At 41.6% G+C, this 112843-nt stretch overlaps 1 protein-coding gene across 2 annotated transcripts; it reads left to right on the plus strand.

Moving 5' to 3' along the window:
* The first annotated feature begins 30765 nt into the window (after positions 1-30765).
* On the plus strand, positions 30766-106847 carry Itgav (integrin subunit alpha V). 2 transcript variants are annotated; one of them, XM_052723146.1, is made up of 30 exons: positions 30766-31555; positions 41678-41808; positions 53328-53419; positions 57009-57123; positions 62353-62414; positions 64449-64494; positions 66431-66556; positions 67337-67381; positions 68176-68219; positions 68640-68696; positions 70522-70574; positions 71331-71533; positions 75829-76020; positions 79564-79609; positions 81742-81849; positions 82511-82569; positions 84230-84384; positions 88146-88283; positions 89927-89994; positions 90646-90793; positions 91317-91409; positions 93409-93488; positions 93845-93925; positions 94326-94431; positions 94963-95121; positions 95840-95947; positions 103539-103652; positions 103749-103856; positions 104677-104799; positions 105034-106847. In XM_052723146.1, exons 1-30 carry the CDS (start codon positions 31371-31373, stop codon positions 105127-105129), a joined length of 3141 nt encoding a protein of 1046 aa, XP_052579106.1. In that variant the 5' UTR covers positions 30766-31370; the 3' UTR covers positions 105130-106847. The 2 variants fall into 2 exon arrangements, with proteins under 2 accessions (XP_052579106.1, XP_052579107.1); XM_052723147.1 differs by having other exon boundaries at positions 30767-31555; positions 41681-41808.
* The last annotated feature ends 5996 nt before the right edge of the window (positions 106848-112843 follow it).

Consider the following 112843-nt stretch of genomic DNA (forward strand, 5'->3'; position numbering starts at 1 on the left):
TGGAAAGAGGAAAGGGAAGAGGGAAATGATGTAATTATATTTTCATTTTAAAAAATTTTAAATTCTTGGGCATATTTTTTACGTTTACTTTATTACTAAGACTCAGCTAGGAAGCATAAGCGGAGGCTTGCGTCGCATCCAAGTACTAACACAGCGATGAAGAATTCCTTGTCAAGTACATTCGGGCTTAGAAGAATTGAGTGATTATCTCCTGGGAGGCTGAGTCAGAATTAATTAAAAGTAATGTCTTACAAAAAAACAAAAAAGGCAGCATAGAGTTATCAGGCATAGCTGCTTCCAATGCTACTAGCAGTAGAAAATCCCAGAGTCATCTTCCTTCCCTATACACACACATACACATTCACACACTCATACACTCACACACTCACACACAGAGTGTAACAGCCGAAAACAAAATCCCCCAGTATTGCTGCAGGGAGAGCTAAGGGTGCATTCGCTTTAGAAGTCCCAGAACACTGTAGAGTGCCTGTGTAGGCTAGGGCAAGCAGGACGAAGTCCGGAGAGCACTGCACGCAGAGACTGACTTTCCAGGGCCACAGTGGCTGTCGCATTTGGGTCCCTGCTGTAATGGAAAGTGGCTCCATGCATGCTAGGTAAACACTTCACCAACTGAACGGTGCCCCGCCCTGGGCCAGTTTTGTTTCTCTCTTGCTCTCCTCTCCGCCCCCACACACCTATTCTCAGGATCAAAATTCTGCCTACACGCCTCGTATTTAAATGGACACATCTCAACATCCAAACTGATAAGGTTACCTCTTAGTCACAATTGAAAGGTGGAAAATCCACTCTTCTGGAGTTGCCTGTGTTCAAAAGAACAGTGGCATAGGCCTATCTGCTAAAAGCAATCAAACACCTGAAACTGTGTTTCCATTATACCCTTAAAAACACCCTTAAACATAACATAATAAAAATGTAAAATAAAGCGTAGGTGCTCCACTGAGGGGTTATACCATCCGTCCAGTCAGCCCAGCATTGTTCAGGACATGGATACTAAAGAACATGAGTTACAGTGACTTCATACTTGCCGAGATTATTTCCTGTTTTCAAGCCAGTGGATGTTCAAATGCTTCTGACTGTGTCACATGTCAGTGGAAACAGAGTCGTCAAGTGACTGAATCATTGGACAGGTTGTTTATTACTACTGGTAACAGTGTAATATCGAGATGGGACAAAATATGTGAGGATGACCACTGAAGCCCAGCCGGAATTACGGGCCAAGTGACTGGTATAGACAGAACAGCTAAGACTACGCAGTCTGAAGGGTGGGTCAATTACTAGTCACCTTTTAATGAATTCCAACACAGGAGTATGTTTTTTCAAGATCCCTACTGTGTGCAAAAACAAAACAAAAAAAAACTTCAGCATGTTAACAGTGCCTAAAACGAGTTTAAATATTGTAGTAAACTAGCTGATCGTCTATCTACTGGGCTTGTGACAATAGCCACAATTTTGGTTTGGAAATTCCCTCTCTCCACACTGTTAAACCATGTGGCTCCTACTCAGCTAATTTTACTCAGAACCTCTGGAGGGAGTCACATGAGCCACATGTAAACAAAGAGAACATCATTTTACATAGTCCATTGTTAGTTCACAAACAGGCCTGTCTTCGACACTCTCAGACTTAGTCGGAGTCAACAGGGTGGCAGGCAGCTTCTGTCTTGCTGAACTACGTTCCAGAACATTTGTCACCAAGAGGAGCCTATCACACTGCACATGGAACCTGCCACAGAGCTCAGGGTTGAGCCAAGAAACCAGTGCTAAGAGCTGTTCACACCTGGATGCTTCGGTTACATAAACCAATGAATTCCCCATCTTCAACCTGTTCTTGTTTGAAAATTCTATTGTCTGGTTTTTGCTTTCCTTCTGTCTCCACAACTTGTGCATGTCTTCTACTTTATCTGAAGCAAACAGTAGCTGATTCAAGAATTAGACATTCAGGAAATCCCCTTTCTCTTCGGTTCATTGAGTAAATGCTGTTTTGTTCGCCAGAACGTCCTGACTCAGGTAACCAAAGCCAGGTTATTGCTTCTTCTCTGAGGAAATTTCTCAACTCAGACTTGATCTACCACCCGGCAGTGACCCAGAAGCTAGTGCGGCTGAGACTCAATTACTCCCTGCTCAGTTCTTATGTCTCCAGGCTCAGAACTCTGGCCCACATGAGATGCTATTTGCAAGCTCCCAGGTGCATTTGCCAGCATATCTGAATGGTTCGCTATTAATCAGAGCTTCCAGTTCCCCCTCACCCAGTTTGATAGTTTACTAAGTGGCTCACAGACTTCAGGGAAACAAACACGATTCCCAGTTTACTATAAGGACGATTCTGAAGGATAAGGATGGAGAGGTGCATGCTGGTGTGAAGCCTACAGGAAAGGGCACAGTGCTTCTATGCTTTCTTTGTGACCTCCATTTATTCAGGTTTCTGGAAGCTTCCTGAACCCTTTTTGGGAATCTGATTTAAGCTCTACTATATAGGTATAATTGGTTTAAATCCTTGGCCATTAGAATTGGCCTTAGGAATTCTCCCCGCCCTAGAGATGGTGTGTATGTTAGTATGTGTATGTATCAAGCCTTTAATCATGTTTTTTTGGTGTTCCAGTAACCACCACCCACCCCACTATCTCTTTGTGTGTGTGTGTGTGTGTGTGTGTGTGTGTGTGTGTGAGAGAGAGAGAGAGAGAGAGAGAGAGAGAGAGAGAGAGAGAGAGAGAGAGAGAGAGAGAGATGCTAGGGATCAAATCCAGGCCTCAGACATCCTAGGCAAGTATCCCTGAGCAACATTCATCCCCACCCCTGGCCTTATTTTGAAGCTGCACTGTGACTGCCATCTAGTAAGTCAACTTATTAGCACAGGGAAAAAAATCAATTTGGAGACTCAAAGGATTTTAGGAGTTATATGGCAGAAAATGGAGATGAAGACAAAATGTGTCTTTTATTTTAATTAATTTCGGCTTTCTGAGACAGGGTCTCACTATATAGCCCTGACTGTCCTGGAAGTCACTGTGTAGACCAGGCTGGCCTCGAACTCACAGAGATCTGCCTGCCTCTGCCTCCCAAGTGTTGGAATTAAAGGTGTGTGGCACCATGCCTGGCTCAAAATACGTATTTTATAATGTCCCACTGGGAAAGCAACACTTTTTAAAATTTTTATTTTATTTTATTTCTCAAGACAGGGGTCTCACTATATAGCCCTGGCTATCCTGGAACTCAATCCGTAGACTGGGCTGGCCTCAAAGTCACAGAGATCCACCTGCCTCTGCCTCCTGAGTGCTGGGATTAAAGGCGTGCGCCAGCCCGGTCCGATTGAAAGCAACAGTTTTTAACACTTGCTGAGTACACATGAAGAGACAGCCCCTGGGGCTGGGGAGATGACTCAGCAATCACAAGCCTGATGATGTGACTTCAATCCCTGGAATCCATGGAAAAGTGGAAGGAGAGAGCAGACTCTGCAAAAGTCATACACACGTGACACATACATTAATAATAATCAATTAATTAAAATAATTAAAGAAAGAGAGAGGGTGCTCCTACTAAGAGTTTCACATTGGCTACCTAATGTAGTTAGTCCTCTCAGCAGTGTTGGCATGGGTTTAATATTATGTCCACATCATAGAACAGGAAACTCAGCCACATATCAGTTTAACTTCCCAAACTTAACAGCCAGTAACTGACAGTGCCATAAAGAGAGAAGGGGTAGCCGGGCAGCGATAACACACACCTTTAATCCCAGCACTCTGGAGGCAGAAGAAGGCAGCCCTCTGTGAGTTCAAATCCAACCAATCCAACCTGATCTACACATTAAGTTCCAGGACAGCTAAGGCTACATAGAGAAAGAGAGAGAGAGAGAGAGAGAGAGAGAGAGAGAGAGAGAGAGAGAGAGACAGAGAGACAGAGAGACAGAGAGACAGAGAGAAGAAGAAGGAGGAGGAGGAGGAGGAGAAAGAGGAGGAGGAGAAGGAGGAGAAGGAGGAGGAGAAGCAGCGGAGGAGAGAGAGGGAGAGAGGGAGACAGAGAGAGCGGGCGGGGGGAACGGACCTTTCCTGTATATTTCAGCCAGTCTTTTCTTTTCTCCTCCTCCAGATACTGATGATATATATATATATATATATATATATATATATATAAAATGATGTGAAGGGGAGGAGAGTGGGGATCGGGCACAGACCTGAGGATTTGGTTATGGCAATAGAGTAAGGAATCCAGAACATTAGGAGGAAGATCTCATCCAGAGTGGAAAGAAAAGAACAATAGAACATAATTACAAGGACACTGATGTTCTCCATTTGTAATTACTCATAGCAAAGACGATGCTGGAAAGAACCCATGTGCCTTCTTCCTGACAGGTTTAGACAAGAAACTTAGCCTTGCTTCTCTGAGTATAGTTTTCCGCTGGGTATGCTCTCTACATATTCTTGAATTCAGCAAACACCAGTGGTCTGTTTCTTTTGTTCCAGGCACTACCCCAAACGTGGGGACATAATCATTGGAAAAATAATCAGTGTGCCTGACCCCAAGAGCTTACCACCTAAACATCATACATGTAAGGGTTAATCCTGATAAAAGAAAAATCCTAAAAAATTGGACCAAGGATGAAGATAGAGAAAAGGGGTGTTATTTAAAAGCTGTAGGTGGAATCAACAAAGACTATATTGAAATTCTTAAATCCCGTTCTGGCTGACAATCAGAGTAGGGATTAATACACCTACAGATGCGACTTCATGTAGCATTTAGTTAGTTCATTAACCCTGTCACCCCATCCCAGGCAGGGCCACAACCATGCAGAACTCTCGTGTGACACTGATCCTGGGGACACATGAGCAAACAGCTACTCACCCCAGGTAGAGAGCCAACGACAGAACCAAGTGAGGACACAACCGAAACCCAACTTGGCAAACCACTGAGTCTCGTTGGGTTTAAAGGGATGTGGTTGAAGGGTTGCTTACCGAAGCAGAGAGGACTCAAAGTAAGCCGCGTTACCAAAGCCTACACCAGCAGGAGTGACTGCTGACCTGTGATGGCTCCTAAAAGCTGGAATCCTGGAGCACACTGGACAGCCTGCAGGCAGCTCAACAGCTTAAAGAGCATACCTTCTAGACAGTTCAGTTAGTCTAAGCCTCTTCCCGGCTCTTCTCGGCCGGTCTCTGATTCTTCCAAGTGGCTTGGCTGGTGTCTTAGGGTTTCTATTGCTGTGATTAAACACCATGGTCAAGAGCAGTTGGGAGAGGAAAGGGCTTGTTTGGCTTACACTGACTGCCACACTGTGTGGTCCATCACTGTGGTGGTTTGAATGAGAATGACCCTCACAGGCTCATGCCTGCATACGTGATCTCCAGTCGGTGGAACTGTTTGGGAAGGATTAGGAGGCGCAGCCTCGTTGGAGGGGGTGTGTCACTGCAGTTGGGGTCTGAGATTTCAAGCGACTTGTGTCATTCCTAGTGTGTCTTGTCTCCTGCTTGTGAATCTAGAAGGGAGCATGTAGATGTAACCAACCTTCTTATTAAATAAGAAACACAGAACCAATGCAAAGAAGAAAGCCAAGAGGTCAGAGCTAAGAGCTAAAACCTTACCCTTCCTCCTGCGGTGGTCCTACCTCTCTGAACCAGAGCTGCCCCTGTGTTAGTCTTTATATAGAGTTCCTGTTCTGCCTTCTCATTGGTTGTAAACCCAACCACATGACTGCCTCGTCACAGCCTGTCTGTATAGGCCTCCAGGTTTTCCATGATTGGTATTGAGATTAAAGGCATGTGTATCCAATACTGGTTGTATCCCTGAACACACAGAGACTTACCCAGCTCTGCCTACCAAGTGCTGGGATTACAAGAGTACGCCACCACTGCCCTGCTTTCCTATGGCTTGCTAATAGCTCTGACCCCCAGGCAACTTTATTTATTAACATACAAATAACATTTTAATACAAATAAAATATCACCATAGGAGCTATGAGTTGTCCTTATCACCATGCCTTTGCACTGCCATCACAGACTCTAACCTTCTGAAACCCTAAGCCCAGTTAAACTCTTTTATAAGTTATCATGGTCATGGTGTTTTATCGCAATAGAAAAGTATCTAATATAATCATCAAAGGACAGCAGAAACCTGAAGACAGGAACTGACGTAGAAGCCCTGGGGGAATGCAGCTTACTGGCTTGCTCATCACGGCTAGCTCAGCCTGCTTTCTTTTTGTGGTCCTTTTTTAAATGGTTGCTACCTTTTAAGCTACAGTTGTCTGAATTAGCAACTGTAACTTCGCTGCTACCAGCAGCCTTAGGCCACAAGGGCCATAGCCGGAGGGAAATCTGTTCTCTCAGGCTCCAACTCTTGCAAAACTATGAAGGGAACTTAATTAAACCTCTCTCCCTCCAAAGAACTCAAGCTTCAAAGGTTAAGGTGGAATTCTGCTCCTCAGAAAGTCTGAATAGCAAGTGGCTCCCCTCCTCTCCTTGCTTGCGTCCTCCAAAATGCCCTTGTGTGTTTCCTCAACCCTCCTTATCAATCCTTTCTCACCTGGCTCCTCCCCACCACTTCCTGTCAGCTAGTTGCTGACTTAGCCTCCTGACTGAAGGTGAATTTTATTTAATCAAACACATCTTTGCATCATTAAACAAACGTTCCAGAGCATTAACAAGAGTAACACACCTTAAAATAGTATTCTACATCTTTTACAACTTAGGACTACCTCCCCAAGGTTGTCATCCACAATGACCTGGGCCCTCTCACATCGGTTTGGTGGAGACATTTCCTTAATTGAGGTTCCTTCTTCTCAAATGATTCTACTTTATGTCAAGGTGACAAAACAAAACAAAAACAAACAGACCTTATCCAGGACAGCTGGTCTGAGCCTATTACTAGGCAGCTCAGCTCCTATGAGAGTGCCTCTCAGCATCCTTATAGTGAAACGTGTTTGGGAAAGGAGGGGCTGTTATGCAATATTTTGTTTGTGTTCTGACAAATAAAGCTTTCCTAGAGATTAGAGGGTGGAGCTAGCCACTAGTCAGGCAGTGGTGGCACACACCTTAACCCCAGTACAATTGGGAGGTGGAGACAGGAATATAAGGTGGGTGGAGACAGGATTGAGGGCCCTTTCAGTCTGAGAATCTGGACGGGTAAGAGGTCACTAGTGTCTGCTCATTTGCTTCTCTGATCTTTCAGGTTATTACCCCAATATTTGACTCCGGTTTTTATTGATAAGACTAATTAGTATCATGCTTCAAGGGGCCTAGTGTTTCTGATAAGTTTCAGTAACTTCCTTAAGCTACTGAATTGTTTACTTCCTGAACTTATGTAGTTCCCTACAGGATAGAATGTTTCACCTCCCCTTAGAACATGTTGTTGTTAACTCCGTTAACATCCTGTGTCTTAATAAGCTTCCCTCTTAGAATAGCCAGTTGTTACCTGCTTTCTAATAGCCTATGTTTTAATGAGCTTCCCTCCAAGAGAGACAGTTTTAATCTCAGTGGAAACTGCTGTACAACAAACACCTATGAAGGCTACTGCGCTTGAGGTGTCAACCTGGAAGTTCAGAATGACTGGCCTGCAGTAAAACTGAATCTGCAGTGTTCAAATTTAGCTTCTAGAATTTGGCACTGTAGCTCAGAAAGCTAACTGGCCACTAATCCTGCTAGGTTTTTTTTGTTTTTAAATAAATGAACTCTTGCTTTCTTTAGGATTTACTTTCTTTCTTTTAGTTTGCTAGTCTAACAGGGAGCTAGAGTTTGGACTCCCCTTCTTTATTTGTTTGTTTGTTTGTTTGTTTTTATGTGTATTGATGTTTTGCCAACATCTATGTCTCTGTGAGAGTGCTAGATCCTCTGGAACTGGAGTAACAGACAGTTTGTGAGCAGCCATGTGGATACTAGGAATTGAACTCGGGTCCTCTGGACGAGGACCCAGTGCTCTTAACCACTGAGCCATCTCTCCAGCCCCTTTTTAAAATAGATTTTTTTTCACCTAGTATGTAAGGTAATGGATTTCTTCATAGAATCTGGATCTTGAATGTTTCCCCAAAGTCACGTGTTCATCCCCGGCTTCATCCTTGGGTTACTGCTGTTGGGCTATGGTAAAAACTCTGGAGAGATAGAGCCTGTGAGAGGTCCTCTGATCATGAGGGTGTGCCCTGAGGGGTATATTTGATGCTGGACCCCTCTTCTTTTTTGCATGGCTCATGATGCAATTGACTTTGTTACAAGGTCATAGACAATGTTTTCCCTAAAAACACTGACTCTTCGCGTGGCCCTACAGATATTCAATGGCTCACTAAAGCAGGGTATAAATGACCATTGCCTCTCTGCCACCATTTTGAATCAGTCACCTTTGCTCTGAGTCACTGTCCTCTGAAGCTACCTTGAGTTCCAAGAACAAAGAGACTGATGAGCAAATATCTTTTTCGTTTGGTCAGTTGGTTGGTTTGGTTTGGTTTTTCAAGACAAGGTTTCTCTAGCTGTCCTATAACATGCTCTATAGACCAAGCTGGCCTCAAACTCTGCTTCCTGAGTGTGGGATATTAAAAACATACTCCACCACACCTGGCTAGTGAATATCTTTGACAATAGTCAAATCTTCCCCAGGCAGCAATTACTTTCTGGTGACAAGAACCCACCTGACAAATCCTGAGACTGTGACTAATCTGACCACAGTTTGACCAAAGCTGTTTTTGTACGTCTTTACATCCTCCCACTTTTCACCTCCCTCTATAACCTAAGAATTATGTCAGTACCAACAATCACACAGCTAAGAAACTAATCTTTTGTCTTGCAGGTATGGTTATGCTGATTAAAGTTCTTTTACAACACTACTCTTTCTTTAGTTTCTGGGGTAAACGATTGGACCTAATTTGCTAGTGTACCCTGTTACACACACACACACAGTCTGAAGCCTAAGGCCTAAGACTCCAGCAATACTTTTCCCCTGCCACCATTGAAAAGGATTGCCTCACCACAAGTCCAAAGCAAGAAGACCAGTTCATCATGGGCTGAAACCTCCAAAACCAACCTGTCCCTTGATACAGTGACAGAAAGCTGACTAACAGAGTAATGTTCACAGCTAGGTCATAACCTGCTAGGACTCATTAACGTGCAAGGAGCTAGCCATGAAACAAAACGCTGCTGTGGGCTGGTGTAAAATTAACTACTAAATTTTATAAGCTGCAGAAAACCTTAGCAAATTGTTGATCTAATGAAATATTAACATCTTGCCTGGTGGTGGTGGTGGTGCAAGTCTATAATCCCAGCACTTGGGAGGCAGAAGCAGGTGGATCTTTAAGTTCGAGGCCAGCCTGGTCTACAGAGTGAGTTCCAGCACAGCCAGGGCTATGCAGAGAAACCACTGCTTGCTTAACACGCCCCTAACGCTAGGTTCTATCACGAGTGTCACACATACCTGGTGTGGCAGCAAATATCTATAAACCCAGCAGAGGTGGAGGTAGGCGGAGGTGGGAGATAGGAGGCAGAGGTTCAGGATCTTCTAAGTATAGTGCTTACTCAGCATTCACAAGATCTGAGGTTCAACCCCTACCACTACTAAAATAATGAGTAAATGAATAAATAAATAAAACTAAAAGTTCAGAGTTGTCAGATTTCTGCAGCAGCTTAAAGAGACAGAAAAAGAGGCAGGAACCTGCCTTTATAGAGAGGAGACCAGCCGGGCGGTGGTGGCACACGCCTTTAATCCCAGCACTCGGGAGGCAGAGCCAGGTGGATCTTTGTGAGTTCGAGGCCAGCCTGGTCTACAGAGCGAGATCCAGGAAAGGCGCAAAGCTACACAGAGAAACCCTGTCTCGAAAAACAAAAACAAAAATGTTACAGAGAGGAGACCATGTTTATTGGCAAACACAGGGAGGGGCATGCTCCCTCCTGAGGGAAGTCAAAGGGGTCTGCCAGAGGACAAAGATGGCTGCCACCCTTTAGAGGGGTGGAAATGGTTGTAGCATGTAACTCATGTCTCCCTCCCCGAGTTGCCCACCCAGAGACAGGCTGTCCCAACAGACGACCAAGCAAGGTCGAGAAACATTATTTCTAATCTTGTAGGAATCTTGTTTTAAGAGTGAGGCATTCTATCAAGGGTCATACTCAGCTACCTATCCTGGAAGGAAAAGGAAAAGAAATAGAGATTTGATTGGAAGCCGTGACCTCTATATAAACCCATTGTCTTGTATTGCTGGGAAGAGGAGAACGGAAATGTCTCCCTTTGGGCTCCCAGCAGAACATCTCTGTCTAGACAATTGCATTGAGGCATAACCGTAGAATGCCAATTGAAACAAATGAAAAAACACCTCCAAAAGGATAGCTCCATAAATAAGACCACAGGAAGTTCCTACAGCCAAAACAAATTTGGGTCGTGTTTCAGACACATAAGGAAATACCTCATCTTGAGTGAAGGCCAGCGGGTATTCAGAGATAGTTATTAGACTCTCCCAGAACTTGGAAATGCAGAATAGTGTGATACAGGCCACAAACTTTGTACTTTGAAAATAAGTGAACACAGAAAGAGAAGAAACATTATGAAAAAAAAAAATTTGATGAAAAGGGGAGAGTGTAGATGTGAAAAGAGACTAGAGAGAATAAGTGAAAAAGAGAAATACAGTCACTGAGAGGTTTGCAGCCTACGCTGGAGGCCTCTGACCTGTGAGCGGCAGACCCAAAGCCCAAAACTCAGCTTAGGTATGATCGCCAAGCCACAGCAGCTCTGTATTGAAACCTTGCTTCTTCAACTTGGTACATCTTCAGAATGAGCATATTAATAAAAATTACATGTTGAAAGAAAAAAGCCAGGTGGTGTGTGGGGCGTTTACCCACTAACCCCACAGTTCCCCAGAGTTTTCTTGAGTGTGAGCAGCAGGAAATATTAGATAGAAGGATTTATTGCGGAGAATCTTGCGGAGATAAACAGAAAATAAAGGATAGCCTTGAGAGGGCCTGGAACCGATTCCAACGGCCCCGACTGTCTCTGCCCCAGGGTTTTTATAGAGACGCCAAGGGGTGGAGCAAAAGACCTCCTCCCCCAGCACAGCCAAGTGCAGACCATCCCAGACACCTGCACTCAGGCCTGTGGTCCTAATCATCCTCTATGCAGACATGCTGGGTAAAGCCATGAGGAACCCGAAAATGGGCTCCCACAGTGATGCACACTTTTGACCCCAGCACTCCAGCAGCAGGGGCAGGCAGATCTGTGAGTTCGAGGTCAGCCTGGTCTACAGAGTGAGTTCCAGGTCAGCCAAGGCTACACAGAGAAACCCTGTCTCAAAAACCAAAACCAAACAAATGAAAGTGCCTGTTGAGGTTGAACATACACTAAACTGTAAACTCTTTTGTTCCTGTGGGAAATTAGCAAAGAAAAAGATGTTCTGAAAGCCCAAGTAAAGCAGAGCTGTTCAGGATTGTAAGAGTGAGTGACACAAGTCATGGAGTTCTCATTTCAGCTTCTGAACTGTGTACTGTCAACTATGTAGGGCTAGTTTGGGTTAGACAGTTAGGAAACTGCTTGGGATTATGGGCTGCAGATGGGCTGTTGGGGGTGCTGGTGACGTTTGAGATGATAGAGTTGAAAGGTATTTAGTATTTTATGTATGTATGTATGTAGCTATGTATTTATTTATTTACTTATTTAGTTAGTTTTTATTCATTTTTTTCAGAGCAAGGTTTCCTACTGCCTCTGTCTCCCTAGTGCTGGGATTAAAGGCATGCATCACCACCGACTAGATGGGTATTTAATATTTTAAAAATTTGTTTACTGCCGGGAAGTGGCGCACGCCTTGAATCCCAGCACTTGGGAGGCAGAGCCAGGTGGATCTTTATGAGTTTGAGGCCAGCCTGGTCTACAGAGCGAGATCCAGGAAAGGTACAAAGCTACACAGAGAAACCCAGTCTCGAAAAACAAAACAAAAAAAAAATTGTTTACTTATGTGTAGCAGTGTTCAGACTGCCTGTACATCTGTATACTATGTGTATGCAGTACCCAAAGAGGCCAGAAGAGGGTGTTGGAACCTTTGGAACTGGAGTTACAGACAGTTGTGAGCTGTTTCTGGACACTGAGAACCAGACGTAGGTCTTCTGCAAGAGCCCCAAGTGCTCTTAACCATAGAGCCATTTCCAGCTCCAACCCCAGCATTTAAGATTTTAAAACACTTGATGACTATTCTAGACAGCTCTCTTCTTCTCCTTAACTATCCTTCCATCTCTAACAGTCAATAGATAGATTATTACTCTAACCTGAACAAGAATAGAGACACAGAAAAGTTTGGTCAGTTGCATTGATCTATAGCATTGGAAATAATTGAATCGCAGAATCAGAGTTACCTTAAGTCACACCTAGATCACAGACTTGTGCTTTTTTTTATAGCAAACTTTAAAAAATATTATTTTTATGTGTATGAGTGCTTGACCTGCATCTATATTTGTGCACCATGTGTGTGCCTGGAACCCAAAGAGGCCAGAAGACGGTGTTGGAGCTCCTGGAACTGATGTTACTGGAGGTAGTGAGCTATGATGTGTGTACTGAGAACCAAACCCAGGTCCTCTGCAAGAGTAGTGAGTGCTCTTAACCACTGAGCCGTCTCTCCAGCTCCTATAATAAAACTTTTTGTTGTTTTGTTTGTGAGTTTTTTGTTTTTCAACACAGGTTTTATGTAGCCCTGGCTGTCCTGGAACTAGCTCTGTAGACCAAGCTGGCCCTGGATCAGAGATCTGAGATCTGCCTGCCTCTATATCCCAAGTGCTGGGCTTGTTAGTCAGGTGGTGGTGACACAAACCTTTAATCCCAGCACTCTAGAGGCAGAGAAAGGCAGATCTCTGAGTTAGAGGCCAGTCTGGTCTATAGAATGAGTTCCAGGACAGCCAGGGCTACACAGAGAAACCCTGTCTTAAAAAACCAAGAGAAAAAAAAAAAAGAGGTTTACTCTATTAAACACCATGTGTGTGTAAACGTAGTACATATCAAACATTGAACAGTATGTGTGTATAGGAAGTGTGTGTGTAGTTATTCTGCTGTCACAATCCCTAGGGGAACTGTCTATAAGAGTGTTATGACAAGTATGTTGTTTTACCTGCCCTACTCTCTCCCGTCATTCCACAAATACTAAGCTTTGCGCTCACAGAATCTCAGGGTAGTTATCGTCTCGAACTGTGATCTCCATCCTCACTATGTCCAATGAGAGCTCACACATAGAATGCTCAAAATGTTAGTGGACACCTGAAGGAGTAAGATGTGAACATCATGTGGTCGATGCCTGGTGGTGACAGGTGACCTATGAAGCTTGATTACAGTAGATTACGTTTTCTCTCCTCCAAATGTGCCAGAACTCTCATGAACATGATTAAAAGTGGGGGTCACATTAGGGGTTCGAATAGTTGCACTCAACTAATGTTTTTGCTTTTGGAGTTTTCACTGAATAATTTGATCTGTTTTTGGCAGGCATACAGTGCCTGGAAAATAAAAGGACACGAACTAAAACTGGACCATCTGCTTACTCCGGGCAATGGTGTGAGAACTTTTGCCTCTCAACAGCTGTGGAAAAGGGCTCTGCAGATAAAGTCACTCAACAAGAAAGGCAGCTTGGAGCGGAGCCAGGCTGTGGTGGCATACACCTTTAATCCCAGCACTGGGAAAGCTGAGGCAGGTAGATCTGTGAGTTCAAGGCCAGCCTGGTCTACAGAGTGAGTTCCAGGACAGCCAGAGCTGCTATACAGAGAAATCCTGTTTGGAAAAAAACAAAAAACAAAAAACAAAAAACAAAAAAACAAAAAAAAAGAAAGAAAGAAAGGACAAAAGAAAAAAAAGAAAAAGAAAAAGAAAAGAAAGAAAGGCAGCTTGGCCAGTGCAGTGATCAGTAGTAATGAACTGTACTTTGTCCCCTGTGTAAAAACAAACCCAGTAGGAAGTGCAGCATCCATAATTCAAGCTGGTTTCTTTGACTGGTGTAAAGGAAGTGAAAGCCTTGCTTTCTCCCAGGGGGGAAAAAACAAGCTGCAATAGTAACTAATACTGAAGAGGTCCTTCCTTCACACCCAGGAAGTCTAGACATTTGAAAACTTTCAGATAACAAAAACTGAAGCTTTACAAAAGAAAATATTTATTCTGCTCATTATCTTCCCAGAAACAAAAGTCACTAATGTAGAGCTAAACAAAACTTATAGATGAGCACTTGGCATAAAGGTGAATAAATAAATAAATGGATGCAAATAGCTAGATAAATTTAGTTAGGCAGAGAGAGGGTACTCAAAGGAGGTCTCTCTCTCTCTCTCTCTCTCTCTCTCTCTCTCTCTCTCTCTCACACACACACACACACACACACACACACACACACACACACACACACTCTTATTGTCCTAATGTGGCCTAAGAGAGAAATCTATGGATTGAATTGAGTGTAGAATCACAGGCTAAACAGTAACGTAGAAGAAACTGTTTAATGCAATCCTTTGTCTCTCTTAGGTGTTGGTGTCTTGAGCTTGCTCTAGCCATTGGGATCTACTGACATACCAGTTTATCAACTCTACCATGCCTTTTCTTAAAGGTACATAAATATTATTGAAAGAGGATGCATGTCCCTGTCTAAATAAATCAGTAGCCAAAATAACAAAGTAAACTTGGAAATGAATATGAAATACTGTACTAAAAGTTGTTTACCTTCTGTGATGGCTGGTTTAAATATCAACTTGCCACAAATTAGAGTCACCTAGGAAAAAGGGGCCTCAACTGAGGAATTGACACCAGCAGACTGGCCTGCAGGCATGTCTGGGGGTGTTTTCTTGTTTAATGACTGATATGGGAGGACTCAGTCCACTGCGTGCTGTGCCATCCCTTGGATTGGGTAAGAACATCACTGAGCATACTGGAGGAAAGTAGGCCAGTGAGCAGCCTTCCTCTCTGGTCTTCATTTCCCACTCTGGCTTCCTACCTTGAATTCCTGCAGAACCTGTAAGCTAAAAGCACTTCCTCTTCAAATTGCTTTTGGTCACAGTTTTCTCCCAGCAACAGAAATGCAACTAGAACACCTGCCTAAAGCCTGCCCTTCTTTGCTAAGGATTAGTAAAGGTGAGCAGAGATAACAAAACAAATGAGGACAGGTCTATGTTTAACTTCCAGGGTGATCAGAAAAACTGGAAGAAAACAGGGAAGGGAATTCCATTCTGAAGGCGATTCATTATTATTTAATGTAAAACTTGTGTGACAATTGAAAAAAAAAATCTTTAGCTACTGCTTCATTTTGAAGAAATCTACCGTTAATGCATTTCCCACCAATATACTTAAATGTAGGCTCCTTTATGGTCTGGTCATATCCTGCAAACTACAAAAGGCAGTAGACTCTACTGAGCATGGCAGAAGCCCCACAAACTTCAGATACACAGGAGCTAAGCTCCACTCCTTATTTGACCTTTCATTTGCTTGTTTTCAGTCACATCCTGTTTTTGTTACGGAATTACCAATGGGTCCCTGGGCAAATCCGTCCTTTCGGCCTCTTAGTTTCATTTAAAAATGCAGCTGGTGTCAGGCTTGTTTGAACCATTATAGGGTTGTAAAGGTTCGATGCATTTCAGAACAGTGACTGGTTAACAATCATAGTTACTGTTTTATTACCACATTGTACACTGCCCTGCTGCTTGCTGTGTGGGCTGTTCTAAGAACATGTTTAAGAACCTTTCATGGAAGGAAGAGCAGACCACCATTGTTTAGAAGTAAATCGCACATGTGCATGAACACACACATTTTCAGAGGGCTGACTTTGGAGGAAGAACAGGCCTCAAACTGATTTCTATTTTGCCCTCGAATACCATGGAGCAAACATTTGCTGAAAGGACACACTAAGAGAAGGACCCACAGTTAGGGGCTTTCAAAACAACTGGCCAGTAACCTCTTGTGAGTTACCTTTCCAAGTGGGTAGCCTTTGAACCAGCAGGTGAGGGGCTCTTGCACTTGGGGGAAGCAGACACTTGCAGGCTTCTTAGGGTTGTTTCCCAAAGACATGGTCACTGCTGTTGCTGCTGGTGAGAGCGGAAGATCAAGAATATTCTAGAATGTCTTCCCTTGCTCAGTAGTAGCGTGATCATCTGGCATGTTCAAGGCCTTGGGTTCACGTACCAACACTGCAAAAAATAAATAAGTCACATGCCATTGACGTATAATAAATAAACTACAAGACGGGATTGAGCAGCGGGGAGGGGAGTGCTGAGGCAGCAGGGCGTGAGTGAAAGAGAAGAAACACACTCTGGATGAGGCAGACCAAGGGGGGAAACGTCAGAATAAAAGTAAAAAAGAAAGGTCAAGCACAAACACTCGAGTGTAAAGGACAAGACACACACAGAACGTTCCTTCGTTTAAAGAGGACTGTGCAGAAGACAGAATGATGATTTAAGAGAGACGGCATCCAATGGACGACTCGAAGTGGACAGTAATTAAGAGGACAACAGGAGGTATTTGGCTAAGAGAGAAACATCTGTTTCCTGTAAGTGTGTGTTATATTCATGTCAGTAGCTTTGAATGCACACTTTTATTAATGTTGACATGTCTTTAGAGGAAAAACAGCTTAAAGGTTTGATGTTCTTCCTCAAGACATATTCCTGACTCTAGGAAGCCTCACAGAGAAATACAGCAGAAATTCCATTTTTTTTTTTCAGGATGAACTACACTGAGGTAATGGTTGTTTGGCTTCCACTAGAAACATTAGGAAACATAATTTTAGATCCATGGAAAAGTATTTTCCGACAAGTATGATGTTACAGATAAAATTTCCAAACCTGGAAAATGTTTAGTGGAAATGTATTGTTTTTCTCAGTTGCTTGGAAAGCATAACTGAACACGGACTCATTAGAGGGGATGCCTGGTAATGTTTCAAACTCCAACCCTCAAGATCACACTAAAAAGAAAATAATATGATCATTCTGAGTAAAGTGACTCAGGAGGTGGAGGCAGAAGGTCAGTTAAGTTAGATATATCAGGAGTTCAAGACCAGCCTGAACTACATGAGGTCCTATCGGCAAAAAAATAAAAATAAAAATCAAAAACCTAAGTGTGTAATAATCAGCACTGTAATTCCTTTTTTGTTTTGTTTTTTTCCCCTAAAGAAATCACCTCCCACCTTGGGATAAACCTTCCGTGGTCTAAATGTGACTCAGTGGACAACCATTCTCAACTTTGGCTGAATTTAAAAAACAACCGAGGAATTACAAGCATGAACACTGACACCTGGCCCCTCCCCCAGGCGATCAGCTGTTGTATTTAGACGGAATGTTCTCCAGTTATGAAAGTTTCAAAATCTCCCTGGGAGATTCTTACACCCATCAGAACCTGTGAAACACCAAAAACCTTAACCCAGGGCCACAGGTGGCTCGCACAGCCTTTCCCAGGAAAAGCAACTGAGGATGAATGAGAATCTGGATTTCCCCAAGCCTCCCAGGCAGCATTGGAAAGGCTGAGAACGGTCTGTAGGAATTCTTGTCAGTTGCCAGTGTTGTCTTTCCCCGATGTTAGACAGTAATTATGCAGTTAACAATAGATGAAAGAAGACCTGAGCCTCCATTCTCTAAAAGGCAGGGAAGTCGTCTTTAATCTATTTCTAAGGCACTCTCAGGGAAAACAAAGGGTGGATGGCACAGGTCAGATCTACCCATGGAAGGTTGGCACATAAAACGTAGGCTGCCTAATACAGAATGGATGTCAGATAAACAGTTTCCTTTTTTGTGTGTACCAAAATATGTCTCAAATATCACACGGAATGCATGTATTGTAAAGGCATTCACTATTTATTTGTGATCCAAATTTGTCTGCACAGACTGCATTTTTCTTCTGCTAAATCTGGCATCTTTTTACATATTCCCAGGAGAGTCTTAGGTTCTACCAGGGGGAAGTGGGAAACGATACCATATATGGCCAAGTGCCTGCCCACAAGCTGTCTAGACTAATTGACTGTGTTGTTTCTCAGCAGCCCAGATGGCCAAGACTGACTTCCCCAAGCCAGACTGGTGACTCATTCGGCTGGAAGATTAATGGGAAATTTACTTGCTGACTCAGGAAGACGTGAACCTTGGCAAACGTTTCCTTCCATTTAAATCCAAAGTGGGGGAGAAATCCAAAATAAATATTAACTACAGGGAAATATGGTAAAATATTTTAACATGAGAGAATAAGCAAGTTAATCATGTTTTAGTTTATTAAATACTATTTTTTTTTTAAGGCAGCATCTCACTATGTAGCCGTGGCTGTCCTGGAACTCACTATGTAGACCAAACTGGCCTTGAACTCACAGAGATCTGCTTGCTTCTTCCTCCCGAGAGTGCTGGGATTAAAAGTATGCCACCTCTACACCAGGTTAATACTTTTTTTTAAAAAGAAGAAGACATTTTTGTGGTTTATCAACTATTGCCACCAAGTATTTTTCTTTTTTCTTTTTTGGTTTTTTGGTTTTTGGAGCCTGTCCTGGATCTCACTCTGTAGACCAGGCTGGCCTCGAACTCACAGAGATCCGCCAGGCTCTGCCTCCCGAGTGCTGGGATTAAAGGTGTGCGGCCACCGCCCCCGGCGGCCGCCAAGTATTTTTCTTGAGAATTACTGCTGCATATGCTCTCTCGGGAGACACTTTCCAAGAATATATTTTAAATTTGTCTTTTGATGCTGCATACAGTCTATAAATATGGTGGCAAAGCCTTGGAGTAGAGATTAAGTGTGGGTAGGACAACAGCCTTCCCTTTGTTCCTAACACAAAACAAGAATTGCAACCGTGGGCATGTTTGGGTCTCAACTCCTGAGGTAAGTATTTGATATGCCCTTTGTCCCTGACTTCAAAAGTTGGCTTCAGTCTTTCTTTATTCTGTCCATCATATTTTTTTTTTTATTGATTGATTGATTTTTAGCTGTTTTGTTTGTCTTGGTTTTGGTACTTTTAGACAAGGTCTCATGTAACTCAGGCTGTCTTCAACCTCATTATGAGCCAAAAATTACCTTAAACTTCTCCTCCTAAACTTTAGCTCCAGAGTTCTGGGATTACAGGTGTGTACCACCATGCCTGGTTCATCATCATGTTTGATTAAGACCTTTTGTTTTAATCAAAATCACTCAAGGACAAGTTAAGGCAGAATTTGAAACTAAGTTTCCATTAGCCAGTTCTGGCGCTCTCTCTCTCTCTCTCTCTCTCTCTCTCTCTCTCTGTGTGTGTGTGTGTGTGTGTGTGTGTGTGTGTGTGTGTGTGTTTGCAAAGTGTTGCAGAAATGGTAAACCTAAGGAATAGGAGTCAAAGTATTTACCAAGCCAAAAATGGATATAAAATTTTTATGAAAGGCTAGATATTGTGGGCAGAAACACAGTGGGTGAGTTCTGAGAGAGAGAGAGAGAGAGAGAGAGAGAGAGAGAGAGAGAGAGAGAGAGAGAGAGAGAGAGAGAGAATGAGAATGAGAATCACTCCCTCTGAGTAGGAATAGGGTCCTTACAGCAGTTAAAAGAATAAATCTAAAGGGAAGTAGAAGACTAATGCAAGTCTAACTTGAAACCTGGGATAAGAACCTGAAGATAATATCAGAAAATGGAAGAACCGCCGGGTGGTGGTGGCACACGCCTTTAATCCCAGCACTCGGGAGGCAGAGCCAGGCGGATCTCTGTGAGTTTGAGGCCAGCCTGGGCTACCAAGTGAGTTCCAGAAGAGGCGCAAAGCTACACAGAGAAACCCTGTCTCGAAAAACCAAAAAAAAAAAAAAAAAAAAAAAAAAAAGAAAATGGAAGAACCTCCCATGCTCATGGATTGAAGAATTAATACTGGGAAATTGGCTACACTATCAACAGTAACCTGCAGATTTATGGCAATCTCCACAAAAATTCCAATGTCAGGAGCCTGGAGAGATGGCTCAGCTATTAAGAGCACTTACTCCTCTCCCAGAGGACTGGGTTTGGTTCCCATTGGCTCACAACTACTTGTAACTTCAGTACTGTGGGGGATCTGAGTGAGGTCTTTGGTCTTCTTGAGCACCTGCACTTACAGGCACACACTCACACATACACACAAATCATTTTAAAAATCCATTCCAATACCGATCTTCAAAGAAGTAGAAAAACAATTAACATTTACATAGATGCATAACAGACACCAGAATGCCACAGAAGGATGAGGACAACGGACAAAAAGAGCAACACTGGAGGCGTTCAGATTTGGCTCCAGATAAACTCTTTCATATTGGCCTTGGAGTTGAGAGCTGCGTTTTTGTGTCAACAAGGAAAAGATAGCCTCTTTCATCAGTCGTTGCTGGGAAAACTGGATATCCATGTGTAGAGAAAATAGATCCCCATCTCTTACTCTGTATGACAATCAACCCCACAAGAATCAAAGACCTTAATGTAAGACCTGAAAATATAAAACCGATAGAGGAAAATGTAGGGGACAAATATCAGGATAGACAAGGACTTTCTAAATAAGACTCTAATCACTCAGATTGACAAATGGGACTTCATGCAATAAAATCTTTCTTCATAGCAAGGGACAACATCAAATGCAGAAATGGCCTACAGGATGGGAGAAAATATTTGCTAGCTGTACATCTGTCAGAGTATTGCTATCTAGAATATGTGGTGATATATTGTGTCCCCCAATATATTGTGCACCCTAATAAACTTATCTGGGGTCACAGAACAGAACAGCCACTAGATACAGAGGCCAGAAAATAGTGGCTCACACGCCTTTAATCCTAGCATTCCAGAGGCAGAGATCCATCCAGATCTCTGTGAGTTCAAAGTCACACTGGAAACAGCCTGGCATGGTGATCCATGCCTTTAATCCCAGGAAGTGATGGCAGGAAGCAGAAAGGTATATAAGGGGTGAGGACAAGGAACTAGAGCCTGGTTAAGCTTTTAAGCTGTTAGCAGCAGTTCAGCTGAGATCCATTTACTCAGAGGCTTCCAGTCTGAGGAAACAGGATCAGCTGAGGAATTGGCCAGGTAAGATTAGCTGTGGCTGTTCTGCTTCTCTGATCTTCTAGCACTCACCCCAATACCTGGCTTCAGGTTTGATTTTATTAATAAGAACTTTTAAGATTCATGTTACAAGAATGTACTACAGCTGGTCATGTGGGTGCACAACTTTAATCCCAGCACTTGAGGGGCAGAAGGAGGCGAATCTCTGAGTTTGATGCTAGCTTAGTCTAAAGAGCTAGTTCCAGGACAGTCAGGGTTACACAGAGAAACCCTGTCTCAAAAAAAAAAATGCATAATATAAAAATATTCAACATACTAAACACTCAAAAAAAAATCAACAACCCAATTAATAAATGGGGCAATAACATAAGCAGATAGTACTCAAACTATGAAATACAAATAGCCGGTAAACATATGAAAAATATTCAACATCATTATCCATTAGAAAATGCAGATAAAAACACCGTTGAGATTCCATCTCACCCCAGTCAGAATGGCAGCCACCAAAAATAGTAGTGAGGATGTGAACCAAAGGGAACTCTTATGCTTTGCTAGTGGGAATCTACATTAGTCCAACTGCTATGGAAATCAGTATGAGACCTGTCGTATGACCAGCCACTCCTGGGTATTACCCAAAAGACTCCAAGTCAGTACATCACAGAAATACTGTAGCTTTGTTGTGGAACCAGCCTCCGTGTTCCATCAACAGAGTAATAAATAAAATCTTGTATGTAAACACAGCCATAAAGGAGAACAAAGTTAGCTCATTGGCAGGAAAGTGGAGTCAACAGAGATAATTACATTACAGTAATCAAGTCAGTCTCCAAATGACAATCACTACACTACATCATTCCTGTGTCCTTGACTTTATAGATACATAATACATGTACGCACAACATGAAAGTGGAAGCAAAACTGTCCAGGGGAACAAGGGAGACCAGTGAGAAAGGAGGGAAAAGGGAGAGTAGTGAGCGGGGAACGGACCCAATGTACATTGTACACTTGTGTGAAAATGACTTCACGTAACCCGGGAAAATAAAATGAAATGGAAAACCAGTGAGGGAGAGAGAATGAACTCTCTGGTCTTGTCACCTGTGACAACTGAATGGCAGCTGTTTGCCAAGAGCATGAGAGGGCAGCTCACTGTCTTTGAGTGAATTTTATGACACTTTTTGTCTTCCCTGAGTGAGGGGCTGTGGACCATTGGGAGTTAAGCTCTAATTGTATGGAGAAGGCATCACAAGCCCCTGGGTCAGGTCCAAGCAGCTCAATCTGACCATGAAAAAGTAGATAGCTGTGTCTGGTTGTGAACAAAAAACTCCTGGAAGGAGTCTGTGTCTGCAGAGACTGATGGGCAATTTGAATTTCAGTACTATGGAGAGACTGGAATTTTGTAGTTTCAAAGGCTGATTACCTTATCTTGAGCTGATTTTAGTCTTCTGGAACAGGCATTCCTTGCCATATTCTATCTAAACTAACACCTTGTGATAATAAATAAAAAACATCTTAAAAGCTGTTAATTTAAACCAACATCTCATGATAATAAACAAAAATCTCTTAGAAGCTGTTAACGTAGAACTAACATCTTGTGGCAATAAAGAAAAATCTCTTAGCAGCTTTTAACTTAGCAGTACACTTGCCTCCACCACTCCAAGAGTGAGGAATGTCATCAGATAACATTTTAGGCCTATAAAAAAAGCTTCCCCCATCTCCATGTATCTGCCTCTCTGGTATGCCTACCAGCGCATTTCAAACTTGCCTTGATCTCTAATTTTCTTAGTTCTGCAAAAACTATAAAAACTTCATGAAACTGTTTCCACATTGGAGGACAGGATTTTGGGGTAACCTAAATCTGTATTCCTGAGCTATGTATAGAATAAGTGTTCTGGGCCATGGTCTAGAATACACGCTCTAGAATAAGCCATGTCTTCTCTTTCTTTGATGTAAGGACTGTTTCTTTTGTTGACGTACTTTTTGGACCTAAAAGCAAACCAATCTGTTTCTAGGAAATATTAAGTAACAACTTCCATCTCAGAGAAAAGTCTTCAAATAACATATTCTGCAAGTTTCACGGCACTGCAGTTGTTGATGAAATCATGGTGAGTTCTCAAAGTGTTTTGAAGGAAAATAAATATCATCACACATGTTTGCCATTGACACTCTCAGAAATCAAGAGTGGTTCTCCCTACCCTGAACCCAGTCTGGACATGTAATTTGCTTTTACCTAATATATTGTGGTGGAGATGAAGTTGCACAAGCAAGCCCATGCCTTACAAGGTGTCTCAGTTAATGTTCTGTTGCTGTGAAGAGACACCATGACTATGCCAACTGTTATAAAGGAAAAAATGTAATCAGGGCTTGCTTACAGTTTCAGAGATTTGGTCCATTATCTTCATGGCGCAGGCAGACATGGTAGCTGAGAGTTCTACATCGGATCCACAGCCATCAGGAAAAGAGAGACACTGGGCCTGGCTTGAGCATTTGAAACACCAAAGCCCAACCCCCAGTGACACACTTCCTCCAACAAGGCCACACTTTAATCTCTGCCAAGTAGTGCCACTCCTTGATAATGAAGCATTCAAACAGATGAGTCTATGGGGCCATTCCTATTCAAACCACCACAGGAGGGCTTTCAGATTCTATCTTTTTGCCTCAGGACATTTCACCCACTGAAAGTTATGTTGGGGAACTGCTCCAGCCATATAGAGGATGAGTCATGAGGGGAACCAAGGTGCCATTGTGACATTGGCATTGCTGTACACAGGAGTGAGGTCAAGATGGTTCATCAGTCAAGAGCACTGGTTGTTCCTCCAGGGGCCCCAGGTCTGGTTCCCACAAGGCATTTCACAGCCCCGGTAACTCAAGTGCCACGAGAATCTAATGCCCTCTTCTGGCCTCCTTGGGTCCTGTCAGCATTGCAGCTCAGATGGAAAAGAATTCCTAGCAGAGCCAAGGAATAACCCCAAAGTCACCATAAGCATAGCTGCTTACAGCCCTGCTCCAGGGAAAGGTTTCCCCAATGCAACAACTCTGCTCCAGCGGAGGAGGGTTTCCCCAGCCAAGTTGTTACAGTTCTGCTCCAGACTTCAGTACTTTGATAGCTGGACCTTGGTAGTCAGCTTCTGGAGAAGGAAGTAGCCAAATAAAGGAATAGACCTTGGTGGCTAGCTTTAGGAATGTAACCTAACAGTTTTTAGCAAATCAGAGGGAATGGGGGAGAAGGGCAAGGCCTGCCAGATCCCTGTTTGCCAGGCCGGATCTGGCAAGAGTCCCTTCAGGTAGAATCCTCAAATTTCAGTGTCTCCTAACCTCCTTCAAAGGCACTGCTGAAAAGAGAGCTCCTGGTGTCTCTCCCCCAGTACTCCGCTATAGTAGGCCTGCTTCGGGAAACTGCCATCACATCTCCATGCAAGGAGAGCAGATGGAGAGACTCCTCAGAGCATCTTGAAGAACACACCCTGGCAAGAGTTCCTTTAGCATGGAGGAGGCCTATGATTGTCCATTGCCCCTGCACACAGAGACACTGGAGTTGTCTGACGTCTCTTTGAGACTCCTTGGGGACACTAGAAAGGATGTTGACAGTCTCAGATAACACAAACAGCACCACATTATTTACTGAAGATCAAGCCGATCTCACCCTACTGCTGCAGGATAATCCCACACATTTCTGTGACTTTGTTCTCTCTGAATAGAGAAATAACTAGTGAACCTTGTATTCCCTGTGCTCAGGGCTTGGCCTTCACAGATTGGCGGCTCGGCTCCCCGTTTAGAGATGAGCTTTATGTCCCAGCCTGGCAGAGCTGTCAAAGGCATAAAAACTGAAAGAGAGAGAAGGTGGAGGTGTTGATACCAGAGCAGTTTCTGGTTGCCTTTCTTCTTTTTATTTTTCTTTCCACTGCACTATACTTTTTTTGGTGATGCCTGAATTAGTAAAGGAAAACCTCCCAATACTAGAACTGGAAAATCAGGGGTGCAGATGGTACAGAGATAGAGAAAAAAATTACCTTTAACAACTGATACTTGCAGCTCTGGAATGATAAGTCGGAAAGGCCTTTAGGATCTACTGACTGATTCTCTACCCCTTGAATGAGTACCCTTTGCAGCTCTGCTCAGCTTGGGAGCCACTGGCCACATGTGACACTGAAACATTTTATGCTGCAGTTTCATTTTCCAGCCATACTGGTAACAGTTCAGTACTCAGTAGTGGTGACGTGAGTAGTTGGAGACGTTAAATATGAGTATTTCCATTGCCACAAAGTTTTTCTTTCTTTCTTTTTTTTTGACTACTGTATCCCAGTCCAACCATTATCCATTTCCGAATTCCTCTTCTTCTTCTTCTTCTTCTTCTTCTTCTTCTTCTTCTTCTTCTTCTTCTTCTTCTTCTTCTTCTTCTCCTCCTCCTCCTCCTCCTCCTCCTCCTCCTCCTTCTCTTTCCTCTCCTTCTCCTCCTTCTTCCTCTTCCTCTCCTCCTTTTCCTTCTTCCCCTTTCTTTTCCCCTTTCCCTTCCTCTTCTTTTTTGGTTTTTTGAGATAGAGTTTCTTTGTGTAACAGTCCTGTCTGCCCTAGAACTCCATTTGCAGACCTGGCTTCCCTCGAACTCAGAGGGATCTGCCCACTGGTGTCTCCAGAGTGCTCGGATTAAAGGCATAAGCCACCATGCCCAGTACTTATTTTCTTCTTAATGAATGTCGTTTACTATTACATTTTGGGTCAGCCATAATCATTAGGCTATCCTTAAAAGTTTCTTCCATATGTTCAACTGAGACTGGCTCAGGTATTTGACAGCATGTATTCTCTATAGAGAGTATTTCATTAAAGTTACTGCTTACGACTTTTGTTTTATTTTGTTTGTTTTTGTTTTTCAAGACAGGGTTTCCTTGTGTCACCCTGGCTGTCCTGGAACTCACTCTATAAACCAAGATCTACCTGCCTTTCTCTCCTGAGTTCTGGGATTAAAGGTATGCGCTGTGGCCGCCACTGCCACCACTACCCAGCTACAAATTTTATTTACCACAATTTATATGGAAATAGAAGAGCTAAAATGAAGCCTAGTGTGCTGGTGCATACCTTAATCCTAGCACTCAGGAGGCTGAAACAGGAGGATTGTGAGTTCAAATCTAGCTTGGGCCACTTATGTTTTGTTTTATTTTGTTTTATATATTTATTTATTTGTGGCAGTACTGAAGATTGAGCCTAGGGCCTTATAAATACTAGAAAGACACTCTACCACTTAGTTATATTACTGACAATGTGGGCTATGTAGTGAGATATTGTCTGCATAATAATAAATGATAATAAAAACAACAACAGCTAACATGAGTTATTCTGAGTAAAAAAGTAACACTATTAACTCAGATTCAAAGAATCTTACTCAAATCTAAATGGTAGAATTAATTTGGGTAACTATTCACAGAAGTAATTTCTACTTCAAAACTAAAAAAAAAAAAAAAAATCAAACTAGCAGGGCAGTAGTGATGCACACCTTTAATTCCCGCACTTGGGAGGCAGGCAGGTGGAGCTCTGTGAATTCAAGGTCAGTCTGGTCTACATAGTGAGTTTCAGGACAGCCAGGGCTACACAAAGAAACCTTGTCTCCAAAACAAAACAAAACAAAAATCTAACTGTAGAAATACCTCTATCCTTTGAAAAAAGAATGCTGAAACTGTATCAAGCCTTTAATTCATTTTGCTCCCATGATCTGAGCCTAATTGAATTATGTAATTAAGAGCTCTGTATTAGTGAACATAATCATCTCCTGTTAAATCCAAATATTTAACATTTCATGAAAATCCCCTGGCACATTTCCATGATGGAAATGTAGAAATTCTTAATTATCTCTTCAGCTTTAGAGGAAATAGGTGGAGACTTTAGGAAAAAACAAAAACAAAAACTCAAGTCAATCGTTCAACAAGAGCAAAGCCAGGGGAGGTTCCAGCCCATCCAAAAAGTAGAGGATCGCTCACAAGAACTTAATTCATAGTTGTTACGTGAATACCGGCTGCTGCAAAGCCTTCCACAGAGTATACAAAACTCTCAGTCACTAGAAAGCGAACTTACTCCGGCTTCAGTAAATAATGATAACTTTGGATTAGCAAGAAAACTGCCGGACAATGCTGTTGTTTTAGCTACTTAAACAAACAAACCGGATATGGACAACATATGTAGATTAATTTCTACCTAAACCAGGCAAGAATACAAATATTTGGCACTCACTTTAAATATCTTGTTAAGGAAACTAAGGTGAATGTATCAGTTAGTCTGAGTTTATTGAGAGGTAGTTCCGGAGTTAAGAGTACTGGCTGCTCTTCCAGAGGTCCTGAGTTCAATTCCCAGCACCCCTACGGTGGTTCACCACCATCTATAACTGTATTCCCATAGGATCCAATGTCCTCTTCTTGTGCACAGATGTACATGCAGACAAAACACCTATATACACAAAATAAATAAATCTTTTTTTTTTTTTTGAGACAGGGTTTCTCTGTGTAGCCCTAGCCTTACTGGAACTCACTCTGTAGACCAGGTTGTCCTCGAACTCAGAGATCCAACTTGCCTCAGGAGTGGGACATCACACCCCGCTAAAACAAATAAAATTAAAAAGAAAGTACAATTGGAAACCTAAATAATAGCAGCTTAAACGAAGACAGCTGCACCATTTTTTCTTGCATGGTATACTGTGAAGACATATAATCCAAGCCTGGAATGGGGATCCATAGTTATCAGAAACTCGCTCTTCCTGTTCTGTATTCTTAGACCATGACTTCCATTGCTAAATATGCTCGCCATGCTCACAAAGCAGCTGCGCAGCTCTCTCTACTCCCAAGCAAGTTCCCAGCAGCTGCTGTGAAGAAAAGAAGCAGGAAGTAGCGATCCTGATACGTATGGTACCCTTTCTTCCCATCAGCCTTTCTGAAGATCCCGACAACTTGTACTGGCATCTTTGGCTGTCCAGACAGGCACTTTTTCAGCCCTTCCTACACCACCATTTGTGAAGGCCTTCTGGTTGTAAGTATTTACATTTATCATAAACACGAAGGAAATACATTTTAGAAGTTTAGCTTATAATCTCCACTAACAGCAAGGTCATATTTATAAAAAAAAAAAAAGGAGGAAAGTATTAGCAACCATTTGAGGACTTGCTGGCCGCATTTCAAACTATCCCACGTGATTCTATTCGTGAGTTTTGACATAGATACAAGTATTTGGAGAACTACTGTGTTCTTCTGATGTTATAAACACATCTGTAGTCTCAGTACTTGGGAAGTGCGGACAAGAGGATCAGGAGCTCAAGGTTATGACCTAGAGAATGCTCAACTCCATAGACAGTTTGGGGCCAGTCTTGGGTGCACGAAGCCTTGGTCAAAATGAAGTGTGGGAGGAGAAATTCCAAGCTGGGTATAGTGGCTCACTTCTGTAATTTCAGCATTTGGGAGGTGGAGACAGGAGAACTGTGAGTTTCAGTCTAACGTGGCCTAAACAGTGAGACTGTTTTAGCTCACCCCCCCCCCCCACATACACACACACACACACACACACACACACACACACACACACACACACACACAAAAGGAAAGGAAAAATATTGTGTTAGCAAATTCTAAACATACCGGAAATGCTCAGCTTTTTGTGTCTAAGCCCCATGTGGAAGAGCACATAGAATAACTTTTAGACCTGGGATTTTTGTGGTTGAAGTACTATATTAAGACAGGATTTATACGACTATAACCATATAGTTAGAATAGGTCTCCTATTTTAAAAACATTACAAAAAAAAAAAAACTCTCCTCAAGCAGTTGTAAGAAGATGCTGTAATTTTTAATCTCAGTTCAGTAACAGGCATGATCCCTTTTAAAATTTGTGCGTGTTGACTATATGAATGGGACTCAGAAAACCCCAGGCTCATCTTTAGAATTGAAGTCACCTGCTGTTTGGAGAGCAGTGTGGTTTTCAGAGTGAGAAGCAGAGGACACTGAGAATACACAGGACAGTCTTGCTGTCTGTGCATCATTATCTCCTTAAACCCCAGACTGTAACCCCAAATGGTGGCAGAGAATGAAGAGCAGGTACGTTTTTTTTCTTTTTCTTTTTTCTTTCTTTCTTTCTTTTTTTTTTCTGGTTTATCCAGACAAGGTTTCTTTGTGTAGCCCCCTAGCTGTCCTGGAACTGGCTCTGTAGACCAGGCGGTGATCTGCCTGCCTTTGCCTCCCAAGTGCTAGGATTAAAGGAGTGTGCCACCACTGCCCGGCCTGGTACAGGAGCTTATGTGTAAATATTCACAGAGTATTTCCTGTAATCAGTTTTGCAGAGATGCTGGCCTGTGCTTGGTAAGACTCCCCAAAGGTTACGTAGCATATCTTTTAGTGAAATTTTAAAAGTCAAAATGATTAACCCAATTAAGTATATACATGACACTGCACAGAATTATTTAATGTTATTAGATGAATGTATGTTGTCACTGTGTAGATGTAACCGTCTTATTAAATAAGAAACACAGAGCCAAATACAGAGTTAAAAGCCAAGAGGTCAGAGCAATAGCTAAGAGCTGAGACTAAAAACCTTACCCTTCACTGCCGCTGCTGTCCTACCTCTCCACAAGAGACCTACTTCCTGTGTGTTTGTCCTTTTTATTGACTTTCTATTCTGTCTTCTCATTGGTTGTAAACCCAACCACATGACCTCCTCTTCACTGCCCATCTATACAGACCTCCAGGTCTTCTATGGTTGGTATTGAGATTAAAGGCATGTGTCTCCATGCTGGTGGTATCCTTGAACACACAGAGATCTGCCTGTCATGTGATCAGGATTAAGGGCATGTGCTACCACTGCAAGACTTCTGTTATGGCTTGCTATTAGCTCTGACCCCCAGGCAACTTTATTTATTAACATACAAATAAAATCAATTTCAGTACAAATAAAATATCACTATATCACTGAGGTGCTCTTCTGTCGTTTGAAGCATCTCCTACTCTTCTTCCCTCCTCTTTTATCTTCTTTGAGACAAGTTCTCACACGTAGACCCGGCCAGCTTGGAACTTGCTACACAGACTAGATCCTTCTGCCTCTGACTTCCTAGTGCTAGGATTAAAAACCTTTGCCATCACACCTGGCTCATTCACCAAATTCTTTAGCACGCTAGGTACAACACAGGAAAGACTCTGAGCAAACTTTTAAAAATTGATTTTATGTGTATGGGTGTTTTGTCTGCATATATGTATATGCAGCATGTGTATGTCTGGTGCACATAGAGGCCAGAAGAGGAATTGGAATTGGAGTTACAGATGTTTGTGAGTCAACATGTGGGTGCTCGACCACGCTACAAAGAAGGGCAGGTGCTCTTATGCACTGAGCCTTGTCTCCAGTCTCCAAGCTCTGAGCAAAATTTACTCTTCAGTCATTCACTGATTGAAAGGTTCACTGATTAGGTAGTAGGAACTGGAAATGTAAAGAAGCAGGTCAAGATTTCTGTCCAGAAGGAACCCTGTTGTCCACAGCAACTGAAACTTCAAGGGTTCTTATTTCCACGGCCTTACTTCTTCCAGCTCTAAAATCATGTCTACCTGAACTCCCTAAATCAATGATCAGTTTTCCAAAATCCCGTCCCTCCAAGCAAGAACCCAAGAATGAGGCCTGAATTCTTCTGTGTGGATTTGGAAGGCTCATCACCTAACCTTTTCCTTACCAACGCCTTTGTCAGCCTGTGAGATCCAGGTCCACACACCGCACCCGGGAGGGGCTGTGCTAGCTAGCCTTCTGGGAGTTTATAATTAAGTTCAGTGTGTGGGGGATGGAAGGGGAGGGAAATAGCATATAATTACAGAGTTCTGTTGCTGAGTGCCTGCCGGGCTAAGTGGCAGAAGTAGGAGAAGCGGATAACGCTTTCCGCATTCTTAAACAAAAGTCGCAGAGAAGTTCCAGGAGGAAGCAGGGAACGAGGTGTGCCCGGGCCTCTTTTCGTTTCATTGTCGCCATCCTCTGGCTTGCTGGGTTGGGCCGGAGGCCCAGGTGGAGGCGCGCGGCCACTGTCCCCCTGGTCCTTTGGGTCTGGGCGGCAGTCCCGGGGCGGGTTCCGAGGACCCGCTGCCAGCGCGCACGGAAGTGCGCTCGGCCCTCTCCGGTGGGAGGCCACCGTGAGCGCGACTTCCTTTTTCGCGGGGCGGCCCGGCCTCCCAGGCTCCTCCTTCCCTCCCCCCTTCCCCCAGCCCGAGCAGCTCCCGGTCCGAGGGACGGCGCTCGCCTCGCCACTACTGAGCGCCAGCCGCCGCGCTAGGGAGCGACCTCGCCGGAGTCCCGCGTCGCGCACCGCGCCCCCTGGGTGGCCGGCCAGCTCAGCCCGCCCGTCTCCCCGCCGCCCCGGCCGCCCTTGACCGCTAGCGCACAGCACAGCAGTTCGGGCGCTCGCAGGCGGCGGGCCCCGAGCCCCGGGACAGGGACAGGGACAGGGACTGTATAGCCTTTGGGCTCCGCGCCCCGGCGATGGCTGCTCCCGGGCGGCTGCTGCTGCGCCCTCGCCCCAGTGGCTTTCTGCTGCTGCTGCCCGGCCTCCTGTTGCCCCTCGCCGGTGCCTTCAACCTGGACGTCGAAAGCCCCGCCGAGTACGCCGGCCCCGAGGGAAGTTACTTCGGGTTCGCCGTGGACTTCTTCGCGCCCAGCACGTCTTCGTAAGTGGCCGCGCTGGAGTCCCCAGGCGCCCCCTCCCCCACCGCGCGCCCCCACCCAGCCTATCCGCACCCGGTGGTTGGCTCCACCAAACCGGCCTACCCACCCCATCCCGCGGCTGGCTCAGGTCCTGCAGGGATGAAACATTTGTGGGGATGACCTAGCCTGGCACTCACCATTCACTTTCACCCGGTCCCCAGCTTCTACTGATTGCCCGGGGACACTGGGAGAGAGCTTTGAAGGAGCTCTGTTAAACATCCAGGAAAAGTGAGAGATCAGTACAGGCTGGTCCCGCGGGACTTTTGGCTTCACTGTCATTCTGTGCCTTGCTTCACCCTTCCCAGACTCCCTCCCTTACTCTGATCCTTTTGATTTTCTTTTCTAGACACTAGGATGAGTGAAGTGATCACATTGTTGCCTTACATTGTAAAGGACTGTGAGACCTCTGCGTATTTGAGGTCCACCAGATGAATGGAATGTGTCATCTGTTCCTTTTCCAGTCCACTATTTAGGTCATTGTTCAGAAAGAACGGGGGTGTTTGCTGAGTTTTTACTCGCTGCAGGCCACTTCAATACTGGAAAATTCAGCAGTTCACCTAGGCTTTCAAATTACCCTGGTCCTGTGGTGCCACGTCCCTGAGGATTTGTAGCAGTTATTGTCATTTTTGGATTAAAAGTTGTGTTTGAATCAACACTGGGCTGGCACCATTCTTACCCCTGCATGTTAGTGTTGGAAACACCGATTTAATGGATGTCTTATGAGGTTTGTTACATTGTTTTGGGTGTTTCTCCGTGTTCGCAAGTGGTAACACCTTTTGTCTTAACATTTTTCCCCCCAAGATGTCTGTTTTGGGGAGAGGCACTACATAATTTTGATGGTCAGTACTTGAGGAGGACCATTTTCCTGATATATGCTTAGTTTGAAGGTGGTCTAAATAATTGTCTGTGGTTTATTGGGACAGTCTTCAGGATTTATTGACATCATTTTCCTGAACACTGCTGAGTATCACTGATACCAGTCTTTAAGGCAACACACACCTTGGGTGAAGTTAGTGAAAACTAGACGTTTTGTAGCACATGGCTTTCTTCACACTGACTGTGCATTCTGTGAGACCCGAGCGCTCCAAAAAACGATAGAAGCACCAACTGCAGACACATTTAACCACTTCACATTGATGTGGTTGATCTCTTTGAGCGGGTAGAGTAGAGCTTGGGATCCTACCCAAGGGCTCAGGCTGCTAAGGCAGTGCTGCACCTCTGAGCTACACTCACAACTCCTCCGTCTAATCATTGTAGTTAGCTCACCATTTGACATTTTCTCCTTTCTAGGTATGTTTAAGTGTATGCTTTTTATATCATGGGTATTCTAGTTGCTCCCAGGGTGCACCATTTAGATTTAATTGTACAGAAATTCTGACTGAGAATATATTCTCTGCCTTACATCAGGAATTAGCATTTAGATAATTCAGAGTTGATGGAATGTTGTACACGTGCTATTAATTATTTTATTGTTATTAATATTGTTGCTGTTTGCTTCTGTTAATCTATGGCAAAAGTTTAGTGCCCAAGACACATGGCAGGCTGGTAAGCTTTTCAACGTTTTTTGCTATGGAAAACAGCAGAGCTGTCGGTGATATTTGCTATTGCTAATTGCAAACCATATGGCCAAAGAATATGCTATGAGCTCACACATTTACAAGACCTCATGCATGGACGTTAATAGTAAGGTGCTGTGGAACTTGAGAGATCGCACGTTGTATTTTGAAACAGTCACCAGCGACTTTGGTACCAAGAGACCAGAGTTCTGTGTCTAGCCTAACTTAAAAAATAGAAAGCAACTTTGAGCTGTTGTTACCCCCTCACCATGAAATAGACCCAAACAAAGGTTTACACCTATTACACTTACTGACTTTTTCAGATTAAATGAAGATTATTACAGAATTATGCTTAATCTTAAAACAAAACAAAAAACAAACACAATGCCAGGCGGTGGTGGCACACGCCTTAAACCCAGCACTTTGGAGGCAGAAGCAAGCAGATCTCTTGAGTTGGAGGCCGGTCTGCTCTACCCAGCGAGTTCCAGGGCAACAAAGGCAACACAGGGAAATCTCATCTCAAAAAGACAAAAAGAAAAAAAAGACCCAAACAAACAAAATTATGCTTAATCTTGTTCAAGGCACGCCTAAATTCAGCAAGCATTGAAATCAGCAGAACAGTATTATCAGTTGCATAGATTGTTATTTCATGTTACCATAAACTTTTAAAGGAAAACTATATAATCAAGTGTTTGTTAATGAAAGAGCTTCCCCCCACCTCGTGTTAGATCAGTGAGGAGAGTAGCAGTGATTATGTACATTTGTGATTATTCCGGTTTCAGGGATCTAAATACTGAAGAATGGTTCACCTCTCATTTTCCTTATTAGAGAAGATTATGATTGAACCATCTCCAGATTGCTGTGGGAATGAATGCATCGATCTTTATTAAAAAAGAAGTGCTAAGCAAGACTGCTGAGATGAAGCTGGGCATTGTGGTGCACACTTGTAATGTTAGCAGGAGAGAGATGGAGGCAGGCCGATCAGGAGTTCAAGGCACGCCCTAGCTATGTCCTGAGTTCCAGGCCTGCCTCGGTGACATGATCTCTGTCTCAAACCACAGCAAAGGCCCTGGTTTCAAGTTCTTTTCTCCATTAGAAACAATATGACAATAGCCTGCAGGTTATTTAGCTTGGATTAGCCCATGTGGACTCATGTTGTCTAAAAATGAATTATATTTGCATCAAGAGATGTCAGTTGCACCTCCATTTCTATTAATGGAACCCACTTTTTCTCGGTTGCCCTGGAGATCATTTCGTATTCCTCCCTCTCTTTTTCTATTTTACTTTGTCTCCTACTGCACTCCTCCGAGATTAGTCACCGCTTAGTCACCAGGCAGAGTGTTTCCAGTCTCTGCTTCCTTGGGAATGCTTCCTTGCTCCTATCTCTGCTCCCTGCTTCTGCCTGAGCCTGGGTCTGGGCCGCTGAGAGCCTCTTTAATCTGCCTGTCATTTGGCTGCCAGACCTGCAAAATGCCTTGTATGTTTCAACTGGTTTTATATTTCTGAAACATTGTTTTTTTATCCTGATATTCTGTTGCTGAATTCTTTTCAGCAGTGTTTTTTTTTTAAATTTCAATGTTGTAATCATTGTCACAGCATTTTAGAAAATGACTGAATGCAGTAGTACTTGAAATCCTGTACTCAGGAGGCTGAGGGGCAGGAGAGGATTGTCCCAAGTTTGAAGCCAGCCTGGGCTATATAGTGAATTCTAGGCTGGCTGGCTTTGACTACAGAGCGAGACCTAGTCTCAACACTCTCCCCTCCCCCAAAAGGATTCAGTATATTTTCATAAACTTGAATGGGACTATTACTGTGTTGGTTAATTTTTTTCCATCATAAATAATACATATGCATAAACTACAGCCTTTATTATTTGGAAAGCACATCTTAGGTTTGTTACTTCTGATTAAGACCATAGATTTATTGGGCGGATGTGGTGGTGTATGCCTTAACTCCCAGCTCTTGGGAGGCAGACGCAGGTGTACTTCTGTGAGTTCCAGGGGAAAATGTACGAAATTTGGTAATTACTGCTTCCGTTTTGCTTTACATAGTTGTTGGCCTGAAGCATTTGTTTGTTTGTAGAGCAAATCTGAAACTTGAATTACACCTCAACTGTTTTATACACATTTCTTTTCATATACATAGATAGTCTTTTTTTCAGGAGTTCCTTACGGTGTGGGCTCACCCTAGAGTCAGCTGCATAGATGAAACCTGCTTTATCTTGGAAAGGCCAGTGCTGAAAGCAGCCGAATAACTTAGTTCGTTTGGAAAGTTTGAAAATGTACTTGTCATGGCTTGGCCAGCCACCCTGCTTGGTAGCTGGACTTCCATTCTGTGAAGCAACTCCGCTTCCTGCCCTGCCCTGGGTAGGAAGTGCATTTGAAGGGCATCCTCACCAGACTGCCTGAAGCTTTCCTCAGCTTCTGCTTCTTTCTCTTCCTCTCTACTCAGTTTTCCTTCCCATCGCTTATCTTCCATCATTTCCTCTTTTTTTTTCCTTCACCCTTCTTTTTCTGCTGCTTCTCAGCATCTTCCCAGTTCTTGGCATCGTAAGAATAGCACACTCATTTCTGGAGTCCTGAGGAGGCATTCGTGGACATAAATCCAGTTATCTCAAAGCACCGGTGAAGATGTGGCTCTTGATGATGTTCTTGGACAGATATGTTTTGGAGTGAGATGGCGTCTGTGAGGAGAAAGCTGAAGGCATGTGAATCTTACATTGCTTAGCTTCAAAATCGACTTGTTCTTCAGTGAGGTCTTATCAACCCCATTTGAGCAGCTTCCCCACCTGTCCAGGAAATGCCGTGAGCCAGCTTCCCTGCCCTTTGCTTTTCCTCTTTCGAGTTCATTACTTGAGCACTAATGGCTCTTTGAGAACATCCGGGAAAGAAAAGCTCCTTTGAAAGCAGATTTTAATTTTCACTTGCTATTTCATTAGGAAATAGCTTATTAATGATCTTAACTGCTGTTTGGAATGCTAGTGGCACCATCTTGTGTTATTCCTAAGCTTCAGACACTTTAAGTTTTCACTTATCTACTCACTACCTGGGAAATAATTTAAGTAGTGACGGAATATTGTACCTCTGTTCCAGAGAACTGAGAACAGAGATTTCAAGTGACTCCTCAAGTGACCCCTCAGCTGACTTGCATGTGAGACATCCCTCCTATTTGCCTTGGGCGGTGCTGCTTGTCACAATGCAGACTGTTTCTGTCCCTTACTTCTCTTCTCTTACTCGAGGTAAACTGTTGTAGACAATCAACAGACACGTTCAAGTAATATTACTTATTGTAAAGTTTCATTGATGGGCTTCTGGGTTGTTTTTGTAGCATAAATAATTTTATAGTTTTATAGTCCTTAACTTTCTTTCTTTCTTTCTTCTTCTTTTTTTTTTTTTTTTTTTTTGGCAAGGTTTTTCTGTGTAGCCCTGGCTATCCTGGAAATCATCTATGGGAATATATTATGGGAAATCTATCTATCTATCTATCTATCTATCTATCTATCTATCTATCTATCTGTCTGTCTATCTATATATCCCTTTTTAAGATTCTTTACTTTCTCCAAATCTCCGTTTGTCACTTTCAAATACTAAAGTATCAGTATCATTTAAATATTAGTGGTGGTGCAGACCTTTGATCTCAGCACTCAGGAGGCAGAGGCAGGTGGATCTCTGAGTTTGAGGCCAGCCTGGTCTACAGAGTGAGTTCCAGGGCAATCAGGGCTACACAGAGAAGAAATTCTGTCTTGAAAACAACAACAACAACAAAAAATCCAAAACAAAAACCAGCAACAATCCCCCCCCCCAAAAAAAACACCCAAAAAACCCTAAGTATCTTAAAAGTAACTTAAATATTACGGTGACATTTGGACAAATAAACTTTTTTATTCTAAATTTTTATTGCATTCTATTTATTTACTTATTTGTAGGTAAAGGCACACTTTGCCACCATGGTACACATATAGAGGTCAGAGGACAACTTCAGAGAGTCCCGTCCTTCCACCATATGGGTCCTGGGGATCGAACTCAGATTGTCAGGATTGGCAACAAGTCTCTCTACCCACTGATCCTATTCTTTAACTTTTTAAAAATCATTAACCTGCGGTTTATATCCTCACAGCCATCACGTGTTCCTTTTTAGTCTTCTCCTATTTCTGTGCATTTCACCAGTGGGCAGGACTGCACATGAAGGGATATGTAGGGAAACTGGATTGAACATCAATATTAGCTCTTCTAATTACCGTCCTTTCATGCCTGTAATGTGCAGACAGCCTGATGAAAGCCACAGCCTGGTTTCGGGGCTGCTCGCAGGCACTCAGACTGTGTGCTGCCAACAGTGACATTTTTATTCAATGCTCTCTCCTACTGTGCCCTTCTGCTTTTGCCAAAGGCCGTCCCCTAATAACTAAGGAGGGCTCTCTGTTTTACGGTTGCCAAGTCAAGAAAATATCTGAAGTACAAAATTAAATAGAATTGTTACATGAGGAATTTATTTTAAGGATAACTTAAAGAATTGGATGATTAGGAAAGTCTGATTTCTGTGGCCCAAGAGTCGGAATACATTGGAAACGATTTACTGATATGTGGTTAGTGTAAGACTGAGACCTGTAGCTGATGATTGTGTTGCTACCTGCCTAGGCAGAAGGGTGAATTAGAGCCCTGCATTCAAATAAGCACTTCTTCATAAGTAATGAATAGTTTTGACAAAAAATTATAGAAGACCCTGAGAAGAAATGTGCAAATGGCAATCTAGACGTGAGCTGCTTGTGGGTGTCAAGGAAGATCTGGGGACCAGCTGTTCTGACTTGGAACCTCCCGGGGTTCACACAGAGAACTCTGCAGGGAGGACCTAAGTCCTCTTCAGGATGGTTGAAAAGCAGCACATAGACCAAGAAACCAGATGCCTGGCCACTGACTGGCCACTTTATGACTCAGCCTTCTCCCTCCCCCGATCCCAAAGCTTTCATTTCAACCTAGTGTGGTCAGAGAGAAGGGCAGAGCATGGGGAAACGCTGGACACTGTCACTACCTTTAAGCCGGAAGGGTTAGGGAAAGGGACATGTTCTAGATCTGACAGCATCCCATGGAAGGAGGACTGGGCTCCCTACTCCCACCCCAGTGGGAGGACAGCATCCCACAGAGTCCTACTCTGTGTGTGAGTTACTTTTCTGTTTATTTGGGCTTACAGTTCCAGGGGTATAGTCCATATGGTGGAGGAAGCATTGGCAGCATGTGGCTGGATTAAGAAGCTGAGAGATCACATTTTCAACTACAAACTTAAAGCAGAAAGAGTGAGCTGAAGTGGGGTGAAGCTCTACACTCTCAAGTCCCATCCCCGTGATGTGCTTCCTTCAGCAAGGCTACATCTACCGAGGTTTCCATAGCCACCCTACACTGCACCACTAGCTGGGGGGCCAGGTGTTGAAATACCTGAGCCTATGAGGAGCATTCTCCTCTCTTCTGAGCTCTTACCCTAGTTCTTACTGAGGAAACCACTGATGATGGGAAAATCCCAGTCCATGGGCCACGTCTGGCCACTGCATGTCCGTGTAAATAAAATTTTATTAGAACCATAAGTATTCTCTTTCTCAGAGAAATACTGGGGAAAAAATCATTTCCTTAAGATAAAAATGGACTTTCATGGTACCCTCTCCACCAGTTAAAAAAAAGTTTTAGGCCGTCTCTGAACTTGGCATGTAGCCAAGGATGACCTTGAACTTCTGATCCTCCGGTCTTTCTCCTAGATGATGAGATTATAGACATGTGCCATCACACCTGATTTTAGGTGGTACTTGGGATTGGATTTTTTGATTGTACTGTGGTTTTTTGTTTTGTTTTTTTTGTTTGTTTGTTTGTTTGTTTTTTGTTTTTGCAAGCTAGGCAAGCGCTCTGTCAGATGGGCTACATCTCCTACTCACCTTCCCTGTTTGGGGTTATTAGAGATCCAACCTTCAATGATGCTGGTCAAGTGCTGTGTCACTCAGCTACATATCCAGACCTGTGGCCAACTTTTTTGATTTAATTGAGAGGAGAAAACACACACACACAGACACACAATTTATACATTTACAGCTAGAAAATTTGCATAGTCTGATTTGCCTATGTTAATCAACATACTCTGAAAGAAACAGGGGTTTTGTAATGACAAGGAGTTTCTTTTATCTTGTGAGTGGTTTGAATCTCACACCCAACCTAATTTTTTCCTTGTGAAAGATTCTTGCTAAGGGAAAATGAAGCTGATCTCTTACTCGGAATCATTTGGCTATGATGGGAGAGGGGCCGGCACTGGTGTTTTGCTGCTGCCAAACATGACTGCATAAAGATTTATTAAAAGGGTGTGGCTTGGTTGGGAGTTTAATTTGCATTTTGAATGTGTGAGTTTCAAGGTAAGCGTCAGAGTAAAGGACACCTATTACTCAGCAGTCCACACAGCAGATTTCTGTTGATCTAGGTGAGATCTGACGGCTACTACCCGGAATAAGTGAGGTTGAAAGTGATTTTTAAAAATTACAGTAAGTACATTTCATATTTAAGATGTAGCTTCATAACTGTAAGCTTTCCTTTGCCAGAATTTAAGTGACTTGTTTAGCCAAGTGAAATGGTGGCAAGGAATGTATCTCCTTGTGCTGTCCCCCCCCATACCCTCTTTTGACACCTTTAAACTAAATCTGTCAGTTTCTTGAAAAGCAAGTTTCTTTTATGATACCCCTCTCTCTCTCTTCCTTACCCCTCAGAGCTCACCCTTGCCTGTCTTCTCTCCGAACTTCTCCTGGGTGCAGATGTCCATTTTGTGTTGGGACTTTCAACACACGATTTCTCACAGACCTCTATCCGACCTCCAGGTTATTCCTTAAGTGACTCACATAGACATAGTGATGGGATAGACTGAGAACTGAGTCCATGGTTTTCTGGGATCTGTCTTCCTCTCCTCTCCTCGCTCAACTAGCACACCAGATAGTGAAGAGTTGGGTGATGTTCTTCTCCATTTCTGCGTTCAAGTCACTGGTGCGCTCTCTCTCTCGCTCTCTCTCTCTCTCTCTCTCTCTCTCTCTCTCTCTCTCTCTCTCTCTCTGAGCGTTTCTCAAATCTCCCCTATTTTTTCCCCATCTCCTCTGGCTAAGACAGGTCACCATTCCCTCCCCGAGTTTGCTTTCTTGTCTCATTTTGTTTGTTTCTTCAATTCTCTAAAGGCAAGAAAGTCACCTTCCTAAGGTTTGAAATGGAACCGAGATAAAACTGATGGTTTTACTGTGTCTGAAGGGCGCTTCGTGACTTAGCTTTTGCCGGGCTCCCAGGCTGTTTGGGGCCATTCCCAGCTTGCTCTCTCCTCTTAACCACATCATTTGTCTCTTCTGTCCTGGAGACTACGTTCTTTCCCACCCGGGATCTTCTGCAGAGCTTAGGGTGCTCCTATTTGTTCACCCTCCTTTCCCTCCGTCACTCTCCTCTAAGCAGGTTCCTCTCAGTTCACCGTGAGTTCCCTAGAGACCATTTCCCTGCGTACTTATCTCCCTGTTCTCCTCTGAGCCCTTCCTGGAGAGAGTTCCCTTTATCTCCAGGAACTCTTTCCCCTCCATTCCTGGAAGATAATTTCCTTTATCTAAGGGAGGCCTGCACTCCTTATTTCCAAGCAATCTTCTCTTAGCCAGTTGTTTGTCTCCCTCCTAGCTCCTGTCATGTCCAGTGGCTTGTGGGTTGGCGGGTTTCTTGTGGGGAGAGCAAAGTCTAGAACGTCTAGAATGCCTTTAGTGCCAGAACCGAGCCCGATGTAGCACATATGTTCAAGCCTCACATTAATTTTTTGGATGACTAGAAAACAAAAAGTTGGCCAGGTGTGGTGGTGCATGCTTTTAATCTCTGTACTGGGAGGCAGAGACAGGGGAGTCTCTGTGAGTCCAGGCCAGCCATAGGCTGAGACCTTGTCTCAAAAAGAGGAGGGAAGGAGAAAAAGGAACTTAGGGGGAAAAAGGACATTGTGTGTGTGTGTGTGTGTGTGTGTGTGTGTAGGCATGTGGACTATGGCAAACATGCATGGAGGTCAGAGGTCAACTTTTGGGGAGTCAGGTGTCTTCTGCCGTATAGCTTCTGGGAATTGAACTCAAGTCTTCAGATGGTAACAATCACCTTTACTATGTCATTGGCCCAAAAAACTCTTATGTATTTACAATGTACAGTTTGGGGTTGGAGAGATGGCTCAGTGGTTAAGAGCACTGGGTGTTCTTTTAGAGGACTCAGGTTCAATTCTCACCATCTACAAACAGCTCACAATCATCTGTAATTCCAGTTCCAGGGGATCTGGCAAAACACTCATACCCATAAAATAAATACATCTTAAAAAACTAAGATGCACAGTTTGGATGATGTACATTTTTAAATGAATACATCAGGAATTATAATGGGGGAAATTACGCCATTCAAAAATAGTTTTTAGAAGTATTTGTGGATTAAATCAGAAGAATGTTTCGTCATAAATCATAATGCAAATCTTCCGCTTGGTGTCATCCGAACTATCACGGGCCCTTTTGTGTTGTAGCAGGATGTTTCTCCTGGTGGGAGCCCCGAAAGCAAACACAACGCAGCCTGGGATTGTGGAAGGAGGGCAAGTTCTCAAGTGTGACTGCTCATCGAGCCGCCGGTGCCAGCCCATTGAATTCGATGCCACAGGTAAACTCTGATTTGCCCGCTCTCCCGTGTTCATTCTCTTCATTCACGCCTTTGGTTGGTTGGTTGGTTGGTTTCGGAGACAGGGTCTCACTGTGTATCCTTGGATAGGCTAGAACTCCCTATGTAGACCAGGCTGGTTTTGAACTTATAGAGATCTGCCTGCCTCCATCTTCTGAGAGCAGGGATTAAAGACCACCACACACAGGCTCATTTGTTCCTATTTTTTTGCTCTGTTTTTGTTTTAATGTAACGACAGGGCTGGAGAGATGGCTCAGTGTTTAAGCACACTTGCTGCTCTTGCAGAGGACTGGGTTTCAGCTCCTAGGACCCACTTGGCATCATCATACAATCGTTTGTAGCACCATTTCCAGGGCATCCTCCAAAGGCACCAGTCATGCTGGTGGTACCCACACATGTGTGCAGGCAAAGCACTCACCCACATAAGTAAAAGCAAATACATCTTTTAAAAAGTGACAGCTTAGTAACTTCATCACCCCACATGCACAGGGAGAGTTATCTCTATACGTGATTTGTATGTTTTGCAGCAGTTCTGTGTATCTCCCTTGTTTTGGATATCTTCCAACTTAAACGGACAGTGTCAATATGTAGACATTTTGGGAAAACTCTCTTAAGATAAGTTTATGTCTCTTCTGGGAAGAGGGAGGTCTCAAGAACATCGGAGATTGCTGCTGTTTTTCTTGGAGCCAAATTGAGGCATGACTCACTGACCACTACAGATTACTTCTCATCATGAATGTATCCCAGGCTTGGCGTGATGCAAAAAAAAAAAAAACGAAAAGAAAAGAAAAAAAAAAGGTCGAGGAATCATCTTGAGTATTCAAATAGATTTAAATGGCTAAAAAAAAAAATCAACAAATTTTTATCTAAAATGTATTAGAAAAATTATTGTGTTACTGATAACAGTATAATTTTATTTTTGGAACACATTTCAATGTAAATCAAGGTGGTGGCAGTAAAAAAAGTTAACCTCAGGAAGATGAGAGATAATTCAAATTTTATATTTTTGTCATTGGAATAGAATGTGCAGGCTCCCATATACATTTATGTTCGTATATTCTTATATATTTTTAAAAGTTCAGGGAGAGGCTGGAGAGATGGCTCAGCAGCTAAGAGCACTTGTTACTCTTGTAAGAACTGGGGTTTGGCTCTCAGCACCCACATGGTGGTTAACAACCATCTGTAACTGTAGTTTCAGGGGTTCCTATGCCTTCTTCTGACCTCTGTGGGTATAAGGCACACATGTGGTACATACATATCCATGCAGTCATAACACTGCATGGATATATATATGGATATAGATGAGTGTACAGATCATTCATGTAGCAGGCTAATGTAGTCTGTTACTTCTGCTTCATGTCTGAGCCAGTATTAGTTTCCTATTGCTGATATCATGTTATCTCAATGGTAGTTTCTTTTATTATTGCTGGGAATTGAACTCAGGACCTTGTGTGGGAACAAATGACCACTGAGCTTTCCCTTCAGCCCCCAGATGTCTTTAAACAAGTATTTGTTACCATCACTCCTAGAAGTTAGGTATTTAAAGTGCATTTCACTGGGCCAAAGTCAAGTCAGTGACCCTGCATTTCTTTTGGAGCCAACGGGGTGAGGGGTGGGGAGTTGGGGGGGAGGAGAGAACCAGGAGCTTGGTTCCCCTTTGTTCATCGAAGGCCAGCAGTGTCAACAGGATTCAATGCTGCCTCACTCGACAGATGACTGTCCTGCCTGCCCTTCAATACACCAGACATTTCAAGGTTCTGCAGTTGACCACACCTGCCAAGTCTTTTATGGCATGTGATTTTCCATATTCGTTGGGAAGATTCTGGGAAGTAGGGCATACATCTCTCATGGAGTGGCATTATTCTATTGGCTAGAGTCTCTTTACGTATTTTAAAAATTCATATTGGTTATGCTGAGAGCTGTGTTTATATAAATAGACTTTGCTCCTTCCCAAGTTCAACTGTGGTTATTTGGAATGCAGACGGGACTTAGAAGACAGAGATTCAGGCTGATACTGATGACCTTGGGAAAGGGTTTTCATTTGCTAGTATCAGTTTCCCTGTTGGTCAGAGAAAGCAGGGCTGTCATGTAGATCAGAGGAGTTCATAACTATGACCTCACTTTACAGACAACCAAGCACTTCACAGGGGAAGAATGGATTGTTTATTACAGCCCCTCACTAAACCTGCATAGAGAATAATCATGAAAAGGGACTTAGGAAAAAGGAAAGACATAAAGATAATTGTGGCTGCTAAGTGAATTATGTCTTGGTTTACATTTTAGTCTCTGTTACTGTGAGTTTTGGGGAAACCTTCTCATTGCCAGATGCTTTCCTTTTCCAAGGAAGCAGATGTTGCAAACAGATTGATCACTGCCCAGTTTTATTTAAAAAAAAAAAAAAGAATTATTTCCAGCTGGAAGTGGCCTCATGTGCCTCTTACTCCAGCTCTGTGGTGGGCAAAGACAGGAGGGACCCTGGAGCATGCTGGCTGCCACACCAGCTCCAGGTCCAGTGACAGACTGTCTCAAGGGAAGAAGGCAGAGAGATAAAGGAGACACCCAGTTTTCTGGCCTCTGCATACATGAGCATGGGCGTGTGTATCCACACATCCGAGTGCATATATAACACATGCCTGCCCCCACTTCCCCCTTCCAAAAACACTGGTCTCCACTGGGGAAGCAAGGGGCATGCCTCTTTCCTTGGAAATACAGGCTTGACTGCAAGCTTGAGAATCATGTCTTTTGAAAGCAGAAGAAAGCCCTAACTTCATCCTAGAGAAGATCAGATGGAGGATCCTATTCTTTTTGTCCTGAACATCTTGCTGCTGCAACACTCAAGCTTGTTTCTAGAAGGTTTCAGCTGCAGGCAGTAGACAAGCCTGGCCACGCAGACTCTCATCCAGAAGAATGTTGTGGAGTTATTTCCCCACACATTCCTAGGCATTGCTTTAAATAACATGTAAAACTGGCCTCTGTGTGGAGCACTTTCCAGCTCACTGAGAAGAAAACACTTAGATAGACTCTAAAACATATTCCTGCAAGTTTAACTTCCTCCATTTGGTGAGTTTTTGTCTCTCAGAGGTACGTCCAGATTGAGTAGCCTTATAAATACAAAGTTACAACAAATGAAACATAACCTTCTTTTCCTGGTTGCTACAGCATGAATTTAGACCAAAGTTTTCACCCTTAATGAACATGTATCTCCTGTTAGATTCAATCATCTCCTGGTTCAGAATTGTATGATTGGAGGTCTGATAAGCACCTTTGGAGCAGATAATTTTGTCCAGTTCTTTTTATTAATGATTAACTAACATATAGCTAATAATATTTTATTCAATATCTGCAACATTTGACAAACCAGTTTCACACGATCCCTTTAAATCCTCCTTCTATTCACGGTTTGATCCGACTCATACCCATTCTTCAAGACTGGGGTTGATTTGATTTTTTTTCCTTTGAAATCTCCAGTAAAGAGATTTTGTTTGAAACTGTTTGGAGCTTTCGGATCCCTTCCTCCCCAATACTAGACGGAAACAATCCGGCATTGAGAGAGTAGGGCTGTCCCACAGGCCTTGTTCTTTGTGCTGTTTCCTGCAGAAGCTCCAAGACTGCTGGTGGGATGAAGGGGGAGGGTCTGAGTAACTATAAATAAACAATGCTGGTACCCAGAAAACGAGCTTCAGCCGCTGTCTTCCGGATACGCTTTGCTGACTCCTCTTGTTTACCTTTAGAGGACAGCTGTCTTAGGTAAACAATGTTTCCAGATAGTTCTGTGGAAATTAGTAACAGCTTGCAGCTTTGGGAGGGACACACAGAGGGTATGAGGGAGGGAGGGGACATGCACCTAGCCAGCCAGATCCCCTGGAATCCACCCTGGTGATGAGCAGAGTGACAGATGCCATAGCCACACAGCTCCCACATCTGTGTTTCTCCACCAGCAGAGACCTGTGTCTCATTCACTGTTGCCTTCCTAGCATTTAGACAGAAGGTTTAATGTATGAGCAAAGAGATTTCTTCCTCTGACCTCTAAAGTTTCAATTGAGAGATTTTTCTTTCAACCAGATTTATTTTTAGTAATATCTGAGTTGAAGTGGTATTTAGGGGTGAAAACCTGCTTAAGGAGGTTTTTTAAAGTGTTTGTTTTATTCAAGGATTAATGTGGGATGACATTGTTTTAATAACTTATTCTAGCAAACAAAAATACAACAAATCTCTAACGACCTAAACCATCTCATTATTCATAAATGCCATAGTAAAGAATAGGACCCAAATGACTAAAACCACATTTAACTTCTAAATAAAATTTTAATCTCTTATTTCTTTTAACTATTTCAGCTTTATTTCTGTTTTAAAAAGAGTGGTATAATCTTGTTCTAAAAGATGTTCTTTAGGCATAAAAAGAAGAGACAAAACACTTAGCTTTAGGGTAGCAGTGTATCTTCGTCTTCAGATTCAGCATTATGTTAATTATAGTCCAGTTCTCCAGCAAGCTGAAGGCCAACTGTCTGGCAGTAGTTTGTGAAATACTTGGAAGGAGAAGACCAAGGAAATAAGTGTTAGGTGCTCACAAGGAGGCTGGGATGGTATGCGCTGGTCATTGCTTCTGTCCTTACCATTTCGTCATGGGAGTTTGGTACGGTGCAAATAACAAATTTTGGAAGCTTGAAAAAAATAGGTGTTTAATTTTCAAGTCTCTAGTGAATTGTGTCATGATTATATTTATTTTATTTATTCTTCTCAAGACAGGGTTTCTGTCTATAACTGTTCTGGTTGTCCTGGAACTGGCTCTGTAGACCAGGCTGGCTTCAAACTCACAGAGATCCACCTGCCTCTGCCTCCCGAGTGCTGAGATTAAAGGTGTGCCACTATACCCTATCCTCTGTAGTTTTGGTGAAAATACAAGTGAATTGTCCAACGCATTTTGTAATTATGGACAGAAATCTTTACAGTCTTGAGGTGAAGTGGTGTTTGAGGTCAAAAACAAAAACAAACAACAAACAAAAAGCATTTCTTCCCATCCCAGATCCCCGGGTCTGAGTTCTGTTTCCTTTTCAAGTGTAGCTCCTCAGTCCAGCAGTCTGGGCGTTCCAGCATAACGAAAACGGTGACTTCAGGGCTGTGACTCAAAATATTTACTTCCCTCTTGTGTCCCAGAATGGCTGCCAGCTCCAGCCAGGTCCTGAATGAGCTGCTTGTGGGTTTGTTTGGAGAGAAGCCTTTCCTTCTTCCTCCCGCCCACTCTATTCACACTTCCTTTCAGTGAAGCCACTGTCTGATGTGGAATCTGGTATTTTAGGACTTGGGCTCTGCAAAGAAAATTCTGATTAGTGAAGACAAACTTCCTTTAGAGCAAGCTTCTTGAATAGATGGTGATTTGAAGTTGTGACTGTTGACGCTGGAGAGGCAGTGAATGCAGTAGATCGCGCGTGTGCGCTCGTGTGTGTGTGTGTGTGTGTGTGTGTGTGTGTGTGTGTGTGTGTGTGTATTTTTATGATGATTGACTTAACTTTAGGTGTCAATATAGGCCAGTGCATTATATCAGCTGTGTTTAGTGATGCAACTGAAAAGTTTTTTAAAGATTTATTTTTATTTTATGTGTATGAGTGTTTTGTCTGCTTGTATGTCTGTGCACCATATGTGCAGTGCCTGTGGAGGCCAGAAGAGGGCATTGGGTCCCCTGGAACTGGAGATACTGATGGTTGTGGCCCACCGCGTGGGTGCTAGAAATCACTGGGATCCTCTGGAAGAGCAGCCAGAGTTTTAAACCTCTGCACCAACTCTCCAACTGCATGACCAAAAAAATTTAATCACATGACTGCTGATTCCGAACAATTCTCAGTTTCAGAGACTCTCCAAGGTCATTTTTGAAATGAGTGCCCCTCCGTGAAATACCACTTCCCCTAAGGCAATGGTTCTCAACTTGTGGGTCATGACCCCGTTGACAGACCTCTATCTCCAAAAATATTTGCATTATGATTCATAACAGTAGCAAAATTACAGTTATGAAGTAGCAACAAAAATAATTTTGTTTTTTTTGCGGGGGGGGGGGGATCACCCCAACATGAGGACCTGTATTAAAGGGTCGAAGCATTAGGAAGACTGAGAACCACTACCCTAAGGAAACTGGCCTTCTACTATTCAATTTTTTTTTTTTTTAATTTTTAAAGATAGGGGTTGTCTTAGGGTTTCTTTTGCTGTGAAGAAGACACCATGACCATAGTAGCTGTTATGAAGGAAAACATTTAGCAGAAATTTCAAAAACTAATTTAAGGCAGGCATGGTGATGCAAACCTTAAACATTTAGTTGAGGTGACTGCTTACAGTTGCAGAGGTTTAGTCTATCATCATCATGGTGGGAAGCATGGCAGCATGCAGGCCGACATGTTGCCAGCTGCATCTTGATCAGAAGGCAACAGGAAGTGGTCTGAGACACTGGGTGGTATCTTAAGCATCTATGAGACCTCAGCCCAACTCCGCAGTGGCACACTTCCTCCAATACCACCCCTACACCTGTAAGGCCACATCTCCCATTAGTGCCACTCCCTTTGAAGGCCATTTTCTTTTAAACCACCACAGGGGTCTACTTGCTATGTAGGCTGAACAGGCAGGCTTCGAACTCATGATTTATCTGCCTCAGTGTCCTGGGTGCTGTGATTACAGGCTTGCATCACCATGCCAGCCTTAAATTAGTTTTTTAAATTTCTGTTTTCATAAAAAACCCCACGTCTCATGTCTGATGCTTTAAAAAACAAACAAACAAACAAAACCCCTCTGATTGTTGATTTGTTCTCACTAAGTGGTAAATAGTTTTTCATATGGAAAAGAACTATGGATTTTATACTTGTTGACAAGTATAAAAACCAGATATATAAAATTTGCATGTATTTTCTATGACCTTTTCTAGTTTTCATTAATCCCATATCCAGAAACAGGTCCCTGAGAGTCATTATGATAGATATTTTCTTTTTTCTTTCTTTCTTGTCTTTCTTTCTTTTCTTTTTTTCTTTCTTTTCTTCTTCTTCTTCTTCTTCTTCTTCTTCTTCTTCTTCTTCTTCTTCTTCTTCTTCTTCTTCTTCTTCTTCTTCTTCCAATCCTATAATATATATTAAACATCACAACAGGAACACAAATGCTTTTGGGATGCACTGTGAGCTATTCCATTAGGATCTTGTGGGTACCTCCCACCCTCACAGTGAACTGCATGGAGGCATCTGTATCATAGGAATCAAACAGGAGAACCCCGAAAGCAAGCAAGCAAATGGAAGGAAGCTCTGAAGAGGCAAAAGGCCCTAGGAGGAAGGTTGCCCCACGTGGTTCTAGAAAAGCCTCCCTTTTCATTGTATGATTCAATTGTAAAGAGGAAGTGAGTTCTGAGAAAAATATTTAAAGTACTCTAGTAGGGGGAAAAGGTGGTTCTTCACCAGGGGGTCCAGTCTCTGGGCTCCAGCTTGGCTCTGGTACTGATTTGGGATTGCAGGGCCTGTCCCTCCTCTGGTGTCAGGGCCGCAGGCATGCTTGCTCTTCACCCCTGGGGTGTAGCGCCGCACCCGCACAGCTGCTGACACCCTGGAGGTCACAGCCTCTATCTCAAGGAAGCAGGCTGCTGTGGCTTGCTCATCCTCAGTCAGCAGCAGATTCCCGCAAACATCCAGGGGAAGGGCTGCAGAGTCCGTGGGTGTGGTCGTGAGTACTGCAGGACCCAGACCAGCTAGGGCAGTGGTCACGGAAGCAGAGTTGGGGTTGCGTCGAGCCATACTCAAGGTCACAGGAGCCCCATCCCTACACACCTCTCCTCACGATGTTTGTGACAGCTTCCAAGTTCTTCAATCTTCCCCTTTCAAAACCAGATCCACTTTCCCCAAACCCCAAACTCTTTAGCTCTTTCTCACTGTCCCCTAAAAGGGTCAGCACCCGCACTGGCTCTCTTCCACACAGGCACTGTTGTGTCCATCTCCACAGGGCTTGCCCCGTCCAGGTCCTAGCGAGAGAAAGGCAGACGGAGAAGGCAAACCCCGCAGGCCACGGCATGGATTCACTCTGAGGTCCCAGGGCCCACCAGGATACCCCCACACTCGAAACAGTAGCATCTGTTAGAGTCGGCTGTCACAGATGAACAAGATGTCCACGAGCAGCAGATGGAGTGGTAGCTCTGGCTCCCGTCCTCATTAAAAAGGAAGAGGCTCTCCAGGAGCTTGTCCTTACATGGGGCACATATTCTTCCCTCAAACAAGGGGTGCTGCATATGCACCTGGGGACTTCCACAACGGGCTGATGTCTTCCATGTTCCGTGGGTTCACGGTGACTCATTACTTGATGATCTCTCTCCCTGGTCGGGGTGAGGCAGTGGACAGCAGCTGCCTGGAGTCTACCAGTACCCCATCCATGTTGTGCTTGGCAGTCGGGCTCAGGAAGGGTTTTGGCCACTGCTCTTCTAGGTGGTCGGCAGGGTCAGGGCTAGAGCTGCCTGGAGTTTCCAGGTTCCAGGTTCCAGGTTCCAAGGGAGAGGGCCTTGGAGCAAGAGGAAGGTGCCTCCCAGGAACCCACTGAGGTGGTCTGCCAGAAGGATCTGTGCCCCAGGGATGGCGGGTGGCTGGAGACTTTGAAAGGTATAGGAGAAAGTATTTTCTATTCCATTTTATTTTGATTTTATTTTTATACTCTTTTCGAAGATTTGTTTTTCAGTTATATGTAATTTTGAATGTCTGTGCCACGTGTATGCAGGTGCCCTCAGAGGTCATTGGATGTTCTGAGGCTGTGAGCCAACTCCATGCTGGGAGCTGAACTTGGGTCCTTTGAGCCATTTTTCCATCTGTCTGTACTTCGTTTGTTTGCAAGGAAGGAGGTTCAAGACAGGGTTTCTCTGTGTAGCCCTGGCTGTCCTGGAACGCTGTAGACCAGGCTGGCCTCAAACCTCCGAGATCTGCCTGCCTCTGCCTCCACAGTGCTGGCATTAAAGGTGTACACCACCACTATTGGGTTGTTGCTTTGTTTTTGATTTTTTTTCACTTTTATTTCATTTGCATTGGCGTTTTGCCTGCATATATGTCTGTATGAGAGTGTCGGGTCCCCTGGAACTGGAGTTACAGACAGTTGTGAGCTGCCATGTGGGTGCTGGGAATTGAACTCGGGTTCTCTGGAAGAGCAGTTAAGTTAAATGCTCTTCACCACTAAGTCACCTCTCCAGCCCCTGTTGCTTTGTTTTTTAAAGAGAGAGTTAGACCATAGTGGCTGTGACGAGTCTTGCTACTTGACAATACACAGCAGCAGTTCATGCCACTGTAGGCAAACTTAGAGCGCAGCACATCTGTTGAGAAAACATTTCAACTAGTTTTGGAAAGCGGAATAATTAAATAATATTTTACAAAGAGGAAACATCTTCCAAACAACCAGGACTAAAATAATTGAAGAAAAATGACTTAGCACGGAGGGTGCTTGGATGATCCCTGGGAGGCTGTTCTCAGCATAGCAGAAAGGCCCTTGACAACTAACTGTGTTCCTGACTTTTCCTCCCTTAATTGTAGAGAACAACCCTTAATATTCTTATAAGTCCAGGATCACCTACTCTTCCATTTCTTTGCACAAAACTTTCTCTTGGACTAGAACAGTGATTCTCAACTTTCCTAATGCTGTGACCCTTTAATACAGTTCCTCATATTGTGGTGACCCCTAACTATAAAATTATTTCATTGCTACTTCATAACTGTAATCTTATTACTGTTATGAATCATAATGTAAATATCTGATATGTGAGCCAAGGGGTTGTGACCCATAGGTTTAGAACTGCTGGTTTAGAAAGTATTCCTTTCTTGGTATTGCACAACTGTATTCATAGGTTCTCATGATTGTATTGTATTAGATGTGTGTTTCCGTAAGAAACCCTGGCATCATGCATTAGGTCATGAATGAATATCAGCTGGATTTTTAGGTAGCATCAGAATTTCAAGTGGAAGGAATGAAGTTTTCCAGGCAAGTGAGCCTTGATGCAAAGGCTGTGTGTAGAAATGGGACTGCCTAGTTCCATGGACTGAAGACAGAAGGAAGGGAAGACTCACATATCCTAACAAGCATATCTTGGGGCTTCGGCAGGAGTCTATCCATAAGGATAATACTCAGTAGTGTGCCACGCTCTCGGAGGTTTTATCACTCTACTTTAGCCATGGACCTGTGTCCTAGACCCCAGCGACAGGCTTTGTTGAGATTCCTATGTGTAGTGGAAGAACACACACAAGTGACTTGAGGGTATATGAAAGTTTCATAAATAAGACTGAAATAGCCCCACACCGGAAACAGTAAGAGATACAAAGGATTCGTTAAACTATTATATGGTTATGGAACGGGGTATTGCACAATACTGAAGATGATGCCAGAGATTTACCATCACTGATTGTTTGGAGGGGAAAAGGTACATAAGTATTTTAGTAATAATTTTAGTGTGTCTTAGATATTTTGCTTGAAATACCTGTTTATGGCTAAAGATTTATGCCTTATGTTCATGAAAGCATTTTTTAGGATAGAAGCCAAAAATATTAGCAGAGGTTGTTTCTTTGTGGCGTTTAGACCTATCTTTACATACACCTTTATTTGTGTGTGTGTGTGTGTGTGTGTGTATACATACATGTGAAGTCATGGGCCACTCATTTACTCTGTCTTTTACTACCTTGTGCCATTTATAAGAACTGCATGTGATTTGATATTCATACATATCTTTATGCTATGGCAGGATTACCTGGGAACATAACAGATGGTCACAGTGTTTGTTATAGTTATCTAGCAATTTAACTACTTGGACTGAAAAACCTGGTTTACAATCACTTCTCCACATCTGCAATATGATAATTGATCGTGTTAATAGCAACCTTGAGACATTTACAAGTCACCATGCAATTTTTTTTTTAAGATTTAATTTCAAATTTATATGTATGGTTGTTTTGCCTGCATGTATGTATGTGCACAGTGTGTGTGCAGGGTTCGTGGACACCAAAAGAGGGTGTTCTGGGACTGGAGTTCCAGATGGGTGTGGGAACTGAGACCCCAATACTCTGTAAGAGCAGCAGGGACTTTTAACCACTGAGCCATCTCTCCAGCTCCTCACATTTTTATTACTAGCTAACATTCCTAAGCTCTGTAAAAAACAAGAGATAGCTGCAATGTAGTCGAAGTGTTTGACTAATCAAAGATACACTATTCTTTTTTCTTTTTTTTTTTTTTTTTTTTTGTTTTTTTTGAGACAGGGTCTCACTATGTAGCTGTGGCTGTCCTAGAACTCACTGTGTAGACCAGGAAGGCTTTGAACTCACAGAGGTCCACCTGCCTCTGCTTCTCTGCCTCCTGAGTGACTAAGGGCATGTCCTCCTCCCCAACACACACACACACACACACACACACACACACACACACACACACACACGTACACTATTCTAAATCTGGCTGGATAGAAATGAATTTTCTTGTACTAAGAGCAGTCTATTTTGTTTCTGACCATTCACAACATTTTTTTCCAGGTAATCGAGATTTTGCCAAAGATGACCCACTGGAGTTCAAGTCCCACCAGTGGTTGGGAGCTTCTGTGAGGTCAAAGCAGGATAAAATCTTGGTAAGTCTTTAGGAATTACCTCAGGTGAGTGGGGCCAGTTTATGTGGCACAGGAAGTTTTGTATGTTCAAGTTGGTCTGGCCAAGGGCACAAGGTATCATGAAAGACCAGCTCTGATCCAAGGCTCACCGAGTGAGCATGCTATCACTCTTGCTCTCCTGAGACGAGGCTCCTGCTTCTTCTGCCCTCTGACCTACACTGTTCATTTCTTCCCGCTCCATGGTAGTCCCCACCGGTTTACTTCTGTCCATCACATTTAGGAATAGAATGCTTTTGACTAATCAAATGCTTTCGTATTTCTTCTTTAAAAACTGCAAAAACAAACCAAAAAACCAATAAACAAAACAAAACAAACAAACAAATAAAAAACTGCAAACAACCTGCTAGTCTTCCGTTCTGCTACAGCCCTGTTCCTCTGCCCAAACAGTTGTTTAAAATGTCCTTTGAACATGAACCGCCTCCATTCCTAATGTTATTCTCCCAGTAATCTGAGCCAGGCATGAGAAGGCCAAACCAAGGTCACTCAGACTTCAAGATTATTAAAATTTTACTGCTCCCTCATTTTCAGAGAGATGTTTGTTACCGTAATGTGTTATTTTCTGCATGGATACTTAGTTCTTATCTTCTTGCCCCTCAGCACCATTGAACAAAGTCAGTCCTGTTCTCTCACACACCTTTTTAAAACAATATTAACACGATTTTATTTTGTGGGTGTGGGTGCTTTGCCTGCTTGTATGTCTCTTCACTACATGCATGCAGTGCCAACAGAGGCCAGATCAAGGCGTCGGGTCCCCTGTTACTGGAGCTGCAGACAGTCGTTAGCTGTCGTGTCGGTGCTGGGGACCTAACCTGGGTCGTCTGGAGGAGCAACCAGTCTCCTGACTCATGCGGCATCTCAGCCATTTCTGCACTCTCTCTCCTCCCCACACACTTTTTGGCCACTCGCTGCCCCCTTTGAGACATGATCTCGCTCTGTAGCAGGGCCGTCTCTGAACTCACAGTCTTCCAGCCTTTACCTTCCACGTTCTGAGATTACAAGCACACGTCTCCACGCCAGGCTTAGTCTTATGACTATTTTGTGACACCACATGTTCATGTTTTATTCCTCACTATCTTGCTCACTTTTTTTTTTTTTCCGAGACAGGGTGTCTCTGTGTAGTTTTGGTGCCTGTCCTGGATCTCACTCTGTAGCCCAGGCTGGCCTCGAACTCACAGAGATCCACCTGGCTCTGCCTCCCGAGAGCTGGGATTAAAGGGGTGCGCCACCACCGCCCGGCTTTGCTCACTTTTTTCATATCTCGGTAATGATTCTTCTTCAGTTCCTAAATGTTGGGGTGTCCTTGAGCACTGCTAAAGGCTCCATTGTTTTCTCTAGCTAAACCGTTTACCTAGAGGCTCCTCTCTTGTTCCATGTCTGTGAATACAAACTGTACATCATAATCTCCAAGTCGATATCTCTAGCTATTAGTTGGTCCTAAATCTTTAAAGGCATATTCCTAAATTATCTGTCTGCCATTCTTAGTTATCTGTTTAATAGACCACTCTGAATGAATATGGTCAAAGTGGGATTCTTGTTACCCTCTATCAAAGAGCATGAACAAACAAGCAGAAGTAACTTTTTCCTGGATGACTTCTCTGACGTGTCGAGAGGTATGGCTTCCCACTCTACCTATCCGTGATCCCTGCCAAAATGTATCCACCTCCAAAGAGATCTATTGATAGCTCTCCATCTTCGTCATCTGCCCTGCAGTGGACTGCTACCATTGCTCATCCAGGCCAGGGCAATTGCTCTTCTCATCGGTCAGCGTCCTCATGCCCCAACCTCAACCTGTTCTGTGTTGCAAGACTTAAGGGATCAGCACTTCACCCTTTCGATTAAAACAGTAGAGTGGCCTTCTGTCTCTGAAGTTGATCAAACTGGCGTTTATGTGCTACTACAATCAGGTTTGCTGTAATGGGGGTTTCTATTACTGTGATAAAACGCCATGACCATGAGCAACTGGAGGAGAAGGTTTATTTCAGTTTACAGTTCCACTTTATAGTCCATTATCCAAGGAAGTCAGGGTAAGAACTAGAGACAGAAGCCATAGAGGGGTGCTGCTTACTGGCTTGCTCCTCAGGGCAAAACCACCAGCCCAGGGCTGGCCCCACCCTGAGCTATGTCCTCCCACATCAATCTTTAATCAAGAAGATGGTCCACACGCTAATTTGAGGAGGGCATTTTTTTTCTCTGTTGAGGTTCCCTCTTCCAAAATGACTCTAGCATTTGTCAAGTTGGCATAAAAACTAGTCAGCACAAGGTTATAGGCTCTCCTTCTGCATTACCTCAATCCATCTTAAATATGTCAATGACACTTGTCTTTCGGTTTATTTCTTCTGTATAAATTGTACGTAGTTTTTTTCCATTTCAACCAGTACCTAGTGTTTATGTTCCTTCTACCTGGAGGGTGTTTTGTCGATTCTTATTCAGTCATCTCCTTTCATTCAGTGTTCACTTTTAATTTCATTTTCTCAGAGAGTCCTCTTTAATTATTTCATTTTTACTTACCATTTTTTTTAAATGTGATGATGGGGTGTTAGGGGAAATCTGTTAAAGAGTTGAGGTTTCAGTAGGACATTAGAAGGCATGTCAAGTGTCAGCACTTAGAGCTGAAGGCTAGTGTGAGAAGGGGTGTGTGAGGCAGAAAGATGTATAAAGCAAAAGCAAGCTCAACACGCTGCTCATCCACTCTGCAGAGTCCGGGACATGCAGGGAAGTAACGGCTCTTGTCTTCTAATTCCGCCAGAGTGGATGTGAAATAGTCCAAGGTCAGAGTTTCTCTTAAAAAGTCATTATAGAAGTATGCTGAGCTTTCTTTTAGCGGCTTAAAATGTTAAACTTTTGGAAGTTTTGTATGCCATTAAAACATTCATTATTCTACCACTTCTATGAAATATTGAAATTGGACCTTTGGGAAGTTGATTTGGAAAGTACATAGAAGAAGCACGGCAGGGTGTTTTTTGTTTATTACTCTTATTACTTGCTGTATAACTTAGGGGTATCTCCTGCAAGCACAAGGATGTGGTGTAGTTCAGAAGTTGACTCAAACTGTGACCTTAAAGTCCAACACACAGCACCCAGAAACAGTGCTACTTGAAACAAGAGCTTTGCTGACTTTGAAAACATACAAATGTAGAATCCAAGTATAGTCTTCCAAAAACTCTATTCCTGATCTTAACTGAGAGGCTTAGAAGGGGCAGAAGAATCTGACAAAAACCTTTTTTTTTTTTTTACATTTAAAAAAATTTTCAAGACAGGGTTTTTCTGTGCAGCCCTGGCTGTCTTGGGACTCACTCTGTAGACCAAGCTGACCTTGAACTCACAGAGATCCACTTGCCTCTACCTCCCAAGTGGTGGCATTAAAGGTATGTGCCACCACTATGCAGAGAAAAAATACTTCTTTAAAAATCTTTATTCACTCTTGTGAGAAAGCAGAGGGTAGTTCTGAATTTCTCAATGCTTAGACTCTTGCATTCTGAGTTATCGTAGATATATGGATTATTAACTTTTCAGAGGATTCCTGTATCATGGACCACACCTTTGTTTTTAGGCTTGTGCTCCGTTGTACCACTGGAGGACCGAGATGAAGCAGGAGAGAGAGCCTGTTGGAACTTGCTTTCTTCAGGATGGAACCAAGACTGTTGAGTATGCGCCATGCAGGTCAAGTATGTATGAGAAGCTGCACCTGCTTTCAACAAGAGACCGTAGGAGCCTAGTTTTTGTGTGAGATGCATGTGTGTGTGTGAGACTGTGTGACAAAATATGTAGACATTGTGAGGTTTACAGAGCAAATGAAAAATAATTCTGCTCATACAAAGACATTAGAAATATGAATAAATCATAAATTCTAAGAACTCAGTTTGGCCATCTTTGGTTTCTGATAATTATTATCTGATTTTGGAAGTCTGTTATTTCCAGTCCAGTGAAAAGATGCTCATGGGAGCTTTTCTCAAGGAGAAATGGGCATCACAATTAAAGATTGTGAGTTACTAGATCAGGCCTTGAATCTACCTTTTTTTTTTTTTTTTTTTTTTTTTTTTTTTTTTTGGTTTTTCAAGACAGGGTTTCTCTGTGTAGTTTTGGTGAGTCCTGGATCTCATTCTGTGGACCAGGCTGGCCTTGAACTCACAGAGATCCGCCTGGCTCTGCCTCCCAAGTGCTGGGATTAAAGGCGTGCGCCCCCGCCGCCCGGCTGGAATCTACATTTTTCACAAGCTCTATGAGGTGGCTTGGTTGGGCCCCAAAGTTTGAGAACCATGGTTGTAGAAGAGTAATGGTGCTAAAAGTAAATTTTAAAGAGGATGTCTGTCTGAGCCAGTTTGCAAAGGAGGGTGAAGATAGCGTTTAGGTGTCTTCTGTCTAAATTGGCCAGGCTTTACTTTCATTGGAATTTTAACTAACAGCGAAAAGCCCACATGTCTGTTGGTTATCCCATGAACCTCAGGTTTTTCCCTAATGTTGGTTGAAATTCCAAAGAAAGTAATGTCCAGGTGATTTCAAGCACGTATCATTTTGGTTACACCTTTCTCTGCATATCTTTCTTCCACTTGAGATCCCAGACCCTTCGCAAACCTGCTTTTTGTTGAATTGACCATGACTTTACATCCTCTTTATACCAAGGACATAAAAGCAGATTTTTGAAAATGCAGTCTTGCCTGGTCTATAGGGCAAATTCTTCAAGACGATCCATCTACCCCTAAGACCATAGGCAGTACCGAATCCTATGTGCTGCTGAATTTCTTTTTACGAAGTTTTTCTTTAGGGCAACTTCCCAAGTAGTAACTTCAGAACATGATTGATAGTGAGTAACTGAGACAGTGAGCCGCCAAACTGTGCCAGTAAAGGAGACTGCATGTAGTGTTTCCACCGGGTACAGAATTAATTAGTAAAGTCACAACACGTAAGACTCTTCCTGCTGGACTCGGCCTTTCCATGTTAGGTGACATAACAGCAGCTCAAAGGAATGGCACAGTCTTCTAGCTTCTAAGATTTGGATCTCCAGGGAATTGCAACTTTTTTAATTAAACAATTGTTAATTAAACACACACACACACACACACACACACACACACACACACACACACACACACACACACATGCACGCACACACGCGCAGGCACACCAGTGATCTTTGTTCTCATTTGAGAAATGCAAAAACTGAGACTCAAGGCAGGTGAAGCTGAAGCATTTCCCCCAAATTAAATCCCCTGGTACCGAATGGCCAAATAAGAATTTAAACTCAAGTGGTCATTTTTTTCTTTTTGGTGCTAGGTGTCGTGTCCAGGGTTTCATGTCTATCAAGCACTCTCACCCCTGAACTATGCCCACTGACCTGTAGGTCTATTGTATTTCCAAAGATCCCTTCCTTGCATCATTAAGCAGGGAATATGCTATGCTTTCCATTTCAACCGCTTCTGGAAAGCATTCTAGTGATGAGTCCTGTGTATCTGTTTCTTAAGGCTTCCATTTTTTTGCTTCAGACATAAAAATTATGAAGTAATGAAGCCTTATTTTCTAAGATAATTAACATTCTAACTATAGTGCTCTATGATTTATGAACTTGCTTTTAAAAATACTTTTTTATGGAACTAGGCGGTGGTGGCACATGCCTTTAATTCCAGCACTCGGGAGGCAGAGGCAGGTGGATCTCTGTGAGTTTGAGGCCAGTCTGGTCTACAGAGCAAGTACCAAGACAGCTAGGGCTACACAGAGAAACCCTGTCTTTAAATCAAAACAAAACAAAAACAAAAACAAAAAAAAAACACCCACCTGTTTTGTGGGAATATAGCCACACCCATTTGCTTACATACTATCTAGAAAATCGAGTCTTTCTGAAGTTGACATACTATATGGACCCCCTATTTCCTGAAATATTTAACTGCCTGGCTCTTTTCAGAAGATGTACATGGAACTCTGATCTAACTAAAACATCTCAAGGAAAAGCATCATAAAACATATTAGCGGAGGAAATGCCTTTCTTTAGCAAACCAGGTTATAGTAAAGCTGCTTGGCCAAACCTTTGAAATATGAGATGCCTGCAGACTCTAATTAAGAGGGGGCAACTTATCCAGAGGGGACACTCAGGAGGAGGGAGAGCTTGAAACGCTGGGTCACAGCCTCAGAGTCTACAGAGTCTACCCTGTAGCACTGGGTAATTCCCTTAAGCATGCTGAGCCCTCGCTTCATTGCTGGTAGAACCCTGATCCTGGCCAAGCATTTTAGAGGCGCTCTTTGATATTTTGTGTTTTATTCATGCTTCAGTAAACTGAACAGTCCAGAGCAGGAGGATTCCAGTTTTTCGAGGCTGCATGCTGACCTTTGTATCTTTGCTTGTATTTGTGTTGGTTTTTGTATGTGTGTGCTGGTGTTTGTTTCTGGTTTTTTATTGTTGTTGTTGTTTGTTTGTTTGTTTGGTTTGGTTGGTTGGCTAGCTGATTCATTGATTTTGTTTTTCACATGACCGATGTGTACAGCCTGAATAAAGCACCTCACTCCTTGTTTTCCAGTTACTTCTTTATTGCTTGTGGTTACTTTTGGCTTTCAATGACAGTATCCAGACCATAGCTGGCCTTAAGCAGTAGCCAGATGTCCATCTGTTGAAAAACTGCCTGAGTCACATGGTGTGAACACTTATGTTCCCACTGAGTCCTTTATCCCTGATCTCTAATTTTGATAACCATATTTGGATCCTTTTCTCAGTTAAGTTTTCTAGTTTTTTTCTTCTACTTTTTCCTTATCCAGATAATAATGGTCCGGCTGCTGAGAGAGGTAGCCCAGCTCGGTAGTAGTCAGGAACATAGTTGTAGTTAGCTGGTTGACCATTATCAAGATAGTTAATTTCCCCAAGCATTAGTCTCCCCTCTGTACAAAAGGTGACTAATAATCACATCTCCCCAGAGATTGTTGTAAAACCTGAAAAGAAAATGCGATGTGAATAGCTTCTAGTAAGTGCCTAATGCGCACCAGTTGACCGTATTGTTCCAATCACCAGTAGTCAATACTATTTCCAGGCCTGACCAGTGGGAGAAGTGTTGGAAGAGTGTTGGTCATCTGTGGAGATAAACACTGAGCCCTTCACTGAACTAAGTTGTATTCAGCACAAAAGTTTAAATTGTCGGTCACACCCAGCTTAGTATGTGCTGGTTAAGGAAATTTTAAGGAAGTTGTGTATTTCAGCTGGATGTCCCAGGAAACCAGCCAAAGCAGACAATGTCATAGAACTAAAAAAGGCACGTCTTCGTAGATAACTGAGGATCGTTCCCTGATGCAGCTTGACTGGAGGAAATGCAGGGCTGCCTTGAGGTTGAGGCACAATTCCTTGGTATGATTCACCAGACGCTGGAAAGCCCAGTCCACATTTTCCTGGTCCCTCTTGGTTAGAAAAATTTACATTAGAGTAGTGTTACACTCTTGTGACTGTTTTCTTAAAGCAGAAAATATTTTATTGTGTAATCTTGGGGCAATTCCCAGATTTTAAAAATGGGTTCAAAAGTTTTGAAGGGATTATTTCACATGCACACATACACATACACACAAAAATTTTTGGAAGTTTGACATTCTGATTAAAATGAACAACTTTTGGTGTCTGTATTGAGTGACCTGGGTATGAGGAACTTTTGATATATTTGCAACATTAGGGCATAGATTCTTTGGTAACTGAAAGATGGCATTAAAAAAGGAAGAATTTAAAAATAAGCATCTCTGTGCTGAGTGCAGTATCGTTCATGATTAAAGTTAGTTTAAATTAATTAGTTAATTACTTAGTTCAAAATTGGTCACCTTTTCTGAGACACTCAAAAAGAGTAATTACAGGAAAGCAAATTATTAACTGCTGTGGTTGGAAGACACCTTGAGAGCCATGTTTAGATGAATTTAATTAGCTCCTATGACTATAGTAAGAATAGTTGCATATTTTACTTTTCATAGAACATTAAGTTTGGACTTTGCAATTTTCTGAAATTCTGCACCATGTTATTTATAGTTCTTTTTTGTTTGTTTGTTTTTGAGAGGGTCTTTCTATGTAGCCCTGGCTATCCTGAAACTCACTCTGTAGATCAGGCTGGCCCTGTAGATCAGGCTGGCCTCAAACTCAGAGATCCTCCTGCCTTTGCCTCCTGACTGCTGGGATTAAAGGTGTGCACCACCACTGCTGGCTTAGTTTTTTATTTTTATCACATCTATAAAAATGCATACATAGGAAATATATGTGTGTGTCTTTTTGTTGTTTTTCCTAAACTTAGCAAAGACACAGCAACCGTACAGCAATAGGAAGAAAGAAGCATTTCAGAAAGAAGGCTTAAGTTTGGGGATGAAAACTCACTGGTGTTTCATATATAATGGGTCACTATTGGTATCTTTTCAAAAAACAAGATATAATTGAATAGAGAGTGTACATTATAGATTACTTTGCATAGCATAGTGTTTTGTGAGATTTTAAGTCATGTATTTATTTTGCATACTCAAAATGTTTGACGCATTGTGAGACAAGCTATAATCTCCCTGTGAGTTGTGTTTGAAGCAAGTAGTTTAATCCAGTTGTGGGGACATGTGCCTTAATCCTAGCACTTGAAAGGCAGAGAAAGGAGGATCCTGAATTTGAGGCTGGTCTAGACACTACATAGTGGAATTCTGTCTCAAAAAGAACATCTTAGCTGATTCTTTTGGTCCTTGGCAACTGGCCCACACAGTCCACACTCTAATGTCTCTGTTTTTGTATCTGAGATGAAGAAATTGTCCTGAGGAACATGTGGGCTAGTATGACAGTAGCCAGGTGCCTGAGTGAGTCCTTTGAAGAAACCATGGGTTCAACAATAGCAGATTTATTTATTTCACGCTTTGTTTGTGTTATTTGCTTGTTTTGGGGTTTGTGTATATTTCCAATCTTTTTATTTTAGAAAATATTGATGCTGATGGACAGGGATTTTGTCAAGGAGGATTCAGCATTGATTTTACTAAAGTAAGTTCTCATTCAAGACAGTTCAGATCTTTACTGACTCAGCTGGGTTTGAAAATGCATGGTCCTTACTTCAACTTTCTTATAATTATTATTATAATTAATGAAAAGAGTCATGAAGCAGTCTGTTCATTTTGATATTCTTTGGCTTATAGTGTTCCCTCCTTCATAAACATTGCTCATGTGAAGTGGTGAGACAGCAGAGTGAGAATGGAGGAAAGGAGAAAATCTCTTCAGTAAATGATTCTAACTATGAAGACATTACAGTTTCTAGGGCAGGCAAGATTGTCTCAGCCAGTAAAGGCATTTGCCATCCAAGACTGATGACTTGAGTTCAATACCTGTAATCTGTATGAACTGGCTCTAGGAGTTTGTCCTCTGATCTCCATATGTACACCTCTCTGACTTACATCATGCCCAAAACACACTTACACACATACACGCACACACACACACACACACACACACACACACACACACATATATATACACATACATATACATACTACACACACATTCACACACACGTATACACACATACACATACACTCACATACACATATACACATACACTACATACACATATACACACATACTACATAAACATACACACAAAACACCCCATACACACATTCACAAGCACACACATACATTCACACACATATACACATACATACACATACTACACACACATTCACACACACATATACACATACATATACATACACACACTATATAAACATACACATAAAACACCCCTTACACACATTCACAAACACGTATTTACACACACACACTTAAAATTTCCACTTGTGGAGATTTATAGACTATTAGTTTCCTTTCCCACTGAAATTGGTTCTTCACAAAAGCTATCAATAGGGCTTTTGTTACAAAATCAGCTTGATTACATAAAAGTCGAGAACCGTATCTGTTACCATCTGTTTTTGGTCTGTAGGTGCCAAGTGAAGGTGAGGCGGTTTAATAATGGTGGGGATCTCATGAGCAAGATTCTGGTTTTAACTAAACTGACATTCCCTGCACGCCCGACAGTCTTCAGTCTACCCAAGCAAAGACCTCATCGACATTTCCAAAGACAAGCTTTATAAGCGTGCTTCTTTATGGTGTTCTGTTCACTTCACCATCTGTTTGTCAGTGTCTAGACGTTTTGAACATCGAGTTGGTGATATTAACCCCTCTTGGGAGAAGCTGCAAAAATAGACTGATTAAATGAGCTTCCGGCCCTGAGAGGTGGCACATACCACAATCCCAACACTCAGGAGCCTAAGGCAGGAGGATTGCAAGCTCCGGAACTTCTCAGGCTCCACCAGAGTAAAAAGTAACAGCCAAAGCAACAACAGTAGCAATAACAGCAGGATGGAAAGTGATATGTACATTTGGGAGGAAAACAACGCCTTCCCTTGAGCAAGAAAGCAATTCGGAGACACCACGCACAAACACAAAATACCTTTGGTTAGACCCTTACTCTTTGTTACAGGTTTGAAAAATGCTGGTGTCCTTCACTGAAACTTCACTTCGGAAGCCACACGTCTTTAAGACTGTGAGATACTAAAATGGTTTCCCTTTGGCAGAACATTCCTCAGTGATCACTAGAAAACATATCTCAAGTGGTCATAAATCTAATAGATGAAGTGAAGAAGCAATCTTTTCCTTATTGTAACAAGGGCTGTTTCCACCAGTACTTCCTTCAGAGTGTACAGGATAGTCAAGGTCTCCCGGAAAAATGTCCAGTACTTCATTCAGAATGTGCAGGATAGTCAAGGTCTCCCGGAAAAATGTTTCCATGTTAAATGAAGACTTCTTAATACCTTTAATAATGATAATTAAGTTCTTAATTCTTCTAGAAAAGTAAATGCATACTACTGAAACTGAGTCAGCTGAGCTAATGGCTTGTTATTTAATTATAATATGTTAATTTAATACATGCATAAGTATCTGTAATGTTTATTTAGCATATTGATTTCTGTGTTCAAGCTCATTGTTTTAAGCATCTCCCTTCTGTTCTGTGATTTGATCTAGGCTGACAGAGTACTTCTTGGTGGTCCTGGTAGCTTTTATTGGCAAGGTAGGTTCATATTTTTCAACTGAATACTTGGCTACTTATTTGCCCATGAAGTATCTCAAATTATATTAAAGAAATGTAACTTAATAAGTAACTTAATTATCTACTATACAATATTTTTAGAAAAGAATTTGATGTGCTTTCTATGGTATATATTAAATGTGCATATGTTTGAGACAGGAAGTCAACAGTTTTAAAAGTAAATTTAAAGTAAACATATTAAATCATTTTAAATGTTTTTTTTTTTTAAATTGTAAGCGTTGTGTATTTTATTTTTATACTCCAGAGGCCATGGCACATAAATTAGTGACTGTACCCTTCTGAAAGCTGGGGTTTTAAATTGCTCATTAGAATACCCAAATGATGGCTTTAATTTTTCTAATCCCTGCCCTTAAGAGGCCTTTAAAGTTAGAAGACCTGTGAATGTGGTGGCACACGCCTTTAATTCCATCACTCGGGAGGCAGAGGCAGGCAGATATCTGTGAATTCGAGGTTTACCCAGTGTGTTCCAGGACAGGCCTGGCTGCATAGTGAGACCCTGTCTCAAAACACAAAAACAAACAAACAGACAAAAGATCTTAACTTAATAATGAAATTGGCAGTGATATAAAGATAAAACACGATCCAGCCATTCTAGAAAAGTCTAATTAAGCCGTCATCTGAGTAAGTGTAGAGGAGGTCATTATTGCCAACAGTTTGAGGAAGAGGTGAGAAAAGACAAAAGTCATGCAGCAGAGACAATATATTCAAGACACACTAAAATAGGCAAAGCATCATTTGTTTGATTTGTTAGAGGTGCACGTTTATGTGGCTAATATGTTACTTGTTTAGTTTCTCCTAAGAAGTGCTGTTCACAAGGTCAGAACTCCCCTTCTCTGGCAGCTCAGTTTTAAGGGTCTTTGCTTGGAAGCACCCGGAGACGGCATGACTATCAGTTTGACAGTCTTTTAACTTTGAGTTTTACTTTTTTATTTTGCTCTGTGATTTTTCCAAATGAGGCTCTTTGTGGGGCACTTCCTGCTTTCATTCCATATCTTGAGAGAGATGGAAAAGACAGGTATTTGTTGCAGGAACAGGGAATTTGTTGAATGAGAAATAAGAACAGAGTCCAGAAAAATCCAGGCATCAAACCCGCGGGCCAGTCCGCGAGGTGCGCTAACTAAGATGGGGGCGAGTGTGGGTTTCGGGGGATCGTGCAGCTATGGGGAGGGAAATTTAGGAAAATTAATTGAATTTTAGTGTTGTAGAACAAATGCAGCATTTTAAAGTGCAGATGAAGAAACCAGGGCCACTGCTTCTTGTTAGGCATGACAGTGTGGACAGTTTCCTGATGGAGTCCTTAGCTGGCCTGTGGGGCTTCAACCCCCATCACTGGGGTGGGGGTTGATAAAACAGAACCAACAAACTTGGGTTCATTTTTCTTCTTACTAAGCATGTCTTCTGCCCTTCAGCAGAGCCAAGGGAGGTAGATGGGTATTCCTGGGAAACAACCGTGAGAGAGCCGAGATTTTGTGATTCTCACCAGCCCACTGATTTAAGACACATCTTCTATGATATGTTGATATCATGATTATATCAGTGGCCTGCAATATACAACTAAAGACTCAATTCACAGAGAATATTTTAGACAAAGGTTTTTCTTTAATGGTTTAGGGTTATTTGGGACTAATAATTAGAAATAGTGATGCCTAGTCAGGATTGATGGTGAACATTAATAAGCCCATCACTCAGAAGCTGGGACAGAAGAATTGAGAGTTCAAGGCCAACTTGGGCTATATAGTGGGACCCCTCCACCCCACAAACAACAAAATGAAACAAAGCACTAGAAGTGATAATGTCCCCCAGGACTTTTGTCCACACAGGTACCACCCATTGCTTGTACCCCGAAGTTCCCCTTAGAAGTCTGTTTCACACATTCATGTCTGCCTCCCCCCAACAGGCCAGCTCATTTCGGATCAAGTGGCAGAAATCATATCTAAATATGACCCCAATGTCTACAGCATCAAATATAATAACCAATTAGCAACGCGGGCTGCACAAGCAATTTTTGATGACAGTTACTTGGGTAAGTAAATGCAAAAATATAGACTCCTTGTATGGAGTTGTGGTGTATTTGCCCTATTTTGCATATACTACTTTAAGTAAAAAAAAAAAAAAAAAAAACTGGAGTAATTTTTTAAAAAACACCTAAAGGGCATACAGCATCTAATGGGTGTTGAATGTTTAGGTTATGCTATAATTCAGTAATTAAAACTGAAGATAGTGCTTATTTATGCACTGCTAATAATAATAGCTAACCTTGAAATGTGATTCCCATATTCTAGGCATTGTCTAAGTGTTTTCTTTGTGTTGCTCGTGGAATCCCCACAAGTCTGTAGAGTGCACCATTCCCACTCCCGTTTTGTATGTAATGGTGCTGAGGTGCTGAGGCGCGGAGGCCCAGCTGCTGGTCGACTGTGCTGTGTCCCAGCCTAGGCATTTTGGCTACTCAACTTTTAGACAAGGTTTTGGTTTCAGGATTTATTGGTGTTTGTTCTTGCCCTTTAAATTTCTTTTGTTATTTATGGAAACAAGTCACACCACAGAAGCAGGACTTGATGACTGAGAGAATCTGTTATTCTTTGTTCCTTTTGGGCAAACTGCAGATTTACCCTGGTTTTTTTTTTTTTTTTTACACTCCTTTGTCTTAGTTTTCTAATTGGGACGCCCCCATGTTGAGTACTTAACTGACTCACTGCCTTTAAAATTTGCCTGCCATATGCATATGAATCTTTATCCCAGAGGAGAGAGAAGCTTCAAATACTCTGAAGGGATTCACCATGTCTCACCTTTCATTCCTGTCTAGGTTACTCGGTGGCTGTGGGAGACTTCAATGGCGACGGCATTGAAGGTAAGAAGAGTTTGGGCTACCCTTAGTCCTGGTCAACCTAAGCATTTGAAACACAAGACACTGAACGTTTCAGCAATTTGCATCCATTACTATGGTATATACAGAAGGAAGAAAGTGTTGGGGATGGAAACCCCTGTTCTCAGCCAGAGTTCTTCCTGGCAGGGCGGCCATGGGACTGGAGCTCTTTCCCTGTTCCTTTCCAGGCCCTGACAAGTCCTGTCTGCGTGGAGAGGCTTTTCCTCTTCTGGGCTGTGGGCAGAGCTTGGGAGTCGGCTGTTCCTCCTTCCTCCTTGCCTTGGTTCAGAAGTCAGTGTAGCAATCCTGGGCATCACAAAGGTCATGCTTCTGGCCCCAGGCTCCAGTCTCATTTCAGTTGACTTTGTATTGTTTTTCGTTACTGTAAATACAGCTTTCCTTAGTTTCTCAGTTGATCTTTCTATTCCTGTTTAATAAAATGGCGAGTGATTGGAGGTCTTGCTTGCTTGTGTGAGGTCCTGGCTGTCCTTGAACTCACTCTGTAGACCAGGCTGGTCTCTGCTGGGATTAAAGGTGTGTGCCACCACACTCAATGTATTTGAGTTCTTGATAATGTTTTTTTTTTTTGACTTACAAATTACATTTTTATAATTTAAAATGCAAGGGTCACTTCATATGCAACATCAATTTAAAAAAGCAACTCTCGTTTGTTTTCTACTAGATTAACAAAACTTAAAGCTCTCTGGCAGAACACCTATGTTTGTAAATTCCAGTGTTTGTCTTAAAAATGAGTAATTAAGGTTTTTTTTTTCCCCTAGATTTTGTGTCAGGAGTTCCGAGAGCAGCGAGGACTTTGGGAATGGTAGGAGTGATAAAGATGGTTTTAAACATCTGGGCAGGGGTTGGGGAGATGGTCCGAAGATGGGAGCGTTCTTGCCTCACAAGCCTGAGGACCTCTGTTAGGATCACCGGCACGAATGTAGAAGCAGGCCCATCACACTGTAACCCTAGTGCTGTGGGTTCAGGTGTAGAGTCCGGTGGATCCCTGGGGCTTACTAGTCAGTCGTCACACTAATGCACGAGCTCCAGGTTTAGAAATAGAGACTGTCTCAAAAAAGGACGAAGACACTCAACTTCCACCTCTGGCCTCCACACACATACACATGCATCCTTCCCTCCATGCACATATCTCCACAAACATGTTCATAACCCCCCACCCCACCCCAATCCTTAGCTATCATCCATTTGACTGCATGTCATTTACTTTTGTTTCCCTACACAGGTTTATATTTATGATGGGAAAAACATGTCCTCTTTACACAATTTTACCGGCGAACAGGTATGCTATTAAAACGTCACCCTTCCATTATAAGAATTCACTGAAGAAAACGTGGCAGTGAAAAACAGATGTCATACACAGTGTAAAGTGACACGGCTGTGGAAGGGTCCTCCTGCCGCTGCTTTCTCTCGCGTTCAAGTGTGTGTGAAAGCCACAGTTCGTGCCTTCTGTTTTCAGTTTGGCTCTCTAGTCAATCAGCACTTTGTGGAAATGGCTTGATGAGCTTACACGTACAACGCTGTAAACAGAAGTCTCAGGCTTCAGTTCTTCTTGTTGGTGGTGTTTTGTTGTTGTTTTCCAAGACAGGGTTTCTCTGTGTAGCCCTTGCTGTCCTGGAACTCATTCTGTAGACCAGGCTGGCCTCCAACTCAGAGATCCACCTGCCTCTGCCTCACAAGTGCTGTGATTAAAGGTGTGTGCCACCACCGCCTGCCTGGCTTTAGGTATTTTATCTTTGTTTTTAACCAAAATATTTCAGTTTAGCAGACCTTTTTGTCTTTGCATATTATAGGTTTTTTTTTTGTTTGCTATTTTTTAAAAAATAAAATTGTACATACACAAAAGCATAAAACTTCGCTTTGATGTCACTAAAGTTTCCTTAAAGAATGACCTATGAGCTGAGTGTGATGGTGTAGCACGAATCTTAGAAGGTCTTTTTAATAAAAACAAACCTGGAGCCAGGTATGGGGTGAATGCTGAAAGAGCAGAGAAACAGAACAAGCCACAGCTTCCTCACCTCACCAGTTCCTCAGCTGATCATGTTTCCTCAGACTGGAAGCCTCTGAGTCCTTATCCAAATGGATCTCAACTGAACTGCTCTTGAAAGCCTGAAAGCTTAACAAGGGCTCTAGTTCCTGGTCCTCATGCCTTATATACCTTTCTGCTTCCTGCCATCACTTCCTGGGATTAAAGGTGCGAGTCACCATGCCTGGCTGTTTCCAGTGTGGCTTTGAACTCACAGAGATCCAGGTGAATCTCTGCCTCCCAAGTGATAGGATTAAAGGTGTGAGTGCCACCATTTTCTGGCCTCTATGTCTGTCTAGTGGCTGTTCTGTTCTCTGACTCCAGATAAGTTTATTAAGGTGCACAATATCTTGGGGAACACAATATCACCACATGATGGCACACACCTTTCCTACCTGCCCTAGGGAAGCAGAGGCAGGTGGACCTTTGAGTTTGAGGCCAGCCTGGTGTACAGAATGAGTTCCAGGACAGCCAGGGCTACATACACAGAGAAACTCTGCCTCAAAAACCCAAAAAGAAAAAGAAAAGAAAAAAAAGAAAAGAATAACCTGTGTGTTTTAGTTTTATTAGATGCCCAAAAAGGCACAGTACAGATGTGTGGGGTTTTGATGATATGTACATAGTTGCACTGCAAAATAAAAATTCTTCAGTTAAGCTTAGTACAAGCTGTTCTGAGTGAGTATCGATGTTTTATAATGTTCTTGTTTGTGTGTCTCAGAGAATTAAGTTACAGGTTGGTAACAATAAGGAAAAAGTTTCACAGTAAGCAGAGAGAAAAAAAGACCTCCCAATTTTGGTATCCAGGGCTGGAGCCTCCTTATTTCCTGGAGTGTGTTGGGCTTTGGGAGAGAGAAACATCATGGTGGACACTCTGGAATGATGAACATGAAATGTGTTTCACCCATAAATCTAGAAAAATTAAAAAATCTTAATAAGTGATTGTCATCATGTTAGTAGAATAGACAAAGACTGAAGCCCTAAATGCACAGAAAGAGGAAGCATCCTATCAGTGGGCAATAAATGTGAAGCACGTGATCTGGTAGGATGAAATGTAAATGTTTTGTTCCATCTTCTTCTGCAGATGGCTGCATATTTCGGATTTTCCGTAGCTGCCACTGACATTAATGGGGATGAGTAAGTTTTTAAAAAATGTTTCCAGAAACTGTTTTCCTCTGTGTTTATAAATGCTTGACTAAAACTAAACAGTGTTTCTTCTGTTTCTTTGTCTGCTCCCTGTTAATCCTCTGTCACTCTAAGAAAGGAATTTGACACTCCCTAATCATGACTGTGGGGAAGCCTCCTAGTTGGTCCTAAGCTTTAAAATGGCTCTACAACAGTGGTTCTCCACCTTCCTAATACCGTGGCCCTTTAGTGCAGTTCCACAAGTTGTGGTGACTCCCCGACCATACAGTTATTTCATGGCTGCTTCAGAACTGCAATTTTGCTACTGTTATGAATCGTAATGTAAATATGGGCAGGATATTTGATATCTTGCACCCACAGGTTGAGAACCGCTGTCTTAAAGCATGACACTCTGATTCTATGCGTGATCTGCAATGCTTCAATGTTGCCATAAGAGGCTTGCCGGGCAGTGGGAAATGGAGTTTTAGTAAGAATGTGCTGATGGGGGGCTGGAAAGACTGCTCAGTGGGTAAGAACACTGGCTTGTCTTGCGGAGGGCTTGAGTTTGAGTCACAGCACTCACATGGTGGCTCATAACCATCTTAATTCCAGTTCTAGGGATCCAGTGCCCCTTTCTGGCATCTGAGGGCAGCAGGCACACACAGACATACATGCAGGCACAACACCCATACACATAAAATAGAAAATTAAGAGAAATGCGGTTAGATGGAGTTTGATCTTGTGTGTGAGGACATTCTCTTTTTTCAGTTATGCAGATGTGTTTATTGGAGCGCCTCTGTTCATGGACCGAGGCTCTGATGGAAAACTCCAAGAGGTGGGCCAGGTCTCAGTGTCTCTGCAGAGAGCATCGGGAGACTTCCAGACTACAAAGCTGAATGGATTTGAGGTTTTTGCCAGATTTGGAAGTGCCATAGCTCCTCTGGGAGACCTGGACCAGGATGGTTTCAATGGTAAGATCAAAGTGATTTTCTGTGTCACCTGAAGAAGTCCGAAAATGCCATCTATAGAAGCTCTTATGAGCAAACCCCCACCCCACCCCACCCCGCCCAAGGCGAGCACATCACTGACACCAAACTTAAAAACAGGTTTGGTTTTTTTTTTTCTGAAAAATGAGCCAACATTTTCAAAACTTGACTTTCATGAGCTAGAATGTCAAATGATTAAATTCTGAAGGGAACCTTCGTTTCCGGGGAGCCCTCTGCATCCCGCTGCATGGCAGCGCCCTCTGCTGTCCGTTGGGCTCCAAGTGAAAAAATAGCCCCCAGGCTCCTTGTCAAAGCAATGCTGACCCAACGCCAGCCTCAGGTATGAGTTTCCACTGATGTTTTTATAGCCGTAGCTTTATAGTGGCCGTGAAACCTCCGAGAGAGGTTGCATGCTTTTTCATGGGCGCCTGTAAAAGGCTTAAGCCCACTGTTTTATAGTAGTCCCATTTGAATAGTTACAGATCCCTTTAAAAACAAAAGCTGGCTTTTACTACACAGCTCTTTTCCAGAACCTGAAACACAGATTAAAAATTAGATCTGTGAAATATAGATTACAAGGTTTTTTTTTTGTAAAAGAGTAGTAAAGAGAGAATTGTTGATTTGTTTGTTTTATCAGCTATATATATATATATGAGTACGCCCCCCCACATGTAATAGAAAGTTATTAAGAAGGAAACTTGAGAAATTCAATAGTACAGATGTCACTGACCATCTAGTGGAAAGGAAACGCCTCCACTCCGGCCTTGAGGACAGTTGCCTGTCATACACCAGCCTGAATAACCGTAGAGGATTTCAGGGTTAGTGAACACCCAGCCCAAGTTATAGTTTGCTTCCTAAAGTCGTCTTAGCTCTTTGTTTTCCATCAAAGAACATAGCAGCAACTGTAGACGGTCGCTCACGCCAGGAGGTGGAAAGACGGCAGTCAGCCAGGCCGGATCATTACTTGGTGATAACAGAACCTTGAGATAGGAAGGAAAACTGTTCCCATTTTCTACCTTGTGGGTCCCTTGCATTGTCACTGGGTCTGTGGAACAGCTAAGACACGTGTGTCGCTTTGTCCCAAAGGTATTCCAGTCACTTTAAAGACATTTCCCGGGTATTGCCATCCTACTTTTCATATTTTTATTATGTTATTTGGCGGCAACATGTGTAAACAACAGCAAAAACCTTTGAGTTTTATAAAGTTTTCTTTGGTCTGTCCTGGAACTCACTCTGTAGACTAAGCTGGCCCCAAACTCAGAGACACCCACCTGCCTCTCCCTTAGTGCTGGGATTAAAAGTGTGCACCACCACTGCTCCGTTTATAAAGATTTTTTTCATAAAGAAGTTTTAGATAAGTTTGGAGATAAATACCTCAGAAGTGTTGAAGGTCTGTAAGAAACTGTGAATGGTAACGTCTCTAGTGGAAGATTTGCTGAGGTATGTTTATGTAAATATGCTCAGAGGTGCTGTTAGCTAACTCCAATCTGATTTTGTTCAGATCTGAGTGCCGCTGTTTCAGTCCCCCAAGTCCCAACAAAAAGAAAACTTAGATGTCATCAGAAGGTGAATTAGTTACTTGCTGCTGTTACCTGATGTGCAGCAGCGTAAGAGAGGAAGCATTTACTCTGGCTCCCAGTGTGAGGGGATGCAGTCCCTCATGACACGGAGAGGCATAAAGGGCCTGGTCTCGTTGTGCCTACAGGAAAAAGCAGAGAACAGACAGGAAGGGAGGCCAGATGACAAGACCCAAAGGCCTGCTCTCTCTCCCTGCAACAGTAATCCACTCCCTCCAGCGAGGGTCGACCTCTGTGGTGTTCCACAGCCTTCCAGAACAGCATCATTACCTGGAGACCAGTGTTCAAACCCATGAGCCGGTGGGGGACAGGACACTTCACATTCAAACCGTAACGAAATGATATGGAAAACAAAACAACTAACTAGTCTAGTTTTTGTCATTATTGCCCAGCAAAATGAAGCGGAGCAGAGGCAATGAGGTGACACCTAGAAGGGACAGCCGAAGCAATCAGAGGAGGAAGTGACTTCATGACCATGCCACCGGTCCAGACAGGCAGCCTGGAGGGAAGACGTACACAGAGTGCGGAAGGGTTTAGAAGAGACAGTTTATATCAAACAGATTAGAGCCATCTTTTGCTGGGAAATTACTAATTAATATATTATTATTATTATTATTATTATTATTATTATTAAGAGATTTTCTATTCATTTTACATACCAACCACAGATTCCCCTCACCAGCCCCCACCCCAGCCGTCCTCCCCAACTCCACCCTCCATTCCCACCTCCTCCAAGGCAAGGTCTCCTCTGGGGAGTCAGCAGAACCAGGTACATTCAGTTGAGGCAGGTCCAAGCCCCTCTTCCCTGCACCAAGACTGCACAAAGTGTCCCACCATAGGCACTGGGCCCCAAAAAGCCAGCTCATGCCCCAAGGGTGGGTCCCAATCCCACTGCCTAGGGGCCTCCTAAACAGTTCAAGCTAAACGACTGTTTTACCTAATCCAGTCCCATGGGGGCTCCTCAGCTATTGGTCCACAGTTCATGCATTTCCACTAGTTTGGCTAGCCGTAAAAGAAGATTGACTAATTAATATTTTTACTGCAAATGTCAATTTGAAGTTATCCTTTAAAACTTGGAAGGAAGCCGGGCGGTGGTGGCGCACGCCTTTAATCCCAGCACTCGGGAGGCAGAGCCAGGCGGATCTCTGTGAGTTCGAGGCCAGCCTGGGCTACCAAGTGAGTTCCAGGAAAGGCGCAAAGCTACACAGAGAAACCCTGTCTCGAAAAACCAAAAAAAAAAAAAAACTTGGAAGGAGTTAAAAGGACTATTTATACAACGTAAGTAATCATTTCTAAAGAATGATATATTCTTAGGGCTTATAGATACCAGATAGTCTTTTAAGTGCTGAAAATCAGAGGTAAATCAAGACTGGGTGTGGTAGGGCACACCTTTAATTCAAGTGCTGTGGAGGCAGAGGCAGGCAGATCTCTATGAGTTTGAAGCTAGCCTGGTCTACGTAGCATGTTCCAAGTCAGTCAAAGCTGCATAGTGAGATCCTGTCCCAAGCAAAACAAAACACCAAGAAACAAAGAGGGTAGTCACCTACACACATTCTTAGCCAGGCAGTGGTGGCACACCTTTAATCCCAGTACTGGGGAGGCAAAAACAGGTGGATCTCTGAATTTGAGGCCAGCCCGGTCTATAGAGCAAGTTCTACATAGAGAAACCCTGTCTCCAAGAAAAACAAACAGACAAACAAACAAGAGAAGAAGGTAATCACCCACACACATTCTTAAGGAACCCAGCATGCAATAGAGTGTGTATATGTCAGAAATACTTTTTTAAAGGCCACTAGAATATGATTCCCATGGTGCTTGAGATACTCCCAGGCATGGTGGTCTCACACAAAGAATGAGCAATCCAGACATGTTTGGAATCTCAGGAGATGTCACTGAGGAGGAATAAGGTGGTTTAGTACAGTAAGGATATCAAAGCAGTTTGGTGTGGCTGGTACAGGGTGGCCTTTAGAAGCCACAGAGACATCCATGTCTAGGCTGGTAGCATCAGAGAAAAAAGAAATTGGTGTATTACATTCATTTTCAAGCTAAGAGGGCCACCGGGACCATTTAGTAACATTTAGGGTTGTTTTAAAGAATTAAACGTTTTACATGCTTATCTTGTTTCAGTATAAATGGAACAAAATCAAGAAGTCAGAACTTTGAAATTTATGAACCAGATTTTAATTTTGTAAAATAAAGCTCATGCATGAATTAGAAGGAGGACCAGAGTGAATTTTAGATGAGGATTTTCATGTATCCTCATCCCATCTGTAATTTAAGATGAAGCATTTTAGGTCCAGAAAACTGAAGTCTCTTTCTTGTCCAAGGTCAGACCCAGAAAAAACATCTGCCTCCAAATTAATGTCATTTTGCACAGTTTTCCTTGGATCTCTTTGAATTAGAATGTCACTTTTTGTTTTGTTATCTGTTGTTTTGAGAGTCTCACTGTGTAGCCCAGGCTGACCTTGAACTCAGAATCTTCCTGTGTTAGTCCTTTGAGTGTTGGGATTATAAGCCCGTGACCCTGTGACAGCCTAGACTGTTACTCTGCAGAACTTGAAATCATCAGTTATTGTAACTGATGGGTTGTATGACTAGTATTAGCACTGAGAATCTCTTCTGGCCATCCTCGCCCACTTTTCTAATTCCCCATTCCTCCTCTTCTGTCATTCATCGCCTCCACCCTGCCCCCTTTGTCCACAGATATTGCGATTGCTGCTCCCTATGGTGGTGAAGATAAAAAGGGACTTGTTTATATCTTCAATGGGAGATCAACAGGCCTGAATTCGGTGCCATCTCAGGTCCTCGAGGGGCAGTGGGCTGCTCAGAGCATGCCCCCAAGCTTTGGCTATTCCATGAAAGGAGCTACAGATGTAGACAGAAATGGATATCCAGGTACTTTCCCACAAATACACGTGGCTCTTGGCTTTTTCATTCCAACAGTATTAGTTATTATGTTCTTGATGTCATTCCATCTAATGTTTAAATGCTGATGAAGACTTTACTATCATCGTCAACAGGGACAGGAAGAAAACACAGCCATATTTGATGGGAGTATACAATATGAACATACACTTTTTATTTATTGTCCTAAAGCTTATAGTAAAGTATCAGAAAAAAAATTATAGAAGCGATAAACAAAAGCCAAATGTCCATTCCAAGTTTTGAAAGTGGCATCCATTGATGCTTTTAATGAGCTAGTATTTTTATGGACTGGTGCAATGACTGGTGTGTGTGTGTGCTCCTGCATGCGTGCACGCACATGTATGAGTGCACCTGTGTGTGGAGGCCAGAGATTGTATCTAGTGTTTCCTTTGTCACTTTGTATCTTGAGACAGAGTCCATTACTGGAGCTCATAAATTTGGCTGAGCTGGTTGAGAAAGTCCTAGGGATCCTCCTGTCCCCACCCCCTCCCCTCCCCCATGCTAGGATTACAGATGCATATAGCACCATACCTGGGGGATACAAACTTACTTTACTCCTGGAGCCACCAGCCCAGCCTGGACCAATCACTCTGATTTAAAAAGAAAACAAAACAAAAAACAAAAAAAGTACCATTTCATTGAATATTCTCAATTACAATTGTGTTGAGATGTAAGTTAAATTAGGTAACACACACAAAAATAAAACAAAAACAAAACAAAACCAAAAAATTAGGTCACAATAAGGCCATTTGGTGGATGTGAAAAGTAACTGAAAAAAGGTAACTCGCCCAAGATTTTCCACTGGGTTAATCTGCGGAGTAAGACCATCAGTTTAGATTTTTACACCCTTTGAGTATTATAATGGATCCAGAATCAAATAGATCCTTTTCTTTACATGAAATAAAATTTAGAAAACCCAGATGACCTTTGTTGTTGAAATAGCTAATCCGGATTCTATGTATAAACTCAGTGACATACTTATGAGTACAATATGTGCATTACAAAGCTTAGTATAGCAAAGTATATCTTTCCATTTTCCCTCTGATGCATCTATACTTGGTGATTGTTTGAGGCAGGGTTTTGTTGTGTACTCCAGGCTGTCCTGGAACCCACAATCCTCCTGCCTTTGTCCTTTGAGTGGCTAGGATTACAGGTGTGCAACATCCCTTACAGGTGTGTGAGCATCCCTTCATTCACATGTATGAACACCCACACACATATATATGTACACATATATATGTATACATATATATGTATTATATATACATATATATATATATGAGTATATAATACATGGGTTTTTGTTGCTTTATGTGCATGGGTGTTTGGCCTGCATATATGTTTGTGCATCATGTGTGTTCAGTGCCTGCAGAGGGCAGAATAGGGTGTCAGATCCCCTGGAACTGGAGTTACCGACAGTTGTGAGCCACCCTGTGGGTGCTGTGAACTGAACCTGGATCTGCAGGAAGAGCAGCCAGTGCTCTTTAGTGTGGAGTCGTTTCTCTAGTCTCATATGTTTTTCTTTTTGTTTTTTTAATAAAAAAAAAGCATTATGCTTTATATGCTGTTCATTGTATATTCCTTTAAAATTTTAGGAACATTTATTCTAAAACATGTATTTCATGTTTCCCATTCTAATAAATAATTGTGTAGTATTTTATTTTACCTTATATTTTGGAATTTTTGTCTGTGTGTATAATTTTGTTGTATGCCCCTAAAAATTTCCTTAGGACACAATTCTGTATTTGTTATTTCAGCAGCATGCTGTTTGTATGTGTGTGTGCACATGCATGTGTGTGCACTGTGGTAGGGCTTGTTTGTGTGTGTGGCTGAGGACATATGAGGAGAGTAGAGAATGTCTGTGGAGGTCAGAGTATAACCTTCTGGTTGATTCTTGCCTTTCCACCTTATTTGAGACAGGGTCTGTATGCTGCAGCATAGGTTGCCTGGAAGCTTCCAATTCTCCCATCTCCTAGTAGGGACATGCTAGGACTAGAGATTTGTACTATGTCCTGCTTTTCCCTGGGTTCTGACAATCTGAATTCAGGTCATCAGGTTTTCTTGGCAAACACTTTTTCCCAGTGAACTGTCTCCCCAGCCCCTAGAAGCATGCACTTTTTGAAGCCATTAATATACATTGCCAATTTTCAGTTTTATTTCCTCCACAAAATGGCTTTTGCCAACTTTTTAAACACCCAATAGCAATGAACAAGTGCTTAGTTTCTCACACTTGTTATTTTATAATAGTTTTGTCTATATAATAGGTGAGTAATAATTTCAGTGGCTAGTTTTTGGAGATTAGTGAAGATAAGTATTTTTTTTTTTTGGTTTTTCGAGACAGGGTTTCTCTGTGTAGCTTTGCGCCTTTCCTGGAACTCGCTTTGGAGACCAGGCTGGCCTCGAACTCACAGAGATCCGCCTGGCTCTGCCTCCCGAGTGCTGGGATTAAAGGCGTGCGCCACCACCGCCCGGCTGAGGATAAGTATTTTTGTATATTGTATATTCACTTTTATAAATACTTAAAATACCTTTATCTTCATTTGAAGTATTTTTTTCCTTTTCATTCATTTTTTAAAACCTGTCCAGTGCCTCAAATATTGAGATACTATCTTCTTAATTCTTGTACTTATTTCACAGTTTCTCATATTTGCATCGAAGGTATACAGAAATTTTAGATTTTCATGAAATCCAATCTATCTTTATATTTTCTTATATTTTTCTGTGTTGAGAGAGCCTCCTCAAATTTAGCTTGAGTAGAATGTGGGATAGAGCTCTGATTTAATTTTATCCAAATTGTGAGCCAGTTTTACATAAGAACAAGTGCATTTTGTCCTTGCTGCTTTGAATCCCATCGACTCTCATATACAGAATGTTTGTTTGTTTGTTTGTCTGGGGTTTGGTTTTGAAACAAGAGAGAAAGAAAAAAGTAATTTCCTAATGAAGTTACAAACTGCACATGCATCTGTAAAGCTGTCTTTTGGGGGGGGTGTATTTGGGCACAGATGCTTCCTTACTGTTGTTCTTTTTACTAAATTCTTATTAAAAAGATTATTTTTTTAGCTGTTTATTTTTTCTTATTATGTGTATGGGTGTTTGCCTACTTGTATGCCCATGTACTATGTGTGTGCAGTGCCCACAGAGGCTGAAAAAGTACACAAGATGGAGTTCACCAGTGTGCCTAGAACTGGAGTTACAGAGGTTGTGAGCCACCATGTGGGTGCTGGGAATCGAACCTTTGTACTCTGGAATCAAACCCTGGGCCTCTGGAAGAGCAACCAGTGCTCTGAAGCACTGAGCCACCTCTCTAGCCCTTAGAAATACTCTTGTCTACCCAAATGAGAGTCTAGTTGATGGTGATAGTTTACTCACCATTTTGAAATAGTTTTGCCTTGTCCATTTCATCTTAAAATTTCCTGGCTTTGAGAATAAAACCTAGAAACATGAAGCATGTCATAGAATAATGCATATTTTAAAAACCATTTTTATAATTAACATGTTTTTTATTCTCTCAAGACTTAGTTGTAGGAGCTTTTGGTGTGGATCGAGCTATCTTATACAGGTATGTATGGTATTCTTTAATACAGGAATATTCTGAATTATTTGAAAAAGATTAGTTAAGTGCTTGTTTTTGAATTTCAGTTTGATTTCTTAAAGTAGTAACATTATTTGTTCTATTCAGGATTTGCTACAAATAGTATATATTCAAGGAAGTCTCAAAGAACAGAGATCTGTAGTTTTAAAAAATATTTTTAGAAAAATATTCAGAAGTTCCCTTCATTAGCTTTTAAATTTTGTTTGGAGACATTCTTCTGCATTTTCAGTCAGTCATCAAAAATGTGTGAGTAGTAGCTGGGAGTGACCTTGCCTGTATACTGGCCTCTATTCCTAGACTCCCACAAAAATGAATTGAAGATGATAGAGGTTTTCATTTTCCTAGAAGAGGTACTTGTGCCTCAGTTATATGACCATAAAGGTGGTATGTCGTAAATATCAAACTCATTTATTTAAACTAGAGCCTAGTGTATAAATTCTCATTCCTCAGCTGTACCCATGCTCTCAGTTCTGGATGTCATCACTTTCTCTGCCTCAGAACACCAGCTGGCCTCTTAAGTAGGTTGAGGTTCCTGCACTGTTATGGGCTGAACTTGGCAAGAGCGTTGTTACCACGGGAGCTGTGTAAGGCACTGCGATCCATCAACTCCTTCATAGCCGTGGAGAACATAAACTTTCAGATTTCTAGACTTTATCATTTGAAGCAGCTTCTTTGACGTGATCCCACTGGTTTTTAATATAATTCTTAGAGTTGTGCATCTGAATTTTGCAAAACCATGTTTACAGGTTGAATATCTTTTTATTTGAAATGCTTTGAGACCAGAAGTGTCTCAGATTTTGTAGCTGTATGGGTTTTCAAGTATTTGTAGAGACTTGTCAGTTAGGCATGTTTAATCTAAAAATCCAAAACTTGAAATAGTCCAAAACATTTTTGAGCATCTTGTTGGTACTCAAAATTTTGAAAGTCCATCGCATTCCAGTTAGAATATTTTAGGCTATAGGAATACTCACTGTATATTTTAGTTAAAAAGTATTGTTAATAAAGAAACACCCCCATGAGGTAAATATTCAAATAATTGAGAAGGTGAACATGGGCAGGAGAGATGGCTTAGCAGATAAGAGCACTGACTGCTCTTTGAGAGGACCCTGGTTTAATACCCAGCACCCACACAGCAGCTCACAACTGTCTGTAACTCCTGTTCCAGGGGATCTGACACCCTCATACAGACATACATGCAGGCAAAATACCAGTGTACATAAGATATAAATAAATAAATTATTTAAACATTGCAGTTAGGAGCATATACCCAAGTTCAGTTCTTAGCACCCAAGTCAGGCAGCTCACAGTGGCCTGTGACTCCATCTCCATGGGATCTGATGTCCTTTTGTGGCCCCTGCATGCACTTGCGCTCACCCCCACCCCATACACATAATTAAAATAATCAAAACAAGCCGGGCGGTGGTGGCGCACGCCTTTAATCCCAGCACTCGGGAGGCAGAGCCAGGCGGATCTCTGTGAGTTCGAGGCCAGCCCAGGCTACCAAGTGAGTCCCAGGAAAGGCGCAAAGCTACACAGAGAAACCCTGTCTCGAAAAACCAAAAAAAAAAAAAAAAAAAAATCAAAACAAGTATTTAAAACGAGCATACAGTAAACATCTGTATGCTATACCGTAAATACTCTACTCATTAAGAAGTCACATGTTTTCCTTTGTGTGTGATCTGTGGGCATTCTGCCTGCATTTCAGGATCTTTTATCCTTTCCTCTTCACATGCCTGCCAGCACAGGTGGGTTTCCGGCACTCACATTCCTCATGTGTCCCCTCTGATCAGTCAGATGCCCTACAGCTAGTAACAGTTGTGCTTTATTGTGTTGAATTCAGATAGGCCGACCAGTTGTCTCACTTGCCTGGCATTGAGCAATTGCCAAGATGCAGGGCTGAATCAGGTCCGTTGTGGGTAAAATAAGACTGTCGGTCATCTTACGTTTCCATCTAGGCTAGCGCGCAATTGTTGCTGTTACTACTTCCAACTGTAGTTAGTGGCCATTGAAATGCAACTGTGGTGAGTGAGAATTTAATCAATCGATTTTTAAATAACATTTTCTCTCTTTTTCTTTTTCTTTTTTAAATTTAAAACCAGAGCCAGACCCGTTGTCACCGTAAATGCTGGCCTTGAAGTATACCCAAGCATTTTAAATCAAGACAATAAAATCTGCCCGTTGCCTGGGACAGCTCTCAAAGTTTCCTGGTAAGGATCTTTGGTAAGGACTAGTTGTGATTAAGATTAACAGCTGAGTCACTGTAGCGGCAACAGAGAGTTAGGTGGCGGGGCTGAAATACCACTGAGGCAGCTTCTGTGAATGCAGTCTGTGTCCATGCCAGATTAGATCAGAGAAAGTCAAGTTTCAGGAAAGCTATCTAGGAGGTCCCAGACACTTAATACATAAATAAATAAATAGAAGATACTAAGACGTGAAAGAAGATGAAAGTTTTTTTTGTGGCTCAGACTCTGTACCATCAGGTTTCTGCACCTGTATTTGTCAGTTCATCCAATTATGGATAGAAATAGCCAATAAAAAACTGTCTGTTCTGGATATGGGCAGACTTTTTTCTTGTCATTCCTTAAAGATGCAATATGGCAGGTATTCACGTAGGATTTACATTGTATTAAGTATTAAACTACTGTGGGGGTGAAGTCAGCTGTATGCAGACACAACACCGTTTTTTATCAGAGCCCTCAGTATCCACTGATTTTGGTCTCTGGGAGTGGACGGTTGGTTCCTAGAACTACCTTCCACCACCCCAGATACCAAGAAGTGGCTACATTAGAAAAGTGAATTTGGGTGGTATTCAATATTATACCTAAACTAGACTATAGAATTTACATTTGAAAACATTTTTTCTTGCAGTTTTAACGTCAGGTTCTGCTTAAAGGCGGATGGCAAAGGAACTCTTCCAAAGAGGCTGAGTGAGTATCTTGTGCAGAATCAGTGGGCTCGGGGTTCTGCAGGTACAGTGCTTATGTTACACACAATCAGGGCACACAACCAGTTACTCAAGTAGTTGTTATCATTTTCATCTGCACTTTTATGCTGAAGACATTAGGGTGCATAATTATATATCATTACTTTCTTAGGCAGCTCGCGGACCCATTCCGATGTAGTATATTTGTTGCTGGACATTATGAGCATGAGAATGGTAAATAGGCAGCATTTAGAATGTTGAGTGGTTAATGATGTGAGGTAAAGAGGTCTGGGGAGATGTCATTGTTCATGAGTCCCTGCTCTGCTGAGAACTGGGGGAGGCTTTAGCCTTTCTTAGAAAGGGTGAAAAGTTTGTGCGGCTACATTTAGTCTGTGGAGCCGACACCATTCCTTCTTTGCTGCAGTGATTGATGGGGTCCTGAGGGCAAGCTTTGCCAGCTGAGTGGATAGTGACTTCTGCTAGTGAGTAGGGATAGGGTGGAGAAGAGTGCCAAGAGAGCTGGCCGCTCTCAGTGTGAATGTGCAGAGGATGGCGAGCAGAACCTCACTGGAAGACCAGCCTTGTGTAGAGACCTCAAGGAAATGAGAGAGCAGGGGGATGCCCAGGACTGTTTCACACCTGGAAATGTCCCTGAGAAGCCTGTGGTGGAGTGAACCCACTGTGTTTGAAAAGCCGCCAGGGTAGGGCAGAGCAGCAGTAAGACCAGAGAAGGGACACACCTGCATTCGAAATTAACCTTTAAAGAAATTTACCAAGAGACTAGAGGTTTTAAAAATTTGTGCTATAGAGCCGGGTGGCAGTAGCACACGCCTTTAATCCCAGCACTCAGGAGGCAGAGGCAGACAGATCTCTGTGAGTTCGAGGCCAGCCTGGTTTACACAGTGAGTTCCAGGACATCCAGAGCTTTTTCCACAGAGAAACTTTGTCTTTAAAAAAAAAAAAGGAAAAAAGAAAAAGAAAAGAAACTGCTTAAAGAAATAAGTGTTAGAAGGCAGTAATTATAACAATTGCCCGTGTATTAATTTTAAATGATTCTTAACCTATTAGGCTTTCTTTAGTCACATGTTGCAGGAAGGACATACTCAGTTGTCACTTTCAGGGGCAGCTTCGTTGGAAATGCTGTTTCAAATGATATAAACTATTCATAGTACGCAATATAATGATTGGATGCACACCAATCAATACTGCTTATCAAAATCAGCAAGACACTTGGATTAATAGTAGAAGTTGTGTGTGTGGTGTGTGCCCATGTGTATTGTGAGGGGGGTGGAACCCAGGGTCTCACACACTCTACTACCAATCTGCACTGCTCATCCAGTGGTAGAAGTCTCAATTTACTTCTATTTCATTCCGTGATGTCCTTCCCTTCGCTTAAATTAAAAGTCATTTTTCTTTTCCTTCTGATAACCTGGTTTCATTACCGTCACTGTAATTATGTATGGCACTTTTGGGGGACGAGTGAATTATTTAGTTATTATTTTCTGGAATTAATGTGTTGCTGTCTCACCACAATGCTCAGGCATGTAATGAATGTAGAAGTAAGTTACTTTTCAGAAATGAGTTTTCCAGGAGACCTCTAGATTGCTAGGGCAGTGACTTGCCCCCAAGGAATGTGTTGGTTATAAATGCTTTGGTTTGTGTAGACTTCCAGGTGGAGCTTCTTTTGGATAAACTGAAGCAAAAGGGAGCAATCCGACGAGCACTGTTTCTCCATAACAGGTCCCCAGGGCACTCCAAGAACATGACTGTTTTCAAGGGGGGACAGATGCAGTGCGAGGAGCTGGTTGCCTATCTGCGGGTAAGAAGCACTCTGCACCGTTACCTTTTCCTGTTTATTTCTCTTTCCCGTGGACGATTTTTCTCTTCTGTCAATCAGCTTTTCCACCGTCAAAGCTCAGTGGAGATAGTTCATCCCTGTCAGATGGGTGATTGAGGAGGCCTTCCACTACGGTATGACTGAATGAGTCGTGAGAAAACTTACTTCTTAAATGTTGCTGGACGCTCAAGTGTCCAGAGAGTAAGCAGTCCGCTCAAAGTCTGCCCAGTGGCTAAATTTGAAATCTGAGTTGTGAACCACTGTGGGAGTCTAGTGTGAGGCAAGAGGTGGAGTCCGAGGCAGGGATGGTTTTGACTGTAGACATCAACCAGGGATTGAGATTTACCTGGGACCTTCTGCAGTTGGAGACTTGATTGAGCCTTGCCTGACACAGAAGGGTCCTGGCACAGAGGTACATCCTGACTCCAGCATGAAGAAGTCCAGTTTGGGAACCTGGTGACATGGAATCAAGCAGGAATCTTAGTCACTTAGTTGACTTAGTCACTCATTTGCTTTTGCATGTTTATTGATGGTGTGTGATGGTTTTACTTGCGTGTGTGTGCGTGTGCCCTGTGTGTGCCTGGTGCCTGTGGAAGCACCAAATCCTCTGGAACTGTAGTTACATACACCTGTGAGCTGCCATGTGGGTACTGGGAACTGAACAGGTGGGTACTGGGCCTTCTTTAGGGGCAGCAAGTGCTCTTTCATGAGCCATTTCTCCAGCTTCATAAGATTCATTTTAGAAAAAGAAAAACAACCAAAACCCCCTCACATTTCATGGTCAGAAAGCAAAGAGAGAAGCAGCAGCCAGCTTCCTGCAATCCCTTCAAAGGCATACCCTAAATAGTAAGACCTTCTACTAGGCTTTAAAAAATTTGATGTGTATGGGTGTTTTGCCTCCATGTGTGACTGTGTACCATGTACATGTCTGGTGCCCATAGTGGTCAGAGGGGGCATCAGATCCCTGGAACTGGAGTTACAGATGACTGTGGATTGCCATGTGGGTGCTGGGAATTGAACCGAGGTCCTCTGGAGAGCAGCCAGTGCTCTTAACCGCCGAGCCATCTCTTCAGCCCCCTAGGCTTACTCCTGAAAACTTCTGTGATCTCCCAATATCACCAAGCCTTTACCACATAGACCTGTGGTGGATACTTAAGATCCAAACCACTTTAGAAATCAGTAATAGAAAAGTAAGTTGAAAAGTGATTTTCTGAAAAAACACCAGAAATGTGATTTTAGGTGAAAGTGATGATAATGGAGATTTATATATACCTAATTATCATGAAAATTCTATACATCACAATGGACTATCATGGAAGTAGAATATAGGGGAAATGTATGTGTACTTTAAATGTTATTTAATTTACATGAAATGTTTGACAAATTTGAAAAAATGAACAAATACCTTCAAATAAAATTTGAAATTGAAAAGGGACATAATGATAGATAAAATTGAGACTTAAATTACAGAATTTCTTGAATAATTATGTACCAACATAAAGGAAAACTTGGATTAAAAAAAGAAAAATTCTTAGACACGTATAACATGCCTGCCATAAGAATAGCTGTAGGATCACTCATATCTTTATATGATATATATTCATTATATATAATGTTTATATGTAATCATTATATGATTTATACTCATATCTTTATATGAGTGATCCTATTGCTATTTTAAAAATGGAGCTTTCATTGTAAGTCGTTTTGGGGTTTTGTTTGTTTTTGAGACAGTGTCCTCTGTCATCTAGGTTGGCCTTGAACTTAACTTTGTAGCTGAGGATGACCTTGAATTTATGATCCTCCTGTCTCCACATCCCAAATGCCCATAAAAAAATCTTTACACAAAGAAACATAAGGCCTTGATGACTTTTTTATGCAATACTCCAAGAATGAGCCATTTCTGATAGTAAACACACTTCAAGAGAAAAGCTGGAAATTTTCTAATGTTCTCTGAAGCTTTACATATGTCAGGCTACCAAGTCAATAAGTAGACCAAAATGAATTCATTCTAGGGTGAACTAACACTAAGAATTTAAAGGGAGAATTTTCTTTTCTTTCTTTTTTTTTTTTTTTTTCGAGACAGGGTTTCTCTGTGTAGCTTTGTGCCTCTCCTGGAACTCACTTGGTAGCCCAGGCTGGCCTCGAACTCACAGAGATCCGCCTGGCTCTGCCTCCCGAGTGCTGGGATTAAAGGCATGCGCCACTACTGCCCGGTAAAAGGAGAACTTTCTACATGAATAAAGAAAGAAAAAAACCTGACCATCTTCCTTAGCTGCAGACTTAAGAGACAGGAGAGGCAAGCATCTAAGTCATGAATGTGAACAAATCCAAATTTAAATTAACTGAATCTGCCAGTGTTTGTTACTAGTCAGGGTGTGATGGATAGAAATTCATTCATTGCTGGTGACCCTTTAGTTGTTATGAAGTTTTGGGAAAATAAATAGTATAGTAACACAGAACTGGTGAGTGTTGCCACTATTTATAAGAATCACCATTGCAACAATTTTTTGTAATAACAAAACCAAATCCAAATAACACAAGTAGTCTTAGACAGAAGAATTGATAAATTGTCATAAGATAACACATTAACTTGAAATGAAGATTAATCTTGAATATATGGATGAAGCTCAAAGTGTTAAGAAAACGATTATGTATGAACTCATTTCCAGTTGGCCAAAAGAAAAAAAAATGAAGAATGCACTGCTCTGTGTTTATCAGTGTTTATGCAGTATTTATCAGGTCTATATAAAACATGGCACCAGCAAATCAGATATATAAATATCGACTGACCATTATGAAAGAAGTGACCGTAAAAGATGTAAAGACAAGCTTGAAAACCGTGGTGTCAATAGAGCAAGCAGGGACTGCAAACTGAAATTTCAGCAGCTCTTACGCTGAGAAGGGAAGGTTGAGAGGGAAAGGCAGAAGATGAACAACTTAAACTACTTTAGTGTTCTGTTTCTACGATGGGTAGTTGCCTGGGTGCTGATTTTACCATGTTGACATAAAGTAACAGCTCCATTTAAAAGAAGACAAGAACATCACTTATTCTGGGAATGTGAGTGACCATGGCCTGGAAAGCGCCTCCCCTGGAGCACAGAGTCTAGGCTGCATTGTGTGTGTGTTCTTGCAGACACAGAACAAAGGAGGTTGGTGGGGTCATCAAGTAGGTGAGACAAAGGACAGTATAATATCTTCTGTAGAGTCCAGATGTCATATTTAACAAGGGAGGAAAATCTACAGGATTTAGATCTTTACCTCGTTCTTTGGTTGTTGGAGATGAGAGATCCACCAGGCCCATGAATTCCAGGAGTTAAATCTAGCAATCACAGAAGTAAGTCTGATGCTGAGATTTATAGCTAAGAGTTATTAAAAAGACAAATGATAGCCTCTTTATCTGCAGTGTTACATCTCTCCATAATTGGCAGAGGCCAGCGGTTGGCAGGCTATTATATACGCATGTGGTTTCTCCAGAGAACTTTGGTTGACAATTAACGTGCTTCATAGGTATTTTTGTGAGTCAAATTTTACATTATGAAACAAAACTTGATGAATAGTTCTTACTGAACAACCGTATGAGTTTCTCTTCACGCTTACTACAGTTACCACAGTGTTTTAGAGGTTGTTAGAATTGAAGGTTCGAAGGATGAATTCGGCTGGTTTTGTGGCTTCTCTGGTTGTGGATTCCTCCAAATAGTTTAGGTGGATGTCATCTTTAACTTGAAGCTCTTTTGTCTCAGGATGAATCTGAATTTAGAGACAAACTCACTCCCATCACTATTTTTATGGAGTATCGGTTGGACCACAGAACGGCTGCTGACGATACAGGCTTGCAGCCCATTCTGAACCAGTTCACTCCCGCCAATGTCAGCCGGCAGGTAAAGCACTTCCCAGTTTATTTCTTATCTTGTCCTTTGATCTTTTGTCAAGGTTTTACAGTTTGTGTTCTTAAATATCGTAAGGGATTGTTTTTATAGTGTTGGTAGATGTTTAACTAAAGAAACCAGAGGAGAAATAATCCGAAGAGTTAGGTCTGAGATCTTTAAATCTTTTCAGGCCCTAAACATCTGGGAGGAGGAAGCTGCAGTTGCTAGTTCTTACACACACTGCCAATTTTTGCACTGCGACCAGAGGAAGGCTTTGCCAGTTCTGAACCTGACCTGTTTGGGGAAGGCTCTGCCATTCCTACGGGTCTGAGGCATTGGTCCTCCACACAGCCATGCCCATGTCAAACAATACACATTCGCTCAGGACTCCATCTGCTGTCTACACGTTCCCTCGGGTCTTCCTCGGCTCCCCACAAGCAATTCTTTTCATAAGGCAACACAAAACTTCAGTTTGGTAATTTTGCAAAAACCGTTGCAAAACATCTCTCTTTAAATATTATTATTTCCTGTCTCACCCCTGTGTTTTATTTCCTGTTCATAGGGCTAGGTTAACACTATTCTCTCAGAATTCATTAGTGTGTGTCTAGGTTGTCATATTGTCTTTGACTTCCTTTCTAAAATCTCATGAGCAGCTTTTATTCTGGGGGCATAACTGTAATACGACAATATAGAAAGCAAATTGAAATATTTTTAAAAATTCATTATTTTATATATTTTAACAAACATTTTGTCTTCTTTTGTACCTTGATAATTTATTGTATATGCCATTTTTTTTTTTTTAACTATCCACTGGAACTTGTGAGCAGTTCTATGTTCACAGTTGATGTTTGGGGTGAGTGGATGTTGTACCGATGGTTCATTTAATATGTGAGCATCTCAGTAGGTGTGCTTTAATGTGGTACTTTATTCAGAAATAACTTTTTCCTTGTGTATTATAGTATGCATTTTGATATATGGTCTATGATTTTTTTTTGTAATTTTAGAATTATTTTAGAAATCTTTATCATTATTGTTACTATTTTTTTGAGACTAAGTCTGAAAATAAAATAAACTGAGAATGACTTTGCCTTTATTTCCCTTTTTTTTCCTCATGTTTTTGTTCCATATATCCTACCAAGATCTATCTGTGTCCTTGTATTCTGTCTTTTGAGGTTTTTTTTTTCTTCCCCCACACTCTTCTTTATGGTACATTCCCATGGCCAGATGCAGAAAAAACAAGTTTAGACTTTTTGCTGTTTTCTTCAGACTTATCATTTTACTGCTGTTTTTTTCTTTTTCATTTCTTTCCCAGTGGGTTTGTACATGCTGGGCTTATTTTGACCATTTTCTCCTTACTTGATGTGTGTAGTCAGTTTCTATGATAGTAGCGGAGGCCACTGTCTTAATGAGAAGTTCTTACGAGGATGTTTATTTTGTCCCAGTTCATATAGTTCAGACAGGAGCACAGTTAAAATGAACCCTCATTTCTTGTACTAGATTATATTCCAAAATGTTAACAGCTAATTTGAGATATACAAAATTCTAAGTACTTATATTTCATCATTTTTTTCCTTATTCTTGATTGCCTACACTGACATGTTTAAAGATGAGTGGCCAGAATCCATGTAGAAAATAATAAAATATTTTTCTTTTAGGCTCATATTCTACTTGACTGTGGGGAAGATAATGTCTGTAAACCTAAACTGGAAGTTTCTGTAGATAGGTAAGTTTTACTTCAAACAGTAAATATAAAACATAAGAAATTTAAATGGAAAAGCACACTTTTCTTTTCAAAATGCTAATGTTTTTAAGGAAAAATACTTACAGTAAAGGATAATTTATGATTAGCATATGATAATTCATGATTAGCATTAGTATAAGGCAATTAATACCATAGTTAAAAAAATACCCACTACGCTTTGACTAGGTGCCTGGCTTGGCCAACTTATGACCATTAGCTTTGATTGTACCATGAGTCCTACTAATTGTCTCCATATGATCATTGTGGACATGCTCTGAACTGAGGAATGTCCTTACCAATATGACACAGAGAAGACTCATGGAATTCTGACCAAAGAGCAATTAGCAAGAAAAATCAAGGAATTAGAAGCACACACACAGATATAATGTGACTTTGATAATATGTGTGGACAGCAGTGGTGTGTGACTGGCATCAGTGTTCTAGTCACAGAGAAGAGCACTGAATTTGCACCCAGTGTGCTATTTTCTGTGTTCTGTTGAGCTGTGGAGGAGCCTTGAACTCTCCTGAGACAGGGGAGGATGTCAGCATGGTGACTTCTCTCCTGTTTCTTTGAACAGTCCCACACTCCCCATGTAGTCTTTTTCTCACTGTTGGATTTGAATTAACTTCCAGTGATCAAAAGAAGATCTATATTGGGGATGACAACCCTCTGACCCTGACCGTGAAGGCGCAGAATCAAGGGGAAGGAGCCTACGAAGCGGAGCTCATCGTCTCCATCCCACCGCAGGCAGATTTCATCGGGGTTGTCCGAAACAATGAAGTAAGCAAGCTGCCCCTTTGAAAACCACAGCATACTCCCAGGTCTTATTAACATTAATGAGGTAGTCCCTATTTAGTGAAGCCCAAGCTTAGCCATTCTCCCTAAGACTAAATTGCTAGACAATAGAGTGCCTATCTTACATAATTCCTTTCAGGCCTAATACTTTGAATAATATATTGATGTGCAATCATTACGTTTGCCAGCCCAGCATCTGAAAAATGAGGTCAGCTAGATAAAGTCTCTAAGCCTGCCCATCACATTATTAGTCAGAGGCAGTAGGATCAGAATCTAAGTCCTGCAGGGAGCTTTCCAAGGCTTTCACATTTACATGCAGTGGTTGTCCACAGTGCTGCCTTCTTTTTCTAGTTGCTCAAATAGATTTATTTGCTTCATAGAGAAAGGAATTTAAATATCTACTGGATATTGGATAGGGACTTTGTAGTTTCTGCTTTCTTGGCTACTATTAATTTTCTTTCTACATTCCTCCAACCCCGCTCTTTATTTTCTTTTTTGTCCATCAAAGGCCTTAGCAAGACTTTCCTGTGCATTTAAGACAGAAAACCAAACCCGACAGGTGGTGTGTGACCTTGGAAACCCCATGAAAGCTGGAACTCAAGTAAGGTGTTTTAATTCAATTGATTTTTCTCCTTATAAATAGAACATAAATATTTCTCCCTATAAATATTTTTTTTCTCTAGGTTTCTTTATAGTAACTTCAAAATAAGTTGGGCTTTTCTTTGTTATTGTTGTTTGGTTTTGTGTACTGTGCTAAGGACTCAGCCCAGGTTCCAAGCAGGACCTTGTACATGCTTGGAAAATGCCCTACTGCTGAGCTACATACTTAGCCATGTTTTCTTTGTGTTTTTAAGATAGGATCTTGCTGTGTAAGGTCAACATGCCCACAAACTCAACTTCTTCCTGGCTATGCCCCCTTAGTGCTTGATGACAAGGGTGGTGTGGACCACCAAGGCAGCTCTAGGCAGTGTCTTTATCTTTATTTATTTCTTTACTTACTGTGTGTATGAGCGTTAGGCCTTTGTATGCATGCATGTATGCTACTCACACTGTATGGAAGTCAGAGGACAACTTTTGGGAGCTGATTCTCTTCTTCCGCCATGGTAGGACCTGGGAACTGAACACAGGTCATCAGGTTTGGTGACAAATGCCTTTACTCACTGAGCCTTTTCACTTGCCCTCAAAGTAGTATCTTTAAGTTAGTGTTGATTTGGAGTTTAGTTATTAGCAGAGTTCTATTCAGTTTAACTAGGACACTAAAATTATAGGTAAAGCTGTATACTCTTCCATAAACTTCTCCTCACACTGCCTTAAATCTGGTGAATAGACAAAAACATGATTTCAACTAAGGACTAAAACCATAATTTTAGTATTTTGAGCTGCCAGGGTGTCTATGGAGCCTTGAAAGTCACCTTGGCATACTCTTGGGTGAGATGATGCCATCTTATTAAAGCCTTGTATCATCTAAGTAGGAGAGACTTAGTTGGGTGAGGCTCCCCTTCTGAGGGGGGGGGGGGGCTTTAGGGCAGGAAGCCAAGCACTCAGGAAGGCTCTTCCCAAGTCCTCTGGAAAGGAAACAGGATGTGTGTGTTACTGGCATTAAGGAAAATATGGCTGTACATGAGATGCTTTCCAAGCAGATTCACTGACTGGCACACTGATGGCAGTTATGTGCAGATCTGTTGCCATGATCTAAACATTGCATGCTTCTCTAAGTGTGTTTCCACAGGCTGTCATTATTCTGGATAGATGCTCCCTGGGGAAGAGCTTTTCATTTTCTCATTCTCTCTGGTTTTCTAGCTCATACCTCCTTTAGTTCCTAGTTTTTCTAAGTAGCCAACTCCAGTAAAGTGAGTGCACTCCTACAGAGGTGCCATTTTTACATATCATTTATGTGATCCCCAAGAAGTCTGCTATCTTTTTTTTTAAAACTTGTTTATTTTTATTTTATGTGCATTGGTGTTTTGCCTACATGTGTGTCTGTGTGAGGGTGTCTGGTCCTCTGCAACTGGAGTTACAGACAGTTGTGAGCTGCCGTCGGGTACTGGGAATTGAACCTGGGTCCTTTGGAAGAGCAGCTAGTGCTCATAACCACTGAGCCCCAAGCCTGCTGTCTTATACCTTCCGCTCAGTTGTTTTCTTTAAAATCAATCAGTATTCTGCCTCAGGGCTCAGGATGTTAGGTGCTGGGGAAGGGGACTGGGAGAGGTGTGAGGAGAGAGAGCATGCTCTTGGTCCAGCTCCTCTAACTGTGCTCTGATAAACCCTCCATTGTCTCCTGTCTGGCTTCTTAGCTCAGGTCAGTGGTCAGCTTCCTAGAGCGACTCTTATACTCAATTGCAATGTTTTCATTGCAACAACAAACATTGTAATCTTTAGAAAGACAGCTAATACATAGGGAAGTATGATTATAATTAATAATTGTTAAGGAGCCTCCACTATGACATCAGTGGAAAATCAGATGTCATTATTTTTGTTCACTTTTACCATAAACTCATAAAAAGCATATTTCAGAACACACCTTTTTATTTGGATGTCAAGTTTGAATTTTCTGATTTAAATGAGGCACTGACCATCATTGTTACCTTTCCTCTCCCCAGCTGTCTGCTGGCCTTCGTTTTAGCGTGCACCAGCAGTCAGAAATGGATACTTCTGTGAAATTTGACTTGAAAATCCAAAGGTATGAAAACAATGTATTAGGCTAAAATAACCATTTTTCCTTATAAATATATTATATACTGCTCCTTAAAGATGGAATAATGTAGATTAAAATTTCAGTACTTTATTATAGGGTTCTTTAATCAGTATTTAATTATACAAATGATTGTCTTGTTAATTTGAGTTTATAAAACAAAATTAAGCACTAGGAAATAAAATTTATCTTCAGTTTTGAATTACACAGTAATTAAAATAATTGCTTGATTGGTAGGACTTTAGTTTCTGTACCACTTTGAATTGTTTAGTTTTAGTTCCTCTTTTTCCCTTTTAGAGGGAAATGTGCCCAGTTCAGTCCTGAGCATGTTTTTCCTTTTTCAGCTCTAATTCTTTTGACAATGTAAGCCCAGTTGTGTCTTACAAAGTTGACCTTGCTGTTTTGGCTGCTGTTGAGATAAGAGGGTAAGTGTGAGTCTCAAGTTGAATAGCGAATTGCTGTGATTGCTTCTGAAATGTAGCTACTGGACCCTGGCTTCCCATGGGCAGCCACGCCGGCTTAGTGCTGGTTTCCCAAGGCAGTGGGCTCTGTAGAGATAAGACCCTGAAGGTGTTCCAAAAGGCAAGTAACAGCAATCTTAAAATATGTTGATTGAACTTTCATGGCACTTGCTTACCGATTAATCTGATGCACGCTGATTTAGCAACAGTCAATTTTATGCATAGAAAGCTTGTTCATTCACAAGCTTTTCCTTTGAGGCTTTTTAAAATTAGGTCTGATTTTATTCAACTGAATACAGAATACTTAGGAAAATGTACTATGTTGTTTGATATTCATGGTAGGTTTTCTTTGGTCATTGTTTAGGGTCTCAAGTCCTGATCATGTCTTTCTTCCAATTCCAAATTGGGAGTACAAGGAAAACCCTGAGACTGAAGAAGATGTTGGGCCTGTTGTTCAGCACATCTATGAGGTCTGCAGTTATTGAACCCAATAGAAGGCTGGAGAAGGGGGAATGGGGTGATGGAGAGAGCAGCTAAACTTTTAAAACCCATCTTATACCATTTTGATGTGGTGTTTGCATAGTTTGAACATAATATACCAGAAGTACTGTTTGTAAGTTCATTTTTATAGACAAATATCTTTGTTTAAAGAAAGCAAAAGCAACTCTATCTGAATTTAAAAAAAATCCTGTGTATGCTCCACAGTATTTTGAAGTTCTGACTAAAAACTGGAAATGCATATAATTAAGCAGTTTTATTGTATCTACAGAGGCTATATAGTCAGCATTCCATTTTTTTACAATGTCATCCTGATAGATCTTTCTGTACTTGAGAGATAAACATTGCTTGACTTTTGTGCATAATGGTTATGATTACAGTCTAGCGGTAGAAACTGCTGATATTCAGATCCCATTGTTGATATGATTTCTAGTGATAACTTAATGGAAGGAAAGTGGAACTAATCTTTGTCCAAGGTGCTTACATTTTCTTTTTCTTATTAGCTGAGAAACAATGGTCCAAGTTCATTCAGCAAGGCAATCCTAAATCTCCAGTGGCCTTACAAATACAACAATAACACTTTGTTGTACATCCTTCATTACGACATTGATGGGCCAATGAACTGTACCGCAGATACAGAGATCAACCCTTTGAGAATTAAGGTAGTGTGTTTTAAGCAGCTCTTTATTACCATGGCTTTTTATTTTCTTTCTAAATGTATAAATGAAACACATGAAATAAAAACAACTATCACAATGTATGAACTCTGCAAAAAAGTATTTTAGTTCAGCCAGGCGTTAGTGGTGCACGCCTTTTATATATTTTTTGGTGATAGTGATTCTTTGTTCTACAATATATATTCACATAAGAATATTACATCTTCTATAGTCTAAGGAAAGTTCAGGAAACAAATAAAATAAGCCAGGCTCTGTGGCTCATACCTGTAATCCCATAACAAGTTTGAGGCTATCTGGGATTACGTTTTGTGTTCAAGGCCAGTCTGCTCCATATAGAAATATTCTGCTTCCCAAACTCCAAACAAATTAGACTCAAAACTCCTATGGTGACGCTCATCATAGACGTACTGTAGAATTTCAGGCTCTCTTCAGTGTTGGTATTGGTTCCCCTCTAGGGATGCATGGGAAAAAAGCAATGGTTAGGAAAAGGGTACATTAATGATAATTTGTAGGGTACATTAATGACTTTGATCTTTTATTTTCTGTCTTTTCTGTTCACTGACCATTAAGCGGTACATTTTCTGTCTTACCACATTTTCATGGACTGTGTGTTAATCCTATCTAAGTATCAATGCCCAGATGTCAATGTGAACTGTTTCCCATTATCATTTAACCCCTGTCTGACAACGCAATCCACGTCTAGTCTGTGCAGACACCGGAAAAGAATGACACAGCCCCTGGGCAAGGAGAACGCAGTCATCTCATCACCAAGCGGGATCTCACCCATACTGAGGGAGATGTTCACACTTTGGTAAGTGCCATCCCACGGAGGCACAGGGTAAAGATCTAAAAATATGCGATTGTAGGACAGACGGACTGACGACCAAGTGGCAGCAGCAGTAGGATCTGCGTCCTTCAGTCCTCTGCTCTTCTTGTTCTCAGATGACCGTTTAATAGATCGTTTAATAAAAGCGTTTTGTATCTGTCTTCCTTGACTGTGCTCCTCTAGCTGGACTTTTCTGATCTCCTCTTCCTCCTTGATACTTCAGTGCCGCGTGGCAGGAGGAGCCAGGAGGCCCAGTGATGAAAATGTATGAAAGAAATGTATTGTTTAGCTTATGTTAGTTTATTATTTAAAATAAGTAGATCTGAAGCCAACATATAGAAAAACTGGTAAAGCCCTTTCGCAATCACTATTTATTATTAATTATTATTATTTTTATTATTTTGGTTTTTCAAGACAGGGTTTCTCTGTGTAGTCCTGGCTGTCCTGGAACTCACTCTGTAGACCAGGCTGGCCTTGAACTCACAGAGAACTGCCTGCCGCTGCTTCCCGAGTGCTGGGATTAAAGGGGTGCACCACCACTGCCTCACAATAACATTTTATTTTATTTATTATTTATTAATCTATTTGAGACAGGCTCTTGATGTAGCCTGGTTTTTCTGAAATTTACTATGTAGACCAGGCTGGTATCAAACTCACAGAGATTCGCCTGCCTTTGCCACCCAAGTGCTGGGATTAAAGGTGTGCCTCACTATCCCCTACAATCACTATTTTTTAAAAACCCTGTGTTTTTGTGTTACATTTTCATTTGCGTGTGTTTGTGTATTTGTGGCACACACTTGCCATGGTATACCTGTGAAGGTCGGAAGACAGCTTGTGGGAGTGACTCCTTTGCTTCTAATATATGGGCCCCAGGGAATGAACTCAAGTCCTCAAGCTTGGTGATGAGAACCTTTACCTGCTAAGCCATCTTGCCAGTCCACAAACACTTTTTCTATGACCTAGTTCTAGGGTCCTTTACCAGGCTCATTGTTCAAATACTAACTTTCCCTCACATCATCTTTTCAAGGGCATCATCTCTCCTGGTTCTCTATCTGCCACTCCTCCTCCTCCTCCTCCTCCTCCTCCTCCTCCTCCTCCTCCTCCTCCTCCTTGGTCTCCATTTTCAGATCCTACATTGAACTTCAGGGTCTGTTTATCTGCTGATTAGAATTCCTCTTACATGTCTATCAGAAAATAGCCAATATAAAAATACATCACGGAGTTTTCCCAACGCCTCTTTTTTCACGGTGACCCACATGTAGTGAATATAAACTCCATTTTCTGTACAAATCCTTCTTTATCACTCAACACCGACCTACATTTCATCAAATGTCATCACTATCTACTTTGTAAAGCACTCGATTCTGACCCTCTTCACCAGCTCCACTCCTTCAGTGTGACTTAGACCTCCCTCTTTCTCTTGACTTTTACCTACCGTGGCCTCTGACTTTATGCCCTTATCTCCCCTTGAGTTTATTTGCCACAGAACCTGTTGGGGTTCTTTGACTCCAGGACCTTCCCAGCTGACTCAGAAAATTGCAGGTGGCTGGAGACAGAGCCCAGTGGTTTAGAGCATCAGCTGCTTCTCCAGGGGATCTGAATTTGCTTCCCAATACCCACAGCAGGCAGCTCTCAGCGACAGCCACAGCTCCAGAGGGAGCCAGCATGTCTGGTTTCAAAGAATACCATGTTTGCAGTAGTGTTTGCTTATCCTCATACAGTTACACATATTTAAAAATAAAATATTCATAAAAAAAAGAAAAAATAATCAGAGCTCCTAATGTAATAGGATTTATAATGTAATAGTCTGCAAACCACACACACTCCAGGACTGGCTGTCTCGAAGTTTGTACCTTGTCTCCCACACTTTGTTTCTCTCTTCCCCACTTTGCTTTAAAAAAATTAGTATTTATTTATTTTTATATTGAAATGTTTTTTCATACGATATATTTTGATGAGTTCCTCCCAGATACTCCTCCACATTCCTCCTCACCTAATTTTATGTTCTTTTTCTTTTTCTCTTTGAAAGAAATAAGAAGAAAAAAAAATACAAAAAAAGTCTCACAAAAACACAGAAACAGAGGGGGGAAAAACCACAAAAGACCAATAAGATAGAAAAATGCCAAAGCAAAGCAAAATGGAAAAAGTCCACAAAAATACTATTGAGTCCCTTTTGTGTTGGCCAACTATTGCTGAGGACGGAGCCTGCCCTGGAGTGCGGTTGATGTAGCCAGAGAGACTCTATTGGAGAAAGCGATTTCTCCCTTTGCCAGTGGGTATCAGTTACAGCTAGGTTCTTAGTTAGGGGTCGACCCCATGTTCACTTCCCCTCAGTCCCCTGCCTTTGGCTTAAATCTGTGCAGGGTTTGGACATGCTGTACGGTTTCTTTGAGTTCATATGTGTACCAGTCCTGTTGTCTCTAGAAGACCTTTCCTCAGTCATCCATTACCTCTGGCTCGTAGAATTTTTCTGCCTTCTTTTCTACATAGACTTCACATTAAAGCCTTAGTGGGAGGGGCTTTGATAAAGACATCCCATTTAGCACTGAGTACTTCAAAGTCTTTCGTTCTCCGCACATTGTCCAGTCTACTGCAAGAAGAAGCCTCTCTGATGTGGGTTGAATTAGGCACTGACCTATGGGTGTAACAGTATGTCATTAGGAGTCATTTTATTGGTATGTTTCTTAAGCAGAATAATAAATAGTATTAGGTTTTTCCCTTCTCCCATGACCTATCTAGTCTCAGGTTCTTGGCCACTTTTGTGTAAATGGACCACATTTTCATTATCCATTCATCAGTTGATGGACATCTAGGCTGTTTCCAATTTCTGGCTATATGAATAGGGCGGCAACAAACATGGATGAACAAGTATCATGTAGAGTCCTTTGGGTATATCCTCAAGGGTTGTATAGCTGCATCTTGAGGTAGACCAATTCCTAGCTTCCTGAGTAGCTGCCACATTGGTTTCCACAGTGGCTGTACCAGTTTGCACTCCCACCAGCAATGAATAAGTGTTCCACTTTCCCTACACCCCCACCAGCATGAGCTGTCATTTGTTTTATTGATCCTGATCATTCTGCCTTGGGTAAGATGGAATCTCAAAGTAGTTTTCATTTGCATTTCCCGACCAGGGATTCAGAGTGCTAAGGATATTGAACATTGCTTTGTTTCCCAGCCTTTTGTGTTTCATCCTTCAAGAACTCTTTGTTTAATTCTGTGCCTCATTTTTAATTGTGTTATTTGTTTTCTTGATGTTCAGGTAGTTTCTTTTCTTTTCCTTCCTTTTGTATTCTAGATACTAACCTTCTATCAGATATATAATTGGTAAAGATCTTTTCCCTTTCTGTAGGCTGCTGCTTTGCCTGAATGGTAATGTCCTTTGCCATATAGAAGCTTTTCAGCTGTGTGATGTCTCATCTACTAATTGTTGGTCTTAGTGCCTGGGCTAACAGTGCTCTGTTCAGAAAGTCCTTTCCTGTGCCAACGAGTTCAAGCCTGTTCTGCATTTTCTGTTCTACCACATTCAGGGTATCTGGTCTTATGTTGAGGTTCTTGATATATTTGGAATTGTCTTTTGTGTAGGGTAATAGATATAAATCTGTTTTCATTCTTCTACATGCAGCTATCTAGTTTGACCAGCACCATTTATTGAAGACGATGTCTTTTTTTCAGTGTGTATTTTTTTACTTCCTTGCTAAAAATCAACTTTCTATAGATGTGTAGACTTACGTCTGGGTCTATGGTTAGAGCCATAGATCAACATGTCGGGTTTTACTTCAATACCATGCTGTTTTTACTAGAGCTCTGTAGTACAATTTGAAATCTGGAATGGTGATACCTCCAGCAATTCTTTTATTATGCAGGATTGTTTTAGCTATCTTGAGCTTTTGAGTTTCCATATGAAGTTAAAAATTGTTTTTTCAATTTTTTCAATTTTTTTATTTTGGATTTTTTTTTTTCGAGACAGAGTTTCTCTTGTTTAGCTTTGGAGCCTTTCCTGGAACTCACTTTGTAGACCAGGCTGGCCTCCAACTCACAGAGATCCACCTGCCTCTGCCTCCAGAGTGCTGGGATCAAAGGCGTGCGCCGCTGCCGCCACCACCACCTGGCTTTGTTTTTTCAAAAAGAAAAAAACTATTGGGATTTTGATGGGGCTTGGTTTTGGTAGGATGGCCATTTTCACAATGTTAATACTACTGATCCATGAGCACATTCTGGTCTCTTCTACAGTTTCTTTCTTTGCTGTCTTAAAGATTTAATACAAGTCTTTCACTTGGTTGGTTAGAATTATCCCAAGATTTTATTTATTTGTTTGTTTGGTTTTTGGCTGTTGTGAAGGTGTTGTTTCCCTGATTTCTTCCTCAGTCTGTCATTTGCATGGAGGAAGGCTACTGATCTTTATGTGTTAAATTTTGTGGAGGCTTTAGGGTTTTTTTTATATATAAGCAGATATCTGCAAATAAAGTTATTTTTATTTATTCCTTTCCTATTTGTATCCCCTTAATCTCCTTCAGTTGCTCCAGCTAAGACTTCATATTGAGTAGGTATAGAGAGAATGTACATCCTTTGTCTTGTTTCTGATTTTAATGGAAATGCTTTGAGTTTCTCTACATGTAGGTTGATGTTGGTGATAGGCTTGGTGTAAATTGTCTTTATTATGTTGAGGAATGTCTCTTGTATCCCTATTTTTATCATGAAAGGATGTTTGATTTTGTCAAAGATCTCTTGTACATCTAATAAGATGATCGTGTATTTTTTTTGTGTTTGAATTTGTATAGTGGATTACTTTTATTGATTTATATATGTTGAACCATCCCTGAATTTCTAGACTTAAACTAACTTGACCATAGTGGATAATTCTTTTGATGTGTATTTGCAAAGGTTTGTAAGTATTGTATTGAGAAACTTTTGTGTCTCTGTTCATAAGGCATATTGGTCTATAATTTTCTTTTTTTTGGTGGATCATTTTGTGTGGTTAGATATCAGGGTAATTGTGGCCTAGTAAAATAATCAGGCAGCATTCCTTTAGTTTCTATTTTGCAGAATAATTTGAGGAATATTGACATTCATTCTTCTTTAATGGTTTGGTAGAATATTGCACTGAATTCATCTGGCCCTGGACTGTTTTTGGTTGAAAGAGTTTTAATTACTGCTTCTATTTCACTAGGGGCTGTGGGTTTGTTTAAATTGCTTATTTGATCTTGATTTAACTTTGGTAGATTATATATTTCATATATTTCTTTAAGATTTACAGTTTGGTGAAATGCAGATTTTAAAGTATGTCTTTATGATTCTCTAAATTTCCTTGATGTCTGGTGTAATGTCTCCCGTATCATCTTTAATGGCACCAATTTGGATCTCTTCTGTCCATCTTTTAGTTAATTTGGCTAAGGATTTGTCTGTTTTGTTAATTTTCTTAGAAAACTAACTCTTCATTTTATTGGTTCTTTGTTCTTATTGTTCATATTCTACCGATTTCAGCCCTGAGTTTGATTATTTATTGCCATCTGTTCTTTTTTGTGTATTATTTCTTCTTGTTGTTCTATAACTTTTAGGTATGTTGCTAAGTTATTAATATGAGCCTCAGGGATTCTCCTGTTTCTTCCTTCCTAGCAGTAGGATTGCTGGCATGCGCTTCTGTGCCTTACTTTTATTCTGTGGGTGCTGGGGATCAGAACTCAGCTCTTTACGCTTGCCAGCAAGCACTTTACTGACTCACATACCTCTATTTCTTGCTTAATTCTATTCTGTTGATTTCTGTGTGTATTCTTTTTTTTTTTTTTTTTTTTTGGTTTTTTTGAGACAGCGTTTCTCTGTGTAGCTTTGTGCCTTTCCTGGATCTCGCTCTGTAGACCAACCAGGCTGGCCTCGAACTCACAGATATCCACCTGGCTCTGCCTCCCGAGAGCTGGGATTAAAGGCGTGCGCCATCACCGCCAGGCCTATGTGTATTCTTCATGATGATAGCAAATTGTTTTTATTACTATAGCTCTATTTCCCTCTTCCTTTCTTTCCTTCTTCTTGTCCTCCCTCCCTCTTCTCTCTCTCTCTCTCTCTCTCTCTCTCTTTCTTTCTCCCTCTCTTTTTCTCTCTTCCTTTCTTGATCACACTGTAGCTCATGTTGGTTGGAATTTGTACTGATCCTCCTGCCTCAGCTTCCTGAGTGCTGGGAATACAAGCTCGAGCCAGCACGTTTGGCTTATTTTCTTCTTTTCAAGGTGATTTTGGATGTATGGTATTTATAGCAACTCCTTACGGACTTTCAGGTCAGTTTGGACATTTCTTTGGGCCATTTGTATCTTATTGGCAGTTTGTGATTCTGACTGAGTTTGAGAACTCCTGCCTCCTAGAACACAGGCTATCCGGTTTGGACTTCTTTAATTCCTTCCAGCAGTATTTCTTAGTTGTTAGTGTACCGGCTTTGCACTTGTAATTGTTGAGATGCTTAATGTCCTTTTGGATGCTGTTGCTAGTGTACAAACTCCAAGTCGTTTTTGTATGTTGAACTTGTACCCTGCAAGATCTGTGCAGTTTTTGTTTCTGCACTTACTCATCAGCTCTTTATTAGTTTTAGTGTAGTTTGCTTTTTTTGTTGTTTGTTTTTGAATACATATTTAACCCATAAGATCTTTTCATCTACTGAGAGACAGTTTTTCTTTACCTGTTCACTACGCTGCTGTTGGAGCACACCGACTACAACTGTGCAGTTGACCAGAATCAGCATGTCCAGACCAGACCCCCTTGCCTCGTCTGTGGTCTTCTCTGAATGTAGGGTTAGTTGTGATTCTGTCAGATGCCCTTTATCGGGTGGAGGAAGCTCACTTCTCCTCCTGTTCCTCAGCTCCTGGTGCCTTTCACTGGACAGCACTGCTGTGAGGTGCATGCATGTGACACAGTGCAATGTGACCAGCACACGGAAGGTGGTGGATATTTGTTTCCCTTAGCCGCCAACCTTCAAGTTCTTGCTGAAAACACTAATTACGGCAGATGGCCTCAGCATGTGATTTTTCTCTCTGCAGGTCTCACACAGATGAACAATTAAAGATTCACTGCTTTCTTTGCTTTTCCACAGTGTTGCTGTGATCCGATGTTTATGTCTTAAAATGACCGCGTTGAGGGGTTGCCTAAAGAATGTTGAATTGTCATAAAAATGAACTTTTCAATATTATATATTTTATGTTTCTAGAATAATTTATGTTAAAAAAAAACACACACTGCTTTTGCTGGTTGTGACGGCCCATACCTTTAATCCCAGCACTAGGGAGGCAGGAGCAGGTAGATCTCTTTGAGTTCCAGGCCAGCTTAGTCTACATAGTGAGTTCCAGGACAGCTAGGGCTATAAAACAGGACCCTGTTTCAAAACAAACAAAAGTTACAACAAAAACCAGTGTGACAAGAGAACAGAGTTAACTGTTGGCTTGTTTGTTAAGCATGTTTATCCCTAAAATACAGAGCGATCTATACAATTTCTCTTCCGCCTTCGTGTAAGAATGCTTAATGTTCAAATGTTAAATGTTAATGTTAAAAAAAGACAGTGTGATCTTATTTTGTAAGTAAAAATGATTCACTCTGGCAGGGTTGTGGAGTTGCTAAGTGCCTGCAGATCGTCTGCCAGGTTGGTCGACTGGATCGAGGGAAGAGTGCCATCCTGTACGTGAAATCCCTGTTGTGGACCGAGACGTTTATGAATGTAAGCAGATAGATGTACCAGCAGATGTACACATTTTTCAAAGGAGTGATAAAGGCCTGCTGCCTAAGGAACCTTCCTGTTGTTGTTTCCATTCAGAAGGAGAACCAGAACCATTCTTACTCCCTGAAGTCGTCCGCTTCATTTAACATCATCGAGTTTCCTTACAAGAATCTGCCGATTGAGGATCTCTTCAACTCCACGCTGGTAAGTCATTGAGTTCAGAAAGTGAACGAATGCATGCAGTGCAAACACTTTCGAGTTTTTTAATGGAAGTTTAACTACCATAATTGAAAGTAATGAAGCTATTTGAGAGGATTAACATTTTAGACTTGAAAGCCTTTCCTTCTTTTTATTTTTTAATTACATTTGTTGTGGTGGTAGAGGAGGGGCACGTGTCACAGTATTCACGTGGAGGTCAGAGGACAATTTTCCAGAATGGATTTTTTTTTTTTCCTTCCATCATTTGGGACCTGAGGATTGAACCTAGATTACCTGAGGATTGAATCTAGATTATCAGTTGTGGTGGCAAGTGTCTTTAGCTGCTGAATCATCTCCCTGACCCAGGATTATACTCTTGTCCTATGGTATCCTTTATTTCCTTAACCTGGAGTTAGTAGAGCTGGGCCTTTGTCTTTAGTGCTTTGTTTTGTGTTACAGGGTGTTTTTGTTTCTTTGTTTTGTTTTTTACTGTATACCAAATTTGTTGGGAGATACTTTTGGTTACTTTCTCCTCACTAAGTTATAAGGTTGGTAACTAACTACAACCAGTAAACAAATTTTGAAGATATTTAAATATTGAAAATGGGATCAGCTGTCATGATCTGTATTGGGTTATTTACCTGTCATTTCATATGAAATCTGATGGGAGCTTTATGTGCATGCTGTTGACACCTGACGTGCACTCACTGAATTAGTGTATGAAAATAGAACATGATGTGAATACCACTAAAATAAAAATTAAAAGTAAGTCATGTACTGACGAAGTCAGAGAGCTGTCTAAAGCTCAATGTGTTTTCCCCCACAGGTCACCACTAACATCACCTGGGGCATTCAGCCGGCGCCCATGCCTGTGCCCGTGTGGGTCATCATCTTGGCAGTTCTCGCCGGACTCTTGTTACTGGCTGTTCTGGTGTTTGTAATGTACAGGGTAAGTAATGGACTTTGGGAGGGAAGGGGAGAGACGAGGAGAAAAGGGGAAGGGATGACAAGAGTAAAGAAAAGAAGAAACGGAGCCACAGTGACGCTGCTGGGTGAGCCGGGCCTATTTCAGGATGGGAAACTAAACAAAAATGCCGTTTGAACTTTCGAGCTGATGATAGAGTCACTCAGTCGTATTTTTCGCATTCTGTTGAGAGAGCTCTGCTTTTTCTCTAACTGACAGATGGGCTTTTTTAAACGTGTCCGACCACCTCAAGAAGAGCAGGAACGAGAGCAACTCCAACCTCATGAGAACGGCGAAGGGAACTCTGAAACCTAACCGCGGTTCTGAAGCTGCGCCACGTCTGGATCCACTAAAGTTACCACTTTGGTGATAGATTTATATATCTTTCATGAAGAACAAAATCCCAAGATTGTATTGCTGAGGGTACCCAGTAGCCTCAGTTTACCCACAAAACTGAAATGAGTATTTGCCGACTTCTCTTTATAAATAGGTTCAGCTTAACATTTACTTCACATACACTGGCGCGTGTTTTTAGGCATTTAAGTGAGGAAATTTCAAGTGATAATCCTTGTTCAGTGTACATAAGGCACTTGAGTTACCACATTATATAACACGGTACCTCTTCAGTTACTGTTTCTAATTTACTATGTGAGGTTTCTCTCTTCTTCGATGTTATGTTAAAGCAATTAGGATTTTTAAAGCAATTCAAATTTAGACCTTAGCGTCAGTAATTTTGCACAGGTACTTAGAACATTAGTACACATTACACTACAGTTGATTTTATAAGCTACTGAAGACTCTGCAATTGCATGGACTTAGATTTTAATATCATTTATATAGTAGAACTTTAAAAAAAAATCTGATACCATCAAAATTCTTTCCTGGGGCTATAGCTCACTTCAAAGCATGTGCAAGTCCCTGAGTTTAATCCTCAACACTGGGGGAAAACAGTAGCTTCCTGTATTAACAACGGTACAGTATTTTTATATGAAAATTAGGTTTTTATTTATGTTTAGTCTGCATTGTATTTTATTGTATTTTAACTTTTGTAATTTAAATTCTATATCAAATCCTTTAAGCCATTTCATGCTGAAAATTCTATAATTGAAAACACTCATTAAGCAATAGTTTGATCTCAGCTGAATAATGATGATGATTGAAGCCATAGGAGTTGGAAGTTGTTTCTGAGGTACATCTATTTCCTTTGTCTAACTGTTTGCTACATATAAAAGATCAAAAGACCCTCTTTGTGGTTCTTTGCTGTAATTGCTCATCAAAATGACATTCTTTAGTTAGACTGGGGCTTCTAATTGGTGTTAATTTATTTTTCTCCTGTATTCATATTTTCCTTCTATTTCCAAAATGGAGAATGGGTCAAGACTGTCTTTATAACCTGTAGGAGCCTGGATCTCCCACCCTTACCCCACGAGAAATGCTTGGAATTAGCATTCCAAAGGTAGCTCATGGTTTGCTTCTATCATGGGTATTACCTCAGGTTAAGCAAGCAATGCATAAAACCTGCCTCAGCTGTCAGAATAAATGCTAAAAAAAAATATTTTTATAAGCAGCTCAGGTTACTGAAAATCTTCTAAAGCTTTCTTACATTTGTTAACATAAATTTTCTGGGGCTTTAATAAAGGCAGCAGAGTTAGCAAGTTATGGTCTTAAGTGGCTCTGATTTATTCACAGTTCCTCAAGGCCATAGGATGACTATCAATTATAGCTATTTTTGTCCAATTACATCATGTTATGCACTAGAAGTTGAGAATTTTAATAGCTTTTTAAACTGCTGTCCTCATTAAGGAATGAAAAATATTTCTCCTAAATAATTGAATATTTTTCTACATTTTAAAAATAATTGAAGTTTGTCTCACCATATCTTGTGTTAATTCCATGTGCATATGGCTGAGCTAATTTGGAGAATTTATTTTCATAACATGAAGCACATTTCGGTGAGTTGTACAAGTTAGAATATAGACAGGACCCTATATTTAGAGTTAATGAACTTTTAATAACTTTTTGGGGTATAAAATTTTTTTTTTTTTTTTTTTTTTTTTTTTTTTTTTTTAGGTTTTTTCGAGACAGGGTTTCTCTGTGCAGCTTTGCGCCTTTCCTGGATCTCGCTCTCTAGACCAGGCTGGCCTCGAACTCACAAAGATCCGCCTGCCTCTGCCTCCCAAGTGCTGGGATTAAAGGCGTGCGCCACCACCGCCCGGCGAGGGGTATAAAATTTTTTAATGGCTTGAAAGATCATAATTATATACATAAGTATATTTTTAACCAATAAATTTAAATTCTTTTAAGAAATATTTTTATCTTAGGGCCAAGTGTTGCCCACCACCATGCAGTCACTCAGTTGGCCTATAAAAACTTTTACCTTTTCTGTCTTCCTACATAATAGCTGCCGTTCCTGAAAATCAATGAAATTCATTCTTTGGCAATAGAATCAATATTGATTTTTACAGTTATTCCTTTATGGCTTCTTTGCCAAGGAGTAACTTTCTGTTAGAGATTGAAAGATGAGATGTGGTTTTCTACAGTAGTATGGATATTCTTTGAAAAAGTATAACTTTGTATCTCTGTAAAATTAGGAACTGTAATTTCAAAGTCAACTCTGAAAAGAATGTTGATTCTTTTTCTTCTATAGCAGCATATGAATATATTTGACAGAATATCAAAAGATCATTTTAGCTTCATATATGTAATTTACTGAGAATTAAAATTCATTTATAAGTATAAAGTTTTCGTAATCTAGTTCAGTTAAAACAAATTGAGTGATCCAGAGGACATTTGACACGTGTGAGAAATATTGACACCAATATTGATTTCTTACAGAGATATTTTTTAGAGTTGATAATTTCAAACATCTGTGTCAGGATTTCCCCCCGCCACACACACACTTATGTTTAATTATCGTCATAATTCTGAATAACTATAAAAGGTGAAGCAGTCAAAATGTTATTGTCTTAATTCTACCTGAATTATGAAATTACTTATTAGTTAATCCTCACGAATACAACATTATTTACATAGTGGGGAAATTGACTAATAACAGACAAGTTTTGCTGTTGCTTTAAGACAGCCGTGGGGGCTTTGATAGTGAGCCTAACCCCAAGGAGAGATTTCTGTGGCAAAGTATAGATAGAGCAGCTGGTTCTTGGAGGGCAATAGAGTGCTAAGGTGGCATCTGTTCCCGTGTGGCAGAATGTCATGAAGAGCCTCATGGAGAAGAAGAGTAAATTGTTCTAGATTACCTGTGTGGCCATCCATCACCTGTCTGAATGTCACCTTGTTTTTATTCATGGGTGGCTTGTACATTTAATTTGATGAGTAAGGGGAAAAGGCAAACAAAATTGTATTACGGGATCCAAAAAGGCAAATAAAATTGCTTAATGTCTAGTGGTTTGTAAAAGGTCTCTGAGCTATGATCCTGTGGATGTGCCATCTGCAGTATACACTGGCATTCCTTGTGACTCCTGTTATGTCATGCTTTCTGTGAGGGGTACTGAATCTTCGGTGTTTGTTGTCATTGTTCTCAAGTGCAATATAACAATGTAACGAAACATGTAAGTCATTATTAATTTAGTAAGCCTAATCTCAATAGAGACTTATTAGTATTTTGTTGTTGTTGTTGTTAGCAGGAAATTCTGCTGTAGTTGTAGATACACAGGTTAAGTTTTTTACTTCTAAACTATTCATTCTGCATTTTATTTTAGGTGGAAAATGAACTGTTCCATATTTGTTTTAAAACACTTTCAGCATCTTGGGGTAACTTGGAAGGTGTGTCTATCAAATTACTCTGCTCTTTAAGTAACATGGAAGGTAATTTTCTTCGGCTTCTCTCGTGATCGCCCACATTGGGTGAGACATAAAATGGGTCTGTCCTGAAATCTGTCGTTTGCTAACTTGGGTTGAGTTAGTACAAGTAGGTACCACGTTCTGCTTTGTTTCCAATGTGTAACTTGGGACTGTACAATAAACTTGAACATATGGTGCCAGCTTATGTGTGGATTCTACCCTCTCCTACAGTCTCTTGTTTCTTAGTCTCACAAACCAGCAGTAACACATCAAAACAGCGACTTCAGCGTGGTGACACAGCTCTCTAAAAGTTCAAATTTTTAAGAGGGTTAGCTATCCAAACAAAAGAAACGCACAAACCAAGAGCAAAGAGATCCTAATGTTAAGCCACATTCTTAGAGAGGAAATACATTCTTAGCATTTCAATAGCTCTGGAAATAGTAGAATAGTGCAAGTGAGATCGCATGAAATTAAAAGGCTTCTGCACATGGAGGACACAGCAGAGTGAAGAGGCTGCCTCCAAAACAGATGAAAATCTGCTTTACGGCCAGCAGAGGATTAATACCTAGAATATGTAAAGAACTCACAAAACTAAACTCCACAAAGCTAAACCATCCAGTCATTTAAATGAGCAAACAAAATACTCAGGCTTAGTTCTGAAAAGATGAAGTCTACGTAGCCAGTAAATACATGAAAAATGTTCAATATCTTTAGCCATCAGGGAAATGTACATCAAAACTACAGTTAAATTCAATGCCAACCGAGTCAGAGTGGCTGTCATTTAAAAAGCAAGCAAACAAACAAGTACTAGGGAGCACGTGTCAAAAAGGAACTCCTCGCCATAACTGGAGAGAATACAAGCCAGAGTAGCTACTATGGAAATCAGTATGGAAGTTCCACAATAAACTAAAAATAGAACTATCATCTGACCCAGCGATAGCAGTTCTGGACATCTAAGCACACAGGGTACACTTGATCACCCATGTTTATTGTGGCATTGTCCAGTCCTAGTCACAATAGCCAAGCTATGGAATCAGTGTAAGAGTCCATCAATGGAGAAATGAAATATGTGTTTACAATAGAATTTTATTTTAGCAATTAATAATGCCATTAGTTGAAGGAAATAAATGGGACTGGAGTTCCTCAGATTAGGTAAAATAAGAATCAGGGAGACATGTTGTATGTCTTCTCTCTTTTGTTGATTGTGGCACACATCTAAAATGACGTGCAAGTTGAAGGGGAAGAGGAAGGCAAGTGGTGGGGAAGGGGAGGGTGAAGAGAGGCTAATACAGGGTGTGTTCATAGTACGTGATGCACTCTGAGAAAATGGCATTGTGCAACCCATTGCTTTGAAGACTAAAATGCACTAAGAAAATAGAAGTCTTTAGGGTAAACACAAATTTGCTGGAAATTTAAGAATATTTGTATTTCTAAACAAATGATCTCTAGCTTTCGTTGCACAGAACTTTATTTTCACTCCCATCAGGTCGCTTTAAGTAATACACATTTACCTCTTCATTTCTTAAGTTTTTATGTCTGTACAATTCTAGTGGAATAAAACATTCTTAATACCCAAATCCAAACAGCTCCCATATTCCAAACTTAGAGCTGTGAGGTGGCTGGTGATCAATGTCAAGATGTGTAATTGGTAAAGACTGCGCGTGCTACAAAATCTGAAACACTGCTGACCCCACGAATGTCAGATAAGAAAGCTCAATGGAAGAAGTGTCCTATACAAATTTTATGGAAGGTGCTTTCCAGAGTGGTGTTTGCAGTGTATCACTCTCATCATAAATGTTTGCCGTGGGAACAGTAAGCTGGATGCAGACATTGTACAATGTAACACCGAAACCACATTAATGTACAGTTTTAGATTTCCTGTCCCAATATTCACTGAACTAAAGTGGCTGGAAAGTAATACACACATGATTTTTAGAAATGATTGGATAGAAAACTATTTGTTAAAAACGAAGCATTTTCCCCTGCACATTGGTGGGTTTTAGTGTCATTTTAAACACCATGGTCCTAGATCGCCTTTCTCATGCTCCTTTTTTATCCAAGGAATGTTCTTGCAAACGAGGGGCCATTTGTTGCAAAGCACTCTTGCTTTAGTTTCAAACACAGCTTCAGTTAACACAGCAATACAGTTCTGAGCTCGAGAGACGGCTCAGTGGAGCTGTAGACCACAGTGATACATGATAATTTGACGTTTGTCTTCAAGCCCCAGATTGTGGTTAGACACTAGAAGAAGTCTTGGCCCTGTGGGAAAAGTTTGGTAAAACAATATGCATTTATTTACTTTAAGGTAAAATAACTACGTAAGTTATACTTCAGATACTGATTTTTAAATGTATCTCACCCAACGTTTTTTTGATTCATGAGTGCTTAGCCCTCATTGAATCAGATAATGCAGATTTTGTAAATTCCACAGATAGTGCCCATGTCAACTGTATGGGAAAGGGAACATATAAGAACCATCTGAACACTTAAACTTATCTCTAAGAACATGCCACGATATTGACTGACACAGATCACTTGTAGTAAGGCCGTGTTTTAGTACTTTTGTTTACAGAAGGTTTGATTGTGTAGGGAAAATAAAGGTGATTTATCAGCAGTCAGGTCTCTGGAGCTGTCTCCATTTCTTCCTTTCCTCTGCTCGGATGTTGAGGTAGCTTGGACTACAAAGCAGGAAGACAGCTTGAGGAGGCTGAGGAAGGCTCCCAGCCAGGAGCCCCTCTGCCAATACCACCTGCTCACACAGGCAAAGCTGACAGAACCAAAGTGCAATGTGAGGCATCTCCCTTTGGCATCTGTTTTCCAAGCAACATGTAGTCCATATATATTTTATAAAAGATTCACTTAAAAAAAATCAATACAAGTTGAGACTAGACATTTCAAACTGTAAATGGCAATGCCACATACTCCGGTATAAGCATGGGCAAAGCGCTGAGTCTCTCAGGTGTTTACTGCTTCCATCTGTTTAATAAGACAATGGGAGTTACTTTCTAGAGCTGCTCTGAAGAATATAAGGAGAGAATGTCTGTAAATGTCTCATTTTATTTTGTATAGGCATTGTTTCTATATTCTTGACCACAGCGATCTCCCATCACTGTGTAGACTGTTGTCTCCACCAAGCTGGAAACATTGAGAGGGATGATAACCTTAAGAATGGGGAGGTTGGGGAAAAAGCAGCTCAAGGGCTCTGCCAACTAGGAGGTAAAGAGTGATGTCACAGCCAGATCAGACCGACAATATGTACTTCCTGCAGGCGCTCCAAATACAAAGCATGCTCATTTGTCAAGCTGGGTTCCTTCCCTGTAGATGTATGTGGTACTCGGTTCCACCAGCTGATCTCGATAATGTCATAAGCAGTCACCCAAGATCTCAATTTGGCCGGTTAGACCTCAAATTCGACACACTCAGCCCTGTCCCCATCAACTCCAATTAACCATCTCTGTTGATTCTAACCCCAAATACCGATTTCCCCTACCTTTCCTCTTGTTTTCAGGCTCATGCGTCTTTGGCAGCTTCCCATTTTTTTGTTGTTGTTGTTGTTATTTGTTTGATTTTGTTTTATAACAAATGCCTAAATGTGGCTGTGTCTTTTCCCCTCTATCTTTCATGCTGATAGACAGTGATCCTGAAAACGCATGGCTGATCGGGTATCTCTTTCCTGTTTGGTTTCCTTCAAAACCGTCTTTAGTGTAGAACTCTGCTTGCTTATATAGCATCCAAGACTGTTGGAGTTGCCATCTGTGAAACGCCACTACACTCTAAGTACATACAAGTGTCTGCTAGTTATTTTTAAACAGCCTCGTATTCTCCACTTTCCTTTCACTGTAGCAAAGGGTCAGTCCTCTGGTATCTGCTCTCATACTTTCCCAAGCACATTGCGCTTTTATGTGTCACACACACACACACACACACACACACACACACACACACACACACACACGCTTCCAGTTTTAGATGACCTGGTTGCTCCTATTTCTGTGTGAGCTCCTATTTTGTACACTCTGCCTCCCCCAGTCCCTTCCACAGACCATACTTAATTTTGTTCAACTCTGTGTGAGCTCTAAATGCTTGTACTTCTTCCTCAGTTGCAACCACCACAGTGGACTGCTTTGCTTATATATTGCCTTGCTCTCACAGGTGGTAAGCTTGTTGAACGAAGGGATTCTCTTTTATTTATTCCAAGCTCCTGACTAAATGCGCAGTGAGCACCTTGTTA

The sequence above is a fragment of the Peromyscus californicus genome, unplaced genomic scaffold (genome assembly GCF_007827085.1).
Source record: "Peromyscus californicus insignis strain IS unplaced genomic scaffold, ASM782708v3 Scaffold_7__1_contigs__length_154581171, whole genome shotgun sequence".
NCBI lineage: Eukaryota > Metazoa > Chordata > Mammalia > Rodentia > Cricetidae > Peromyscus > Peromyscus californicus.

Bases quoted from the DNA above. Each gene is read 5' to 3' on its own strand.
- Itgav (XM_052723146.1), top strand. From the start codon at position 31,371: ATGGCTGCTCCCGGGCGGCTGCTGCTGCGCCCTCGCCCCAGTGGCTTT. The intron at 67,382-68,175 runs GTAAGAAGAGTT...TTTTTCCCCTAG, and splicing joins CAATGGCGACGGCATTGAAG to ATTTTGTGTCAGGAGTTCCG. The intron at 68,697-70,521 runs GTATGCTATTAA...CTTCTTCTGCAG, and splicing joins ACAATTTTACCGGCGAACAG to ATGGCTGCATATTTCGGATT.